At 41.5% G+C, this 144,179-nt stretch overlaps 2 protein-coding genes across 5 annotated transcripts; both read right to left on the bottom strand.

Annotated features, from left to right (window-relative positions):
* Positions 1-12,010: 12,010 nt before the first annotated feature.
* KCNE4 (potassium voltage-gated channel subfamily E regulatory subunit 4) lies at positions 12,011-20,828 on the bottom strand. 2 transcript variants are annotated; one of them, XM_061636792.1, is made up of 4 exons: positions 20,757-20,828; positions 18,812-18,967; positions 15,879-16,097; positions 12,011-14,234 (listed from the first exon to the last, which is right to left on the bottom strand). In XM_061636792.1, the coding sequence occupies exons 3-4, from the start codon at positions 15,930-15,932 to the stop codon at positions 13,692-13,694; spliced, it is 597 nt and encodes a 198-aa protein (XP_061492776.1). In that variant the 5' UTR covers positions 15,933-16,097; positions 18,812-18,967; positions 20,757-20,828; the 3' UTR covers positions 12,011-13,691. The 2 variants fall into 2 exon arrangements, with proteins under 2 accessions (XP_061492776.1, XP_061492775.1); XM_061636791.1 differs by lacking the exons at positions 18,812-18,967; positions 20,757-20,828 and having other exon boundaries at positions 15,879-16,427.
* A 47,216-nt stretch (positions 20,829-68,044) lies between these two features.
* Positions 68,045-143,835, bottom strand: ACSL3 (acyl-CoA synthetase long chain family member 3). 3 transcript variants are annotated; one of them, XM_061636789.1, is made up of 18 exons: positions 143,648-143,835; positions 127,762-127,900; positions 121,362-121,458; positions 112,983-113,064; positions 110,643-111,066; positions 104,103-104,280; positions 91,576-91,685; positions 90,859-90,997; positions 90,046-90,202; positions 86,364-86,487; positions 85,993-86,064; positions 84,349-84,488; positions 82,893-83,065; positions 81,864-81,938; positions 79,119-79,310; positions 75,599-75,713; positions 74,220-74,377; positions 68,045-73,481 (listed from the first exon to the last, which is right to left on the bottom strand). In XM_061636789.1, exons 5-18 carry the CDS (start codon positions 111,000-111,002, stop codon positions 73,318-73,320), a joined length of 2,157 nt encoding a protein of 718 aa, XP_061492773.1. In that variant the 5' UTR covers positions 111,003-111,066; positions 112,983-113,064; positions 121,362-121,458; positions 127,762-127,900; positions 143,648-143,835; the 3' UTR covers positions 68,045-73,317. The 3 variants fall into 3 exon arrangements, with proteins under 3 accessions (XP_061492773.1, XP_061492774.1, XP_061492771.1); XM_061636790.1 differs by lacking the exon at positions 127,762-127,900 and adding an exon at positions 112,357-112,441; XM_061636787.1 differs by lacking the exon at positions 127,762-127,900.
* Between the last annotated feature and the right edge of the window lie 344 nt (positions 143,836-144,179).

Genomic DNA, 144,179 nt, shown 5'->3' with positions numbered 1-144,179 from the left:
ATCAAATTCACACTTTCTGAAATAATATGAGAACTGAAACACAGTTTCGCAGTTGAAATTTGCAGTTATTCAAATTTTACAATGCAGTTTGCCAACCAAAGTTTACAACATGTATACATTAGGGGAAAGTGTGCATAAAAACAAATATATTAAGGAAAATAACATACAAAAATGCATTATATGATGAGAAATTGCTTGCCAAAATATGTACATTAGACAAAGATGCCTACAAAATGTGTTTATTAGTAGAAATTTGCAAAAGAAAAATGCTGAAGAATTTTTCTGCAAATTGCTGCAGAAATCTGGAAACTGAATTTAAGCCTGGAAAAATGAGAAAGTGAGAGAAGCAAAATTGACAGAATTTCCCATCCCTAGTACTAACAATCTTCTTCATCCAGACATGTTTGCAGCTGGCTGACTACCACTATCTCAATCACAATACCAAGAAAAACAGATATTATTAATGACTTGGCAGTAGTCATCTAATCCTTCAGGTTCCAGGAAAGGCCTCATCAGGAGGGGCCAAACTATGGCCTTTTTCAAGGTGATGGACTTCACTGCTTCTTGGAATGAAGCATTAACCACTCCAGGGACCCTCCCTCCGACCCTGTCCCTCCCTCCTAGAAATTAGTCAAGATGGGCAATGATGAAGAGAGCATGTGATTGGCCTCATCCTTGCTAGTGTCCCTGTCCACATCCTCAGGTCATGATGATCACATAAATGTTGGCCAGATGGTGCTCCAATGACCTCCACAGGACCAGCAAGAATTGTGCCATTAAGTCTGAAACAGATGTAAGTGACTTTGCTCTCAAACTGCACACTTTTTTGCATGCTAAAATGCTTTTGAGAATCAGTTCTTAGAAAGTAGATTACTGCAGTGTCAAAAATATTGGAACAAGAAGCATGTGTCATACTGTTTATACATATTTTTGTGGAAAGGGTTGTGATCCCTGCTTTTCCTATGGGGGAGGGTATTTTAAAGGGATATTAGCTTACATAGTCCTCACTCCCTTTTTCTCATAGTACAATCTCCCTTCCACCACCACTGTCCTAGAGACAGTACAATGCAAATCTTCATGGCCCCAGCATTGACTTTTTAATGGCTGACTTTCAACCCAGTCCTTTTCTTGAACAGTAAACGATGTGCAGGATCCCCATTTCCCTGGAGAGCAGCCCAATGGCTTGTCTAGAGAGACAAGCGAGCATGCACAGACAGAGCAGATTTGTGTAACCGTGACCTGTATTGTGTACCATCCATGCAAATTAATCATTTTCCAGGCTGCACTCCACATTTGATGCCAGGGAAGAGATCTTGTAATGGTTTTTTGGGAGAGAGAAAAATATGTTCCCAGCTGCCCGTCTCTCTCTAGTGACGTATGAAGCACATGCAGTGGCTCACATGGAAAATAATTCAGAGAGTGAGCAAGCAAAAGAATTTACAACATATGGAATCCAATTTGTTTCCAGGGAATCGATGATTACTGACATTGGGCTGTAGGTTCACCCATCCTGTTTTAACGGGAAAAGATAGGACTCTTTATGCTGCCACTAGATGCAACTTGGCATTCATACTTTAAAACACTTAGGGACCAAAATGTTTCCACTTTTTACATGTTTGCTTTATGAGTCTCTTGATGACAATCTAAATCCCAAATGTTCTTTCACAAATCATTAATCTCCCTGATAGAGCTCAAGGAAATAATGTGTAACTTTCCATAGCGGAAAAAGAAAGGGAGGGTACTAGGTTTGCCTGCTGGCCTAATGATATCAATTACATGTTCACTGCACAGGAGTGTAATTGTCTCAGCATTGTGGTACCTTAGGTCCCAATCCTGATCCCACACAATTCTATGTTTCCACAAAAATTCTAATGGAAAGTCAGAGTATAAAAAGTAAGTCTTGCAAGAAGCAAAAAGTAAATTTTCAATTCCAAATGTTCACTGGTAACTGCAGAGGAAGAGTTAGCATATAGAAAATGGCTGCCACTTAGAAGCCATTTTGTGTGTACTTGCCCTGCTCCCTCTCCCTGATTCTATGTCAGACTGCCTGCATTGATTGTCAACTATATTTTAGCTGTTCAGAGCTAGAAGAAGAGGCAACTGATGTTGTTAAATATATGAGTCAGAAAATAGTAATTACTGGTGACATACAAACTGTGGTGAATAGATTGAGCAAATGAGAAGGAATGGTTCAAAACTATGTTGTTCTAAGCACGTCGGCACAAATAGAGCCTGAATTTTAAAATAATACAATTTTCATCAATATGGCATATATGATATTATGACATGTCCATTGACAGTCTTCAGATTGCGGGCTTCTGATGCAGATAGCACAGAGCTGTCTAGCACAGAGAGCTGGATCTTGTCCATTCCATAGCTTACAATTATCTGTTTGTTTTTGGTACTCATATTCACCAGATTACCTATGTACTAGCCAAACATTTTAAAGCAATAGTAATAATGTGTTTCTTCTTTCCCAGTCTCCACAAGACATGATTTAATTAGTTAATAGTTCTCTGTGCTTGAGTAGGCGGGGGTTAAGGCATGAGAGAAATCCTAGGGGGAACTTACTGTGAGAAAGCAGCATTGGGAATATGAGCTTAGAGTTCTTCTAATCACTATGAAGTCCCTGACTGTTAGCATCTGTGGTGGGACTGAGAGCTGTTGAGTAAGCAAGGCCAAGGTCCCTGACTATGGTCTGAAGGTGCATAAGACCAGTTCCCTGCTGAACCTAAGCAGGGTCAGGTCTGGTCCGTGTCTGGATGGGAGACTACCTAGGAACCATATGTAAGCCACCTTGGGTTTCTCTCGTGAAAAGAAAGGCAGGGTATAAATATAATAAATAAATTTTCTGTGATGTTTTTGAGTCTCTCATGGGTGTAAACCTGCTTTAGTAGTTTCACTGCTGTCCCAAGACCCATGTGTGGTAGAGCAGTAACAGAGGGGAAAGAGATGTCTATGGCAGACTTCACATTGTTATAAAGAATCTCAAGTAAGTATACGTGATGCTGGCAGAAGGAAATCAGATGATTTAATGCCCTCGTCTTTGTAGCTTTGAGTTACCTTTGCTCCCTTCTGCTATGTAATAGTGTGTAAGAACATTTAAACGATGCTGAGCTTATTTCACTACTGATGGAACACAGGAAGGTGTCTTATAGGCCATCGGTCTATCTAGCTCGGTATTGTTGACAATGACAGGCAGTGGCTTTTCAGGATTTCAAGCAGGAATCCTTCTCAGCCCTACCTGGAGATGGCAGGGATTGAACCTGGGACCTTTTGTGTGCAAAGCGTGTGCACTGCCCCTGAGCTACAGCCCTTCCCCAAGAACGTGCTCTTGAATGTAGCAGCTTCTGGGCTTCCTTTCAGTATCTCTATCCCATTACAAAGAGAACGCAGATTGTGTGGATTAAATGTACAGGAGTGGTGTTCATGATGCAACCTAATACAATATTATTAATAGGCAAATACGGACATGTTGACAGGGATAGGGGTTGTACTTAGGGCTTAGCCCCATAGTCTGATTCTTAAGTTGCTCCTATTTTTTTTAAATCTAAACATGTTCTTACTATGAGCAGCTTTGGGTGAACGTGAATAATCATTTACCAAGTGGTAACTTAATGTGGCTTGCTTATAATGGCCTATAACAGAGTCATCTGTATTTTCCTTGTGAGGTCACATCTGCTTCTCTGGATTTCTGTTCAGCTGCAGAAGTGATGTGGTAAGATTCTGTTATCCTGCCAAATGATGCGCACATAGAAGGAGCTTACCAAGTGGTTATAAGCACATGGTGGTGATAACTGGTCATTTGTCATCTTACAAGACTGGTAAGAAGAAGACGCAGCAAGAAGAATTTTGTTCCTACATTGCTCCTCCTTTTTATCCAGGCTGTATTGCTGAATACTGAGTGCATCCTCTATCATTGTAAACGTGAAACAAAAACAGGCCACACAGAAGCATTGCCTGGTAAGATCGTGCCATTGTATTTGTAGGAGGGGAAATCATTTGGAGGTGATGCACACACATAAAAAAACAGCAATTATACATGTTTATGCATATTCAACATCAGGCAGGAGCCTTTGCTGTATTCTTTCTGGTGCCTGCTTGAAATATTTCCATTTAGGTAGGCTTATCAAGACACATAGATGTTGATGCATTTTAATGTCTTTTTAGTTTACTGCTGTTTTAATTGTTTTTAAATGTTTTTAATTACTTGTTTTTAAATGTTTTTATTGATGATTTTAGTGTTTCTTATCAACCGCTTAGAGGTTTTCTTACCATCAAGTGCTATATAAATGTTGTTAAAATAAATATAATTGTTAGCTATTCTGAAACAAACTAGAAGACGTTTTTCTGTTTTACTGTAGACAAAACCACCACAAAAAAAGAGTCTTCTTATGCCACATTTTCCGATTGACTTTCTAAAATATTTTCTGCAGTTATGAGTTACTGAAAGCTATTGTCTGTTTTCAACTACGAAAGCCATCTGGTTATCAGTGCTTTTAACCCAAAACATTTGTGCTTGTGGTTTAAAGAAAAAAGAGTTATGTCTGACTCAGAGTAAACTCATTGAAACCAGTGAACTTAAGTTAGTAAAGACTAAGTCCACTGATTTCAGTAGGTCTTTTCTATGACCTAGTTGGATACCATGTCAAATATTTCAATTTGCCAAGCTTGAGAACTGAAACATAATTAATTGTATTTCTCATCTATGACAAATTACAGTTCCTTGGGTTGGGAGGTTTTGTGTACAGGAGTTTCATAATTCATTCTATGGCTGTAAACATACTAGTCGCCAGATCAAAACATTTCCATTACCCACACTTGGAGGGGGTATGGGTTGATCTGCCGATCAATTGCAAAATCTCTTTGAAGCTGAATTAAAAAAAACACCATTCAAGCTTCTCCCATCAGGTTTTACAGTAAAAAGGGGAAGGGTTTGACAAACGTCGTGTGCCCCCATTTTCAGACAAGAGAGGTGGAGTCGGAACTGGCAGAACATTAAGTATGTTTCTACCCTCAATTTTCCAAGACACTATTCCATGCAAGCCCAGCATACTTGATCTAGCATTTGCAGTAGAATTAAAAATTAACTTAATGCTCCACCATATAGTAAGACTCCTCAAAAAAGGAGGTGAGATTGCAAAAGAGGACAGTGAATATAGCTAAGGAAGATATTCGCTCATACTTGATTCCTCCCAATGCGTACATTGACTACCTTTAAGAAGATAATCAGTTCATTCCACCCAACCCAAATCTATGCAAAATAGGTGGATGTTTCCTTTGTGTTCATTGTTGTTAAGATACTGTATGTTTTTTCCATGGGGTCAATAAGAGCATGAGATCAAGAAACATGAATGGGGGAAAAGAGGTAATGCCTCATCCCCCAGTACCATAGTCCCATGACCTGATTTGGGAAGCATTTAAAGGTTTTTTAAAAAAACTGCAGGAGATCCAGTCATGTCTCATTTACTGTGACCCTCAGTGGTGAAGATGATTTAACAAACACTACATACAAATGAACAAAAAACCAACCAGAGAAGTACAAGTCACTGCTTAGAGGCTTATAGAGCAAAGTCTAGCAATAGTCTTAAATTTTATATTCATACTTGTTTTTCTTCTCCATCCCGGGTTTGCCTGACATCACTTCTGCACAGTTCATGTCTGCAGTCCCCAGATAGGCAGCTAATTGTCAAGACTGATTATCAAGACAGTCCATCATTTAGTCTATCTTCCATAGTTGAAGAAAGGGTTTAGCAAGTTATTGATGATAATCCTTTTCATTTGTGTAGGTTATGAAGTTATGCCCCTCACGGGGTAGAAATCTAAGTTACCCACTCCCTTGGCTGAGCAAATCTTGTGTGCCAATTTTTAAGCAATTGCTCTTTGCCCTAATTCCTAATACCAGTGAGCCAGGGTTAAACAGTCAGCTGCCTTCCAGTTTTTCACTATGACCTGTCTAATTGCTAGTATCATAAAACTTATTAAGTCTTTGGATTTAGCTGTCTCATTCAGTCCATATTGTTAACAAAGCCAAGACTGCTGAAAACGGTAATGTCTGTCTGGTTATTACAATAATGTCTTGAAACATTATTTTTCCTTCTTTGATTACAACCTCCCCAGCACATTACATTATTTGGATGCATTTATGTGTGCCAGTCTTACCGGGATGATAAGACCTACCTTTTGTTTCCCAGAGTTTCCCCGGGTTTTGTTCCACATATCCCATCTTAGCTGACCTTCCATAACTCCTTCATAGGCTAATCTTAGACCTTGAGATGGTAACCTTGTCTTTGAATTGTACCACTTCAGACTGTAGATTGGGGGGGGGGGAAGGTGTCACATGGTCATATGCTCTCCATACCAAAAAATAAAATTAAAAATCATCCCTTCTGTGTAGGAAACCAGATGAAATATTTTTCTCGTGGAGGAGCATTCTAGCACAAAAGACCCTACCTACATTCTGATGCATCCATGCCCAGAAACTTAAATTCACTACCTCATTGAAATTTAGGTCTATACTGGGCTTATGTCATTTTGCCATTGTTTTTTCTGAGTACTGCAACTGCCTTCATTTTGGAAGAAGCAGTAATGGGCAGTAGTGTAGTGGCAAATTTAAAAGTCCAGGATCCCTTCATGAGTCATCAGGATCAGCCTCATAGGCCAAATTTGACAGGTGACTGGGGGCATCCACCTGTCAATCACATATCATTATCCAACCCACTTATCAAACCCCTTTCAACGGGTTCCCAAGCCACAACATTCTGCTAGAAATCAGGTGCTTGGAAATCTCTGCACATAGGGCATTGGTAGCCCTGTGCTCAGCGCTTTTCAAGGACCAAACACAGAGCTGGCAAAGTGGTTGTTTCTCCCCTCCCCATGGGAGGTGTGGACAAAGAAGCTGATATTTTACAGGCATTGCTGCCTGCAAAGAAGGTACCTCTCACAGCTGATCTGCAAAAAGCAGGTTTCTTCCCCCTATGGTTTGCATATCAAGTGAGAGAAGGACTTCTCTCACATACATAAAATACAAGGGGTGATGGTTAACAACTGCTTCTTTCTCCTTGCACAGACTCACTGCAGCCAAAATGGAAAGTGCACATGGAGAGAAAGAGGACTGAGAAGGAAGGGTGGAGAGTGAGGTGAGGTGAGGTGGCATTTCCTCACAAACAAGGGGGTAAAGGAAGGCTGAAGAAAGGGAGAGGGGTGCCTGTAAAATACAAGGAGAATTGCTTGAAAAGCAGTTCTCTTCCCCTCAATTGTGCTTTTTGCAGATTATCTGTGAGAAAGTGGAAGAAGGGAGAGAGTGCCTCGCAGAGAGTGACATAAGACAGAAAGAGCAAAGGACTAAGAAGAATGAGGCTGCCTGTATTTTACAAGGGGGAAAAACTGGTTTTTGTAGATCAGCTGGGAGAAGCAGTTCTGTCTCACGCAATGATGTCTGTAAAATACCCCCACTCTTCTTAGACCTTTGTCTCCCGCACATACACTCCACTTTCTCACAGACAATCTGCAAAAACCACCACTGAGGGGAAAAATGCTTTACAAGCAATGCACCTTGTATTTTACAAGCCGCCTTCCTTCTTTCAGCCTTCCTGCCTTCATCCCCCTTTTCTGTGAGAAAATGCTGTTTTGCATCACTCTTAGCCCCATCCTCCCTCACCCCCCCCCCATGTGGCTGTCTTCACCTACCCTCCATGTTGGCTGCTATGCGTCTGCGTGGGACTGCTTGAAAGCCTTTATTTTTGTAAGATTCTGATGCAAACCCCCTCTTAAACCAGGCTGGGTTGTCCCTCCTCTTCTCAGTAAACTTCCCTCTCTTAACTCCTGTTGACTCTCTCCGTCCTGGTGTTTTTCTCCTCCCCACAACAATAGATGGTGGGAGCCAATTATCATGCAAGGATATTCATACTGACTGCTGATTAGCTGTATTGACTCCTGACCTTGCTGGATTCTCTGGCTCTCCTAAGGCAAGAGGAAAGGGCATAGCTTTTAAATGCAAGCATACACTCCGCATTCAGGAATTGCAGCGGCTTGATTGGCTGTAGAGACAGACAGAGGGACTCCAGCAGGGGGCTGGCAGGGGGCCAGCTGCAAAAAAAGTAACAGGTCTGCACCCCGGAGCATCCCCCCAGGAAAACATACCTGGTAATGTGTGCTGTTCATGTAAGCACACATCTAGGAAACGATTTTGCTTTCTCTGTCATTGCCAATTAACTAGTCAAGCTAATCAAGGTTTTTTGGGGGGGTTATGCTTACCCTGGCTAGATGTGAACATGCTTTGCATCTGTGCCAAGGCCTCCTTCTCCCAAGCAAATGAGACATACGTTTTAGAAGCACAGCACATTTTACACCTTTTTTCTGTTCACCAGGGCAAATCAGGTCCTATGTTAGATCTTGGAAAGAGAAGTGTATTGTGGACATCAGCTAATTCAAAGTACAATGTATATCGTTTTTGGCTGATGCCTCTTGTTAAAAATTACATTTCAGGAATTGCTGGTTCAAGTTAAGCTAAAATACTATATTTGTTTTTGTTTCTTATTATTTTCAGTGTTACTAAAGGTCACCAACTTAATTTCATAACAACCTAAAATCAAAGTGAAGGGAAATGTTTGAAGCCTTCATTCACAGTTGGGAGTTAGCTGCTCCCATGACCAGCAGACATTGGAGGATCATACTTTCTCAGGTGGTACATCTGGTGATCTGGGTTTTGAAACAAACAAAGCTGTATGTGACCCTTGCAGTAGGGCTGAGGGAGAAATTCAGTCTGGTTTGCATTTTAACCCAAACCTACACAATTTGCATTTCCCGAAAACAATATGCAAGCTGAAACAGCTATCCTTTGAGATTCACATTTCTCTGAATTTTGCAATGCAGCTCTCCAACCAAAGAACTGACCAAAATGGCATATATTAGGAGAAAGGCTGCATAAAATGCATACATTAATGAAAATATATTAAAATGCCTTTTCAGGGAAATTGCTTGCAAAAAAAAATGTACATTTGGCAAAATTTTGTACAGAAATGTGCACTAAAATGCTATAAATTTTCATGAAGGCTTAAAAAAAATCAAACTGATGCAGAAATGTGGAGAACTGTACTTAAGATTGGAAAAGTGAGAAACTGAGAGAAACCAAAACTAATAGGTTTGCTTATCACTACCTTGCAGGCTGAGCAGTCTATCTCAGGAGATGTTATTAGAATATAAGGATGAACACACAGTTTCTCAAGAGCCACCAATTGTGCTTATGGTACTTGTGATGGGCTGAGCCCCCAGCACCAGACTTGTAACATCAGACCATCAGCAACATGCCGTTCAATTTATCTCACCTGCCACCACACACTCCTTGTCAGTCTAAGTTAGGAGTAAGTGCCTAGGGCCTATTTACTCAGGAGTAAAGGGAACCATCAGCCAAATGTCTCCATTCTCCTGCTGGCCAAACCTTTGCCTGTTGTCCCTTCTGTACTTCTCATTGTCTTACAAGTGATAACTTAGCCCAAACAGCCTAAGGCTGCATATACACTAAACAGTTTGTATCAGAAACATGTAGTTTTGCTCAATTTGGAATTATTCATGTTTGTCCTCAACATGCTGCTTTCAGTCTAGATTGATTCTAAATTCTACCAACCACAATGGTGGATGCGGTTCCTTGATGTGTATTTGAAAACCCTTCTCTTGATTACATTATCCATGCCTTTTCCTTCCTCCATATGCCCCAGGTGAATGAAGAAGGAACGATCCTGGATTTAGAAAAAACTCCATCTTGGTGCTACAAATGAGTTATGGTGTATTCAGCCAAAGCCTCATGGAGGGACACTCAGACCTTGAGTGTTATGAGAAGCTGTCAGTTAGGAAGCAAATTTAGTAAACTTTATTTAACAGAAATAGAAAAATAAGAAAATGAGAAAATAAAATGTTTACTGGCTAAACCTGCACTGAATGATCTAACAGAAGTGCAGCATCTTCTCTGTCACCTTGGGAAATGTGAAGCCTTCTTGGATGTCAGATGAAGGACAAAGCACAGGGAGAATGTCCCATTTTTAACTTTGTGGTTTCAAGGAGAGGGTTGCACTTCCACCAAGAGGAACAGCTGCTGATATCAGGGCCTCTATGCATGTAGGCAGGAAGGCACTTCTCTCATCATCTTGAGGACCAAGAGATTGGGCTGGAAAGGTGCCATTAAAAAGGAGATTGCTCAGCTATCTCTGGTAGGCTCAACCTACCACAAGGGCTCTCAGACTGTTTCTTGGAAAGTTGTTTGTCACCTGGGGGAATTGATGACATAGTTACTTGCTATGTGGGAATCTTAAAACAGGCTGCCTGTATGTAGGCCAGTGTGGCAGTACATTATTATCAGAGGATCAAAAGGGCAAGAGAAGAATTTCATGTGAATATGACATTTAAGATGTGTTCAGATGTAAAGTGTGCCTTATCCCATTGACTCAGACCAACTTGTAAACATGAATGCTTTGTTTCTACACTAGAACAGTAAGTTCTACAAAGCACACAACTAAACACAAAACAGGACAAAAATCCACAGTAGGTTGAATAACAATATACTGATTCCATAACTAGAGGGACTATGTTCCCCTATGAAAGTAGCAAATTGTGCCCCTCAAGTTATTCACAGGAGGATTGCAACACAAGCAAACATTTATGCAAACTTAAACTTCCCCCTCCTTAGAGAGACAACCTGCCGGGTTAGGAGATGGACCACCTTTTGCTAAAGTTCACAATTAACATAACTCCCATTAGGATGGTGAGTTTACTAATGTGGGCATACTTGATCTACTGGGAGCTGGTCTGAAGGCGGTGGCTGGTTTCAACTTGTTCACCACTTGGCTATCCAGCAGAAGCATTTTTGAGCAATTCTCCTCATTCACCCTGAATAAATCATATATTCTGTCACATTTATATCCACCCTTCTTCCATACACATACATGTGTTTTAAATTATTTTAAATTGTGTTTTAAATTCTTTTTAAAAGATGTGTTTTTAAATTTGTATATTTGTTTTTAATGTTTTTAGTTATTGTAAACCGCCCAGAGAGCTTCGGCTATGGGGCGGTATATGAATACAATAAATAAATACATAAAGCAATGCTCTATAATACGTGTCCAGATATTGTGGGAAGTTTTGCCCACATATAATAAACCACAAGGACAAACAATTTACACCCCATTTTGTAGCACAGTTGGAAAAATGGCACAATGCAAAAATATGATGACCCAACTGATGTTCAAAAGTACCTGTTTGAAGAGATAGAGAACACACTGTGCACCCGCAGCATTTAAAATGACCTGCAAATCACTACTTGTGGGAGGGTCAATATTTGAGTGAACTAAATAGTCCCTAAAAGATTTTCAACTGTGTGCCAGCGTTTATGTATGATTTTCATAACAGAAAAGGATAAATGGTAATATACCGAAGAATATACTCAAGAATCCACTATTGGATGCACCAATTGAAAGAATGCGGCCCTCAAACTGTAAACGTTTCCCACCCCTGCCATCTACCATCAGAAGCAGATCTGTCAGTTCACTTGTTTTAGTGCAAGTTTAGCCACAATGTCAATAAACTAGAATACCTACTACTTTGTAGAGTGTGAGCATTGCAAGTGTTTCATATGCATTGTGTTGTTGTACAAAAGATATAGGTAAGAAAAATCCCCAAATCCGTATTAGGGCAATATCTTCATTAAGCCAACCCAAATATCACAAAATAATATGCAGGTTTTTGAGTTCTCCAGAACTCTTCATCAGGCTAGATGGTAAACTGAGCAATGGCAGGAGGGGGGAAGCTGGACAATGTTGAAGCCATGTTGTCTGTAACTGATCTGTTGTAATCCTTTCAACAACCTTATTGCCATAATGCAGTGGTGGGATAGAAGGAAAGGATGAGTTTGAGAAAGAAAGGCTTACTCAAGACAGGGGTCATGGCAGAGGTGAGATTTGCCCTAGGGAATCCTGAGTCTAGAGAACGCTTTGGAGTAACAAGCAAACACCACAGAAAATTCACAAAACAGTGATCCCTTTATTTAAATAAAAATTAGTGTTTATCAGAAAGAACCAGTTAAACTTAAATACATAAAACAAATATATACAGCTTGGAATCAAAGTATATGTACAATTGTCTATTGAAGCAAGAGGGAGAGGGAGAGAGTCACAAATAGATTTGTAGTTGTACTGAAATAAAAGAAAATAGGATAGAGCAATGGAAAATGTGACAACTTGAATGTCAAAGTTGGAAAGTTTCAGGATTCAAGTGATTTCAGGCATAATGCCAAAAGTAATTTGGCTCCTTTGAAAACTTAAAACAGTCCCACTTGGAATAAAGCAATCCAAAATTTGTGCTCATGGGCTGATCAGCTGAGTCAATGAAATATTCCCATTGTCTTTAATAAGATTTACAACCAGTCATCAATGAACAACAAAGCCTCTCTGCAAACAAAAGTATCCCCAGTGACATCAGAAAGATGAGGTGACAGTTCTCTACAATCTATGACATTACATTAGCCCTGCTCAGAACTTGGAGCCGAGACCTTAAAATGGGAGTTGAAAGTAGGGCTTTTTGCCTCATTTGTGCCTGTCCCCTTTTCATGCTCTGTTTTCCCAGACAGTATCCCATGGCAATGAATACGTTCCTGAGCTATTTAACTCAGAAAACTCAGAGAGGCATTTTGGCAGCATTTCTGTTCTCATGCTTATAAGACCAATCCAAACATTGACGTTATTGTCAAATGCAACACATGATCAAAGTAATCATCCTCTGGTTCAATGCTATTAAACCCTTTATGACAATTGTAAAATCGTGCAATGGTTTAACAGGCAAAGCACAAGAATGTGTAGAATGCACATACAGAATGGATCAGTTCAGAGACACGAATGCCAAACTATGGTTAAAAAGCTGAACTATGATTTGGAATCATGGTTTGAAGTGCATCTGCAAACCAGAGGTTGGATTCAGGCAAAGCTAGTCAGGCTTTAGTCCCATGGAAATTAGTGGAACACAGTAGTAGTGACTAACTTAAGTGCTAGTGATTTCAAGCATTACTAACTTAGTCTGAAAGCCTGATGTTCTGTGCTAATTATGGGGTGGTGTGGGATCTGAAATGGCAGTTTCTGGGCCCAAAAGGCAACTTTTGCACAGATATACCCTATTTATCCCTACATATCTGATAATTAAGAATGCTTTCAGCTGTGCTCCTGCTTAGTCATTGACTAAAGCAAAGCTCCTTCCGTTTGCACTGCATTATTCCTGCCCTTGGTGACCACATTGCTGAAGACAAGCTTTTTTCTTAACTGGTCATTTTTAGACATGCTGTGGTTTTATGGGGGCAAAACATTCATAAGCACAGAGATCCATGAGGCTGACTGTTGAAATGCGGCTCATTTGCAAACAATCCCATACATTTCTCAACTATTTCCCAGACATTTGCGGCATTCTGAAGCAAGTAGAGGCTATACAAACATATTTTCAAGGAGAGAAATATCCCCCCTCCTCCATCCTTAATAACAAAACCATCCTACGATATGTAACAATTGCCTGTTCCATTATATTTCTGTTTGCTACCTCTCCTTCCTGCTTCCAGCAACATGCCAGCCACCCCTTCCATCCCTGATGGCAAAATGGAAAATGGTTAGCCTTTAGTTCCACTCTTTCAGAAAACGCCATGTGTCCAGATCCTGCAAGCGCTAGGAATTTTGGTGGATACTTTCTGAAGAACCTTCACTGCTGTCGTCAAGGAGAGCCACTTCGGCTGCTTCCCCCAGCTCAGCATCAGGCACTTCCTCTTGAATAGTGAGGTGAGCATCTGTCAAGGAAGACTCGCTCACGCTGCTGCCTTCCATTGAGCAGAGGGTGCAGGAGAGAGCAGGTGCCATGCTCTCTTGCAACATGCTGAACATCATTGGGATCTGGACAGACCTCAGTCCCGAGACAGTTGGCAGGGACTTGACAGCCTGTCCCCACTCCCTCTCCTCATCTTTGTAAAGCAGCAGCAGGTTGGGTTTCTTCTCTTTCCTCTTGGACTTCATGTAGCCCAGCATTATTCCCATTAGAAAGATGCCGTAGAAGGACATCACAATCAAGACATAGAAGTATTCGTTTCCATGGCCTCCACCCTTCTCATGAGTGGAAGCAGCAGCAAGGCCTGAGCTGTCAGCAGCAAGCATGGGCTGGGTCATGTTTAGATGATCCATCATGAACATCAGATCTCTTTGGGCAAAACTAGGAACCTGGAAGAGGAAACAGGTTTAGACATAAAAACAACAAATCAAATCCCAGAAAATAAAATAAGTACATACACTTTGGGGGGGGAACTAAACAGATGGAAGTGGGAAAACCTTGATGCATATATTTTCAAGAGAAAAGGAACAATGCCATATGTTCATCATAATAATCCAGCCTATTCACAGGGTTGTTGTGAAGATAAAATGGAGAGGGAGAAGAACCACGTATGCCACCTTGAGCTCCTTGGAGGAAAAGTGGAATATAAATGTGATGATGATGATGATTTATTTCAGTAATTCATGCAACAGTCCAGGAAGGATGGCAAGTATTATTATCTTATTGCAGATTGGGGGGCACTAATATTCAAACTGGAGAACCTGTTGCTGGATTACAATTCTCATCATATCTGACCCTTAGCTATCATATCTGACTTTTAGCTTGGTGGGAGTGGCAGTCTGACAATATTTGGAGGATCATAAGTTCCCCATCCCTCTTCTGGAAATAATAGTCACTTAGGTAGGAACGTTTTAAGGAAGGTTGGTGGAAGTTAGTCTCAATGAATATACAGGAAGCTGCCTTATAGCAGGTCAGACTATTTTTCCATCTGGTCCAGTATTGTCTACTCTGTTTAGCAGCAGCTCTCTAGGGTCTCACATTGCCTACTACTTGCTCCTTTAAGAACAATGATCCATCTAGTCCAGAATCGTGTTCTCACAGTGGCAATCCAAATGCCTATGGGAAGCCCAAAAGCAGGAGTGCAACAGTGATTCCCAGGAACAGGTATTCAGAGACATACTGCCTCCAACAATGGAGACAGAGCCTAGCCATCATTGCTAGTAGCAATGGATAGCCTTATCCTCTGAATTTATCTAACCCTCCTTCACCCAAGTTGGTGGCCATCATCACTACTTCTTGAGGGAGTAAATTCCACAGCTCTAATGATGCACTTTAAAACTGGAGATCCCACAGATTGAACCTGGGACTGCCTGCACGTAAAGCATGTGTTCTTCTTCTTCTGAGCTTCAAGAGTATCTCACACAGCTGAGAGTATCTCATGCAGCCTCCCAATTCTGTGAGAGCTGGTGCTAAGTGTGGTGGCTAAGAGTGGGAGCTGAGAAGTCCCTGGTTCAAATGTCACCATAGCCATGGGCTCTCTAGGAGCTTTAGCTAAACCACATTTTCTCTGCCTCAGCCCCCCTCCCCCGTACTGCACCACATGGATAATAATACTTGCCATCTTTCCCAGGCTGTTGCATGACTTACCGGGGAAAAGTATCCAGAAGGCTAAATATTATCATAAAGATCATATGGCATGGTTCCTTTTCTTTTGAAAATATATAGAGCTTCACAGACAGAGGGTCTCCCTGAGAAATACGTTCAGTTTTGTCAAAATATAATGCATCTGACAGCGCTACAAAGGGAGTACATGATCACAAATGAGCAAAGGGAGAACAAGCCATTCTCAAAGACAAGGTATAAGCGTGGGAGGCAAAAAGTTGGGGGAAAGGGCTTACTATCAGATGAGCTTATTGCATTGAAGCTCTGTGCATTTGTACAGCTTATCAGTGTTGTACTAGACAAAGTAATAATAGGAAACTGCTATTATTTCTAGTGCAATGAAGCAAAGAAAAAGAGACTTGAATACTTACGTGAGTCTGCAAATAATTTTGCGCTTCCCCAAAGCTCCTGAGAAGACTGCTCATCTACCAGTTTCCTGAGTTCTGAAAACTTTCTCTGTCTGCTGCTGGATTTAATAGCCTCTGAAGAACTGGTTGCATCACATGATCCCAAGAGTTTGCAATAGCTTCATGCTGGAGTCAGTGCATGAACTCAAGGGCCTGCGGTTTAACTGGTTGGATTCCTGACACCTTTGTAAAAATGAAAAAGAGTGGGGAGGCTGAGTAACTCTTTCTTAGCCGTAACTCAGTGCCAGAGAGTTTGGACACACACCCTACTCATACCCCAGTGGTGAAGAATTTAATACTGAAAGCTGTTTTGTGTATATAGGGAGAAGTCTTGCCAATGGATGAAGAAGCTACCAGGTAATAGAGTGAAGAGAAAGAGCAAACAGCAGAAAATCCCTTTCACAACCATCTACAAGGGCTGCTTTCTTCTTGGGACTGTTACAGACTGCCTTTGCAATTGGCCCGGGGTACTAGCTGTATGGAGTTATGGTTTAAAGCCAGGCAGCAGCACACTGTGAACCCTAATCAAATTGTACAGCTGCCTTCTGCAATGAGGCCAAACCAGTGACAAGAGTAAGTTTTGTAGAGTGCAGCACCAATTTACCAGTATAACCAGTAGAGTCCAGTAGCGTTTTAGCTTGCTTATCAGTGCCAGTCACCGACCGAAATAATAGACCATCAACCAAGTCTTTAAGAAAACAAAACTTTACTGTTTTCACACCGTGCTCGGTCTCTTGCTCACCAACCAACTCTATAATGCTTTCCTATTACCCCCACACCTCTGTGTGCTCATTGAAGCCTTTTTATTGCTGCTTCACTTATCAGTTACAGCTGCAGCCTGACCTTGGGCGTTTCTGCCAAGTGCTGTCAATTACCGGCTTCACTATGTCTTTAACTCCTAACAGTCTTGTCTGGAACTGGCTGTGTTGCCCACCTAAGCCTGACAAGTTTCAACTTCCATCTCTATCCCCCATACCATGTCTTTCCTCTTTTCAGCAAGATGCACATCCTTGCTTTCTGATCTGTTAAGTGATAGCTGAAAACCTAAGTCCCTCTGATTTCATGAGTATTAACTTCCTAGTATGTGCGCACAGGAATGGCACCTTAAAGTTCTTGATTATGTTCCATTCTGACTGTAACTGCAGCCTGGGTCAAGCTGCCCCTGGAAGCAATCCAGCATACTGTGAGAGACTGGTAGACAGTGAGTGGATGTCTTGTAGAATGTGAGTGTTTCAATCAGTTAATATCTAAAGACAATAGCAGCTACTGAGCAATGTACTTGGGGATGTCTTCTGGTCACCTGACAGCAGGCCTTCTGCTTGACCTGACTCTGCTGCTGTCATAGGGCTGCTCCACACAGCCATTTCTTTTTTCATAGGAAAGTCAACCCAAATAGATCTTTTTCTGTAAATCTCTGCTTATTAACTTAGTCTTTTCAATGGCTCAGTGCATGCCAAAATCAAATTAATCTTCTCTTGGAAAATCATCAGTAAGAGCGGCTTGAACTAGAACATGCAGGGTTGTGATCTCTGGAGATGTGCTTGAAGTGTGCACAAAACTGGCTTAATGTGCAATTGCAAAGAACAAAAGAAGCTATCAAACCATTGGTCCATCTAGCTCAATATTGTCTATACTGACTGACAGCATCTCTCCAGGGTTTTAGGCTGAAGTGTCTCCCAGCCCTACCTGCCTGGGGATGTCAGGGATTGAACCTGTGACTTTCTGCATGCAAAGCAGATGCTCTACCACTGAGCTACAGCTCGTCCCCAAAAATCAATTTATTCCATCACCGTATAAACAAATAATTATGCAAATAGAACAACGGAAAGTAGAGATGATCAAGCAGCCCAATGGAGATGGTAGTGTTCAAACAGTAGCCCACGTATTGCTATTCTGCTCTTTTTACAGAGATTTGAGAAGTGAGCTGATTACCAGGGCCAGTTCTAAAGGGCGGCCAGGTTGGGCACTGGCCCGAGGGCCCCTGAGCTACAGGGGCCCTCCGCTCCCCTTCCGTGATCCGTGCCCCCCCACGCCCCCCACTTACCTGTCAGCCAGTTTTTTAGCATTGCCCTTAATGAAGATGGTGGCCGCAGCTTCCCTAAGGTACTGTAGCAACTGCCGCCATCTTAGTTGATGGCAGAGATGTGCGCGCGTAGCACGCACGTGTGCCATCAGCAAAGATGGCGGCAGAGGCTTCATTCCCCTTAGGGAAACCACGGCCGCCATCTTCATTAAGGGCAATGGTAAAGACTAGACAGGTAGGGGGGCCGTGGGGGGCCATGTGGGAGGGGCTGTGCACGTATGCGCACATACGCATATGCGTGCACACCCACCCACCCACTGGGGAGCCAGGGCAAGCTGATGCCCAAGGGGCCCCGCATGCCTGGAGCAGGCCCTGCTGATTACCCCACTGCTGTCATCTTTCCCAGGGCGTTCAACTAACTTCTATGTGGTTTTTCTTCTTGCAGACCAAGAGTGACCAAAATGTCTGCAAAAGTTTCAGCAGGTGCCATTAGAACAAGATCTACAATAGTACTTTGAGTTTTAATTTGATGTAGTTTTTTTGTTGTTGTTGATAGTTTTACTTGTCCATTACTCTTATAATGATGGATTTTGGATATATCACTTTTATCGGTCAGTATCCTACATAAATGCTAGAATTTTAGTAGGATAATTTGATTAAGCTGTATATCTGCCTTTTATTGCTTTTACTGTATATATCCCAATTGCAATGGCTGTGGCTAATGCAAATGAAGGATTTGATTTGACTGAGCAGCTTGCTGCTTTCCCCACTTCAAATAAAGCAAGCACTTCAAGTGGGCCCTTCACTCAAAAAGCTTTGGAATTTCCCTCTCCTGCCTAAAACATAACCCATTCAACCAACAGGAAGAACTCACCTAGAAAGTGGGTCAATGGAGCAGGCAGAGGAGAATTCCTTCGAGCACACGTGAGGTCTAGCAGATCTTTCTTCCTTCCGTATGCTACCAGTATGGTGACAATAGCAATGTCTTTCTGCAAGGGATTATCCAAGTTGTCATCCAACCCCTTCATGCCTGGTGAGAAAAGACACTGCCAGCATGACTATAACAGCAGTGCACTTTATTTCTGGCTGCTGGGAAGGAGAGGTCCAGCAGGCCTCTCCCATCTTCATAGGAACCCTTTGCCACCTTGGGGCCTGCCCTACCATTAAGCAGGGTTGAGACAGGTGCTTGGAGGCGAGCAGAGGTGATTAGGTGCTAGTGAATACATATCCCTCCCCCCAAGCTAGCCTACTGCCCACATGTGCAGTGCAAGATGCTGTCCCATCACCAGCGTGGACATAAGATTCAAGTGCCAGTCCAGATGGCTTCTGTACATGAACTAGAGTAGCACCAGAGCTTGGAAAAGTCACTTTCTTAAAACTACAACTCCCATCAGCCCCAGCCAGCATGGCCACTGGATTGGGCTGATGGGAGTTGCAGTTCAAAAAAGTAACATTTCCAAGCTCTGAGTAGCACCAGCTTGTCCATCATCTCAAGCAGAAAATGCCTTGAGCAGGCCTTATGCTGTCTTCCTTCATTAATGTGAGACTTTTTCCTTTAGGGGAAGGAAGGTGGTGTACGCAGCAGCAGAGGACTGAGGGTGGAATGAGCAGAACTGAGGCTCAGGTTGCTGCTTGAGGCAGGCTCTGTGCCCACTTTGATTCTGCTCCCAGCGGTGCCTGGTATCCATTGGGGCTGGTGGGGTGAAAGGTAGGCAGACCAACAGTGGGTGGATCCAAAGCCAACGGCAGGTGAAGCCAACTAGTTTTGTCCTCCTCCACCTCCCTACTGAGTCCTACAAGTGCAACACTGAGGCTAAGGAGGAGGAGACTGAAAGCCAGCGCCATCTCCTGGACCGGTAGTTGTAAGTACGAAGGCAGGCAGGTGGGAGCTGACTGAAGGTAGACTGAAGTTAGTGGGGCAGTGCCCCTTTTGCCCTAATGGACCAGCCTCCACTACATTCAAGCAAGGGTGCTCACTTAGTGAAGCACCTCTGTTTCCAGTGTTTGCTGCATCCTAATGGAAAATGCCAAGAGTTGCTAGAAAGCACTAAACAAATACTAAAACATTCACTGTACCTGGCTGGAGCCTGAGACAGATTGGTTCCTGTTGCAATTTCTTCTACAGAAATCCATCTAAACCTATCCTTTTGCTGGGTGCATAGTGCAAATGTATATATCAGTTTCAAGTAGCAAATTGTACAAGCTGCAGTCTTTTGCAGCTGTGGTAATAGTTAACAACAATGGTTTTAGCTGATATAATCAGGCATCCATAATAAGCATATGGACAGAATATCTAATGAGCTATATATTACTATTACTGTCTAGGGCAGCTTTTCCCAACCTTTGGGCCCCCAGATGTTGTTGGACTACAACTTCCATCAGCCCCAGCCAGCATAGCCAATGGTCAGGAATGATGGGAACTGTAGTGCAGCAACATCTGGGGACCCAAAGGTGGGGAAAGGCTGGTCTAGGGGGAGCTGTATCTAGGTGCTACCAGCAAAATGATTTGCATCCACTTTGTCCAGAAACAGATGATCACTTGTTGGATAAATATAAATGAATCGAATTGAATTTAACTTTATTGTGTACAGCCACAGGTCTTAACAATATAAACAAAAAATATATAAAATAGAAATCAACATATTTATCACTAGTCATTTTCAGAAGGACAACTAAAGCACTGGCAATATAACTTTGTACTGTGCAGCAGAATCTCCCCTATTAAATATTGCCACCTTGAGCTCCTACTGGGAGGAAGGGCGGGATAGAAGAATGGATGGACAAATAAATAAATAAATAAATCCAAAAGCAGCACTAACCAGATGATATCTTTCTGAGACCCTCCACCATCATAGGAACAGCAACTGACATTAAAGATAACTTGAATGCCTCTGCAAAGGACATTTAAGAGGCAATTCTTCAGTAATCCTGCTGCTGCGCTCAACAGGAAGCAATAAAAATACATGAGAAAGCTTTTAATTAAAGGCACAGAAGTCCTCAGTTTTGCTCCGACACAGTGAATAACCTAATGCTTCAATATGTTTTTGTTGTTGTTTTAATTGCCACAAGCTATGTCTGGGGGAAAGAGGGAGACCACACAGAAAGCACTGGCATGCAATGGGCTAGCAAAAATGAGTGATGAAGATATGACAATTCAAGACTAAATGGTTAGTATGGAAGGAGCCAGATGGCTAAAAGTGAAAACATTTCCCTCCTTTTCTTTACATAAGTATTTGGGGTATGATGTCTTTTTCTACTCTACTTTTCACTTTGTTGTTTTATGTGTTTTATTATTTGTATTGTCAGCTGCCTTAGAAGAACTAGTTATTTGGAAAGACAGCTATTAACATTTTAAATATGTAAAATCTGGATGGTAATTTGGCAGCTGTTTATGTTCATTATGTTTTCACCAGGCAAGCGTAACCACTTATTCTCTGCCATCCTGCTGTCTTCCATTCTATTTACTGAAATTGCCTATCACATAATACATCCCAGAAGCAAATGGAGTGATCTGGGGCCAAGATGAGAAAACAGTCCTGAATCAACGATGCTCTGTATGTATAACATAAATGTCATCCCCACTGAATAGCTTTCAGGGATGTTTGTGTGAAAGGACATTTCAGTTTCTCACTGGATTTTGAAGACCCCCCCTATGATAAAGCCTGAATATTTCCCAGTCAAGTCTTGGCTCTTCCTTTAAAGGTTAAACAAGCATGTAATCATAGAATCAAAATGTTTTTTAAAAATGCAGAAACATAGACTAGAACAATGGGGTTCCCATCACTCGAAACCAACATGGCTTTGTTTCTAAGATGTTGATCTTATCCCCTCATCACACATTCCCATACAACAGCCCAGGAGTTATTGATGTTGGATTATTGTCCACAGGGATTTGCTACAGCATCGTCTGTCTGTAGCACTGCTTTGCCAAGTCTGTATGTGTGTGTCTCCCCTTCCCCACTCTTTATCTCATAATAATATTTCTAATGTTGACTTAAGTATATCATATCTGGCTTTTCACCTCCCACACAGTCAGCACAAGAGATCTGCAAAATCTTCTGTAAACTTAAGTATGAGTACTCAAAAGTTTGCTTTTTCCAACTTGATGGAAATGTGTTGGGCCAAGCAAAGTCCAAATTCAGTCCCTCTACCCTGCTAATCTCCGAATAAATAGCAAATGCAATTCAATATAAACAAGTGTAAAATTATGCATATTGGAGCAAAAAATCTTAATTTCACATATACGCTCATGGGGTCTGAACTGGCGGTGACCGACCAGGAGAGAGACCTCGGGGTTGTAGTGGACAGCACGATGAAAATGTCGACCCAGTGTGCGGCAGCTGTGAAAAAGGCAAATTCCATGCTAGTGATAATTAGGAAAGGTATTGAAAATAAAACAGCCGATATCATAATGCCGTTGTATAAATCTATGGTGCGGCCGCATTTGGAATACTGTGTACAGTTCTGGTCGCCTCATCTCAAAAAGGATATTATAGAGTTGGAAAAGGTTCAGAAGAGGGCAACCAGAATGATCAAGGGGATGGAGCGACTCCCTTACGAGGAAAGGTTGCAGCATTTGGGGCTTTTTAGTTTAGAGAAAAGGCGGGTCAGAGGAGACATGATAGAAGTGTATAAAATTATGCACGGCATTGAGAAAGTGGATAGAGAAAAGTTCTTCTCCCTCTCTCATAATACTAGAACTCGTGGACATTCAAAGAAGCTGAATGTTGGAAGATTCAGGACAGACAAAAGGAAGTACTTCTTTACTCAGAGCATAGTTAAACTATGGAATTTGCTCCCACAAGATGCAGTAATGGCCACCAGCTTGGACGGCTTTAAAAGAAGATTAGACAGATTCATGGAAGACAGGGCTATCAATGGCTACTAGCCATGATGGCTGTGCTCTGCCACCCTAGTCAGAGGCAGCATGCTTCTGAAAACCAGTTGCCGGAAGCCTCAGGAGGGGAGAGTGTTCTTGCACTCGGGTCCTGCTTGCGGGCTTCCCCCAGGCACCTGGTTGGCCACTGTGAGAACAGGATGCTGGACTAGATGGGCCACTGGCCTGATCCAGCAGGCTCTTCTTATGTTCTTAATTGGAATGCAAATAAACACAGAATCTTTTCTTCCTGATGGCAAAGGGATTGCTACAATCTAGCTACCCAGCTGAAACAAAAACACATGTAATTATCTATGCTGAGAACTCTTTGGTTTAAATCCATGTGGCTATAGACCTACTGGGAATGTCTCCTTTTCTTCTCTTCTCCCCACTCCCCCAGTTCATACCATTCTTGATATTATGTGGCATACAGAAAACAAAACAAAACAAAATATTAAGAAGAGCCCTGCTGGATCAGGCCAGTGGCCCATCTAGTCCAGTATTCTCTTCTCACAGTGACTAACCTATGGGAAGCCTGCAAGCAGGACCTGAGCACAAAATCACTATCCCCTCCTGCGGTTTTCAGCAACTGATATTCAGAATCATACTACTACCAACCATGGAGGCAGAACATAGCCATCGTGGCAAATAGCCTTTGATACTGTTATCCTCCATGAATTTGTCTAATCCTCTTTTAAAGCCATCCAAGTTGGTGCCCATCACTGCCTTCTACTCATGGTGCAATAGCTAGTATGTTGGGCTGAGATGTGGAAAACCCTTGGATTTGAAAGCTTTGTTGAAATCTCTGCTTGGTTAAGAAACTTACTGAGTGGCTTCAGACAATTTGTTTCTCTAATTAACTAGAGTGCCACTAAATGCACCTGCAAAAAGGGGAAAAAAGAGAAAAAAAGAGGACACAGATTTGAATTGAATTTGCATATGCTAATTTATATGGTGAGATGCATACTTTGATGCAATTATGATAATTTAAATAGAAATACAATTTTTGTGGTAGATCTAGAGCTAGCGGAATGGGGTTTTCTTTCCTTTCCTCCCCTTGTACATGCCCCGCACTGTCCTCAAATCTGCTCTGGAGGGTTGGGGGAAAACCCAGAACAGACTTAGCAGGCCCACAGGGGGAAGAGAGGAAGAGATTGTTCCATTTGACAAGGAGAAATCCTTTTTCTGACAGAACAATTGCCTTAATACTACATGGAATACATCCCAATACATTTATTCATGGTGGGGATGACCAGATGACCTGCATATGTGCTCAGTTTGCTGTCCAGGAGCTAACTGTTGATGGTCAACTTCGAGGGCCTTCCTGCTTTCCCTTATGGTTCTTTATCTGTAAACTGGACTTGGACTAGGCAGGCTTTCAAATAGAAGACTCCTTTCAATAGAGGACTGTCCTCTGTAAAGTAGGACACATGGCCACCCTAAGGCTAACCAGCTTCACCAAGTTGCTCCAAGACTAAAACACTGCTCTGAATGCCCAGAAGAAGGGTGGGATATGAATGGAATGAATGAATGAGAGGTGCTGAGCACTGTCCATAGCTCATACATTTATGCAATTGCTTTTTCTTTTCGAGAACCTGATTCACATAGCAGTCTTTGCAATTATATCTCTCAGCAGTCTTTGCAATTATATTTTCACATATTATTTGTTCCTTTTGTCTCTATTTACTAGGGACAGTCCTTGCTTTCTATCACCCACCTCTGGTAAATCACTGAACCTATTTTATCCTTATTTTTTCCTTTGAGGATACCTGTTTACAGTGTATGAGTTGCTAAATTTGCATGCTTCAATCTTTTGCCCTACACACAGATCTATTGAATATAAATCTCAATATTAGAGAAGGGTCATAGCTCAGTGGTAGAGAGCTTGCTTTGCATGCAGAAGGTCTCAGGTTCAATCTCCAGCATCTCTAGTTAGGGCTAGGAAACACTCCCTGTCTGAAATCTTGGGAAGACACTGACAGTCAGTGTAGGCATTATTGAGCTAGATGGGCCAACGGTGAGACTAGGTATAAGGCAGCTTCCTATGAGTTGGGGTGGTAGCAACTACATCTTGTCTTTAATGCACATACATGTAAATGCACACACAAGGCACCATTGAATAGATGTTGCCTGCCAATCACATTCATTTTGAAGCTAACTTTGCACTGCCAATAACAGAACATCTCACAGGCTTTTAGAACAGTTCCTGGTGGTTGAAGGAACCCCCAAACATATTTTGGGGCACACAGAGGGCACATGGTGAGAAAACAGGGACAGTAAGTTCCATTGTGCAGCCAAAAGTGCTTGCACTAGAGGAACTGTTTAGATGGATACCACTCCATGAGTATCAACTCCATCTATGGTGCATGCATATAAAAAGCCAACATCCAGCACGGACACATGCCATAGGGTTGAGCCAACAGTTGTCCAACTTTCCTATACTATGGGAATGTGAGAAACAACAGCAACTCTTCAAGAGTAACTTTGCAGGCTAGAATAATAGCGTTGGAAAGAACAAACAGACTATCAAGACCAACCCTCTGTGACAAGGAAGGTCCGCCTTTTACCAGCTCTCCCCTTCCCTCCTTTCATCCTAAGGTCATGCATCCTTTCATCCTAAGGTCTTTCTAGAGAAACAGGAAATGGGACAATATACATCTGTTGCTAGCTATACAGCCTGAATTGAAAGCAAATAGTCTCCCCAGGGAGCTAAATCCTGCAGCCTTCTGTGAAAAAATGCAGCTTTAACCCTTTGGAAGAGAGCATGCTCCTTGTGCTCTCTATATCTGGCAGATTCTATCTGGTGAGTCAGAGAGAATTAATGACATCAACCCTCTGGGTTTGCTTGATGCATGAGATGCTGATCCCCATTCAATTCCCACCGGGAATTCAACACTGTGCATGTAGCTGAGTGGCGTGTTTACAAACCACGGCTATGCTTCCCTGAAGCAATCTGTTTATGATCAGTGTATAAGGAAGGGCAGCAGGAGGGCAAGGGAGTAGGAGAAGTTAGGATTTCCCCCACTTCCTAATGCTGGGTCTTCATGGAAACAGTGAAAGAGAAGCATGCAGATAAATATGGGAAACTATTTGGTTCCTAAGATAAGTTAACTTAAAGAGGTTCACAAGAGGAAAGTTTCCTGTTTCATCCTCCCTAGTGCAGCCACCTGTGTGCCCCCCCAAAAAGCCTCCATGGGAAGCACCTCCTGAACAATGTGCTTTAAAGACCCTGTTGACTTTTAGTAAAGAGGATTTTATTACGGCTGTTATTCTTTGTTTTTAGAATATTGCTTAGCTTGCTAATTATTGAATTTTGGTTGTTTTATGAGTGTGTTAAAAGGTTAATTAACTCTAGTCACTGATCACTGGCTTCTTGACATTTTGTTGTTTGTGAATTATGTTTTCTATACTGTACTATGCTATACTTATTAGATTTCTTTAAAAAAAACCCTTACCATAATGTTCCAGGGTAGGTTACAACAATAAAATATACAATTATCAAACAAATAAAACAGCGACAACCATAAAACAAGAAAGAAAGAAAAAACTTTTGAAAGCTCGATATTTGTACTGGTTAAGGTGTTGGACTACGACCTGGGAGACCAGGGTCCAAATCCCCACACAGCCATGAAGCTCACTGGGTGAGTCACTGCCTCTCAGCTTCAGAGGAAGGCAATGGTAAACCCCCTCTGAATATCACTTACCATGAAAACCCTACTCATAGGGTCGCCATAAATCGGAATCGACTTGAAGGCAGTCTATTTCCATTTCCCATATATAAAACAATTAAGGCAGCATTCAATGTTAGTCCTAGTCAGAGCAGACCAACTGAAGTTAATAGACATTACTAACTTAGGTTCGTTCATTTCAAATGGCTCTTCTCTGAGTAGGACTTAGCTGAATACAACCCCTGAAAACAAACTGTACTATAGGAATGATGATGTTCATTGTGCGTTTTAAGCCTCCAAAAAGGACCTTGTCCTATAAGCAGGCCTACGAATAGTTTAAATAAATACATACATTTGAAATTTTTAGTGTGGGATGAGGTGCAGGAGGCTGCTGTGGGAAGGGGAAATCACCCAGAAAGATAGGAAAGGGGGATCTGCTCATTTTGGGATGATTTCTCCTTTCCCTATCTGCTCTCCATCCCACATTTTGCAGGAGGGGGCACAAACCTCAAGAGAGGCTTCTCAGAGGTAACTCTGAACTTCTTAAAGTTTTTTCTTAGGATCCACGCCATTCAGTCAGTCTTTATTGCTTCAACCATAAGTCACACAACAGAAGGATCCGACCAGAAGTATTTTATTTTACTTTAAAAAAAAATCTTATCACAAGACTGTTATTTAAAGTGTAGGAATAGAATCAGGGAGAACAGCTTATGCATGCCTGTGATCCATTTTGCTTATTGCATTTGTACATAAAACAGCTTCCTCAAAATTCCATGGCTTAATATTACCATGAGTTTTACTGAGGACAACTTCAGACGTTACTTTCCCCCAAGCTTGCATCTTAAAGTAAGTAACAAATGATCAGATATCATTGTAACATTAACTCTGGAACACATGCTTATAAATCTTCCATTTCAGAAGTGGGATTCCTGATTTAAGCCATAATATTTAACTGCATTGATTTTATTAATTGCTTGATTCGCTGCGCTTAATTCAAATTGCAATATATTGGCTATGAGCATCTCCTGCTAACTCTGGTATGGCCAGTTCTGAGAGATTCTGAAAAAAATAGCTGAAATCCTCCATTTTTATTTGGAGAGGTGAAAAAAGCAAACTGAAATGAACAGAAAGTAGAAGTGAGTTTGGGCACTTTGTGTCATGCCTTACACACTAACAATAAAGCAAGCAGAAGAAGAAGAAGGATAGATTCCATGATTTTAGCATAGTGCATCTATGAGTAAAGAATGATATGGTGGAGTTTCTCATAATCTAACACTTTGCAAATAAAGAAAAGTATTTCTTGTTTAAATCCGGAAATTAACCAGCAGGGAAGTCAAACACTCTGAAGTTGGGGAGACTGCTTAGTTCTAACTAAAGCCCAATGGTGTTGCATTTAGCAGTGAATTAAATGGGCACTACTGTCTCCTTAATATATCTCAGTCTCCAGACTTCCCCTTCCTTCTCATCCCAAAGACTAGGAGATATCTTGTGGAGGCCTGTGTTTGGAGTCCTGCCAGGTAGCTGTATATAAACCTGTAAATAAATCATTTTGGAGCCTGCATTCCATAATCAAAGTTCAACATGCCACCAAACCCAATTTTGTTCTCAGTTCATGTGATGAATGTGCTTACGCACAGAAAAAATATATGTCAGAGCAACATTTTCCATCCTCAGCTCACTTTATGTGTTTGTCCGTGTAGCTTTGCTGTACCTGTAGCAGATGCAATATTTAGAACTATCCACAATTAAATAAGATTTTAGGAAGTGCATACTAGATAGAAATGAACAAATGTACACTCCAAGTGTACTCAGGACTAGTGCCAGAGGACAACATGGGCAGCTGCTGATGGTCCCAGGTTAATCCTGCCATCCCCCACGGCAGCTGCTAGCTGGTGATGCTTTCACCCCTACTGCCTCCATTTGGAGGACACCTGATGTTGCTCCATGCTATCACCACCCCCTCCAGTCACTCACCTCATTCATTCCCCTGGATGTGTTTCCCTAGCATGCAGCAGTGCTTTTGAATAGCAGCCAGACCTTAATCTTACATTGCCTCAAATCTCATACTTGACTCAGTTCCCATTCCTAGAAACACCTTATTTACTATTTATTCCATTTGTATGTTGCTTTTACACACAAATGTGCCCAAAGTGGCCAACACAACAGGGGAAAAAATCAATATAATGTCACAATAACAATCCAACATCCATTCAAACACAATCTAACAGTCTGAATAAAGAATTCATTTTGACAATATAAATGTTGTACCATTTAAAATACATTATAAAATAAATTATCAGAACATATGAACCAGAGTGAGACATGAAAAACATTCCCAGTACAGTGAAATAGCAATAAAAATATAAGCAGCAGCCAGTTTTTCATAAATGCCAAATGCTGAACACAGCAAGCTTGAAGGGAAATGTTTTCTCTCCTCCCTCAGTGTAAAAGCTGGTGTTTTCAGGGAGGGAGGAAGGGAGGAATCCAGGATAACAAAAGCGTACAGGCAGGACTGGGCAAATGGCTCCCTGCCCAGCTAAGTGGTTCCAGATACTTCTCATCCAACAAGCCTCTGGTGGTGGTCTGGGAAGGAAGGGTGAGGTGCGTGACCGGTGCCTACAGCACCCATTCAAAAGCGCTCCATTCAAAAGGCTTAAATTTAAAAATATGGCTGTCACCTGCTAGGGAAGCACATCCAGGGGAAGGAGGTAAAGGGAGTGACTGGTGGTGCTTCCCAGCAATGGTGGCAGTGCCCAGCAGTGGCAGCAGTAGCACCAGACAGGAGACACTGATGAGGGAAGCAGGAGCAGCAACAGTGGTCCAGGTTGATGCTGGGTGGGGGCCCCATCAGCAGCACCATCCCCAAAGCCCACAAGACTGGTGCTGGCCCAGATCATAATGAGCAAAATCAATGTTGGCACTATTAATAAAGTGCTTCCCAAAGCAATATTGTAAAATAATAGCAGGCAAGGCAACATTAAGAAATAAAAAAGACTCAAAGGTATATAGGCATATAACAAGGGGTGATCAGTGAGGTAAGGCTTGTTAGAATATATCCTTTCAAATATTTAGAAAGCAGAACTAAGGGAGATGCAGTATATCTGGAAGCTGGTGGGCACTGTGATGTTTGATTGTTACTTGAGTTTTGTAATCAGTTAATACGGTAATGCTTTGTATGGGGTTGTATTAGAGTAAGTATGGTAAGGAGAGAGGGAGGAGGAGAGGTGAGCGAGTTAGAATGTGGAGGAATGCTGTGTGTTGGTTGGCTAGGTGAATAGGAAATGGTGTGTTGGTGTGAGAGAGGTTACAGTTGGTTAGGGCTGAGTTCCTAAGGAGGAGATGCTGGATTATTGAGGGTAGTGGTTAGAAGAGTAGGTTATGTAGAATTATAGTGTTACTCTCTGTGGATAATTTACCAAGTGTAACATATAAGAGACTAGTGAACATTGTACTGTGACCATATGGTTTCAGAACCAGCTTATTAAGGATTGTGTTTATATTTGTTCCATCTGTTTCAGAAATAAATTCAAATTATTTTAATGCATGTCTAATTCTTGACCTAGCTATCACAGAGAACAAGCAGTTTGGCAAAGAGTGATTATAACAGATACAGTTATTTATGGTGGCAACAAGTTACCCAGTGAAAGAGTTACTGGTTTCAGAGGAGCAACCCATAGCTGGGGTCTTTAGTGGCAATAAAGTATCCAGAGGGGTTGGGGCTTTCTGTTGCCAGGGCAGTCTGTAAGCAACAGCTGGGGAGAATAAACAAGAATCGGATTACAAGAATCCTAGTAACTGCTTTACTTAACCCTTAGTGTGTGTGGTAAAAATATCTCGGCCTGCTCAAGACAGTGTTTTGGCAGGGGAAATAAGACAGGCACCACAAAGAAAATTAACAGGAAAGTGGAAAAGACAAAGTTGCAAAGAGTATGTAAACATCTACGAACTTGGACTTGCAAGAGGATGTCTCTTCTGACATCTCTTCTTAGAACTCCCCCTCTTGTGTCTGTGGGCCTTGGAACTGGGAGTGATACTATGAATGAAATGTAAGTAAAGGCAGGGGAGGGGGAACCAGACAAAACCTTGTGTCCTGAGACATTTGTTCAGCATTGAAACTCATGCTGCAATACAGCAGGGGCCTTCAACATTAATGGAGACTGGCATATTGCTTGCAAAAACAAAATAAAAAATACTGCAAATACAGAAATATTCAGTTGAAATACTGTATGTGCTTGTGGAATGTGCATGCCTTATGCTAGGGGAAGACCCAGTAGGGTACATTTGAATTGCAGCTCAGCATCTGCTATCCATGTGGAAATAAAACAGCTGCTGTGCTACTAAGGTCATAATGACCTAGGATGCTCTTCTGAGATGGCTGTGAAGACTGCTTTTTTTTTTTTTACACTACACATTATTTTTCTATGGCTTAAAATAATGTAGAATAAGGCAGCTTCTACATGTAACACTAATGCAGCCTCTTGGGTTTTTCTGTGGTCATATAAGTGGAATGGAGAAAGTGTGCCTAGTGTCATTATGCACTGTAGTTACTAAATGGCACTGGACTTAGTCACATCTGGATGGAGTCAGGAGTTCCCTATGGCTGTTGAATTCTTATTTAAGAGAGATATAACAAAGTTCTTGTCGCGCTTCCTGAGCAACATATTCTCTAATGGCCTTTCATTACAGAGAGCATTATGAGTACTTACAGAGATGGGGATTAATATGTAGGTGCCTAATGTGGGTGCTCACTGGAGATCACAGCTACCCTGTTATTTTCAAGTCTTTTCTGTGTGTGCATGTGCACATATGCATGCACGCACACTTTAAATAGTAGGTGACTGCAGTGGTACAGCAACAAAGGATGAAGGGAGGTGCTTGGAACTGCTCAGGTTCTGACCTGTTTATGCACATACTGGTTCCTTTCCTCCATCTCCCCTTTGTAGCCAAATATATTTTCATCATATTCCTCCTTCTAGTGCAACAGTGGCTACCCTTTTTTGGTCTAAGAGCCACATTCACCATTGGCGACCCTCTAGCGGCTGCATGCCAGCAATGGATGTGGCCAAAAGTGGTTGTAGCTATCCCACGCTTTCACCTGCATGTGCACACAGGACACACACATGCACATACCCTTCCTTAGTAGAACTGTGTAGATCACCCTGTACCCCAGGGGTTGCCCTCGTGGTGCTGTCCAGATGTTGTTGGACTCTAACTCCCTTCATTCTTGACCATTGGCCTTGCTGGCTAGGGCTGATGGGAGGTGGAGTCCAAGAACTTCTGGAGAGTACCATGTTGGCCACTTTATCAAATGATCATTCTGATGGTTGAATTTGCATCTCCATCAGGGTGCTCAGCACTATGTCAACTTTATATTTTCTTTTTCTGTATTGCACCTCTTCCAAAATTGGTGGGATCTTGGAAGAAAAAAATTGCTGAGGGTGGCTATATCAGACCCCCAAGCTAGGAGCTGGCCACTGCTGTTCCAGAATTCAGAGAAGTATACATGGGATCAGGATGACAGTTTATAGAGCATGGAAGGGGACTGGCCATAAACCATCCTGCTGGCAGGCATGTTTTCCATTTCTCTGTATGTTGTCTAGGGAAAATATCTTTTCATTCAGTATTTTGTTTCTAAAAAACAGAATAAAAGACTTCTTCCATATTTATGGGAATCCATATGTTCTTTGTTCTGTTAGTCTCAGTTGCAGAGAGGTTTGAGCCAGCTAACTAGTGGACAGATGATTTGAAAGAAACACCCTATACCTAAATAATTGCAAAATGACAAGAGGACAGTGGACAAGACTCCATAACATAACTACTACCACAATGAACAGGTTAGAACAGGAAGGGGGGGCTTGTGGCTCTGCAGATGGTGTTGGACTCCAGTTCCCATCAGCCCCAGTCAACATGGCCAATGATCAGGGATGATGGGAGTTGTCACTGCTTTTTTGTTGGTAAATAAAGAAAGATGCTGGTACTCATATCCCACAAACACAAAGGTATTTGTGGGTGCCAGCACAAATTGGTTGTCCTGGGCAGCAAAAAAAGGGGTCCTGGTACTCCATACTGTGAGTGCCATCACAGTTAAAAGCACTCGGAGTTCAGCAACATCTACAGCAAGGGTAGCCAACATGGTGCCATCCAGATGTTGCTGGACTGCAGCTCCCATCATTCCTGACCATTGACCATGCTTGCTGTGGCTGATGGGTGTTGGAGTCCAACAACATCTGGAGGATACCATATTGGCTACCTCTGATCTAGAGGCCACAGGCTAGTTGCCCCTGCTATACAGACTTATGAACAAATGTCTCATTGCACAGGGCTTATGTCTGAATAGATATACATAGGACAACACTTTAAAACAAAGGTGAGGAACCTGTGATCCACTAGATTTTGCTGAATACTACAATCCCCATTAACCCTGAACATCAGCTGGTTGGGGCTGGTGGGAGTTGTAGTCCAACAACATATGAAGGGCCACAGATTCTTCACCCCTGGAGAACCCCATAGATTCTCCCTACTCCTGCAGGTCATCCTGGGGGAATGTGTGCATCCCCTTCCTGAAGCACACATGGAGCTTTCTCTCACCTGCAAGGTCACCTCTATTAAATTTAATGTGTGCATTCATTAATATATTTAAACAATTTCTAGCTTGCCTTTCAATGGTACTGATACCAGGGGAGGATAAAACATCACATAAAATATTTTTTAAATTACAACCTAATTTTGCAGGTGACAAATTGGGGCAACCGTTTTGGTGCCATTGGGGTGGTAGTGGCATGATTTGTCCTCCAAAACCATTTTGGGGAGGGGGAGAGAGGGCTTACAATGGGAGCAAAGAGGTTACTTTTCTCTGCCAAACCTTTTAAAGCAGTGGTGCAGTGTCCCCTGTAGCAAAGCTGTGCCCTTCATCACCACTATATTCCTCCCCAGACTACCTCTAAGAATGATGCCAGCTGAGCCTCCTTCCCAGAGGCACTCTGGCAGAAAAGGATAGATGTGCCCAGTGTTCTGGTGCCAGTTTGCTGAAACTACTAGCAGCGCCACTGATTTTTAAAAGTTTAGAAAGCCAAAGCAAAATGTTAACAAGCCCACCCTCACCACCAGTTAAAGACAGCACAAAGTGATTTGTACACTCCATTCTTCCTATTTTGGGATTTCCTGAAGTGCGCCCTCTCACATACACATACTTGAAAATTGGGTGAATCCTGAACTGAGGAAATAACACCAGCCCTACTTATTATGAAGCGCTAGTGTAAGACTGCATTTTTCTGCTATTTGTTATCTTTGCATTAAGTGGTATTTTCCCTTGAAATCTATTGTATTGTTGGCTGTGTTTTATATTGTATTGTAGGTTTTTTTTTAATTCCTGTGCTTGTGTGTGTGTGTGTAATTTCCTACATAATGTGGACATTAGCATCCTATTTAAATTCTGATTCTGTTGTGAGTAAGCAAGTAATAATTTTGGATTATCAAGGAAACGAGGAGATTGGATGTAATAATTAGTTATTTTATATTTAAATAATAAGAATAATACTAATGAAGATTACTGTTAATCCAAAGGAATGCTGGGGCTCCTTTTTTAGGTTTGTAAGCTGGATCCCATGATCTTCTAATCACACGCAATTAGACACTCAGTGTAAACAAATGAACAGTTGGCGTGCAGAAATGTGTGTGGTCCTTTTGCTGTACATGGGTCAGTAGTTTTTCAGGCATGTAACAGAATTGAGGAAAAAAGAATGAAGTGAGGGCTTAGATGATGCAATTCCTAAAAGCAGCTTCTTCAAGAAAACAAATCCCAAAAGTGTGCAATATACCATTGCTAGTATATAGGAAACACGTTGGTCTGCAACTTAGAGCAAATCCTTTGCATACCAAAGTTCTCTGGTTCAGTCCCTAGCAAAGGATAGCCAATATGATGGCTGACAGATGTTACGGACCTTCAACTCCAATCAGCCCCAGCCAGCATGGCTAATGTATAGGGGTATTGGGAGTTGTAATTAGGGATGGGAGAAATTAGTATCAGTTCGCATTTAAAGGCAACCCTGTCTAATTCACACTTTCCAACACAATGTGAGAACTGAAACACAACCATCCTTTCAAATTTGCACTTTTCTGAATTTTGCAGTGCCGTTCTCCCACCAAGTGATATATATAAAAATATTAGGGTAAAATGTGCATAAATATGCATATATTTGTAGAAATAACATATAAAATGCATTTTATTATTAGGGAAAAATAGACATTGCAAAAATGTATATAAAATGTGGCTGGATTTGCCATGTCTAAAAAAAAAATAGTAATGCTTGTAAACTGATGTGGAAATGTGGAGTACTGATTGTGGAAATACGAGAAACAGAGAGAAACAGAAAATTGGCTGATTTGTGCATCCCTAGTTGTACTCCAACAACATCTGGATAGTGCTAGCAACATCTGGAGGGCACCACATTGGGTACCCCTGCTCTTGCACCTCTAGGTAAGGCTGGAAAAGATCCCTGCTTGAAATGCTGGAGAGCTTGTGCCAATAGGCAATATTAAGCAAGATGGACGCATTGAGTCAGACTGTTGGCAGCATTCTACATTCCTTTACACATACACATGCTCACACATGTTAATAATATGGAGATCACTGCAAAGAAAATAGTAAAATAGCATAGAATCATAGAATCATAGAGTTGGAAGGGGCCTTGTAGGCCATCGAGTCCAACCCCCTGCTCACAGCAGGAAATCCACAGCTAGAACAACTCCCGCAGATAGCTGTCCAGCCTCTGCTTGAAGACATCCAGTGAAGGGGATCCCACCACCTCCCTAGGCAGTCAGTTCCATTGCCGAACTGCCCTTACTGTCAAGAAGTTCCTTCTAATGTCCAATCTGAATCTACGCTCCTGCAACATAAAACCATTAGACCTAGTCCTACCCTCTGGAGCAGCAGAGAACAAATCTGTACCCTCCTCTATGTGACAGCCCTTCAGGTACTTAAAGAGAGCAATCATGTCACCCCTCAGCCTTCTCTTCACCAGACTAAACATGCCAAGTTCCTTCAACCTTTCCTCATAAGACTTGTTCTCCATACCAGCTATCATCCTCGTCGCCCTCTTCTGAACCCGCTCTAACTTGTCTATATCTTTCTTACAATGAGGCACCCAGAACTGAACGCAGTATTCCAGATGAGGCCTGACTAATGCAGAATATAGTGGGACTATTACTTCCCTCGACCTGGAAACTATAGCTCTGTTTATGCAGCCCAAAACCACGTTTGCCTTTTTTGCCGCAGCATCACACTGCTGGGTCATGTTCAACTTGCGATCCACTACAATTCCAAGGTCCTTCTTACACGCACTACTGCTAAGCCGGGTATTTCCCATCCTATACCCGTGCATTTTGTTTTTGTGGCCTAAATGCAGAATCTTGCATTTGTCTTTATTGAATTTCATTTTATTAATTTCAGCCCAATTTTCTAGTCTATCCAGGTCCCTTTGGATTTTATTCCTGTCTTCCATTGTGTTAGCTATCCCACCCAGTTTCGTATCATCCACAAACTTCATAAGGCTTCCCTCCACCCTGTCATCTAAGTCATTGATAAAAATGTTGAAGAGTATCGGCCCCAGGACAGAACCCTGTGGCACTCCACTCGAAACCTCCTTCCAGTCCGAAGCAGAGCCACCGACGACCACTCTTTGAGTACGGTTTTCCAACCAGTTGTGAATCCACCTGACAGTATTTCCATGTAGTCTGCATTTGACCAGTTTGCTAATCAAAAGGTCGTGGGGGACTTTGTCAAACACTTTGCTGAAATCTAGATAGATGACATCTACAGCATTTCCACCATCTACTAAGCTAGTGAGCCGATCAAAAAAAGAGATGAGATTAGTTTGACAGGACTTTTTCTTGACAAACCCATGCTGGCTTCTACTAATCACAGCATTGTCATCTAGATAGTTGCCAATGGACTCTTTTATTATCTGTTCTAATATCTTTCCCGGTATTGAAGTCAGACTGACCGGCCTGTAATTCCCCGGATCTTCTTTTTTACCCTTTTTAAAGAGCGGGACGACACGTCTCCTGTTCTCCAGGATTTCTCAGAGATGATGGCAAGAGGTTCTGAGAGTACATCAGCAAGTTCCTTCAATACTCTGGGATGCAGTTCATCAGGCCCTGGAGATTTGAACTCATTTAGGTTAACTAGGTATTTCCTGACTATGTCCTTATCAATCTTGAACTGCAATCCCAACCCCTTACTGAGATTGCTACCAATGCAAGGTTGTACACTGTTCCCTTTTTGGGAGAAAACGGAGGCAAAATAGGCGTTGAGCAGTTCTGCCTTTTCCTTATCTGTCAACATTTTGCCATCCTCATTGAGCAGCAGTCCCACCGTTTCCTTGGTCTTTCTCTTGCTTCGAACATATCTGAAAATATTGTTGCTCCTCGCTTCCCTCGCCAGCCTCAGCTCATTCTGGGTTTTAGCTTTCCTTACGCTATTCCTGCAAGCCCAAGCCGCTCATCGATACTTCTTTGGTGATGCGTCCTTCCTTCCATTTTTTATACATGCTCTTTTTTATTTTTACCTCCTCCACCAGTCTTCCGTGTAGCCACATTGGCTTTTTCCGATGTCTTCCGTTTTTCTTTGTCTTTGGAATTGTTTGCGATTGCGCTTTTTGTAATACGTTCTTCATGAACTCCCACGCTTCTTGGGCTCCTTTTTTCTTTAGTATATAAAGTTGGCCCTACTGTGGTTGTCCACTGCTCAGTCTAAATTGAGGGAAGCAAACTAATTGAAATAAACTACATTCTCCAAGCTGATTTCCTTACAAGACCTTAGCACTTCTGCCAATGAGACGGACATGTCCAGATTAAAATTTACAAACACAGCAATAATATCTGTCTTGGTTTTCCTTATTTTATCCTGATTGTGTCTAAAGTAGCGTAGCCAGAGTCAGTGTTGACTTTATGCTCAGCAAGAGGAACTGTAGTGTGGCAAGCAGAGATCATCTCAAGAAAATTATGAACATCTGAAAAGACTGTTTAGCTTGGAATTGGTTATGGAAATCTAACAGTTATATCACTGTTGCTTCTGTTCCAGACATAACAGTCTTGTTTGTTTGACATAATATGTGCAAGAAGGCATATTTTCTTCACGAAGGCATCATACATTTAAGGTTTTGGGAGTTCACCCTACAAATCAGTGTTTTTAAAAGACATATCTCCTACACAGAGCTTGGAAAAGTTACTTTTTTGAACTACAACTCCCATCAGCCCAATCCAGTGGCCATGGTGGCTGGGGCTGATGGGAGTTGTAGTTTAAAAAAGTAACTTTTCCAAGCTCTGCTCCTACACACAGTTTCTTTTAAAGCTGAAGAACACCACAGAAAGAATGATGGACTTTTCTATCTTTATATACCAGAGTTGCCAAAGAGGCTGACAATCTCATAAAATACAAAATAAAATATCATTTTTAAAAAGTCATATAGTTAAATAAAATAAATAGAGCTAGGAGGTGAGAAGAAGAGAGGTGGGGAAAACAATAGCAGATTGAAAATTTTATTTATTTATTTATTTATTTATTTATTTATTATTTGATTTATATCCCGCCCTTCCTCCCAGCAGGAGCCCAAGGTGGCAAACAAAAGCATTAAAAACACTTTAAAACATCATAAAAACAGACTTTAAAATACATTAAAACATTTTTTTTTTAAAAAAGCTTCCAAGACATCTTTAAAAAAAAGTTAAAAACATTTTTTAAAAAAAGGTTTAAAAACATATTAAAAAGCAATTCCAACACAGGCAAAGACTGGGATAAGGTCTCAACTTAAAAGGCTTGTTGAAAGAGGAAGGTCATCAATAGGTGCCAAAAAGATAACAGAGATGGTGCCTGTCTAATATTTAAGGGTAGGGAATTCCACAGAGTAGGTGCCGCCACACTAAAGGTCTGTTTCCTATGTTGTGCAGAACGAACTTCCTGATAAGATGGTATCTTCAGGAGGCCCTCACCTGCAGAGCGCAGTGATCAACTGGGTATATAAGGGATAAGACGGTCTTTCAGGTATCCTGGTCCCAATCTATATAGGGCTTTGTACACCAAGACTAGAAGCTTGAACTTGGCACAGTAGCAGATGGGCAGCCAGTGCAATTCTTTCAGCAGCGGAGTGACATGTTGGCAATACCCTGCCCCAGTGAGCAGTCTCGCCACCACATTTTGCACCAGCTGCAGCTTCCAGACCAACTTCAAGGGCAGCCCCACATAGAGCGCATTACAGTAATCGAACCTAGAGGTTACCAGTGCGTGGACAACAGTGGTCAGGCTATCCTGTTCCTGAAAGGGCTGCAGCTGTCTTACCAACCAAAGCTGGTAAAAGGCACTTCTAGCCTCTGAGGTCACTTGGGCCTCTAGCAACAAAGATGGATCCAGGAGCACCCCCCAGACTATGGATCTGCTCTTTCAGAGGGAGTACGACCCCGTCCAAAGCAGGCAACTGACCACCACCAACCCACAGTGCCTCCGTCTTGCTAGGATTCAGACTCAGTTTATTAGCCCTCATCCATCCCACCACTGAGCCCAGGCAGCAGTCCAGGGCTTGCACAGCCTCTCCTGATTCAGATGTTACAGAGAAATAGAGCTGGGAATCATCAGTGTACTGCTGACACCTCGCCCAAATCTCCTGATGATCGCTCCCAAGGACTTCATATAGATGTTAAACAGCATGGGGGACAAAATGGTACCCTGCAGCACCCTACAGCACAACTGCCAGGGGGCCGAAAGACAATCACCCAATGCTGTTCTCTGAAAATGACCTTGGAGATAGGATCAGAACCATTGTAAAACAGTGCCTCCAATACCCATCTCACTAAGTCGACCCAGAAGGATACCATGGTCAATGGTATCAAAAGCCGCTGAGAGACCAAGTAAGAGTAACAGGGTCGCACTCCCCCATCCTTCTCCCGATAAAGGTCATCCATCCAGGCAACCAAGGCCAATTCAGTCCCATAACCAGACCTGAACCCAGACTGGGATGGGTCAAGATAATCTGTTTCATCTAAGACTACACAACCCTCTCAATACCTTCCCTAAGAAGGGGGTATTTGTGACAGGTCGGTAATTGTTACATATCAGTGGGTCCAGGGTGGGCTTTTTCAGGAGTGGTCAGATCACTGCCTCTTTCTGGGCAGCTGGAACCACTCCCTCCCACAATGATGCATTGACCACACCCTGGATGCACTCGGTCAAACCCCCTCAGCAAGCTTTGATAAGCCAAGAAGGGCAAGGGTTGAGAGGACACGTTGCTGGCTGCATCATCGCAAGCACCTTGTCTACGTCATCAGGCCACATCAACTGAAACCACTCCCAAGAAGTTGCATCAGACATTGCACTGGACACCTCATTGGGGACTACAGTAGATGTGGATGGAGCATCAAGACTGCTACGGAGGTGAGCGACTTTACCCTCAAAGTGCCTTCCAAACAATTCACAGTGAGCCTCCGAAGGGTCTAAGACTCTATTTCCTGGACTTGATATCAACAGACCCCTGACAATACGGAAAAGCTCCACTGGATGGCTACTTGAGGATGCAATGAAGGCAGAGAAGGGGGTGTTCTTCGCACACACACACACTACCACACAGTAGACATGGTTATGTTTTACTCATGCCTGATCAGCCACACAGCACATCTTTTGCCACTTGCACTCAGGCCGTCATCCAGTATTTTAAATACTGGACCAGTATTTTAAAATACTGAAACAAACACACAAACCCAATAAACTTCCAACCCTTCCACACATGAAGAATGTTTCACTCCTATGAACAGAGGGGATGGAAGCACCTTACTCTGGCCAAGTGTCCTATACTTTACAGAAGACAATCCTCAATTTGAAGGTGTCATCTGTTTGAAGGCTTCCAGTCCATGTTCAGTTTACGGAAAAAGAACCCCAGGAAGGGAGAGTAAGGAGCCTTGGAAGCTGTCCACCAACAGTTACCACCTGAACAGCAGCCTGAGCAGGCAGGCACTCAGCTCACCTGGTCACAGTTTTCCCCAATATGATATATTGTATTCCTATTTAAATTATAGTAATAGCTTCTAAATATGCATCTATACATATACATTAGCATAGGCAAATCTGTGTCCTCTCATGAGCAGCTGAAGTGCCTTGGCCTGCTTCCCTTCTTTCTTCACTCTCCTGGTTCTCTTGGGCTGTGTACACACAATACATATAAAGCATGTGATTTCCCCCAAAGAATCCTGGGAACTATAGGGAAATGTTAAAGGTGCTGGGAATTTTGGCTCTGTGAGGGGATAAACTACTGCTCCAATAATTCCTGGATCACCTGGAGGGAATGGGAATTGGGGGCACTGTTTTACGGTGGTTCCGTTCCTATCTCTCTGACAGGCACCAGAGGGTGGCATTGGGAGAGGAGGTTTCAGACCCTTGGCCTCTCAATTGTGGTGTGCCACAGGGTTCTATCCTCTCTCCCATGCTGTTTAACATCTATGTAAAGCTGCTGGGAGCTATCATCAGGAGATTTGGGTTGCAGTGTCACCAATATGCGGATGACACTCAGCTCTATCTCTCATTTAAGTTCTCACTGGAGTTGGCTGTGGAGACTATTTCCAAGTGCCTGGAGTCTGTAAGTGAATGGATGGGAGGAAACCGGCTGAAACTGAACCCTGACAAGACCGAGGTACTGCTTGTGGGAGATAAGAGAAGGATAGGAGATATTGACCTGACGCTGAACGGGGTTAGATTGCCCATGAAGGACCAGGTTCGCAGCCTTGGGGTCATTCTTGACTCCCAGCTGTCCATGGAGGCTCAGGTGTCAGCGGTGAGCCGGGCAGCTTGGTATCAATTACGTCTGATACAGAGGCTGCGACCCTACCTTCCGGTCCATCTGCTCCTCTCGCTTAGACTACTGTAATGCGCTCTACGTGGGGCTACCCTTGAAGACGGTCCGGAAATTACAACTGGTACAGAATGCGGCGGCACGGTGGATTAAAAACAGCCGCCGCCGGGATCATATCACCCCAGTGCTGGAAGATCTGCACTGGCTACCAGTTGTGTACCGAGCCCAATTCAAGGTGTTGGTGTTAACCTTTAAAGCCCTATACGGTGTCGGTCCAGTTTATCTAAAGGAGCGCCTCCAGCATCACCAAATATGCCACCTGACGAGAACTGCCTCACAAGACCTTCTCTCGGTCCCACCAGTTAAGACAGCTAGGCTGGTGCGGACCAGAGAGAGGGCCTTCTCAGTTGCGGCCCCCACCCTCTGGAACTCTCTGCCATACGACCTTCGCCATGCCCCCTCCCTGGTAGGTTTCCGCCAAGGATTGAAAACTTGGTTGTTTCAGCAGGCATACAAGTCTCCTAGATAATTTTAGCTTACAGTGTATAGATGTAGGTTGGTGGATTATAATTGTTTTATATGTTAAAACTGTATTATATGTTGTATTTTTGATTATGTACGCCGCCTAGAGTGGCCGTTCATTCGGCCAGATAGGCGGCCTAAAAATAAAATTTTATTATTATTATTATATTTAAAAAGCCATCGTGATTACCACTTATCTGCTTAGGTATCAGTGGTGGAATGCTTGTTGCCATAGTTACCTGCAAAGGTGGGGAGAAGGGACAAAGTCTGCTTTATGGAAATTAAATTGCTTGGGAACATCAGACATCTGGATGTTGCATGCTTATTATATTCAGGGTGTTGTACGACATTCTAATTCACATACAATATATGAGAGTGCCTGCTTCTTACCTAAGTTATGCCTTTGAAATAATTCCTATGGCACTAGATGTATTTTCACCTTTGCGCATACCATGGACTGCGAAAAAGACAAATACTTGGGTGTTAGAACAAATTAAACCAGAACTGTCACTAGAAGCTAAAATGATGAAACTGAGGTTATCATACTTTGGACACATCATGAGAAGACATGATTCACTAGAAAAGACAATAATGCTGGAAAAACAGAAGGGATTAGAAACAGAGGAAGGCCAAACAAGAGATGGATTGATTCCATAAAGGAAGCCACAGACCTGAACTTACAAGATCTGAACAGGGTGGTTTATGACAGGTCGCTGATTTATAGGATTTCCACAAGTCGTAATCGACTTGAAGGCACTTAACAACAAAGATGTATTTTGCACTGGCTATTCTAAAATTAATGAAAATATGAAGAAATGAATGAATAAACCGTTTTATTTCTTTGTAATGACAATATGGTTTTTCAAATGAGCCCTACAACAAAATGCTGCCATCTGGAATGCCACTGTTGTTCTGTTGATGGTTGGCGGTTCTTGCGTGAAACAACACGTTACATTGGATGTAAGATGGTAAAGAAGCATCACAGAGGCTTGAGAAAGTTTTAAGAGTCTTTACTAAGACATTACGGCCAAAGGCATTTAAAGTAGATACATGTAGAGTTCCCCCCCCCCCTTCAAGATAGAACTAGGTAGAACTGCTTGCTTCAAAGACACACACAGAAGAAGGAAGAACTAACAGCAGGCTGTTACAACTTTCCCAGCTGTTATCTCACGTTACCATGACAACCTGTCTGGCCTTGGATGTCTGCTCTCTCAGGCCAGGCATAGCTGATAACGCAGAACCATTCCCATACATCTTGAAACATTTCAGACTTGATGAAAAAACACATTGGTAGTACGGCCTAGTAAGCCAACATTCTCCCCTTTCATCATGTCTGTAAATCCATTACAACAATAACAACAACAGTAATACATTTCTACAATACAAAGGTAATAAATTTCAATACATTGCATCATACAGATTCAGTTTACATTTCAGTACAGCTCAGAACATCTCTGTACATTTAGCTAGAACTTTATTCAATCAAACTTTGGCTGAACACAAGTCAGATACAATGTCTCAGGATCCATTTCAACCTCCTTATGCATTCCAGGACTGGTTATTAATCCTACCGTGAATCTATCAGGCGGTTTGCCAATGTTAGATCTCTCAGAACGTCTCAAAGGCACTAGAGCTTCTGTTCTCTCAGCCCCCCCATTTGAGCTGGTGCTTGGTACAGCCTGCGTAGGATATTCCATTTCCTCAGCCTTGCGTTTCTTTGATCTTCGTTTCCCACAAATGAGTTCATTTAATGCATCCCTAAGTGGAATTTGTGTGCCTTCCACTTTTATGTCAAGGTTTGGTTTAAATGTTTGTGCTTGTGTTTGTGCTTGTGTGTCAGCTGACCCTGTAAGAATGACTGTTTGCCTTTGATCCCAAGGCTTTTCTGCAATTGTAATGCTTCTGCTCAGAATTAATTGATGTGTTTCTGGAATCCAAACTCTGAAATATGCATTCTGAAACCCCAGAACAAATCCCTGTTGGGCTCTGGGTTCAAGTTTGCCCCTTCTTTTTCCCTGTGGAATGTGGACCCAGCATCTAGCTCCAAATTTCTGAATGTGTTGCACTTTCAGCTTTCTCCCAGTGAGTTTCTCATAAGGTGACATTCCAAGTGTACTGTGTAACACCTTGTTGTGAATGTAATTCGCATACATGATTGCCTCTCCCCAGAAAGAATCCCCTAAACTGGAATCCATTAACATGGCTCTCATTGCTTCCTGAAGCACCCTGTTTTTTCTCTCAGCAGTCCCGTTGGAAAACGGGCTAAACGGAGCTGTGAAATTCTGGTTTATTCCCTTACTCTCAAGGAAGTCACTCAATGCTTTGCTCGTGAATTCCCCTCCCTGGTCTGAGCGTATAGCCCCCCCCGTGGTGCCATGTTGAGTTTCAATTCTCTTAATGAACAGTTTCAGCTTCTGCTCAGCTTCACTTTTATGCTTGAGCAAATAAAGATGAGTGTATCTCAAAAAATCATCTACCACTACCATAAAGTACCTAGCACCTCCTCGTGAAGTGTTTATTGGCCCTGATAAATCAACATGAATGAGTTCATAGGGAGCTGATGTGGTCCTTTCAGCCTCCCGGTTTATGGGTACAATTGTAATTTTTGCTTTATGGCATGCATCACAATCCATCATTAACTGTCCACAGTCTTTCAAACGCATGTTTTCACTATGCATTGGGGTTTTCTTTATCGTGTCAAAGTTTGCATGCCCCAGCCTCTGATGCCATTCATGGACGCAGCCTTGATGTGTCTGTGCCTCAGCGTTTAACACAGCACACCCTGCTTGACTGCTCTTTATTACAAACTGGGAATCATTCAGGCTTCCCTGCAAGCACACTTGATCTCCCCTCATTACATAACATTTGTCTCTGTCAAACAACACTGAAAACCCACAACTGGTCAGTTTTCTCACAGACAACATGTTATGAGACAGTTCTGGTACAAACAAACAATCTGACAGTATTCCAAGCTTATCAAATCTCACCAGTCCTCGAGCCTCCACATTTTTCCGCGATCCATCCGCTAGTTGAACAAAGTCCTGCTCATCTGTAGACGAATAAAACAAACTCCTGTCTGTGATTAATATATGGCTCGCACCTCTGTCAAGAATCCAGTCAACAGGTCCTAAATCTTGAGACTTCTGTTTACAAACAAAGGTCACACTTCCCTGCTTCCAGCCTCCGTCCCTGGAGTTTCGCTTGACTGCACAGTCTCTCTGGAGATGCCCACGAGCTCCGCAAACATAACAAGCCTTTAGCCGCTGCTGCTTCTGCTTGTAATCCTGCTTGCTTCCGACTGCCTCCTTCGGCACGGCACTTTTCTTTGCCTCTTGTCTCCGCTGCCATTCCTGGCTCAGCTTTTCCTCAATTATTTTTATTATTTATTATTTTATTCAGCTTATATCCCGCCCGACTAGCAAACAGCTCTCTGGGCGGCAAACATAGAAACATATACAATAATAAAATTACAAGATCAATATAAAATACCAATTACAACATTTACATAAATAACTTAGATTAAAATGCCTCAGAGAAGAGAAAGGTTTTAACCTGGCGCCGAAAAGATAATAGTGTCGGCGCCAGGCGTACCTCCTCGGGGAGACTATTCCACAATTCGGGGGCCACCACTGAGAAGGCCCTAGATCTTGTTACTACCCTCCGGGCCTCCCTATGGGTCGGGACCCGGAGGAGGGCCTTCGTAGTAGACCGTAGTGTACGAGCCGGTTCATAACGGAAGAGGCGTTCCTGCAGGTATCGTGGTCCCGCGCCGTATAAGGCTTTATAGGTTAATACCAACACTTTGAATCTGGCCCGGTAGCATATTGGAAGCCAGTGCAGGCGAGCCAGAACAGGTGTTATATGCTCAGACCGCTTAGTTCTTGTTAGCAGTCTGGCCGCCGTATTTTGCACTAGCTGTAGCTTCCGAACCATCTTCAGAGGTAGCCCTACGTAGAGCGCGTTGGAGTAGTCCAAACGTGAGGTTACCAGAGCATGAACCACTGATGTAAGGTCCTCCTTACTCAGATAGGGACGTAGCTGGGCTACCAACCGAAGTTGGTAAAACGCATTCCGTGCCACCGAGGCTACATGGGCCTTGAGTGATAGGGAAGAGTCTAAAACGACTCCCAAACTACAAACCTGATCCTTAGGGGGAGTGTAACCCCGTCCAGGACAGGGTATGTATCCACCATCTGACCAGAGAAACCATCCACCACCAGCATCTCAGTCTTATCCGGATTGAGTCTCAGTTTGTTAGTTCTCATCCAGTCCATTGTCGCGTCCAGACAACGGTTCAGCACATCGACCGCCTCACCTGAAGAAGATGAAAATGAGAAGTAGAGCTGCGTGTCATCAGCGTACTGATGACAACGCACTCCAAAACTCCGGATGACTGCACCCAACGGCTTCATACCGATATTAAAGAGCATGGGAGACAAGACCGAACCCTGCGGGACCCCATATTGGAGAACCCACGGTGTCGAGCAATGTTCCCCAAGTATTATCTTCTGGAGACAGCCCGCCAAGTAGGAGAGGAACCACTGCCAAGCAGTGCCTCCAACACCCAACTCCGCAAGTCTCTCCAGAAGGATACCATGGTCGATGGTATCAAAAGCCGCTGAGAGATCAAGGAGAATCAACAGAGTTACACTCCCTCTGTCTCTCTCCCGATATAGGTCATCACACAGGGCGACCAAGGCCGTCTCAGTGCCAAAACCAGGTCTGAAACCCGACTGAAATGGATCTAGATAATCGGTTTCATCCAATAGCGCCTGGAGCTGGTCAGCAACCACTCGTTCCAAGAATGGAACATTTGCCACTGGTCTATAGTTGTTAAAGTCCTCTGGGTCCAACATTGAGCCCCCCATCGGGCATGGCTTCAATTCCCATAACAAAATTATTCCAACTCCCATCGAGTGAAGCCAGGATCAAATAGGTCTTCTGAAGTTCACTGTGTTCGACGCCTCGGTCCGTCAGCTCAGCAAACAAGCGTCTGAATTCTGTGAGATGCTCACTCATTTTGCACTCACCCGTGAAGCACATCTGGTACAGCTTCCATGCCAAACACAATCTAGATCCCGCGGTCTGTTGCACATGAAGGGCCTCCAACACGTCCCACATCTGTTTGGCGTTTGTAACATCTCTCACGTGCAGCAGTTGAGAGTCTGATAGAGCCAGAGTAATAAAAGCCTGCGCCCTCTCATCATTCCGTGTCCAGGCCGCTGTAAGGGGTGCAGGGGGTGTACCTTCAATAGCTTCCCATAAATCCTCTTTTATTAAGAAAGCACGTATCCTTGGCTTCCAACTGCCATAATTCTTTTCCGTAAGTCGTTCGATCGGCAAGCCTCCAGACAAGTTTACAGCCATCTCTGCTCACCTCTGTCTGGCACAATCAATCACACTGCCCTCTGGATCTCCGTCTGCCGTTCAGACCAGCCACTTACTCCTGTGTAACGCGCTGTGGATCTGGGCCCATAACCCTGTTGATGGTTGGCGGTTCTTGCGTGAAACAACACGTTACGTTGTATGTAAGATGGTAAAGAAGCATCACAGAGGCTTGAGAAAGTTCCACCCATGCCTTCTTCCAGAAAATTCCATTGTAGTCTCCTCCACCCTGGTTTTTCCTTTGATCACCCCACCCCAACAGACACTCAGCATTACATTATGTCACGTTATATTATGGCTTATTTATATATGACTTTTTATTATCCACAGGCCTCCAAAGCAGTATACAACATATTAATACAAAAGAAAGACAATACATCAGTCCCACCAATCACACTGGATAAGCATTCATGAGCTGGATTCATATTCTTACCACAGACACAGCTCCCTAGCATTCTACCTCTCACTTGGAAGGAACCTAGGTTAATTTACATCCCTCCCCTCCAGCTGCTTCAATCTCTCATCTAGGCAGAAGCCCTTCAACAGCCAGTCACCCATGGGGAGTGCCCTTACCCATGTCACTCCCCAAAGGAGTACCCCAAAGAAGCAGGGCCGGCAGCAAAGGGCAGCTGGGTGGGGCCCTGGTTGGGGGCCCCATGCCCCACAAGGCCCCTGAAAGGCCCCTCATTAGGGTGGAGGAGTAGCGCTTCCCTTCTGCTGCAGATTGCAGGGAGAGAGCTGCCTGCCCCTGCTTGCCCTTCCTCTCCCCTCTTGCTCGCTCGCTGGCCTTCCCCCCCTCCCCGCTCACCCTCCCACCCCCCTCCCCTCCCCACCCACTCATTCACTCTCCCCAGCCCACCTGTTCACTCACCTCCTCACTCGCTCGCTCACCCGCTGTCTCGCTCCCCCACCCACTCGCTTGCCCCCCCGCTGTCTTGCTCACCCCACACCCGCTTGCTCACCTGCTATCACACTCGCCCTGCCTGTCCACTCACTGGACCAACCTCCCGCCCCTCTGCCCGCCCACCTGCCTGCCTGCTAGGTAGGTAGGCAGGTGGGGCATGTGTGCATGCGTGCGTGCAGGTGCCAGGACCCAGGGCAGGCTGGTGCCCAAGGGCCCCGGGATGCTTAGGGCTGGCCCTGCTTTGGTGGGCTGGCTTGCCAATAATGACCCACTTCCAAATTTGGCTGGAAACCAGCTACAGCTATGGCAGAGTTCGTGTTCTTCACAGGCAGTGTTAGCTGGCCAGTACCCACCCCCTTAGGTTTTATTTTCCTAAAGATATTTTGTATACTTCTTCAAACCTTGGGATTCTCCTGAACATGCTGATATCACCCCTTCTTGTTTCCCAGTAGCCATTGTCTTGGACCCATACCTGTCATAACTCAGCATCTGAGTTCAGTCACTATAAAAGATGCTGTCCTCAGCCCATCTCCAGTAGTGTACCAGTCAACACATCAGACATGCTACAGTTGTAAAGGGGTTAAATTAGTGAGTTGGGCCAGTTTTCTTTGTAATACTAATAAAAATCAGACGATCTAGCAGAGAATGCAATAGCACAGCGATTTCTGAACTGCCACAGTTTGTCTCCTTCTTATATATAAATGAGATTGTATGTTTTTCATAGGTGCATTTCATTTCTCTTCCAGGTTCAGAAGAAAATGCCAACAATAAGAGGCCTCAAATTACTTGTTCCAGGAAAGACTGGCATTAGAAGAACTCTGATGATAGGGAAATGATTACTAGAGTATGACTTCTTGAACATCATGGCCCTACGCACAGTGCAGCTGACAGGTCTGTGAAATGAAACAGTAGTTGGGTTATATACAACAGGCTAGACACATTTGGAAATTCCATCAGGATGATGATATGATTATAATTTGCCTTTTTGTCTCATCCTCTTTTCTGTAGAAGCTGCAATGAGAGTCCCTTCTAATACACTGTTAGCTAAAATACCTCAGAAACTAAGCATCCTATGCCTATAATGGCTGCATGGAAGATAGACATTAAACCAGCAAAGCTTTTCCTGACATGAGGTGGTGATGGTGAAAACTGCACCAGTTGAATTTCTGTCTGTCATTTGCCATTAAAGCAGTCTTGTAAATGAGCCCACAAAAGTTACAAGTCTGCAAAAACTCTTTATAACCCTGCTGGGGAGCTTTCAGAGGGGGAACTCACAGCTCCATCTCTCTTGCAGCAGCCCACTGCATTTCCATCCTGAATGCGGACGAGGGGGCTCCTCTCCCCTGGCAGCCCATTTGGTTTCTGTGTTAGGCACAGAGGAGGGACAGAGCACTCCACTCCTCCTGGGGCAGCCCACCCACATGCCTGCATGTATGCAATACCTTGTTGCCTATGGCTAGCTGCCAAGTGCTTAAATACAAGGCTGTGTTAAAGGTGCTTACCAGAAAAGAAACACTAGTGGCTGTTTTATCAAAGGACACACATTCCTGAGAAATAGAATGTTTCAAGTAGGGATGGGCGAATCTGTCAATTTTGGTTTCTCTCAGTTTCTCATTTTTCCAATCTGTTCTCCAGATTTCCACATCAGTTTGCAACTGAAGGCCTACTGAAGACATTCCTCTTTCAACAAGCCTTTTAAGTAGAGACCTTATCCCAGTCTGAGTCTGTGCTGGAATTGCTTTTTAAGATGTTTTTAAAGCTTTTTTAAAAAAATATGTTTTTAAAGACATTTTGTTTCAATCAGGGTTTTAAGATTTGTTTTAAAATGTTTCGAAGTATTTTGTTTCTAAGATTTTTAAAGCGCTTTTAATGTTTTTGTTTGCCGCTGTGGGCTAGGAGGAAGGGAGGGATATACATTTAATAAATAAGTAAGTAAATAAATAAATGTGTTAGTTTTTAAAGTACTCATGAAAATTCACCAGCGTTTTTGTGTGTTTTTTTCTAATGTACATTCTTATAGAATTTTGCCTAAAATACACATTTTTGGAAAACATATTTTCCCAAATATAATGCATTTTTGTAAGTTATTTTCACAAATGTATGCATTGTTATGCATGCTTTACCTTAGTATATGATATGCCTTTATGTACACATTACTTGGCTGGAGAAATGCACTGCAAAATTCAGAGAAGTTTGCATTTCGAAGGATGGTTGTGGTTCAGTTTACATCTTGTTTGGAAAGTGTGAATTATGTAGATTCACCTTTAAATGGGAACTGAATCAAATCTCCCTCCTTCCCTAGTTTCAAACCCATATAAACCTGAATAGACTATATATTCAGATTTGTCACCATGATTCCTATATAACTTGCAAAGGGTTAAGCTTAGACCCAAGTGCTGCTGTTTTTCCATGTTCAAGTACATATACTGCTGAAATACTGGAGATTTCCATCTTTATTACTACAATCTGCTTGTAAATTCCAAGCCAGGCTTTTCCTGTAAGGTTTGTTCATAACCTTAAGTTACTTGGCTACCCAAAGCTCCATTTGTCAACATATATCTTAATAAATTTGCAAGAGCACATAGATTTGGTTAAAAGGAACAAAGAGTCTTGCATCTTAAAAACTAACAAAAGTTCTTATGGTATAAGTTTTCATGGACTAGAGTATACACATGGGTGCAGAGTAGCCTCCTCTAACCTGGTGTCCTCCATGCTGGCTGGGACTGATGGGAGTTGCAATTCAAAATATCCACAGGGCACCAACTTGGAGGGAGAACAATGGTAAAAAGTGGGATTAGATGGCAGTGACATGCAAAAAGTTCAATCTGTGGCACAGAGCATGCAAAATAAGCAGTGATCATTCACAGTAGCAGCAGGACTAAGAGCTTTGCAATGCTTATTGAAGCTGTCTGAGAGCTGAGAAATCAAAATTAAGCTGATTCCAGTGCAGTTCAGCTTCTGTACAGAAATAATTGAAAAGCAAAGGAAGTGAACTAAATTGCAAAGTAGTAATTAAGTTGGGAAGGACCTGAGTTGCAGTGTAAATGCAACACACTTTACTTTGACTTCTCAAGCTCTGTTCCTTGACAACTGAATGTCAAATGTATGACATTTATATCCTGCCCTTCATCCCATGGTAAATGGTTCCCCCTCCTTTTATCCTCACAAAAACCCTATAAAATAGGTTTGGCTGAGAAAAGGTGACTGGGCCAAGGTCACCCAGTGAGCTTTGCAGGTGCTCTTTACATAACAAAATAATGGGGCACTCACAGAAGCAACATAATGCCTCATTTGATACCTTCTGGATAAATGTTGTGCAAGCAAATCAGGATGAATCCTCAATAAATAGGTTACCTGTAGGAGCCATAACTGTTAAGAATGGCACACTTTTTAAGGGTCCTTTAAAAATGCCCTCCTCCCTCCCCCATCACAGTTAAGAAATGGCCAATCCCTCCTTTGTTATTTTGCACTCTCCCCCATTCCTTGATGTGTGATACATGCATAAAGAGGAAAAAAACATCCATAAAGTATCACTTTCAGTTAAGCAGCTATGTTGGCTCTGCTTCTGATTCTTACAGTTCTGTTCTAAAACATTGTGCCAGCAAAGAAACACTTATGGTTTTGACATACCAGCTGCTATGCCGACGTCATGTCACTAACAATGATATTACGCTGGTGCTTTAGGAAAATATATCAGCAGAAACATTTAAGAACTCTGCTGGCTACCTACACTTCCATTTGCGGGAAGACATGTCTGTATGAGTCAGTTTCTTTCTGTATTTAATTACAAAGGTACAATTGTGTTTTTTAAAAAGGCACTTTGATCACTGATAACAAGGCCCTCATTTTTAAAACATTTATAAAATATAAAATTTTTAAATATAAAAATTGTATTTATTTAACCACAACAGTAAAATAAGTTCAAACATATCAGACCACCCGTATTTATTCTCTGGTTCTTCTACAGCAATTCAACACCCCCTTAGGTCACGTGGGCGAGCTTGCTGCCCTCCAGATGTTGCTGGACTACAACTCCCATCATCCCTGACCATTGGCCATGCTGACTGGGGCTGATGGGAGTTGGAGTCCAAGAACATCCAGTTCCTCAGCCCTGTCTAGGCCTCCTTGTCTCAACATTTATTTCTCCAAGCCTGATCATGGTCCTGTCCTGTGGCTGCAGATTGCAAAGGAAGATTGGTAATAGCAGACAATCTGTCTTTCAGAGACATTTTGTCTTCATTATGATCTCCTCATGGAGGGATCCTCAATAGGTCTCAGAAGAACCCCAGGTTTCCCTGGAATGGTTTGAAAACCACCATCTTGTGTCAAACCTGTCAAAGAGAATTCTCTTAACTGTCTTTCACAGTTCATACTGTCCAGTGTTGCATTTTCTGATTCTTAGAAATCAAAGTGGCCTGTGTGTATACCAAATTTCAGCTTTCTGTTGGGAAGGCCATAACTAGGTGTTGGGGCCAAGGTGTTTGCATCTTCATTTAAACAGATCATGTGATGAAAAAGACCTCCAACCAAAGACTCTAAAGAGCTGCCGCCAGTCAGGATAAGTCATAGAGGGCTAGATGGACCCAACAGTCTGATTCCGTATGAAGGAGCTTCATATGTTGTGCAAGTACTTTAATACTCTTGGTGTTAATGAGTGAGGAAGTTTCCCTGGGACCAGACAGGAGAAGAGAAGCACATTCTGGTTCCTACCATTAGCCAGGAGTCTAAGACCCACTGAGCGGCTGTTGCCCCCTACTCCCCAGGAATGACATCAAGGCATGTAGGAGACCAATTTGGTCCCATCCATCAGCCAGAGAAGGAGGAGTGACAGAGAACTCACTTACCCCTTCTAACACATGGCTCCATCTTCCAGGTGTCCTGGGACTGCAGAACCAAGAGGAAAGGACACTCTGGTCTCACCCTTCAGCCAAAGGAACAAGAGTCACCAATTACTATTCAAGCAAGAACATCAGCCTGGCTCGAACTGGATAAAAATGCCTTCTTACAGCTCATCACTTTGTTCCATGAGGAATTTATCTTCCTTCTCTACCTTTTCCCTCCACTCCCCTTCCTTGTGTATCTTATCATTTTAGCTTGTAAAACTGATGGCAAGGCCGCTGTGTCTCTTTATTTTGTGACTGTAATTTGTTTTAAAGTGTTTTCATACAAATTGCTGTAATCCACCCTGGGAACATATGGTGGAGAGGTAATAATAATAATAATAATAATAATAATAATAATAATAGTACATGAGCCACTTTGGGAGCCAATAATTGTCTGAAAAGGGGAATAAAAATACTGTAAATAAAGCCCATGCACCTTTCTATATACAAACAAAGGTATTGTTTTAAGCAGTTTAAGGCCAGGAAAGAGGCATGTATATTTACATTCTTTCCTCCAATTGCTTAAAGGAATTTCCTCCTTTTCCTTTATTTTCCACCTTTTCTAGTTCTCTCCAATTGGTGGAGATTGTGGTCTGAGACATATAAGCATATTCTGTTTAAGATGGTCATGAAAAGGCAGTACAGGAAATCTGGCCAAAATGTTGTGTTTATTAAGCCACTGAGATACTGTGTTTATTACTCTGGGAAATCTTTATCAACAGTCATTCCAACCTCGTGATGATTTCTTTATTGATCACTTCCTCTAATAAAACATTCCTTCTTTCTCCCTGGGAAATCTGGTTTTACTATAGATACAGCAAAATTTTTGTTTTCTGATCTACCCAACATCAGGCTAGTTGTTGAGAAGGGTCTTTCCTGTGGCAGCTGGCCTTTGTTTTGGAGAAACAGCTTGTATTGATGCTCACAACTACAGAGTGTTCTAGTTCCAGCAATGACATTGGATATCATCATGGAAAACTCTTTTGGCAAGCCTCATGCACTGGAGAAGTGAGACTGGGTGTAATCAGCTGATGGAACTAGGCAGGGTTCATATTCTTCATCTGGAAAGCATATGAGCCTTTGAGACTTAACTAAGTATAAAGAACACTTCTAAAATCAATCAGTTTTGCTATTTTATTTGCACGCTTAAATGCTGCATATTTCAAATAGCATCTTTTTTAAAAAAAACACAAACATAGGACTTTTCACAAGTAGTGCTTAGATTTATTTTTTTTTGTAATTTCTTATAATATACTTGTGATTTTTATTGTTGGATGCTGCTTTGGACATGATTTGCCCAGAAAAGCAGCATATACATATTTATGAATGAATGAATAAATAAAATAGATTGCCTTTTGGTCTAGAATGTGTCAGGTTTGGTAATGTTTTAAAAGAAAATTGCCTGGGAGATGTTCAGTCACTTCTACAATAGCCACAACATTTTCCAGAAACTCAAACTTCCAGAAAATTCAAATAAAAAATAAAATATACAAAAGAAAGTTCAAAAATGGTAGAATCCCATGTATGTCTGCAACTACATGTAGTATACATAGGGACATAGGAAGCTGACTTACACCAAATCACATCATTGGTCCATCTAACTCAGTATTGTCTATACCAGATGTGGGGAACCTTTGGCCCTCCAGAGGATAATGAACTAGAACTCCCATCATTCCTGGCCATTGGTCATGCTTGCTAGGGCTGATGGGAGTTATCGTTCAGCAACCTCAGGAGGGCCAAAGGTCCCCATTCCTGGTCTACATTAGCTGGCAGTGGCTCTCCAGAGTTTCAGGCAGGGTTTAGTTCCAGCCCTGCCCTATCTGGAGGTGCCAGGGATTGAACCTGGGACCTTCTGCATGCAAGGCAGGTGTTCTGCCACTGAGCTATGGGTCCCACATAGTACTTGTTCTGCTCTTGTAAGAAATCAATCTTTTAGAGTGACAGTACCTACACTTTGGAACTCCCTGCCTATTTACATTATGCAGGTGCTTCATTGTACTCATTTTGGCACCTGCTAAAAACATTTTTGTTTAGGCAAGCCTACCCAGGCATGTAGAAGCTACTGTGTTTTTTATCTGTTTTTAACACATTGTTAGTTTTATTGTTTTGAATGTTTTTAAATAGCTGTCTTTCGCTGTTTCTGCCAATAATTTCATGTTTTTATTCCTTTTATAAACCGTTTTGAAGTTTTTTACAAAAAAAAGGTATATGAATGTTGTAAATAAAATACATAAACAAATTTCAGAGTCACTGTGGTCCTTGGGTCTCTTTCCTCTTTTAGGCACAAAGGAATCTGCCTTATACCAAGTCAGGCCATTTGATGCAGTCTAGCTCAGTACTGATGACATGGACAAGCATTGGCTCTCCAGGATTCCAGGCAATAATCTTGTCCAGAGATTGAATTTTGGACCTTTGCACGCAAAGCATTGTGCCCTACCACTGAGCTACAATCCTGTCTTAAAAAGTATCTTTTAAAATTCTTCTTTTCAATTCACTAATGCATGCACAGCATTCTAGGGCAGATCCATACCATGCATTTAAAGCACATTCAACATACGTTTGAAGCACATGAATCCCACTACAGAATCCTGGGAACTGTAGTTTGTTAAGGGTAGCAGGAACTATAACTTTGAGGGGGAAACTGCACTTCCCAGGAATCTTTGGAGGAACTCATGTTCTTTAAGTGTGAGTTGGATGTACTTTAAGTGTATTATGTGGATTTGCATTACTTCATAAACTTTGCCTGCATATAAATCATTTTAATTAAATTTTAAAATGGAAATCAGCTACCAACTTTACTGGGTGACCATGTGCTACGAACCATCTCTCAGCCTAATCTGCCCCTCAGGGTGAAAACAACAGAGGAGGACAATGACCACTCCATGGAAGAAGGGCACATATAAAATGTAGAAGAAATAATAATTTGTAAATAATTTACAACTATAATGTGAAATCAGATACATATCAAGACATAGTATGGAGAAATATTTATATAAACATGACTGTCAAAGATGTTTATTTACACAACTTATAAAGATATTTATAGTGCAATCCAATGCATGTTTACTCAGAAGCAAGTCCCAATGTATTCAATGGGGCTTACTCATATAGGGAAGCATGCACAGGACTGCAATTCAGTGATAAGGAACTTCACTCACCCAATCCAAAATTCAGAATCATGCCACTTTAAGCTATTTTGCAGCTGTTTTATATTTGTTTTATAGTTATTGGGTTTTAAAAGGCTTTATTTGTTGTTGTGAGCTTCCTTGGTTTCCCACCCTACCTCACAGAGTTGTTGGAAAGATTCCATATACACACACAGTGGAGATGTAAAAATACATATACCCCAAATTGTCAAAACCAGTTAGTCACTGCAGACCTTTTTTTAAAAAAGTATTATATATAAAAAAGTATTAGTTTCCTGCCAAATAAAAGTAGTGACATCTAAGTAAGCCCTGCCTAACTGCTTTTTCTTTCTTTTTTTAAAGGATCAGAGGGGGAGAGAAAGATTTATAACACAATCCTTTTCTATGTTCACTCAAAAGTCCCATTAATTTACAGTACAATCCCCTAACCATGTCTACTCAAAAGTAAGTCCTGCTGACTTCAAAGAGGTTAACTCCCAGATATGTGGAATTAGCATTTCAGGTTTACTCCCAGGAAGGCCTCACATTGAGAAGGTTTTCACAACAGGTTATAAGACAAACTGCCCTCTTCAACAGTCCAGTAAAATTTAAACTTGTTTGACTCCTTAATTACTAAAGCATAACATTACAGCATGTACACTTTTTAAAACATCTATTCAAAAATTATTTGAAAGATAAAATGTATAATATGCCATTTTTGCAAGTAATCAAAAATAAACTTGCATGCACACTTTTATTATAACTAAAATTGTTTACTGTATATGCCCAGCAAGATCCTGCTATATGTTTAATCAGAAGCAAGTCCCAATCCTGTACAGACAAAGTACTCTTTATGCTGCCGAAAGCTATAAATTTACTGACTTCCTGATGTGAGACAAGCAGGAAAAGGAAACTTCTCAGAACTTGAAATGGGCTTTAGGTATTGCCTGGGGGGGAGGGTCAACAAATCTTGTCAGTCACAACCCTGACTTCACTTATTGGCTATAAACCTGAAAGAGCAGGGATTGGAGCAGTACTAACAGAAGTTGTGGGGGCGGGGGGGCTGACATTTTGGTTTATATCTTTTGAACAAGACCAACAAACTTAGCTTTCAGGTTTTTTAAAAAAGTAAGAGTCCGGAGATTAAGGTGACACCTGGAGACCCGGAGAGGACCCCAAAAAACCGGAGTCTCCAGGCAAAAACCAGACTCCTGGCAACCCTATCACTGACAGGCAAATTCATGGTGGATAAAGGTATTCCATGTTTGGGGCTTTAATATTTAATATTGTACAATTAAACTGTGGCTCTTGTTTCTGATGTTTCAAGCCATTTTGTTTTCATTGTACATAAGGATACATTTGTTTCTTGTGGCAGCAAATTCCATAGTTTCAAAGAGTTCACATATTGCTTGTCTTACTCTTAAAGGTATTCTATGGCAGAACTAAGTGGTTTCCTCAAGAAAAATAAAGAGTAAGAATTTGAGGGAAAGTTTATTTATTTATTTATTACATTTATACCCTGCCTTTCTTTTCATGATAGAAACCCAAGGTGGCTTACATATGGTTCCCAGGCTATCTCCCATCCTGTCACTGACCAGACCTGACCCTGCTTAACCTGACCATAGCCTGGGACCAGAAAACAAGTTAGAAAATAACAAAGAAGAAATTGAATACCAACGAAGAAAGATTTTGGGAATACTTGAATACAACACAAACAGACAGGGCTGTTGAGGGGGGAATACAGGGGGTACTGCTGGACAATGAAAGATGGAAGTAGGCTCATATCTCACAAAGCAACTGCTCTGATGCCTGCACATTTTGCTTCATAGCTTTCATTCTACAAGAACAAGAGACTCACTTTTTTCTTTTTCTTTTTTTAAAGAAAGTTCAGAGTCTGGGCAACTTGCTGCACTGGGCCCAGTACAGCAGTACCCCCTGTACCCACTCTCAGCAGCCCTGGTCCACAGGCCGGATCTGGCCTGCTGCTTGATTTCATCCAGTCTGTTGTCATGTTTGGGAGAGTCCAAACCCCATACAAACCCTCCCTCCTTCTCCTTCTGTATCTTGCATTGGTAGCTGTTTCTTTCCGTGGATGGAAGAGGGGAAGGAGTGGCCTGAGTAAGAAACAGCAGATATGTCCTCACTACAGATTGGTGCCTTAGCCATTCCTCGTCCTCTGCTTTTACCCTTCCCCTTCACTGCCCTGTTGGGTCAGAACATATGTGTGTGTTTATACCAACTTTCCCAACCTGGTACCATCCAGATATTTTGGACTATGATTATCATAATCTCTGGTCACTGGCTATGTTAGCTGGGGCTGGTGGGAGTCATAGTTCAAAACATCTGAAGGGCACCAGGCTGGTGTAGACAATGCTTAGCTAAATGATGAGACCGATTATCTGGATCCATTTCAGTCGGGTTTCAGGCCTGGTTTTGACACGGAAACAGCCTTGGTCACCCTGTATGATGACCTTTGTCGGAAGAGAGACAGGGGGAGTGTGACTCTGTTGATTCTCCTTGATCTCTCAGTGGCTTTCGATACCATCGACCGTGGTATCCTTCTGGGGAGACTAGCTGAGTTGGGAGTGGGAGGTACAGCATTGCGGTGGTTCCACTCCTACTTGGCAGGCCGCCTAAGGTGGTGCTTGGGGAACATTACTCGGCACCCTGGACTCTCCAGTATGGGGTTCTGCAGGGGTCAGTTTTGTCCCCCATGCTGTTCAACATCTACATGAAACCATTGTGTGTGGTCATCCAGAGCTTTGGAGTGCGTTGCCATCAGTATGCTGATGACACGCAGCTCTATTTCTCCATTTCATCTTCATCAGGTGAGGCTGTCAATGTGCTGAACCGGTGCCTGGCTGTGACAATGGACTGGATGAGGGCTAATAAACTGAGGCTCAATCCAGACAAGACTGAGATGCTGCTAGTGGGTGGTTCTTCTGACCGGATGGTGGATGTCCAACCTGTCCTGGATGGGGTTGTACTCCCCCTGAAGGAGCGGGTTCGTAGCTTGGGGGTTCTCCTAGAACCATCTCTGTCACTTGAGGCTCAGGTAGCCTCGGTGCCACGGAGTGCCTTCTACAAACTTCGGTTGGTGGCCCAACTACATCCGTATCTGGACAGGGATAACCTGCCTTCAGTTGTCCATGCTCTGGTAACCTCCAAATTAGATTACTGCAATGCACTCTACATGGGGCTGCCTTTGAAGATGGTTCGGAAACTGCAGCATGTGCAAAATGCAGTGGCCAGATTGGTAACAGGGACCAGACGGTCCAAACATATAAAACCGATTCTGGCCCGCTTTCATTGGCTGCCTGTATGTTTCCGAGCTCAATTCAAGGTGCTGGTTTTGACCTATAAAGCCTTACACGGCTTGGGACCACAATACCTGATGGAACGCCTCTCCCGATACAAACCCATCTGTACACTATGTTCAAGATCAAAGTCCCTCCTCCGGGTGCCTACTCCAAGGGAAGCTCGGAGGGTGGCAACAAGGGAGAGGGCCTTCTCAGTGGTGGCCCCCAAATTATGGAATGATCTCTCTGATGAGGTGCACCTGGCACCAACACTGTTATCTTTTCGGCACCAGGTCAAGACTTTCCTCTTCTCCCAGGCATTTAGGATGTGTTTTAAATTGTTTTTATATTGTTTTAAATTTTAAAATTGTGTTTTAAATTGTTTTTAAAATATGTGTTTTAAATTGTATATTTGTTTTAATGTTTTTGATTGCTGTAAACTGCCCAGAGAGCTTCGGCTATGGGGCGGTATACAAGTGCAATAAATAAATAAATAAATAAATGGAGCAATGGTCTGACTTGGCATTAGGCAGCTTCCTCTGTACCAGATGTTTATTTTAATTAGCATGTTTTACAGCTAGATTCCAGACATATTACTTCCATGAAATTTCCTTGAGCCAGAGCCATGTGGAAATCCACAAGTCCCTCAGCCAATATCCTTCAATCACAAAAGACAGAACCCCCCCCCCATTCAATGGTATTGGAAATAAAATTATTTAAAACATGATAAGAGCATTAACAAGCAGTCAGCATTATTGCTTCGATGATTACAGTGGAAGGCATTCATTCACAGTATCTCTGAAGTTTTTAGGAAGCTGGATGCATGTATGAGGAAATGGCTTGATGTAAGACAACATTTTATCTACATTCTTTCATTGCAAGACTCAAAAGTCCTGATCCCAAAAAGTCAGTTTCAAATGGATTATGCCACATACTTCAATAGTCAACTCATCAGAATTTTAAAAAAGCTTGTAAGAATATCAGTCATGTCTTCCTCCCAACATGTTGTCCTCCAAGGCACACATAGCTGGGATAAAAACAAATTCTTGTTAAGACGCCAGTCCTGGAAAAGTATAAATGCTCAGCCCAAGTTGACCTGTCCATCTGAGCCTCTTGAACTGTGAATGAAAAATTTATCCACAGTTGAAATTCTTACACAACTTCCTACTGTCCAGAAATCTAATGAGAATTTCATTAATTTAGTTACTGTAAACCGCCCAGAGAGCTTCGGCTATGGGGCGGTATACAAATACAATAAATAAATAAATAAATTCCCTACATCTTTTATCCAGTCTCTGATAAAAACTAAAAAAGCTTGTCCTTCTGACTAGAAGAATCCTAACATTTAAAATTAAAAACCTTTCCCAACCTTTGGGTCCCCAGATGTTACTGGACTACAACTGCCATCAGCCCCAGACAGCATGGTCAATGGTTAGGAATAATGAAAATTGTAGTTCAGGACCTCTGGAGACCAAAAGGTTGGGGAAGGGTAGGCTAGTCTAGGCTAGAGATGCTTTAAGTCCCATGGAAATCAATGGGAAAAGTTAGCTATGGTTAACTGAAGATCCATTGATTTCAGTGGGACTAAAGCATGACTAACTTAGTCCAGATCCAGCCCACTAGATGTTGAAATTAAAAATGTTCAATAAATAAGTGGAAGCATTGCAGAAAGCTGAACAAAGTAGAACTTTGCAGCAGGCATTTTACCAGAGTGGTAAGCGGCGGTAACGCAGCCGAAGCTCTGCTCACGGCCGGAGTTCAATTCCAATGGAAGGAGGAAGTCAAATCTCCGGTAAAAGGGGTAGAAGTCCACTCAGCCTTCCATCCGTCCGTGGTCGGTAAAATGAGTACCCGGCATATGCTGGGGGGTAAAGAAAGGCCGGGGAACTGGCAAGCCCACCCCATATATACGGTCTGCCTAGTAAACGTCGCAAGACGTCACCCTAAGAGTCGGAAATGACTCGCACTATAAGTGCGAGGACACCTTTACCTTTTTAATATCCTTGCAGACAGACACACCAGAGCTAAGCAGCAATTTTTTCCTCTGCATGAAGGCAGCCTCTACCTATATCATGTGGTGTTATCAGTTTCAGTCAGCTTGTAATACTGATAACATTCCACCAGAAAGCTGCCTACTGTCTTTTTGGGCTGAAGATGCACTATTGGTCCTGGACAACACAGATGGCATGTGCCCATATATGTCAGAGCAGTGTTTGGTTGAAAGAGCTACACCAGAAAAAAACAAAAAGTGGCTTAGATGTGCTAAGTACACCTAAGAAGCAATTTTCACTCTTTTGATCAGAAATACAAACAATCCTGCATAGAAATGCTACCATTTAAACTGCTGCCATGAAGTCGAAACCCCACCAAAGGAAAGACATATCCAGGCTTTGGTTGATTATTTATTGTATACCTCCATGCTAACCTGTCACAAACAATAGTAAAAACCTGAAAACCTTATTTTCCACTTGTCACAGCAAGGACAGCCTGTCAGGTACCCTGGCACTCCATCATCATTCCTGCTGTGGGAGGGGGGGAGTCCTAGAGCTGTGCTCCCCCAAGTCCCCCCTCTAATACACTACTGAAGGGGGATGGTGAGAAAATGGAGCAATGGTGGAGCAGAATCTCCACTCCAGCTGATCATCTGCGCGTGTAAAGCCCCATGCACAGCACTTTGCAAGCTTTGGGTCTAAACAAGTTTGGAAGTTACTGCAATCCTTCTTTGGGCCCGGCTGCATCTTTGCTTATAGGGTAGGTGATTGTGGCTTAGCTGAAAGGGCCTTGTAAGCCAAATGAGGAGGCCCGGAGGGCCTAATTAAGCCTGTGGCCTGAAGGTTCCACACCACTGAAGCAGGGCTTACATGGAAGTTGTACAAGTTTTAAGAGAACCTGAGCAGAAAGCAAGTCCTTGGTTCTTCCCTGCAGGCACCCTTCTTTTGTTTGTTTGTCTTTTGTCACAATTTCCTTTCATTATGACTCCCCCCTGCCCCTCCCCAGAGCAGAAGAATCCCTTCGACTCATTTTTTTTTGAGCCATCATCATAATTTCCCATCTACTAGGAGCATATGCATCAGTTGCTCAATTTTCCCAAATCTGTCAAACATTTCTGGCACAGTTAAAATTGTTCCAGTCAGTCCTATTTGTTGTTGCCCATAGGTTTAATGGTGCTGCCCTGGGCTCCGACTGGGAGGAATGGCAGGATGTAAAACTTATAAATAAATAATAATAAATAGATAGATATTTACAGTTTTTCTTAGCTCATATTTTGGTCTCAGTGGACCTCCAAGTAAACTAGCCACAGTTAAAGAAGGGAATTTATAAGGAAAAATAGAACTGTTGAAACATTTCTAAAAATAAATGCAAAACAAACAGTATCAAAAATAAAACTCAACACCATATACAAAAACCACATTATAGCAGTAACAGCAGAATATCAATTTGATCTTATCTAAAGGACCTCCTAGATAGTCAGGTATTTGACATTCACTTTTTTTTTTAAGCACTGATTGTGCCAGGTGGACCTTCCTTGAGAGGGCATTCTAGAGTTGTGGCACCAAGACCAAAAAGACTGTCTCATGCATTCTCAGCCCCTTCCCAAATCTATATGTCAGGGGAACACAAAGCAGGGTCTCAGATGTTGGATGTGAGTGATAGGCACACATTGGGGACAAAGTTTGTTGGCTATCTTAGTCCCAATCATATAGGGTTCTAAAGTGTGAACATTGTACAAATCAGTAACATGTGTAGATGAAACAATACTAGTCATATGTTGCATGCAGCAAGTTCAGGTTAGACTGTCCACAACAAACTTTATATCCTTCCTTGTGTGCTTTTTCAGAGGAAGTATGAAAGCTATGCTCACTACTGCTGAAATATTTGGAAAGAATTCTTGAGAGAGAGCGAAAGAACCAACAGATGAAAGCAATTAAATCCCAAAAGCATTAACAGTGTGGGAGTAACCATATCAGATTAGGTCAGGGTCAATTGAGGAACTTTGCACATGTGCCAAAGTTTATGACAGAATGGCGGGAGTTCTATTAAAAAGGCACAACATACAAATTCCTACAATCACTAGTGCTAGCAGTTAAGTTCCAAGCAGTTTTGTTAAAGCTGTACATGCCAGTAGAAACCCATTAATATACTAACTCTAGAGCAGCTCACATTCAGAAACTGCATATTATGTATGTAAGAAGGGCAAAATGCATGACTACCCACAGGAATTTGGAATGATGGGCAACTAGATCAAGTGTAGCTTTTCTAGCCCATGGGTTTTCTAGCCCATCATTCGAGATAGGAATGCCTCAGACATACCTGACTTTCTCTCTTCCACTGCTGATGCAACTGTCCACATAAGCGGACTGGACAGGAATAGAGGACATGGATCAGCATGTCAATTGTCAGGTCATGGTAGTACTGAAGGCATCAGGAGGGGTGTGTGATTTTGGCTTGGGTTACAGAAAGACACTCCTCTTCCCAATTGAAGAAGGCATTTTCTATTCTGACAGTTTGGTTGACAATTTGGCTGTCAGAATACATGGACTTGGGGTAATTTTTCTTGGATGCTGGTCCATCACATGGGCTTCGCTGCCACCTCACAGCCAAGGACAGGAAATGTACAGCAGATATCAGATTTCAGGAAGTGGTTCAGTTGCTTCTTGGACTCCAGTTCATTTCCTGTCCTTCGACCAAGGCAGGTCTCAACATCCTAGCTCGATGAGATTGTGCCTTTTTTGTTCTAATTTGGCTTTTTTCTGGCTGCTACTTCCCTCTTTCACCTTCTCACACTATCTAAAAAAAATTACTTTCCAGGAGCAAGGTCATTCATGTAATCCCTACAATTCTGTCCGTAGCAGACATAAGGACTTCACACAAAGCGAACAAGTACGGGTCTCTGATCCTTTAGACTGTTTTCTAGACCCCAAACATCTTCCAAGAGAATGGAGTAGAGCCTAAGCCCTCCTCCCATAGACTTTCTCAGGCCTTGCATTACATACCCCTTCTTTGTAGGGTCCTAGATGCTGTTTCTTGGGGAAGCTCAGGTGGATCCAGGCTGTGCCCCAAACAAGGGGGGCTCTGTGCTAAAGGAACCCGCTCCTCTGTGTATGTCCATCCCTGTGCCCATGCCCCTCAGGAAAATATCTCAGACTGAATGGGACTTCCCTGTATGCAATCATAGGATGGCATCTTCGACTAACAAATACTTGCTTTAAAAGCAGACTTTATGGATCTGTTGCGTGTTCTGGGGTGGATGCTGCAGTTTCAAGTCTTGTGTCAAAGGCTCTCCTGCCTAAAGAGGGGGATATCCCATTTAAGGATGCCACTGTGCACCAATTGTTCTACTCAGATCCCATGAAGCCAGTGCAAGTTCTATTTGGGCCTCATGTACGGCCTCAGTCTTTGCCAGAGTGTTGATGTTTTGGATAGATGACTTCTTGGATAACCATCAGCAAGACCCAGAGTGCATCAGAAAGACACTCCTGAAACTTCTCAAGAGAGTCAGCCTTTGTTGTAGATGCTAACTTGTACACCCCAGAGTTCTCCTGAGGTCCATGACAGCAGCAGTGGCCTGCCAAACTCTGTATTTGTGTCACTGGAACGCAGATAACACAGCAAAGACTAACTTATCCACCAAGCCATGTACCGGGTATAAGCTCTTCGGCAAAAAGGTGCTTGACGCCTTAATGAACCTCAAGGAGAGGAGGAAACCCTACCTGGCCACAACAAGGAGAGAGGACAGGAGGCCTGCATGCACATACTCTCCTTACCCCTCATACCAGCCTTTTGTGCAAGCAGGCCCCTCATAAGGGGGTGAGACTACCCCCCTTTGCACCAGGCTTGGAATAGATCTCATTACCAGGGCAGGCCTCATTACAACATAGGAGGCAGGCTTGGGTAAGCAGGGCAACGGACATCACCAGTGGTGATATCACTTATGGGGGGAGGATTGCTCCAGGTCATCACCACCTGGAGGGGGATCTCTGGATTCTGGACTCACTACAGCAAGGCTACACCAGACAATTCCTAAGAATCCATTAACAAGTTTGCTATCATCACTGGTGCCCAGGTGGCAGAAAAACAAATGGCAGAAGTAATGGCAGAAGCCATCTGGCATGTACTGGAGATCCAGGCCATCTAGGAAGTACCTCCCACTGCTCAGGAGTCTACTCCATCTTGTTTGCCATGCCAAAATGAGATTAGTCTTGGAGACTAATCCTCAACCTGAAGTACATCAACCATTTTGTAGGCTATCATTGATTCAAGATGGAATCCCTGAGCTCTATCAGAGAGGCACTTTAGGAGGAAGATTTCCTAGTTTTGAAAGATTTGAAGAAGGCATACCTGCATGTTCCAATATTACCATCTCACAGGAGACTCTTAAGGTTTGCTTACAGAACCCGTCATTTCCAGTACCTTCTGTCTGTGATCAGCCCTGAAAGTCTTCACCAAGCTTGTGGCTGCCCTGGTGGTGCGTCTTCATCTTCAAGGCATCCACATCTGCCTGATCTTGATGACCTACTGGTGTATGAAGACTATCTTCTGAGGGTGCTGGAACATGTCCAATGCACACTGGAGATACTGAAGAGTCATGGGTTTCTCCCAATGGCTGCAACACTTGGGGGCCCTCCTCAACGTCAGATTGAGTCCAGTGGTTTTCTCATAGGAGAGGGTCCAGAACATCGTAGAGATAGCAGACCTGCTCCAGAAGCACAAAGCAGTGAACATCATGCTGTTGGCCAAGGCTCTGGGTCAGTTCATATCCATGATTCAGACAGTGCCCTGGGCAGTGCCACACATCCCCCGGGCACAGTGGCACACATGCTCCCTCCAGTGGGTCCTACTTCAGCATCACCCCTGGCATGCACTCTCTTCTGAGGTTCCTTCAAGGAGCAGCAGTAGCATCTCCACCAGTTCACCACCACTTCTCATCCTTGGATTTAACAAAAGTTCTGGAGGCCTTGCAGCAACCACCATTCAGGTCCCTCAAATTGGTTCTGGTCAAGATCCCATCCTATAATGTCAGGGTTGGAGCCAGGCATGCTGGGGCCCTTGGATGGAGGCAGGGGCATCAGCAGAGCTTGGAAGTTTTTCTTTTGAACTACAACTCCCATCAGCCCAATCCCCCTTAGGGAAGCCTCAGCTGCCATCTTGGTTGATGGCATGCATGTACCCACAGCACAGCCAGCATTTACGTCAAGGGAAAGGTAGGTGTGGCATGTGGGCAGGTGGCAAGGGCCTGCACAGTAGCAAGGGGGTGCCTGGGAGCTCCCTCTCTGCAATCCATGGCAGGGTCAGAAGCTGATGCTGCCACCGATGGTGGAAGGGAGCATTACCCACCCACCCTAAGGAGAGGTCCTTCAGGGGCCCACAGCCAGGGCCCAACATGACTGCCCCCTGGTGCCGGCCCTGTATAAAGTCCTCTAATACCAGTCATAACTTGGCACCTCTGTATCATCCGGAAAGACCACGTTATTCTCAAGTCAGACCCAGTCTTCATGCAAAAGCGGACCCCTCCTTCCACCATTTTCAGGATATTGTGTTGCCATCCTTTTGCCCGAATCCAGTGCATCCATTGGAAAAAGCTCAGCACTTTTGGAGAGCCCTTGAGATTTACATCGACTGTATGAAGCAATTGAGTTCCACAAAAACCCTTTTGGTGTCTTACCATCCAAAGTCTCTAGGCAAGAAGGTATCTACTGCAACCTTGACCAGCTGGTTCAGGGCATGCATTCTGTTGGCCTATGAGTCCCTTGAACTACCGGCACTAGAAAATGTCACATTCTATGAGATCCACATCTACCAGCCTTTGTAGCCAACACTCTACTGTCAGACATTTTGCAGGGCTGCTACATAGTCCGCTCCTTCCACCTTCATTAAACATTATAAAATTGATCATTTTGCCTTTGCTGAAGCTTCTTACAGGAGGCAGGTATTACAGAAGGTTGTCCCACAGACTTAAGCAGCCACTTTAGGCCCACCTAACTGGGAGAGCTTTGATACATCCCCATGTGATGGACTAGCATCCAAGGAAAATGGACCATTGGTGTCACCTGAACATGATTTTATCGGGTGCTGGTCCATCACTGCTCTGTGTTAAGGTAACAAGGCTGTAAGTCTGTCCTTTTGTAACATAGTGATGAACATCAATGCCCTTTTATCATTGTTAGTTTTTTGTTATTGTGTAGTTAGTTGCTTTGTTTTATTAGCTGGGACCTATATTGCAGTGTAATGTCTATGTTTATTTTCCATGTTGCCTGCTTGGTGTTATTTTGTCTGTTCTTGTTTGTTTTGTCTTACATTATATGTTGTATGTTTTCGTGGAATGTATCATCCTGGGCTTGTTTACAAAATGAACTGGGGTCCAAGCAGCAACTGAACTACATCATGAAATGTGACACCTGTAGGACATTTTCTGTCCTCGGCCATGAGGTGGCAGCTAAGCCTATGTGATGGACCAGTATTCAATAAAATCACCTTTCAGGGTGAGACCAATGGTTCATTCCCACTGAGTAGTCATGTAATATATAAGCTTCCACTGTACATAATTCTATGAAGTGAAGAATGGGGTTAAAAGCCTCAATGAGTGAATATCCAGACACACAAGACAGGAAAAAAATTAACTTGTGAAACTCAATTTTAATTTTATTTTTGAAGTGTAAATGTCCAATTACAAATAAATAATTCACACACTATAACTCAGTTATGATAGACACATTTTTCAGGCAGTTCAGAATAACAACCAAGATTAATGAATTTACATTAAATAACCAATTACTGTAACAAACAACTGGTCATCCAGTTACATTTTCAGCTTGGTCTAATATGTGCACAACCTTTTAAAAAGCTCCCTCCTTCTGCCATTTCAGAAGTCAACAGATGCAAACCATTTTCTTACAGGCCCAGAACACCAAACACATTACATTTACTTAAAAGTAAACATTTAAGAAATTTATCAAAATTGGTGAAGTGGAAGTCTTAAAGCAGGAAGAAAAAAACCTTTAGCTTGTGAATTTTTGCAGTTATTTTCTAAGGATTTCTATTCTGTTGAATTAGCTGCATAAATTCTCAGGCTTTATAGAATGGAACACCTTGGTATTTCAACTCCGTATATTTTTCTCATCTTTACTAGAAAGTGAGAACTTGTAGGCTTCATTTTGAGTTTTAATTGCACACTGCTTTTAGCTTTAACTTCAGCAAAACATTTTCCTGCTAAAGACAGCTTCCCCTTGAGGTAAATAGATGTATTATCTGTAAACTGCATTGACAGCAGCAAAATCATGTAAAAGTGTTTCCTGACAATGGGTGCAATCACTGCTGCTTTATTCTTTTCTATGGAATTTACATGGGGCTACCTCACAGATCTTGGTGCAATGGATGACAGGCAGAAGCAGTATTTGGGCAATTTCTTTTACATCCACTTCCACAAGAAGCTTTGCTTCTCCTTGTTACAGGATACATGCAATATCTGGGGTCAAAATATATTTGTTTTTAAACCCTGACCTTTTTTTTAAAGTATAAACATAATACAGAATGTGGCACCCTTATGTTATATTTTCCCATAGTTACTATCTTAGATGACTCTGGCCCCCTTCACACATCCACAGTCATGTGGGAGTCACATTCTTGTGGTCAGAACCTGCGTGGTTTTAAATCCAGCTTCCAATGGGAAGTCAGGTGGGCAAGACCCATATGATCACTCACATCTGAATGCTCACTTTATTCACCAGATACCACAGTGACATAGAATCCTATGATGGAAAAATATATCCCCTTTGGCAACCGGTAGGCGTGAAAGAAGCCTTAATCACCTTTAATGCTGAAATCCATTTTTCATAGCTACTTCTTTTCATTGGAACAGGAAATGAATGATCCCAGAGGTGCCTTGGATTAAAGGGGCAAAGTAGCATGTAGCAGATGTATATAACAATCTCCTAATTATTTTGCAAAATGGGAGGGGGGGAAGCACCAGAGGGAGCTCTAATTTTGAGCAAAAAAACAGCAGGGGGAGGAATTGCTGAACACTGTCTCCTTCCAGCCACTTCTCAACTTAAAATGGCCCCACTCCTAAATTACTTTTCAAAATATCTTTTTGCAATGTGGCTGGAAAAGCAGTAATAGTGGAGAGGGGGTAAGCAGAAAACAACTGGAAGGGTGATGGTTAAGCAAGCCCTTTCCCTCTACCATTTTCTCAAGACTGCAGCCTTTTGCAACAATTAAGCCTTTTTTTAAAATTGGAAGATATTCTCACACATCTGCAGTATAATGTCTAGCAAACGACTATTAATCTTAAATTTACAAGATGCTGTCTTTTAATGACAAGACTTTTAAGGTTTTGTAGCTACAAAATTATGTTTCTAGGTCTAGTTGCTAAAAAAGGGCCTACTTGTGTTCTACTTCCAGTCCAACTCCAGAGCAGCCATGATGGCATACAGTCAGAGGGATGAGAGAATGCTCATAGTTCAACAGCCTAGAAGGTATTGCAACACAAATAATGAAAATAGAGCAAAAGACTGCAAAAAAAAAGCTCTCCTGCTTTTTAATTTTGGTGATCAAAGACTATTTATGGCCCATAGTCTTTTACTTTGGTTCTCTGCTTTAGTACCTGAATCTAAAAATTATGTAGAACTCATGCATGAAAACTATTCAGTGGAAATCATAAGATATTCCATGTAACCACACGGAAGGAGCCATTTGGTTCCTTCACTGTGAACAAGAATAGCTGTCATATACAACATTTCTCCAATGAAGAATGCACAGTGATGCTCAGAAAACTAATTTGTAAGAATTCTCAAAGGTATGTTAGTATCCATTCAAAAATCCAGCAGTATTAGTGACATGGATCGAACCCATGGAATTAGATAACTCTCATCTAACATTTCTAAAACATAGAGAGCAATATCCAATGTTAGCCATTCTCAGAGTAGACCTGTTGAAATCAATGGACTTAAGTAACCAGTCCATAGATTTCAATGAATCTACTCTGAATATGAATTGAACATCACCCAGAGGATTTAGTTTTGAATTGTATCACAAATGCTACTCCCCCAAATCATAAAGTATGCACACAAAATGTTTAACCCAATACAAAAACTAGATATATATGAATTCCATAAATTCAAGAAGCACAAAATATTTAAAACACCCATCTAATATATTATTACCCAAATGAGTTTTCACTGCCAAGGCAACTTAAATGCAATAATGTTTAATTATAACAAAAATAATTTTGAAAATAAAATAAAAAAACTTCAACTACTGTGTGATCTTGTACCTCAGTTTAGATCAGGCATCTCCACCCTGGTCCCACCAGATTTTGTTGAACTACAACTGCCATCATTCCTGAAGGTTGGACATGCTAATTGGGGCTGATGGAAGTTATCTAAATCCAGAACATATGGAGAATACCAGGTTGGTGAAAGCTGGTTTAGATAATTCCACCAGCCAATTTCATTCCATGGCTTAAAAAGAAGAAACCCAATGCAAAGCCCTAGCATACTGGTTGAGTTCCCAAGGAATACAGTAATATCTTTGTGAGCCAACTCATTTTAACCACAGTAACTTAACACTTTGCAATAGAAACCCACATATTAGGAGAAAGTATTACTCTATGTATATTTCTAGACATTTTTCTAATTAAGTTGCAACAGTAACTTTACCTCCCAAATTAAAGCTTTTTAAGAATCAGATGCCATGGATATTTTCAAGTAAAGGATGAGCACAATCCAGCCAAAGTTGAGCATTTTAAGTCCCATTGTTTTCAGTGGGAGAGAAGCAAGGAAGTTTACATTTTCCACTGAAATCAAATAAATGAGTTTAAAAGTACTTAATGCGGCTGGAAAGTGTGCAAAGTTTGAATCTCCAATGCCCTGCTACCAAGATACAGATCCAAGACCACTGTTTTTGTAACTTCATAGGAAAGAAAGTAAATCCTTTGAAATAAAAATCTCTTCCACACTTAACAATATTTACTGATATATGGGAGAGATCAATCACATCTGCTGGTGTGACACTGAGACTTCCCCTTCCTTCCCCCATCTGCTCCAAAGGGTTCCCCCAACCCAACAGTGCAGATTTAGGGGTCACAAAGGTAAAGAAGGAGAAGTCTCATTTGTAGGATGCTACAATTGGATATCACCCCATATCTTTTATATTCTCAAGCTGCCCATAGCAATATATTTGTAATATTATACTGGGGAAGGCGAGATAGGTAAACCGAATCTCAAAAGGTTTTCCAAATTTAGACCTTAAGTGGCACTTAAAACTTTCTCAACACATCATCATAATCTGGAATTCCATGAATCTCAGATGCCTACACAGAACTGAATTAGCAAGGCCTGTACCATCTCTTTAATGTCAGGAAAAAGCACTGCATGTCCATTCCATTGCCTGTGCTGTGCTTTCCCCAATTCTGCAGTCAGTCCATTTCTGCTTTTACAGTTAATCTGTGTGGGCATCACAGTAGGTAAACTGGAGCCAAACATTTCACAGTAGAATTCGTAATGAACTACACAATGGAACTCATTTTCAAACTTAAGATTATGGGCACAACAATGATGAAAACATCAAAAATGCAATTCAGGTTACTCTCTTAAATAGTTAACCTGGAAGAATGTTTTATAAAAAGCAGTGAGTTGTATGTTCAAGCAACTGTGCTCGAGAATAAGATTCCATCAACTTGGTAATTAAAGACAACATTTCCATCAGTACCCATGACACTGAGGCAGAGTATACAAATCATCATCAGCACATTGAAAATTGTTCTCAAAGGGCACAATCCACCATGTATTTATCTTGTGCAAAACCCCTCCAAAATGAGACATATGTAAGAATGCAAGTTAGATCTAGTTTGGCTGGGCTTGTTCAGGGAAAGGTCACAATGAATTGTGTTCTTAAAACATTTAGGCTTCAGCTAGGCCTGAACTGAACTGTAACTGTTGATTTACACAAACATGGAACAAAAGAGAAGCAGCCTGAATTGTAAAGCAGATAAAATAAACACAAATAAAAGTCCCACTTTAGTAAAGGAAATTGTCAATCAGAACGCAATTCATTTAAAACTGAGTTCTCACTAGTTTCAGCAATTCAATTTCATTATAAAACAGCCTCAATATATTTTGAAAAGTGAACTACCTCTGTTAGACAGATTATTATTCACAGGTGTAATCTGCTGTGTTAGAGCATACTGTGCATGACTAAAGCCTTATTACACCTTGTTTTACAGGAATGCCTGCTTATGTACAGCACTTTGCCATGACCATTTTTCCTTTTTTCAGATAAAAATAAAATATATATGTAGGAGGAAATTGTCAGGCACACACTTCAGCTGTTATTTTACAAGTCAGAATGTCAGACTATTTCTCTTGCAATTTTATACAAAACAATTGCACAGCAACAAATAATCTGGTGTTCTGGCCAACAATGATTTTCACCTATAAGTCATTTCATTGCACATAATTTCATATTGATACCTCTTTAATATTTAAATATTTATGTTAAAAAAGGCCCCCAAACTAATTATTTTGTATATAGCCAAGTTATCCCTCTATATATCCAAACTTCAAAAAGTTACAAATGGAACATTATACAGGTTTTATAAATCAGGTTTAAAAATTTGAGGCTTCAAAATCATGTTAGTCCAAAAGGACTTTTAGGAAAATCCACGCACTGACAAGGTAGCAGAAAAAACTGAGGGGGAAAAAGGAGACAAACACAAGTTTTCTGCCTTAACATTTTACTAATCCTGCCAGTTAAAGATGCTGATATTATCAGAAGAAACAGCGCAAGCTGTAAAGATGTTTTTTATGTTGGTCCCAAGTGATGAGACATGTGATTCAAGTATTTCCTATTTGATCTGAGCTCACCATACAAAAGTGGTGCAAAAAAAAAAAATTATTTTGCTTTTGTTCCATACATTCGATTAATATCTTCCTGGTAGTGTGCAGTAAGCTCTTTGCGTTTTAGTTTGAAGGCATCTGTCACCAAGCCCATCTCTGGGGTCCAAGGTTCAGGACTCAAACGAATTTTGATCGGGATTTCAAATTTCTCCAGATTAGCTGCAACAACAGAAAGTTAAAAATGACAATGATACATTATATCTCAAAAAAGGGTATCACAGAGCTGGTAAAGGTGCAGAAAAATGATCAGGGAACTGCAATGCCATCCTGTATGAGGAAAGGCAAAAACATTTGGGTATTTAGCTTAGAAGAATGGGAATTACACAGATTTTTTAAAATGTGCATGGTGTGGAGAAAGCAAATTCTCCCTCTTTGACAAAACTAAACTAGATGTCATCCAATGAAATAGACTTGCAATAAAATCCAAGACAGACAAAGGAAGCACTTCAGACAATGCATCATTAATTTATGGAATTCTCTAGCACAAGATGTGGTGATGGCCACTAGCTTAGATGTCTTGAAAGGAGATTAGCCAAATTTATGGAGGGTGAGTATATCAATGGGTAGTATGAATAGCTCTGAATGCCAGTTGCTGGGAAGCTTAATGTCCTGGTTGCTTCTGAGAACCATGTAGCTGGCTACTGTGGGAATCCAGATGCTGGAGCAGATGAACCTTTTGGCTGATCCAACAAGACTATTCTTATGTCCTTAGAATTTGTTTTAGCAATTCCCTAACCCCTAGTTGTAATGAAACAAATTAACATTTTAGGAAGATCCTACAATTTTTCTATCAGTTCTCTTTAATCCACAGTAATTCTTCATTTTTAGTATTTATTTTCATGTTGTAAATTCAGCATGTTTTATTTTATTTTTTTAAGGCAGCTGAACTTTGCTTACCTCTGCTAGCAGCTTCACCTAAAATCTTCTGTACTTCTTTCTCCATTTCAGGACTGTTACATATCTCTTCCAAGGTTCCTTTAAATCCTTTCTTTCGTGCTAGCTCTTTAAGTTCTTTATGGTTTGGCACAACAAATCCAATCACGTAAGACTGGAAACTAGAGAGAGAGAGAGAATGTGCATAATTTCATACTGATGTTTATATTTCCATCCCTTTTAATGCAATTTTAATGTTTTACTGTATTGTCCAAGTTATTAACTTGGTCTTTCTGAATGTTTGTGGTTTTAGCTCCTGAGGAAGGGGGTATATTCTCCGAAATGCGTAGAGCACCACAGTAAATCATTACATAGCACCAGAGCCTCTCTCTCTTTTTTTTGATCACCACTTGGTGTTTTTTCCATCTTTGTTCCTGTCTCTTTACTTTACATGCATCAGATTTTTTTCTAAGCTTTCTCCCAAGAATATAATGGAGTATACATTTCTTTGTTAAAGGGTTGCCACTGGAAAGTGCACCCCCACTCTCCAAAGGCCCTGCCTGACAAGGTCCTTCCATATGCAGTGAAGCCACCACAGAGGACTTGTTCAGAAATCATGCTAAAGCATAGTTTGACATTACAGGTATAAAAAGATCCCCAGCAAAAGAGCTTCTGGGAAACCAAAGGAGTACGAAATACTCCTTTTTTCAGGCAAGGAGCTAATGTTTCCATCTGGTTGCTGGATGGACTTGTTTATTTGTTTGTTAAATATTCTGGAGTTACTAAAAAAGGAAACTGAGGAACAGTAAAGATTTGCAACTTAAGAGTTAACTGCTCTTTCCACAGCACACATATGAATAAATCCACAAAACAAAACACTTCAATCAGGCAGCAATCTGACTTTGTCAGCCAAGAAGCTATTCCTTTTTCATTTGTTCAGGATCTTCCTCCTTCCTAGGAAATCAGGGAAAGGCAACAAGTGAACTAAGACTTCAGTTTCCCTTGCCTGATGGAACTCAAGTAGGAAGGAGAGCTTCAGGATTCTAGAATTGGCTTCCAGTATGAACATCTGTAACATGTAGACATACACTAAGCTTATATGAGTTCTGTGCAACCATTCAATGGTTGGTGTTGGGAGAACAGACCATCACCAACTCCCCTTCAAAAAGAGATAAATATGGACATTGTTGGACAGCAACTTGTAATTAGCTTTTAAAAACTTTAGTGTTGGTTCAATGCCTGGTGAAGAGCGAATCAGAAGGAATTTATTCTTCTGTCAAGTCTTGCTGAACCTATGCTAATTCAAAAGGGTATGTGACCACTTTTTAGCTAAAAGCATATACAAGTTTCTAAAATGCACAGGCTTCAATAGCACAAACACAAAGCTACACTGGCTGTCTTACCTGCTTGCATATATACAAATATTATCAACCAATGGAAGATTCTTCAAAGCTGCTTCAACTTTACCAAGAGAAACATATTCTCCCGCTTGAAGTTTTACAAGGTCTTTTTTACGATCTATAGAAAAATGGAATGAAAATGATTGTTATAATCATTAGAAGATCTGAACACATTAACACATAACCCTGCTCCTTCCTTTCGTATACCACCCCATAGCCGAAGCTCTCTGGGTGGTTTACAACAATTAAACAATTTTTATTAATTTAAAGAATGTATAATGTTCTTTTTGGGAACCAAGCCCCATGAAGCAGGTCATAAACATATAAAAATACAATCAAAGTCCAAATACAAAACAATATAAAACCATTTAAGATATGCATTTCATAACACTAAAAACCTAACAACTGGTACAAAAGTAAACTAAAATACACTAACAGTAAAAGATAACTAGACCCCTAGTTTACAGCCCCTCCTTATATCAAGCAGCAAAGGCCTTAGGGAAGAGTTAGGTCTTTAAGGCCCACTTAACAGGAATCAAATTCCAAAATCACTTCCTTTTTTGGGCAATCTGAGATTTAACAATCTAGACAGGACTACTTTGGCTAACTTCTAATAATTTGCTTAATCCTTCAACAAATCAATCACGTGCTAGGCTTTTTAAAAATTAAAAATTGGTTTAAGTTGCATTAAACCTTTTGTCAAGTGACTTTATGAGGCCCCACAAGTTCCCGTACAATTACAAATATTGATTTTATTTGTTCTCACTACCACAACATTCACAATCATTTATATAATTTATGAGACATACCTTACTCAATTGTTTTCAAACTTACTGGTTTCAGTTTTTAACATGTCTATCCAATGCATGTCTACTTGTCCCATTGAATTCAATTCAAAGTGCTGCCCACTTTGCACTTCTCACCTCACCCCCACTCTTCCCAGTACTTGATGAGGGAGAAACACCTACACCAGTGGTTCCCAACCAGAAGGCCAGGACCCCCAGGTAGGTGGCAAAGTCATCCCAGGGGGGGTTGCAAAGAGCCAAGAGAAGATTTATTCATTTTAAAAAATAATGGTTGGTCTACGCAACACAAACTTGCGAGCCCGAACTGCATGTGCATGTGGCCGCTTCTGCCTCCCCTTCCTTCTTTCCAGCCGACACAGTCAGCTTCTGCCACACAGAGGGGTGAGCAACATAGCACTCGAGTGAGTGCATCAAGAGACAGGGCCAGCTGGGCTTATTTAAGCTCAAGCTCCTCCCCCCCCACTTTTGTCAGTGAGGGAAGAACAATCGAGGTGATTGGCTCTGGTTGTAAAAAATTAACAAGATGGGAGTCCCAGAGGGTCCCCCCACAAATGCACACCCGGGCATTCATTAAAAATTCACTGTAAAGATAACCTATAGTACAATGTATACATGTCTACTCAGAAGTAAGTATCTTCATATTTAATGGGGCTTACTCCCAGGTAAATCAAATTACAGTAATCAGACCAGATTAAGTTTCTGTTGAAGCTTTAAAGCTGTACTACTTTTGGGGGGGAGGGGGGAACATGGGGCATTATAGTAGTTGTTATGTGCCTCCAAGTCGATTACGACTTCTGGCAACTCTATGAATCAGTGACCTCCAAGAGCATCTGTCGTGAACCACCCTGTTCAGATCTTGTAAGTTCAGGTCTGTGGCTTGCTTTATGGAAACAATCCATCTCTTGTTTGGCCTTCCTCTTTTTCTACTCCCTTCTGTTTTTCCCACCCTTTTCTAGTGAATCATGTCTTCTCATGATGTGTCCAAGTACGATAACCTCAGTTTCATCATTTTAGCTTCTAGTGACAGTTCTGGTTTAATTTGTTCTAACACCTAAGCATTTGTCTTTTTTGCAGTCCATGGTATGTGCAAAGCTCTCCTCCAACACCACATTTCAAATGAGTTGATTTTTCTCTTATCTGCTTTTTTTCACTGTCCAACTTTCACATCCATACAAAGAGATTGGGAATACCATAGTCTGAATGATCCTGACTTTGGTGTTCAGTGATACATCTTAGCATTTGAGGACCTTTTCTAGTTGTCTCATAGCTGCCCTCCCCAGTCCTAGCCTTCTTCTGATTTCTTCATTATTGTCTCCATTTTGGTTAATGACTGTGCCGAGGTATTGATAATCCTTGACAAGTTCAATGTCCTCACTATCAACTTTAAAGTTACATAAATCTTCTGTTGTCATTACTTTAGTTTTTTTGACGTTGAGCTGTAGTCCTGCAAAAGCAGGGCATTATAGTACATTCTGGTTAAAGGAAGTAAAATATTATATCTATAATACAAGGACCTAAGCTGCAATCCTAACCAGATCTACTCAGAAGTAAGTCCTATAGAATTCAATGGAGCAATAGCCATATGAGGTAGGTTAGGCTGAGAGTTAGTGGCTAACCCAAGGCAGTGAGCGAGCAAAAAAATGATGGGTAATGTAAGTTTTAAAAATATTAAATTGCACATGCTCAGTGTATTTTTGTTGCTATCAAAGCTTTGAGTGTGTTTCTATACAGTTGTACATGTTCATTTCAAATATATTTTTAAATATTTTAGAATATGTTGCCCACATTTTGTTGTTTTTACTCGAGTTGTTTGCATGGTTTAGGGTTGGCATCAGGGGAAAGTAGAGCTCTTGTACCTTTAATAACTGTGTGGCAGGCCAACATTAAACAGAAATTAAATTAAGCCTTTTCCAGTATGGAAATACAATTATGGGGAACACTTCACCTGTTGACATTCTGTCTGTTAGACATTTTTGTTATTATTGTTGTTGTTGTTGTTGTTATTGTCAGATGGAGTTTCCTGAGCCAAGTGCTGACGAGGAGGCATCATTGTATACAGGTGGAACAATTAAAACCAGAGTCCAAATGCCCTGGCATCAACCAGGCTCTGTTCACCACTCTCGGTGGTTTATTTTTATCTCATTCCTTTCATTTCCTTGAAAATTAGTTAAAAGTTGTTTATATTGCTGTAACCTGCCCTGGAACCTTCTGGTGAAGGGCAGGTAATAAATACCACCATCATATTGCTGCCCTGGGCTTCTGCTGGAAGGGTGGGATATAAATCAAATAATAATAATAATATTTGTTGTTGTGATGATTAAAAAGTGACAATATTTAAGGCTTCATTATGTATTTTTTCAATTAACACACTAAAATGACAACAATTAGCAAGTGGGGGTCGCAAAAATTTCTGAGGTTACAAAGGAGGTCCCGTACTCATAAAGGCTGCGAACCACTGCGTTACACCCTAATTTGGAAGAGCCCCGCTGAACTCAGTTGGGGCTCACTTCAGGACAAATATCCATAGAATTGCACTCTAAATACACAATATTGTGAGCAAAGTGAAATGAACAGTGAAGCAAATTAAGTAAGCAAATTTTAACTGAATTTGAAATATTGATCACGTTCATAGAAATCACAAAAGAACCATGTCCACTGGAGTGAAATGGTATTACTACAATAGACCAGTTCAGTTAACTATTACATGGTTAACTCACCAATAATTTTTAGACACCCATCTGACTGGAATTCCCCAATGTCTCCAGTGTAGAGCCATCTCTGTCCATTCTCATCTACCATGAAATCATTTCGGGACCGTTCTTCATTTTTGTAGTAGCCCAGAGTAATGTTTTGGCCTCCCATAACAATCTCACCTCTAGGATATGGTTTATCTGTGTTATAGTATCCACCTATAATATGAATTTGATTAATTGAGAATATTAATGTATACGTATTAAAAAAAATACAGAACAATCATATTCCAAAATATATTATGCCATTCTTCAAATGTGGAATAAACTTTAAAAATGTATATAATACTACTTACAGATGTTACAATGCCTGATCCACTGAGGATGTGCAGAGGCAGACTTCTGCACAGAGATCCTCACTGGATTGGGAACTATACACACAAAACACACACACACACAAAGAGAGCCATGAATAAGATAGATTATTCTGTCACCCAGACCTGATCATCTGTTTGGTGTGCTAGAAGATTGAATCGAGCATATAAAACCTCAGTCCTAAACAGCAGTAGTGGTCAGCAGAGCGTGGATGCTCACCTGACCTCCCATTGCCCTTGTCATTGCTGCTTACTGGGAGGTAGAGGAGGGGGGTGAGGTTCATATGCTGCAACGTGCCAACCTCACCCCTCCCAGTAAACAGCAGTAATGAAGGAAATGGGAGATCAGGTGAGTGCCGCTGCCGCTACCACACCACACCAACCACTACTGCTAAGCACTTGAAAGAAAATATCAAAGTGACCAAGAAAGAAAGTGTCTGCTTCTTCTGAATCTAAGTCATGCTTTCCTAATGCAGAGCTTAAGCAGCATTTCATTCCCTATTCAGATCAAATGATTTGACAGACACACAGAAAGGGGAGATTGTAACTGACCAGTTAAAAGGAATTTTAAAAAAGATCCCAGGCTATGGTCCAAAGGCACATGAGGCCAGCAGGGTCAGGTCTGGTCAGTGCCGGGATGGGAGACCGCCTGGGAACCATATGTAAGCCGCCTTGGGTTTCAATCATGAAAAGAAAGGCGGGGTAGAAATATAATAAATAAATAAATAATAAATAAAAGCGAGGGAATTACTTGGCCAGACAACAGGAAGCAGACATTTTATAGGAGGCTACAAAGGTATTGCAACAGTTCTTCAGAATATGCATCGACTTTACAGTGTTCAGCTTTGACAAGGGAAACCTTTTGTATTGTTAAAAGACTAGTAGGCAGAAATTCAACACATACAATCTTCCCCACCTCACTGCTGGGGTAGAATATATCCACTGGATTTCTGCTAATGCCATAGCCATTAGCACTCCTACCCAATCCCAATTTTTTATTAAACGGCTTTTTTAATCGTTAAGAGACAAGATACAATGCTTCTTCACAAAGCACTGCAACTGAAACGAGAGCCTGTACATGACACACTATGGCCAGATGACAGGCAAACGTTTAAAGGGCATAACTTCTTTTTCTCTATTTGCTGACTTCCTGTCATGAGGCATTTAAATAAAGGGACAGGAGCCCTAACAGCAGGTAGGTATAACCCTTGTCTAGCATTTCTACTACAAAGCACAGGAATTTGGGGGAGGAAAGCAGAGGGATAAGACTCATTATCATGAAAGGTGAGAGACTGAACCTCCCTTGGTGAGAGGTCCTTGGTATACACTGAGAAGGCAGAAGGGTTGGTATTTCATGCTCAGCTTACTCTGCTTGTTGACGTTCTCTGTAATGCATTGAGATCTTGGAGGAGGCATTTTTAAGTGCTGGGTAGGGGTCATTAGCACAGGGAGGAAAACGTAGTATCCCCTGGTGAGGAAATTTGCAGACTTCCACCATCAAAATGTGCATATTTAAGAGAAGATTCAAACCATAAACAAACTTGCAGAGGTGGTTTGGCTTTAGTTACTTTGAAACACAGAATCTAAACCAACCATAAAAGGCCGAGCATACTTAGCTCTTCAATGTGTCTGGGCATTTTCAACCCACAACTCTCATTCACATCATATTAATTAAAAGGGTATCCAATATGTGGATCTGACAGGTGCCTAAGTGGATCACCATTATCTTTGGGGGGGAAGCACTGTCCCCCACAATATACCACAAAATCTGCTGGGGACCATGGTACCCCAAGCAGCAGAGAGCAGTGCACAGATACAAGCCTTGAGCTCACCAGGTTTGGCAATTAGATTGAAGGAAAACAAGCAGCCTGCCTCTTGATCTTCACCCTGCAACATCAGGGATGGATAAGTGCGTGTGATGTCTTTGTGGCAGAGAAAATTGGCTTGGGAGGGCATGCGTTATGCGGCACATTACCCTCCCAAGCTAATTTTCTCTGCCACAAAGACATCACTGCCTCTGCGGCCATCACTAGGAGTTTCAGTGGGCTGATTCAAAATCTTGGAAATGGTCAGAGAAAAAGGATAATCAAATGCATTGCTACAACCCCAATCCAATTCAGTTGCCCCTGGCTGTTGTGAAAGCTTAAAAAAAAAGATGTTGGGAGAGGTGATAAGTGATTTCTGATGTTAGGGCTAGATTAACTCTCATAGGAAGCTTATGGAACATCACAGGGAGTTACTTTCAGTTGAACTACAAACAAACTAGCCTTCAGAAGCATGTTAAAAGGTTCACAGGATCACAGCCACAATAATTTATTTAATATTTTTAAATTTGTCTTCAAACAAAATAATAATAGTTACATACTGACTAAAGTTTCAATCCAAAAGAACTTCCTACCTTCTATCCAATTCATTAGTTTAATTTCACAGCAAACCAAGGGTGCTCCCACTCTGCCTGTTGTGTAGTCCCAAACTGAAAAGAAGACATCATAAAGAATTTAAGAGGTATAGTTTTAAAATAAAATGTCTTTGAATACCCCCATACAGTATTTATTTTTATTTTCTTTATTTTAATGGAATTTATATACTGCTCAATTATTAAAAATCTCTAAGCATAAAATATAACATAAAATAAAAAATAAACATAAAATATACATTAAAATTATCAATAAAAGTCAGACTTAAAAACAAGTTAACCTCAAAAATTACAAAATATAAATGTATTAACAGTTAAAAATATACATTATTAAATAAAACTGCATATTAAAATACAGAGAATGAGAAAGATTTTAGAGTGAAATCATGGGCACAGCAATCCAAATCATGGGAAGCTGATAGCGGAGGGGCTGGTGGAGGAGTCGGCGGAAAGCTCTACAGCATCCATTCCCCGTTTGGGAGCCACCAGCTCAGTTGAGCATTAGCTCCATCAGGATCTGTGCATGGGAGCTGGCAGGGAAGAGCCTACTCCAACACATAGGCCTACCGGGGAGTAAATGGTCCCTGTAGGCTGCCATGGAAATATTTTCACTGAGCCAGCTTACTAGCCATTGGAATTCCCGTGAGGATTGGGACCCGGGAGAGCACTTTGAGGGGGCTTTGGAGATCTCTTAAGTCCCCACCCTGAAGCTCCTCCCCCACCACACCCCATTTTAGGCACAACCACCAGGTTCCCCCAGCTTTCCATCTGACAGACCGGCTGTCCCCGGCAGCCCCCCAGTGGCACCAGCAGAGTCATGGTGGCTTCGCAGCTCAGCCAGGATGGGGGGCTTCTACTGGCAGAGCCTGGCTGTGCTGGGAGCTTGCCAACTCAGCTGGGGCCCACCAACTCCCCTCAGCTCGGTGCAAAATCATGTTGGATTGCACCTTATGATGTTAATACTCATATCTCTAAATCCTGATTGGCATTCCCCCCAAACACATCACAAACCTTCTGTTATCGTTCCAGCCCCAGAGGATTCTGTTAGTCCATAGCCCTGGCCCACAGGGCAACAAAAACAGATGTTCATGAATCTCTGAGTTGCCGCAGAAAGTGGAGCTCCTCCACACAACATGACCCGAATCTTTCCACCTAGCAGCATCCGGACTTTCCGGAAAATAAGTCTAAAAAGTTAAGTATGTTTTAATTGCTGAATGAATAAAATAAAAAGTCTATAAATCACCAGGCATTGTACATGCGGCCAAAGTTAAGCTCTTTAGCAGCCTTCCAAAATCTGGTGCCCTCCAGATGTTTTACAGTACAACTCAGCCCAGCCAGCATGTCCAGTAGTCAGCAATGATGGGAGTTGTAGTTCGAAACATCTGGAAGTCACCAGGATCAGGAAGGCTGGTCTATAGCCATCTTACACTTTGGCAAATTACTTCTCTGCAGAATATGCAACACAATTCTATGCTTATTTATTCTGAAGCAAGTCCCACTAATTTCAATGGGAATTACTTTCTAGTTATACGTGCATAAGATTATAGTCAAAGGCAGATAAGCAGAAAGGTAATACAGACAAGGCAATAGAGTAATGGTATCTGGCTTTGTCTTTTCAACATTCTATTATTATCTCTTCAATCTGAACGCCACGTTCCTACATAAATATGCCCAAAGCAGCTCACAACACTACAGCAATACACTACAAACTTCCAATTTGTTTCCAGGTCCAATTCAAAGTGCTAGTTTTGATCTTTAAATCAAGTATGAGGACCCTTTGGCCCTTCAGATGTTGCTGAATTGAAATTCTCATCAATCCCTAGCAAACATGGCCAATGCGCAGGGATCCCTATACCTAAAGGACCTTCTCTCTTCATATGAATCTGCCCAGACCCTGAGATTATCATCTGAGGCCCTACTTTGCATCCCACTTCCAGGGGAGATCTGGACAGTGGCAGTAAGAAGAAAACAGGCATTTTCTCATTTCAGCTCCCAATCTGTGGAACACTCTCCCCAGGGAGGCCCATCTGGCATCAACTTTATAATGGTTTTGCCGCTAGGCAAAGACATTTTTGTTTTTCCAGGCATTTGGGTAGCACCAATGATTAGATGTTTTAACTCTTTGTTTTTAACAAATTTACGTATTTTTATTGTGTTTTATTCTTGTTGTAAATCACGTGACTTTTTGTTGTGGGAAGCAATTTATACATTTGATAAACTTAAGCTAACGTAACGTGGCTGGCAATAGTTTTCAAAAACAGTGTTAGCAAATCTGAAATGAAGGTATCTATCTTCCATCCACATCACCAGATATATGTATTGCTGCCTAGCCCTAACCTTTAGTGGCCAGCAAAAGCTTCCTGTGTTTCCCTGAGAGAAACAGCCACATGGGCCAATCTTCAGCAGTCTATCTCCCTGAGTAAAATCTTCACCCCTTAAGGTAAAAACAATAATCTAATTTACTTACCTGTCACACAGTGGAGTAGTATAGCCTTTTGAAATCTGTTCCATCTTGTAATTATAAGCCAATATAAACAGATTATGTTGGAAATTGGACATTTCATTAACTCGATTCATGACATTTTTGTAGATTCGATCCATGATTTCCTAGTTACAGAAATGAATTGCACCCATCAGAGCAAGCTAACAATATGCAATACATTTAAATTTACTACACAGGTCTGTGAGAGTATTAGCAGTGTTTAAGGTTATATCAGATGTTAGGCTTTTAAAAGGCTCAAGATGGGTAAGAGCAGAATGTTTAAAAATAAAAAACAAGATTTTAGGTAAAAAGCAAAACCTCCACAACGCTAAATCCTACTGCCCTCGCCATTAAGCAAATACACTGGGATGAACACATACCTAGTTCTAATCCTGCTAGCTTTATGCCTTTAGAGTAAAGAGGGAGACAGGACAGGGAGCCACCATACTGCCTTGCCACTGCTTCCCTCAAACCTAATCGAAGTCTGGCAAAAACCATTATGCCTCTCCCATGACAAGCTGTACATATGGGCTCTCTATATTTGTCCTGCCTTAAAGGAATGGTAGTCCTAAACGCAGAAGCCAAAAAGAATGTGTGCAGGCAGCTCAGTATGGCAATAGCCAGTCCCAGCCTGTTGTCTCTTTCACACATCAGTTGTGCAACTGGCTCATACTACTTTGTTTAAAACAAGGCAGTACAAAGTTGTTCACATACTAGGCTTGGCTAGTAGTCTATTGTTTTAAGGCTAGAAAAGAGACAGATAAAGCATGCTGTAGGAAAAGAATACTCACTATTCAATCTAAATATTCAGGATATTAATATATATTTTAAAAAGACATTTATGCCAAAAACTATTTCCACATTCTAATTTGGATCATTAAGGGAGATTCTTTATTCCTTTAAGCTACATATATTTAAATTTCCTTTCCTTTTTGGCAAATTAGAATGTTACATACATCTGGCTTTGAACGATGCATCCCTCTTTACTACATTTATGATATGTTAATAAGATAGTATGAAGCATAATAGAATGATTGTTAATGTTTGATATTGTTTTATGTTAGTTTATTACTCAAATCAATATACTCATGCCACTTTTGTGGGAGCTGCAGTGGAGAGGCAAGCGGCCTTCTGTGAGCTTTGTTCCACTCATGGTTCTCAGCATCCAGTCCATAGTATATGTTACTATTTTTTAGGCAATGTATTAATAACATATGGTATAGTATGGTATTATTATTATTAATAATAATTAATATCTCATTCTTCCTCCCAAAGCGAGCCCATTGCTGCTTATTAAAACATGAATCAGTCACTGATCCGTGCGGATTTTTCAGAAAGGTTCTAGAAGCATAAACTATTTATTTATTTATTATCAGATTTATATCCCACCCTTCTTCCAGTAGGAGCCCAATTTAGTGAAGCAACAACAGAATTACCACAACACCAGACCCTACATATTATCCACATGCGTAATCTAAGAGTGCAATGAATCATTACATGGGAACCGCCCAGACGGCACAGTATAGAAATTAGGGGGGCAGTACAGAAATGCCTAAATTACAAATGACTCTCAAAACACCATCATCTTATAGAACCCTTAAAAAGGCAGACTTGATATACACAACTTACCGGCACAGCTGCCATTAGAGTTGGCTTCAGTGCAGAAACATCACCTTTACTTCCTTTCTTTATTTTAGAGGACTAAAAAGAGAAGTGAAGCAACATGAAACCTTAAGCTAGCCTTCATTGAAAATCCTCTTGTTTGCTCGGTGTAAAAGATGCACACAATGATAAAAATCATGTTTGACCATAGCACCTGGTCAGAAAACATCTACAACATAGACGATGTATTCAGTTTTTTGTCAGAAATACTGAAACGAAGACATGATTTTAAATGGGCAAATACTTAATTTCACCTTTAAATATATTTTAGACACATTTAAAAATGCATCATTAACTGCTATGATGTGATGGGAGTGAAGGAGGGAAAGAGACCTTACCTGATCGCTTAGCGTCTGAGGTGATGAGTAGCCAATACGGCATCCATGGGCCAAACAAACAAGTTCAGCGCTTAACTCCAAAACATGAGCAAGAGGCAAGTACCCAATGTAAGTATCTTTCTCTCTGAAAAAAAATATATTATGGTGTCAAGCTGTGTCGGCCCATCACTTAAGATGGCAGCATCATAATCCAAAAGTATCCTGACACGACAACTCTGTAATGCTGGCATAATGTAATATTTAATTGCAGTGGGCCACTGCAAAAACATAATGCTGACTCTCTATGATAACTGTGGAAGCCAGCCTTGGGACTGCCTCCCTCCCCACAACCTTTCTCCTCTCTGCAACAAATTAAACTTTCTCCCTATAAATATGGTTAAGCATTCTGTCAGTACCATTTACCGGAAGTAAGACTACCCAGAATTTTCCTTAAATCAGTCAGAACATTTTATCTCCAGTATTTTTTCTTTTTGTATCAATAGAGAATGCAGTATTGCAAAGGTGGGGAACCTCTGGCCTGTGAGCTGATATTAGGCCCACCAGGTCTCTACATTTGCCCCATGAAGCCATTTTGGCCAAGCCACAACCACCTGCCCTATTCCCAAGTCAAACTATATATGTCATCAGGTGTGGGGGGTGGTAAAGACATGGTTGACCCAAAAGGGGGTTTGCAGGTACTGCTGATCGTCGGGGCTTGAATGTTGCTGTGCCTTTTATTATTATTATTATTATTATTATTATTATTATTATTATTATTATTATTATTATTATTATTATTTAGTTGCATTTCTAAACCGCCCTATAGCTAGCAGCTCCCAGGGCGGTGTACAACATGATAAAACCACAATATTTAAAATACAGCAAGTGTGTATTGCGCAGACAATATAAACATTATAAACAAAGTGAAAGAAAACTAAAAAAAATACGATTAAAAGCTTAAATACTTTAAAATGCCTGGGTGAAGAGGTGGGTTTTTACCTGGCACCGAAAAGATGACAGAGAAGGCGCCAGGCGTATCTCATCTGGGAGGGCATTCCATAATTCGGGGGCCACCACCGAAAAGGCCCTAGATCTTGTTACTGTTCTCCGGGCCTCTGTATGTGTTGGGATCCGGAGAAGGGCCTTAGACGTCGAGCGGAGTGAACGGGTAGGAACATAGCGGGAGAGGCGTTCCATCAGATATTGCGGTCCAGTGCCGTTAAGGGCTTTATAGGTAAGGACCAACACTTTGAATCTGGCCCGGAAACATATTGGAAGCCAGTGCAGTTGGGCCAGAATAGGTGTTATGTGGTCGAATTTCTTCGTCCCAGTAAGAACTCTGGCCGCAGCATTCTGCACTAGCTGAAGTTTCCGAATCGTTTTCAAAGGTAACCCTACGTAGAGAGCATTACAGTAATCCAATCTAGAGGTTACCGGAGCGTGAATAACTGAGGCTAGGTTCTCCCTGTCCAGATAGGGTCGTAGTTGGGCTACCAGCTGAAGCTGGTAGAACGCATTTTGTGCCACCGAGGCTACCTGGGCCTCAAGTGACAGAAGCGGATCTAATAAGATCCCCAAACTACGGACCTGTTCCTTTAGGGGGAGTGTAACCCCATCTAGGACAGGTCTGACATCAACCATCTGAGCAGAGGGCCCCCCAACTAGCAGCATCTCAGTCTTGTCAGGATTGAGCTTCAGTTTGTTTGCTCTCATCCAGTCCATTATAGCGGCCAGGCAGCGGTTCAGTACAGCAACAGCCTCACCTGAAGAAGATGAAAAGGAGAAATAGAGCTGCGTATCATCAGCATATTGCTGGAAACGCACTCCATAACTCCTGATGACCTCACCCAGCGGCTTCATATAGATATTAAAAAGCATGGGGGACAGAACTGAGCCCTGCGGGACCCCATACTGGAGCACCCAGGGACTCGAGTAGTGTTCCCCAAGCATCACCTTCTGGAGACGATTCTCAAGATAGGAGCACAGCCACCGCCAAGCAGTGCCTCCAACTCCTAACTCCGCGAGTCGCCCCAGAAGGATACCATGGTCGATGGTATCAAAAGCCGCCGAGAGATCAAGGAGAACCAACAGAGTTACACTCCCTCTGTCTTTCTCCCGACAGAGGTCATCATACAGGGCGACCAAGGCTGTTTCTGTACCAAACCCCGGCCGAAAGCCGGATTGAAATGGATCCAGATAATCAGTTTCATCGAAGAGGGCCTGGAGTTGGCGAGCGACCACGCGCTCTAGAACCTTGCCCAGAAATGGAACATTTGCTACCGGCCTATAGTTGTTAAAGTTATCAGGGTCCAAGGAGGACTTTTTTAGGAGCGGTCGCACTACCACCTGTTTCAGGCAAGGTGGGACCACTCCCTCTCGTAACGAGGCATTAATTACCTCCTTGGCCCAGCCGGCCGTTCCATTTCTGCTAGCTTTTATTAGCCACAAGGGGCAAGGGTCCAGAGCGGAAGTAGTCGCCCGTATCTGTCCAAAGACCTTGTCCACATCCTCGAGCTGTACCAACTGAAACTCATCCAATAAAACAGAACAAGACTGTGTTCTGGACACCTCATTAGATTCAACTGTTACAATATTGGAGTCAAGGTCCCGACAGATGTTTATGATCTTGTCTTGGAAGTGCCTCGCAAACTCATTACAGCGGGCTATTGATGGTAATATTGTGTCCGGAGAACCAGAGTGTAAAAGCCTTTTCCCCAGATAGCCTGATTTCCAAACGTGCTTGGGCAAAAACAGGTCATCTGATGTCACTGCAACATCAGGTAACTGACAGGCAGACAGCCCCACCCACCCATCACACTTGGCCCACAGAGATAGGGGAAATAATGATCTAGCCCACCAGCCAAACTCAGTTCCCCACGTCTGCAGTATAATTTAAGGCCCAAATATCAATGGGTCGACTCCAAGTACAACCTATGAGACTGGTGGCCAAGGCAAATGAAACTAGGGGACAGCCTTTATTCTGAAGTTGTTTTGAGGTTTCAATGATCAAGTTCATTTGTGCAAAATACTACCATACTAGTGTTAAGTTTTTTTTTTAGTGATTAATAATTCCTGAAAATTGACTTGTAACATAAATTGTACTCTTGCCAGGCTTGCAACACAGCCATGGAAGTTCTCTTTTCTAAATATCCAATATTAAAGAAAATAAAATAGAACATTCTGACCACTCTGACCACAAACATTCAAACATTTTGTTGTTTTTATGTGCCTTCAAGTCGATTATGACTTATGGTGACCCCATGAATCAGAGACCTCCAAGAGCATCTGTCACGAACCACCCCGTTTAGATATTGTAAGTTCAGGTCTGCGGCTTCCTTTATGGAATCAATCCATCTCTTGTTTGGTCTTCCTCTTTTTCTACTCCCTTCTGTTTTTCCCAGCATTATTGTCTTTTCTAGTGAATCATGTCTTCTTCTCATGATGTGTCCAAAGTATGATAACGTCAGTTTCATCATTTTAGCTTCTAGTGACAGTTCTGGTCTCAAACATTTTAAGTTAGCATAAAGAAGTTTTCAGCAGCTTATTTTTTCAGTTGTATAACAAAAGTTTGGATATAATCAGCATTATATTTACCAAGTCCATTGTAAAAATCTCTGCACTAGTGTGTTTGGTGAAGAATTTTAGTGATTCTAGAACTGTCCAAGAAATAGAAGTGCTATTTAGGATTACATTTGTTACATACCCCAGATTAGGAATCCTTTCAGCCATCCCAGTTATACCAGAAATAAGATTACAATGCGAGATCATAACGCCTTTCGGAACACCTGTAGAACCACTTGTATACATAATTACAGCAATGTCTGAGGGCTGTGGTGTCAGCTTCTGTTTGTTGGCTGGTACTTAAAAGAGAAGCCGACATAAAAACAATGTAAGAGAAAGCAAAGTTCAAAGATTTTTCTATCTTTCAAGTTAAAAAATAGTGACAACTGAATTACTTTTGATGTTTACCCCCTCTGTAAATTTTTTTATACATTTTTATACAAAGAGAAAGAACTAATCCAAGAGCAGCCAATGAAGTAACTGCTAGATTTTTTGGAAAACCAACTCTCATCATCCCTGAACACTACCCATGCTGGCTGGGCAGATGGGAGCTGGAGTACAACAATATCTGGAGGGAGGGGATCACTATGTTGGCTACTCCTGATCTAATCACTCTGTAATTTCCATGTTCTAGTAGAGCTTATTCTGAATTATATGTAATATGTTGTTCTTTTGATGTTCTTGTTGTACACTGCTTTGGAAACATTTGTTGGGAAGTGGTTTATAGATTCTTAAACAAACAAACAAATAGACAAACATATGCTAGAAATAATTGTTATCCACACAGCACATATCATGCACGTACCCGAGGTGTGCATGTACCCAAGTATAGTTGGAAAGATAGTAGCCCTCCAGCATTATAATGCCTTGATCTCCTTTACTTTTTCCCTTTACTTCTAGAAAATATTTACGTTGGGGGGGGGGGGAAGATGATCAGATACAAAGCTATACATACTATGTTCTGTTTTCTCTCCCATAGCTTCAACAGATCCCATAGTGTGAACAATTACACCTTTGGGGAATTCTGACCATGTTGTTGGTTTGCCATCCACAGTAATAATATGACGCAGTAAAGGAACCTGAGAAGCAATACTCTGTGGAAAAAGACAGACACACAATTTACTTGTTCTGAGCTCAACAAAGAAGTCTATAGTCTTCCCCCACATTTGCCATTTTAAGACTTTAAACTAATAGTACAAGCTGATGTAATAGAGGGCATTTAAAAAAAGATAATCCATCATGATCTAAACTGATACCAGCACTAATACATTTTTTATGTTTTTATATCTTTTTCAGGACCCACCCAATTCTTTTGATTGTCAATCGTTTTTACTACCCAGATACAAAATCACCAAGATACAATATTTTAATGAGAAATCAGCTCCTGTCCCAAGAGACTTGCATATCTAGTGAACTGTAGCATTAAGAGTCAGAAGACTATCTATGAATAAGCACCACTCTAATCTTTTTTTTTTTTGCAAGTTATGGGTGCACCCAAGCCAGCCACACTTCCATAATTTTGTGTTATTAATAACATAAATCTGTAGAGAAAGAGGGAGGAAGAGAAATAATAATAATTATATGTATGTCGCATTTTCCTTCACAATACTGATCAAACAAAAAAACAATTGTACACATGCATTCAATTTAGCTGGACAAGGCAGTTCCTTACCTTCAGTTTTGTTTGCATCAGTTCTTTGCTAGTGATAATGGTTGTCACCTCAGTTTCATTTAATCCATGTACTACTGCAGGGCCTCCCAGAGTGGCATAAAGTGTAACAACTAGGGGGGGAAATGAGCAATGAATTTCCCATTACACATGTCCAGGATATCAAAATATATTGCACACTGAAAACATCTCCTCAGTACACTGCTGCTTCAAATTCAGTATTTGGAACTTTGAAAAACATAAAATACAAAATTACTTTGGTTTCACTATACACATTTGTACTCTGAAGAATTTCAATTCTGCTTTTCCAAGCCATATTAGCAGAGTCCCTATTCTTTCTGTTACACAAGAGTTAATACTGTTTTTGAGTTCTGCATCAAAAAATGAATGATTTCCTCCACCTTAATGACAGTAGGAGAGCAGAGCACAGAAAGGACTTCTACCTTAAGATACTTACCTCTCATATTATGAAATAATGTATTTTAATGTAATTACTTAAAGAATTAATCAGAACCATACAATTTTTCTCCCAAACAACATGAACAGCAAATAATATTGTCATTATATTTAAACGGTTATGATATAGCAAAAGTAGTTTTACAGGTGCAGAAGTAGTATCTAACATCAGGAGGAGTACTGCACTCTGATAACCTGTTTGGGGGATTTGATTTCAGCTACTCCCTTCCTATAAGTTAACTGACACTGACAAAACAGATGGGTCCTCTATTTATTTGGCAGGAAAGAGCTTCATACATGTGTATGCAACTCACTGCTGCGCAGAAGGATCTGCATTGATTTGGGAATGCATAAAGGCCTATGACAGATCTTTGTAAAATAAAAATGGATTAGTTTTATGGACATCAGGGCTGTGAATCTAAGCTGCTCAATTGAAAACAAGCTCCACTATAATTGACACATCCTGATCATGTGAAAACTGCTAGAAAACAGCTTCTGCCATTTTCTGACCATGACTATAGCTGTGATATGTAATGCCAGCCATCTCATCATTCTGGCACCATGCATGGAGAGTTTCCATGTCAATGTCAGCCCTAAAAATCACAGCACTGGTCTGGGAATTCTCTGTGTCAACATGAAAGCCTGGGTTTGACACAAGCACAATACCACAACAAAGCAGTTTCCAGTAGTTTCAGCTTGAAAGTATAACATGCCCACCAGCTCATACTTGTAAGTAAACGTGTTTAAGTTCAATGTGTATATACATATATATATATACACATACATACATAAAAAGCAATTAACCTGCATGGTAAGGGATTGTAAAGAGCTTCTTAAAAGATGTACCCACATCTTTCTTGCAAATGAATCACTCTTGCTTGCTTTGTGAATTGGCATCTAAAAAACAGCCATGTATGTAAGCACAGGCTGGTGGAGCAGAAATGGAGCGCTCTGTCTCGCCTCTGGGTTCAGCACTGAAATGCAGTGGGCTGCTGCAGAAGCAACAGAGTTCTATATCCCTCCTCTGCCAGCTCCCAGCAGGCTAGTAACTTCTGAGGGGTTATTTACATGGCTGGCTTAAATGCACTAAATATTGACCTAAATAGGTTATTAGTCTATAGGTTATTAATCTATATTAACAGGTTAACAAAAAAAATTCTTGTTAAAAATATTTAACAATAAAACTGGGTGCAATTTAGAATCACAAGAAACTTTTCATAAAATGGTCAAATGAAGTTGTCATAAAATTATAAAGTAACAAATCGAAACCACAGGTTGTATCTAATGTTAGTTCTACTCAAAATAGCCCCACTGAAATTAATGAACATGACTAACTTACTCCAAGGGAAGCTTGGAGGATGGTAACAAGGGAGAGGGCCTTCTCAGTGGTGGCTCCCCAATTATGGAATGATTTATCTGATGAGGTGCATCTGGCGCCAACACTGTTATCTTTTCGGTGCCAGGTCAAGACTTTCCTCTTCTCCCAGGCATTTTAGCATGTGTTTTTAAATTGCTTTTTAAAAATGTTGTTTTCAATTTTTATATTTGTTTTTAATGTTTTTAATTGTTGTAAACCACCCAGAGAGCTTTGGCTATGGGGTGGTATATAAATGCAAAAACAACAACAACAACTTAAATTCATTAATTTCAATGGGTCTGCTCTAAGTAGAACTTAGTTGAACTCCACCCCTAATCCTAAACTAAGTTAAACAAAACATTTAATCAGGCAAGTGTGTTACAGAATTGCACCCTTATGCTCAGATTCAAGGCCCTAAAATTGATGGGCTTAAGTATGCCTAACTTGGCATACAATTCGGCTATTAGAAGAAATGTAGTTCTTTGGAGTCATTGGTTACATTGGTTGAAAAAAACTGAGTAGTTGGAGGGAGAATATTTAACAAAGGAACACAATTCCAAATTGTTGCAAAGCAAATACACATGTACATTGTTTTCTTTAATTTGGTGGGAGCAAAGTACAAAAGCTTGCCTTTATTAGTTCCCATGTGCTTTGTGCTTAGTCCCGTGACCCTTGTTATGTAAATATAAGAGTTCCCTAGTTAGCTCCCAGCAAGCCTTGGAAGAAAGAGTATAATCTTCCAAACAAAAATTGATATTATTCACCTACAAGGGGGAAGGGAGAGATTGAATGAAGTGAAAAACAACTTGGCAGTTAATGAAGGCAAGAAACTTGCGCAGTTTACAAAATAGTGCACTGATGTCATGGAGAAAGAGATGAAGTGAACTACAGTGGCTGCAAGGTATTATGCAGCTTGATCTGCTGAGTTGCACTTAACACTACACATAACACTTTCTCATGCACATAAAATCTAATTAAAACATACAGTAATACAAACTGTGAAGTAAAATCACCAGGTGTCTATTTGTTACTTTCTAGCAGTGATCCAAGACTAAAAAACAAAACCCTTTCCTAAGACAATTCCTATTATGAAGCTGGATTCAAATATATAAAAAGAGAAAGAAAATTAATTCTAGCCAGGAGGTTGGGGGCCACATTTAAAAGGAAATGCTACACTGTTTTTCCTAGCAGAGTATGGACAATAATCATTCACTTATCTCCAACTAATAAAAGATTATCATGAAAAAAATCAAGGCAATTTTTGCTAACTATGCACAAAAATTACCATAATAATTGGGGGAAAATCTTTAAAAATGACAGTAAAGTTAAAAATGCAATTAGAAAGGGAGGGGGAGGGGGAGAGAACCAAGATTTAAAAAATAAGTACAACAAGATCAGGCCTATTTAGAAGGAGCACTACTTCTCCAAAACTGGACTAGCAAACATTTTTCCTTGAAAAATTAAACATTTAATTCATTGTATTTCACTGCCTGAAACTCAAGTTTTAGAAATGACTACGTGAAAAGCATACAACTGTATTACCATCTGCCAGCAAATAAGTCAGCCAAGTTCATTCATTTGAGATCACCAAATGCTATGTCACGCTGTGAGCTGAAGCACGTCTCACTTGAAATGTCCAGTTAAATCCCCATCTCCCTTCCTACCCCCCCGCCCCACTCAAATACAAACTTCTCAACACCAGATGTTCCAACATTTCCCTACGTTTTCATGTTACACTGAAACCCTTTTTTTGAAAGTTAGAATATTTGCAAAGGTAAGAACATAAGAACATAAGAAGAGCCTGCTGGATCAGGCCAGTGGCCCATCCAGTCCAGCATCCTGTTCTCACAGTGGCCAACCAGGTGCCTGGGGGAAGCCCGCAAGCAGGACCCGAGTGCAAGAACACTCTCCCCTCCTGAGGCTTCCGGCAACTGGTTTTCAGAAGCATGCTGCCTCTGACTAGGGTGGCAGAGCACAGCCATCACGGCTAGTAGCCATTGATAGCCCTGTCCTCCATGAATTTGTCTAATCTTCTTTTAAAGCCATCCAAGCTGGTGGCCATTACTGCATCTTGTGGGAGCAAATTCCATAGTTTAACTATGCGCTGAGTAAAGAAGTACTTCCTTTTGTCTGTCCTGAATCTTCCAACATTCAGCTTCTTTGAATGTCCACGAGTTCTAGTATTATGAGAGAGGGAGAAGAACTTTTCTCTATCCACTTTCTCAATGCCATGCATAATTTTATACACTTCTATCATGTCTCCTCTGACCCGCCTTTTCTCTAAACTAAAAAGCCCCAAATGCTGCAACCTTTCCTCGTAAGGGAGTCGCTCCATCCCCTTGATCATTCTGGTTGTCCTCTTCTGAACCTTTTCCAACTCTATAATATCCTTTTTGAGATGAGGCGACCAGAACTGTACACAGTATTCCAAATGCGGCCGCACCATAGATTTATACAACGGCATTATGATATCGGCTGTTTTATTTTCAATACCTTTCCTAATTATCGCTAGCATGGAATTTGCCTTTTTCACAGCTGCCGCACACTGGGTCGACATTTTCATCATGCTGTCCACTACAACCCCGAGGTCTCTCTCCTGGTCGGTCACCGCCAGTTCAGACCCCATGAGCGTATATGTGAAATTAAGATTTTTTGCTCCAATATGCATAATTTTACACTTGTTTATATTGAATTGCATTTGCCATTTTTCCGCCCATTCACTCAGTTTGGAGAGGTCTTTTTGGAGCTCTTCGCAATCCCTTTTTGTTTTAACAACCCTGAACAATTTAGTGTCGTCAGCAAACTTGGCCACCTCACTGCTCACTCCTAATTCTAGGTCATTAATGAACAAGTTGAAAAGTACAGGTCCCAATACCGATCCTTGAGGGACTCCACTTTCTACAGCCCTCCATTGGGAGAACTGTCCGTTGATTCCTACTCTCTGCTTTCTGCTTCTTAACCAATTCCTTATCCACAAGAGGACCTCTCCTCTTATTCCATGACTGCTAAGCTTCCTCAGAAGCCTTTGGTGAGGTACCTTGTCAAACGCTTTTTGAAAGTCTAAGTACACTATGTCCACTGGATCACCTCTATCTATATGCTTGTTGACACTCTCAAAGAATTCTAATAGGTTACTGAGACAGGACTTTCCCTTGCAGAAGCCATGCTGGCTCTGCTTCAGCAAGGCTTGTTCTTCTATGTGCTTAGTTAATCTAGCTTTAATAATACTTTCTACCAGTTTTCCAGGGACAGAAGTTAAGCTAACTGGCCTGTAATTTCCGGGATCCCCTCTGGATCCCTTTTTGAAGATTGGCGTTACATTTGCCACTTTCCAGTCCTCAGGCACGGAGGAGGACCCGAGGGACAAGTTACATATTTTAGTTAGCAGATCAGCAATTTCACCTTTGAGTTCTTTGGGAACTCTCAGGTGGATGCCATCCGGGCCCGGTGATTTGTCAGTTTTTATATTGTCCATTAAGCCTAGAACTTCCTCTCCCGTTACCACTATTTGTCTCAGTTCCTCAGAATCCCTTCCTGCAAATGTTAGTTCAGGTTCAGGGATCTGCCCTATATCTTCCACTGTGAAGACAGATGCAAAGAATTCATTTAGCTTCTCTGCAATCTCCTTATCGTTCTTTAGTACACCTTTGACTCCCTTATCATCCAAGGGTCCAATTGTCTCCCTAGATGGTCTCCTGCTTTGAATGTATTTATAGAATTTTTTGTTGTTGGTTTTTATGTTCTTAGCAATGTGCTCCTCAAATTCTTTTTTAACATCCCTTATTGTCTTCTTGCATTTCTTTTGCCAGAGTTTGTGTTCTTTTTTATTTTCTTCATTTGGACAAGACTTCCATTTTCTGAAGGAAGACTTTTTGCCTCTAAGAGCTTCCTTGACTTTGCTTGTTAACCATGCTGGCATCTTCTTGGCCCTGGCGGTACCTTTTCTGATCTGTGGTATGCACTCCAGTTGAGCTTCTAATATCGTGTTTTTAAATAACTTCCAAGCATTTTCGAGTGATGTGACCCTCTGGACTTTGTTTTTCAGCTTTCTTTTTACCAATCCCCTCATTTTTGTGAAGTTTCCTCTTTTGAAGTCAAATGTGACCGTGTTGGATTTTCGTGGCAATTGGCCAGTTACATGTATGTTTAATTTAATAGCACTGTGGTCACTGCTCCCAATCGGTTCAACAACACTTACATCTCGCACCAGGTCCCGGTCCCCACTGAGGATTAAGTCCAGGGTTGCCGTCCCTCTGGTCGGTTCCATGACCAACTGATCTAGGGAATAGTCATTTAGAATATCTAGAAACTTTGCTTCTTTGTCATGACTGGAACACATATGCAGCCAGTCTATGTCCAGGTAGTTGAAGTCACCCATTACTACCACATTTCCTAGTTTGGATGCTTCCTCAATTTCATATCTCATCTCAAGGTCTCCCTGAGCATTTTGATCAGGGGGACGATAGATCGTTCCCAGTATTAAGTCCCTCCTGGGGCACGGTATCACCACCCACAACGATTCTGTGGAGGAGTCTGCCTCTTTTGGGGTTTCGAGCTTGCTGGATTCAATGCCTTCTTTCACGTATAGAGCGACTCCGCCACCAATACGTCCTTCCCTGTCCTTCCGATATAGTTTATATCCAGGGATAACCGTATCCCACTGGTTTTCTCCATTCCACCAGGTCTCGGTTATGCTCACTATATCAATGCTCTTCTCTAAGACCAAGCACTCCAGTTCTCCCATCTTGGTTCAGAGGCTCCTAGCATTAGCATACAGGCACTTGTAAGCAGTGTCTCTCTTCAAGTGTCTTTGGCACTTGTGGTTAGGCCTGTGGTAATTTTGCTCTTCTGAATTTATATCCTGTGCCCCTGCTCTCACAATGCCTACTTCTAGGCCTACCCCTTTTAAAATTTCATCATTTCTTTGGTTTTTATCCCAGGGGGGAGGTTTATTCCGAACCGGACCTTTCTCAGCTCCTGTCGGGTTTCCCCCCTCAGTCAGTTTAAAAGCTGCTCTGCTACCTTTTTAATTTTAAGTGCCAGCAGTCTGGTTCCATTCTGGTTCAAGTGGAGCCCGTTCCTTTTGTACAGGCCCGGCTTGTCCCAAAATGTTCCCCAGTGCCTAACACTGAGGTCTGAATAGAAATTGCCACATTATTTTAATATTTCTGAAAGTGCTTTTTTATAGCTTTCAGATATGTGATTAATTCTCCTTTTTTAAAGATAAACACTACTATCCAGTGTAATTTATTTTCTTGCAGCAGTGTTTTCTACAATGTCCCAGGTAAGTACTGGGCTGGTTCAGATGTCATGCCAAAACAGGAACAATGGGAATCAGTCTTGAAACTATGTGCTTTATCAACACACACAAAACTCATCCAAACCAGACAGCCCGTCAATTATGCAATCCATAGAGTCAAACTAGACATTATATTAGTTGCGTTAATACTTAAGTCATTATTAATTCATAATATAGACTTGTAAATCTGAAGAGAATAGTTTTGGGGTGTTTTGAGTTGGAGAGTGTTTGTTATAGGGGACTATGCACTGGAAATCAATACAATCAATGTGTACAATACTGCACAGTTACAGAATGCTATGGATGGACTGTGAAAGCATTTCCATTACTTTCATGAACATATTCCAGGGAGTTGGAAGTGTCTTGTACATGCAGCATACACTATCCTTGGGGAAACTGAGAAAAATGAACACTTCATATGTAACAACTGTGCCATGCACAGCCAGGTAAGGGAGTGCTGATGTTGAAGCCTTGCTGGATGAACTCAATTTGACAACATTCAAATTCAAAATAGATGAAGTATAAAAACAAAAAACTTAATATCACATCACTACACAGAGAAAACACGGAAGAAAAACAGGATGGGGTGGACAAGGTCATAATGGAGGAACAACTTAAAACAGAACCACAGAGACTACGGAGTATGGTGGACTGCTGTGCTGAGCATCATAGAGGGCAAAAACAGTACGCACACAACTAGTCTGTCAAATGCAACACAAACATGAAAGAAAGCAGATCACACATCATGATAACTAGACAGATACACAATCATGTAGAAGCATGGAAGTATTCTTGCATGTAATACAGTCTGAAACTTAGTTTACCTGGTGTGGACAAAATGGCAAATTACGATTTGTTGAAGATCCAGAATCAATGAAGAGGAACAACACTGGTACAAGGTTTATTCACAGAGCATCAGTCTATCATTTAGCATTCCATCTGAACCAGTTTATTAAGTCAAAATCAAAATTAACAGAATCAGGAACCCACTATGCATTTCTGCCAACATTTATCTCCTGAATTATCCACATGGATTCTAGCTACCACCACAGAATCACTTCACCACCTCCCCCCCCCCAAAAAAAAAATCTTATGGAACACAATGATAAACTGGAACTAGGTTTTGGTTTATTAAGCAGAAATATCTAATTTCTGATCAATATCAAATATTTGTAAGACCTACATTCTTGTACTAAACTTATGGAACACAACAATAAACTGGAACTAGGTTTTGGTTTAAGCAGAGATCTAATTTCTAATCAATATCAAATATTTGTAAGACCTACATTCTTTCTTGTACTAAACTGTTAGGATGGAAAAAAGAACATTGTAACATTTAGTTAAAGGGAATCTCTAGGAAATAAACAAGGACAAACAAGCAATATCCAATTTTTATTCAGATACTAATGACGAATATATGCATCGTGAAGCACAAAGCCAGAATTAAGCTCCCTCAGGTCAAATGTAACAATTAAATTTTAAGCAATTTAGCTACTCAAATGAGCAGTTGGATTCAATCAGATTGTGGGTTGGGCTACCAGTTTCTTACATGAATAGTATTATGTTTTTGAAGTAGGAAGAAATATGTCCCACTGAGTTTAATGGTGCTTATTCCAAGGAAACTGGGATTAGGATTGCAGCCATAAACACTACAAGAACTCAGAAAGAGAGTTGCCTTCCAGAAAAGGAGGGGAGCTGTATCAGCAGAAAAACTGTAACACCATTAAAAGTCAAACTGTCTTCTAAAACATACTTGGCCTTCCTATCCCAGCAGGTGGGTGTGTGGAGATTCTCACACAAAGCAACATGCATTCTCTTGCTGTATATGAGAATCTGTGAACTGGGATAACAAAGACTTTAGCACAATTTATAACCCTACACAGAGAAACTTACAGATGCTAGCAAAGGCAACTGACACAAACCAAGTTCCCCTACTCAGATTGCTGATTTAATATCCAAAGACGACCAGGGAGCTTGTGCGTACATTTATGAGAATACAAAGTCCTACTTAGGCATAACTTGAATGTTTTTTGTTTGGAGGGACTTTTTTGTTTTTGAACTGCAGGCCCCTGCACCAGATTAGAAGCTACTTTTGAAAATCCCTTCACTTTCCTTGGCCAGAAAAAAAGGGGGGGAAAGAACCAGATGTGGGGAGTCTGCTTCTTTTCCCCACTCCGTTCCCAAAAAGAATGCCCCCAGTTCCCCTGAGACTGCAGAACTGACGGGAGGCACACTCTGGCCCCATCCATCAGTCAGAGAACTAAGGGCTGTCAGTGTGTGTGTGGCATTTTTGTATTACTGCAATCTACTGTACACTGCCTTGAGGCTCATTCAATCAAAAGGGAGTATATACATCTTCAAAATAAATAACAGACATCAACTACTTGTGCTGTTCTTTGGATTCCGGTCCCAATGTTTTGTCACACTAACAGGAACGAGTTGGCATAAAATGAACACATTTTCTTGTAACCCCACTTCACCCCAGTGAAAAATTACTGAGATGGGTATATTTCATGAAGGTGATTAATGGAGTACTGATATCAGCGTGGACTACCAGTAGTGGAAACTCTAGAACATACAGTGTTGCAGTGCAGTCTATATAAATTGCCCTGGAATTTGTTGCAAAAGTGGATGGAGGACAAAAGGAATTGGTAAGAGCGGATGTACTGGGTGTTTTTGCAGACAAACCAGACACATGGGATCTTATTTGACTTAGCTAGTTTTCTAGTTGCAGTTTTGCAAATTAAAAAGAAAGGAGATGAATCCCAAATGCTTAATTGCCAGCATGATTTAATAATGAAGGCGGATGAAGAAAGTCAGATAGTGGAGAACTGTTCATTCTGCTGTAAAAGTGTTGAGTTGAATTGTAAATGAGTAAGGTCCTTTTTTCCCCTAATGAATGTTACAGTTAAGTGTTAAAGCTTTTATTATTGTAAAAGATATTGGATACTGCAATTTTTATGAGCTGGGTACTATTTTTATTGTACTGTTGTATGATTTGGTGATGGCCAAGACCCACTAGCAATAGATCTGAGATTAACAAAGGGGGGGAGCAGCACCAGCAAGAATGATCACTCTCTCTAATAGAGAACTAAGGTGGTGAGTGCCGAGAGAAATGGTACTGAGAGAGGGAGATGTCCATTTGCTCAGGAATGGGGTAAGCCCAAGGTTTACAGAACTACCAAAAAAAACCCCCTAAAAATAACCAAAAGATCCCCTCCCCCCAAAAAAACACAGTTCAATGGGGCTGAACATGCTTAGTAACCAAGGAACATTGAGTATCAGTTGGAAAATAACACCAAAAAATAAGGAGGACAGCAGAATGTCATACTTGAACTCCTCACAGCTTACCATCTCCCTGCCAATGAAACCACCAGTACAGGCTGCACAACAATGGAAGCTGTGCCAGCTTTTATTTTATTTTATCATCTAGTACAGAAGTAGTCTATATGATACCTTCCAAATGTTTTGGACTACAACTCCCATCGGTCCCCAGTCAGCGGGGCTAATGGTCATTGTTGTTGGCGGTTATAGTCCGCATCATCTGGAGGACACAGTGTTGCCAACCCCAGTCTAGAAATGATAGCAGATAGCCCTTCCTAGCATCAGCCATGTCCTGCCATTGGCTTAGCTCCAGAAGCAGCAATCTTATACTTCGGAAGGAGGGTATTGCCCTGCAACACCAAAAAGTAGCAAAACTATTACATACAAACCTTGTGGCAATTTTACAGAGATATAGGTTACATGTCCAACTCGCATTCAATGAGGTTTTTTTGTTTGTTTGTTTTTAAAGGGTGTTAGTTCTATTTTCTTCGGAATATACAGCAATAATTAGAGCAAAAACTATGAGAGGAGATAGAAGCAGGAAAGCTTCCATTAATAGAAAAGCTGTAACAATCTACTCCCCACTGCTATAGAGAAGCTATAATAATCCACCAAGGAAGAATTACCAAATCTTCAAAGTGCTTTTTGCAATTGCTTACAATGGGCCTATTATACCAGCCTTAGTTCTTTATGCTAGGGCTTTAAGTGATTTCTCTTTTAGTTGTAATTTAACATCCTGGAAAACTGCTCTCTGAATAGAACACTTTCATTCATATATGTTTCCTGTTTTTACTTCAAAAAGGATATTTTAATTGCTGCTGTTTTCACCTCAAAAGGGTTTCTGAATTGCTCCTAATAACTTTTCAAGGAGCACACATAATGCCAATATATAAAAAACTTTAAGTAAGAATTGTTTGGCCTTGTACAGATGTGCTGTTCGCTCCTTCTCACGGAGGGCAAGTCCTTTACTAGAGTCTTTTAGCGCTGTTGAAGCATTGCTCCTACTCCATGAGCTGGAGCTGGAATTATAACAATGGTTTTCTACACTGGAAAAAAGGGTAGGGCTTGGGCAAAAACTGCCTTTCCTTCAGAACTGTCACAAACTCTTGGAGGAAACCAAACCTTGGAAAGGCTGTATGAGAGAGGGAGATTCCCACCCTGCCCAAAGCCGAACGGTTAGCCACTCATTTACTCTGAGAATGTGCAACCCTTGCAATTTCATGAAGGTGGCACTTGCCAGTACTCATCCTCTAGCCACCCTCCTCTTCTTCTGGAGAAGCTCAGAGGCTGAGGGAGCAAAATGCAAGGGCCAAGGGGAGGCTGACGGGAAAACTCAGTGGGGCTGCACTCTCAGTCAGGAACAGGACACTGCTCCCTTTTTTCTGCTGCTTAAAAACACAAAAGCCATGAACTGCATTTTAACTCCGGGGGGGGGGGGGAATCTCTCTCACACACTCACACACTCACTCACACACACACAACACAGCTATTTTTACAAGGGTCCAAAGCCCCATGAACAATTACTGTCACACAATTTTAATTTTTTTTTAAAAGAAAATGAAGACAAAAGTATTTTAGAGCAACTTTTAAAAAAACAGAACACATGGCTGCAATGGTGCCTGATAGCAACCAGAGAGATAATGGTAAAGATACAGGAGCAGAGGTCTTCAAAAAATAAAAAATTGGAAGAGTTGTACTACAACGATTACCATCTATTGGAACGGAATTCCTATATCTGTTCCAAAAAAAAAAAAAGGTGGATTTTCCGAAGACTCATAATAGATGCAAGAAGCACGGGGAAAACACAGGATAGCAATGTTTTGATGTCACTGTCATGTAGATGTCTTATACCAAAGTAAAGTGTGACAATTCCACAGTAAAAACTCTTAGTGTGAAAGTACCTAAGAACTGTGAGGGGGCATTGAGGACAACCTAGGTGGAGATAGGAAAATAACCTTTAAAATGAAAATTAATCACAATAACTTATTAGCAGCTGCCCTATACAACAAAGCTATTAAAATGATAGGAATTTATCATCAGTGTATTCAGAAGACATACACAAAAGACTGATATTGCTAGAAAAAAAGTGCTTACGTTGGAAGTTGTTCATGAAGCAAGCTTGAGCAACGATCATCCACTCTGCTCTAGTTTCACAGAAAATGGCAATGTTTGTCTTTGGTTGCTGGCCCAACACAGTTAATCCATCTCCAAATTTTTTAGCTCTATTGAAAACATCATCATATGAGAGCCAGTGATATTTTCCAAGAATGACCTGATTTAAAAAAAAGAGACTTTTAAAAGTCAAAACTAAGCCTAAGGTATGTAACTGCATTTGTGTATATTCTCCCCCCCCCTCGTCTTTCATCCTTATGTTTGTTTTCCTGTCTATCAATATTTAGATTGCAAGGCCTATGAGGCACAGACTTTTTTTTTTTTTTTACACAGGTTACTTTCTAAAACATTCTATACATAAATGCTACTCTGTGAATAAAAATACAATTAAAAAATAGTAAGAGTAAAGAATGGTATATGTCCCTAGTCAAGTGAATTTATTTTGTTACACAAAATATCAAAATCATATCAGTTAATCTTTAAGTGCTACCCAAGAAGACGACGAAAGAATTATTACTATTATTTATGGCCAGAGCAATCCAAACCTCCAAACCATTATGCCAAAGGGAATTTGAATGGGACAGAGGTGTCCTCCACCCAGTCCTGCCCAGCTCTGCTGGCCACCACCATCAAGAAAGCTCTGCCAGCCTCCACTGTTGGGGAAACCCCTCTGGTGAGAAGCACTCCAAAGCACTCACCTAAACGGCAGGCAGAATCTACTAGTGGTAGCATCCCTATTGGCGATAACCAATGGAGACCCCTAACACGGCATTTCGGGGCAGGGGTGGGTCCACACAAGATCTTGTGCAGACCTGTTGTTGCCAATCTGCACTGTCCAATCTTGGCCTCACTGCTGCACCAGCCTAGGAGCTGGAGCAACAAAGGGGCATTTTTCCTCCAACCCACCTTCTGCCCTGGCAGGTACGAGTGCCAGGGTTATGTATGCAGTGCTGGTTGAGCTACCAGCCAGGGGTTAGGGTTGCAACCAAACTCTGTGCAGCAGGCCAGTTCCCAAGAGAGATGTAGTCTTGCTACCCATAGTCAAGTGGACCAAGGCCTGCATCATTATCCCAAAATTTTATGGGCCACAAAAGTTATGTCCTTTAAGTTAGCCCATATAACCAGTTTTCTGTCCTCCCCCCCCACCTCCTTCCATCTCATAGTTACAGTTTCAAAGTAGTATTAGAGGCTGTTTAAAAAAAAGTGCCCACTGTTTTCAACATTTTAATTCAAAAGCCAATGACAACTTTGATTCTGAATTTCATACTAGTCTTTTGGAATAAGTGTGTTTCTAAAACAAAAGGCTGCTTATATCAAATTGGTTCATAAAAGCCAGACAGTGCTGCTAAAATGCATCTAGACTGGGGTTGCCAGCTGAGCAAAGCAGAGACAGCTTTTTCCTTTAAGCTGCCATACTGTAATTAAGGCATGGGCTGGTGGTCTTCAACCTCTACCAAGGAACAGCAAATGTGGGTGCGGATCATGCTGCACAGCATTGGTCCCCAAACTTCCCTTCGTCTTGTTCACCACTGAACAGCTGAGTACAATCACCAGCCCCTGCCTCACACCACAACAGCAGCTTTAATGGGAAGAAACTGAGGTGGCTAAACTATGCAATTTTGCATGCAAATGGCTATTTACACATCTAACGCTGCACTGCACAAACAAGTAGTAAGCTTTTGACAAAAGTGCGCATAGAAAGATAAATACTGCTCTCTAGTGTGTGCTACTTGTTATAACACTTAAGTACAAACACAAGTCTGCTGTGATTAAAAATAAGTTAAAATTACAATATCGTTATGAGGCTACTAAGGCTGCACTCCTAAACAGACTTACTAGGAGTAAGTCCCACTGACCTCAGTAAGACTTGCTTCCAAATCAACATGCACAGAATCACAACATACACAATTCAGATTGCAGTCCCACACTGAATTAAAAGTAAAGCTTACTTTTAAAACGCCATACAGGACTTTTAACATACTAAAATTACAAACCACGCACACCACTTAGATACAGGGGAAGGTCACATAAGCTGACTCCCCAAAATGTATATTATTACATTTTTCAGCATAAAAGAGATTCATTGTAAGGTTTATCAAATGGAAACATGAAGCAGTTTTGTAGTTCATATCCCAAAAGCATTTTAGTTTTTAAATGCATTTTCAAAGCTCTTATGCTTCAATAAAGGGAAAAAAGACAAACAATTAAATTCACCGGCAATTATGCATTTGAAAACAAATAGGATTTAAAATCTTAATTTGTTTTTACTAACAGAATGAAAATACATTCTAGGCAACTATATTCAATGCTGCCATCATATGGTACAAAACAGAATGGCAGCATGTGTGCCCAGAGGATCTTCTTCACAACAGGATCCCACTCTTCTCCCAGATTCAGCTGGTGCCTAATTTGTCTACCTTTTAGCACCAGCTGAAGACATTCTTCTTCCACCAGGCCTTCTGAATTGGCTGTGGATGTGTATGGGGCTACATGGCCATGTTTTCTGAAATTTTTAGCAGACAAATTGGTGACTATGATTTTTAGTTGTATTTACTTCTTGTCCTTATTGGTTCTCGTATTTTGAATTTGATGTGACTGAGATCTCTAGTGATAAGGGACAGGATATATATTTTACATTTGATCTTGGCTAAAAGGCTGAAAAGCGATAAAAAAAATATTCTCCAAGGACTTATCTGCATGCATATTTGAAACCATTTTTACCACTGCACCACTGCTTGCAATTTCAGTGGTGAAAACGCCTTCAGAAAAAGCAGACTGGGGCTTTTTAAACAGTTTGTGTAAGCTGTGCCAAGTGACGTCTGACAGCTCCTTTTTTCTTGCTTTAACCATGTTATTACTGACATGGAGCTGGGAGGACAAGAAGTAGGGAAGGAGTAAGAGTTCCAAATAATTGGGTGTTAGAACAAATTAAACCAGAACTGTCACTAGAAGGTAAAATGATGAAACTGAGGTTATCATACTTTGGACACATCATGAGAAGACATGATTCACTAGAAAAGACAATAATGCTGGGAAAAACAGAAGGGAGTAGAAAAAGAGGAAGGCCAAACAAGAGAGGGATTGATTCCATAAAGGAAGCCACACAACTGAACTTACAAGATCTGAACAGGGTGGTTCACAACAGATGCTCTTGGAGGTCGCTGATTCATAGGGTCGCCATTAAGTCGTAATCGACTTGAAGGCACATAACAACAACAACAACAAGAGTTCCAGTTATTTGGCTCTCACACACACACCTGTAGGGAGCTGGACAGGAACAACTTGGAGGGCTATATCAGTTTTTCCCCACCCGAAAAACTAACACAGAGATGTGGAAAGGAGGTCAACTCCATGGAGTTGAAGGTTACTCCTTGCCCCAATTCAAGAGGCTTTAGAGTGAAAGGGACAAAGAATTGGAATGCGTAGCTGTCATCTTTCTCTCCTCCAAGGGCACAATCAGCAAGGAAAGGAACTTTTTGTAAAGCTCTGCCAGAAGCTATTGTACCTAATTTTTTCAAGATACAGTATTATAAGTGGAGAAACCAATATGATCATTCTGCTAGAGGAGGGACACATGGGCTAAATAATCATGAAAATCTAATCCTGGATTGCACTTCACATCTAAAGAATCACAATGCTTCCATAACTCAAAAATGGTCCACCACTGGATAAAACCCCAAAGTTAATCAGGTCATTCTCCCCGCTTCCCTCTTGTTTTTCCTTTGGGGGAGGTTAAGCAGCTCCATTCCTGCATTTCTCAGCCGCCAAATAATTTAACAGCTTGCATAACAGAATGGCCTAAAGCTCCCTAATACTGAATGTTCATTCTACTAAGTTTATTTTCCAAGCAAAATAAGTAGTGAAAATGTTAATCTGCACTCTGTTCACAAGCAATAACAACCTGTTTTCCGTAACTTTTCCAGCCAAGCAGGATGAAGGTTATGCACATTTATGAATCACAAGCACTCACTGCTCAGGAGAAGGGAGTTTTGGCTAGGCTCACCAGTCAGCCGTTATTTGTGACTGCCCACCATTGTCACCAATACATCCCCATGCTCCAGCCGTCTAGGAAGAGAGAATACCAGCAAGGGTGTGTGTGTCTTTTTTCTCATTTCACATCCAAAAGTATACAAAAATCAAGAGCACACAGCCCATGCTTCCAGTTAAAATCCTCCATATACAGAGCAACTACTTTAGAAAAGTGTCAAAATTTAGATAAGAGAGCAGAGAAAGTCTCCCTTTCATTCCAAAAAGCTCTTTTGTTCTCTGGATGAGCTCACTGGACTGCTGGTGAGTGTGGGAAGTAAGAGAGAGATTGAACTCAGGGGCAGAAGAGTCCCAGGTTCAGCCCCAACCATCTCCAGGTGGGTATAGTAAAGACCTCTGTCTGAAACCCTGGAGAGAGCTGCTGCCAGTCAGTACTGAGGTCGATGAACCAATAGTCTGATTTGGTATTAGGGCAGTTTTCTACATTTCTAAGAAAATGACAGAGAAGTCAAAAGCTGGCCTTTGGTGTATTAAGTTTAACTTGTTTTATTTATTAAGTCATAGTTATGAAGAATAAACACTGTAGAAATAAGGCGGCTTCTTCCTCTTCTCAGTTCTAGTAATGCTACTCTAAGGAACATTTAATTCTATATTCAGATTGTGCAATTCTCCACAAAGGTGAAATTGTAATTAGACTGAAGTAACAGACAAGGTACAAGTGACTGATGGGCCAAAAAATAGAGGGGATGATTACTGAACATATCATTAGGTGCATATTCAATATCCATACCCTGTCAGAACCAAGGCAGAGTTATTACAGGGAGCTGCAAAGGGCTTAAACCATTGTATTCAAATTATGCCTCATCATTACAAATACAGTGTAGGGTTTTGACTCAGCTCATGGGTTAGCTCTCCCACTACAAACCACAAGGTGCTAGCCATAGGACAAACTTTGGTTACACTCTTGGCTTGTCTGGAAAGAGCTAAACCACGCCTGGGTTCAGATGACACATTACAGCAAACAGTGGCTTAATTCAGTGCAGGAGCAAAACAGGGGAGGAGCCAAGGGGCCCCAACCTCAACTCTATGAGCCTGCATGCTTGCTCAAACTATGGCATGTGAACCAGGCCAATATTTTCAAAGCACTGCAATCAAATGGTGTCTGCTAAGCTACACTTCGATGCCTTTAAAAACCTTGGAAAGACATTCATCAGAATCTCTCATCACTGCATTTCCATGTATTTAATTTTTTTTCTTGTTACAAGTTGTTTAAAAGCACAGGAACCATGTCAGGAAAAAGTATTGTCATTATTCCCACACACACAAAACCATGCAGAGAATATTATTATTTCAATGTAATGCTTCAAAAGGAAGCTTTAAGAATTGGCATTAATTTCTATGTTGCCGCAGGCTTTTTTTCCTGCACTTGGGACAGTCCACCAAAATGCCCACTATGGGTCAATAGAAAAGGCCAGAGGACTTGGAGTTAGGAGGGGTTGGCCTGCCATGTTCAAATACTTTCCCTGCAGTATGTGGAGAACTTGAGCAAAGAGATCTTTGTGCTTAGGACACAGTTGCCAAAGAGGGAGGGGCAACTGCCACCAGTGCCCTAGCAATGGGATCTGTGGGCTCATGAAAACAAGGCAGAATCACTTAAGCCATGTATCACTGATTCTCTACTATCATAAGCAAGACTGAAAACTCCAATCCTTTCCCACAGTGTTTGGTATTTCATGCAAAGTATTGTGTGGTTTATGGGGACCTTCCAGGATTTTAAGCACTTGCTGCCTCAGTCATCCTTTGTTTCTTGTCCCCTTCATTCTTTAAGCCTGGGAGCAACTTCTCTCAGGAAGGGCCCAACTGGACAGCCTTTGGAGGTATTCAGCCACTTTCAAAGGCAATCCATCAGACTCATCTTGGGAAGAATCACTACAAACTTAAAAAACTTGAGCAAGCTGGAGAAGCAAGAGGAGATGATAATCTGTCATAAAAATATACCGACCACAGTGAATTTGAGTAACAAACTGCAAGCCTGAAAAACTGCAATCCCACCCAAAGAAGATAGCAAACATACAAATTATTCATCCTGACTTAGGGGAGGATTTGTGAGAACTCATCTGGAGCCAATTCTTCTGAAACCTTCCATTCACTAGGCAGACTTCAGGTTTCCCTCTGACTGACAGAGCTTATCAAAGAGCACTGCTACATTCAAATTTGCTGCAAGAAGGTATGCTGGTCTGTTTTCCATAAATTGTCTGTATATACACTATGTTCCATAAATCAGTTTACTCATTATAGAAAATGTTAAACTATGACACTTTACATGAGGGTGAGGACCTGCAACTCTCCAGGTGTTGCCAGAATCCAACTCTCATCAGTCCCAGCCAGCATGATCAGTGGTCAGGGATGATGGAAGTTATAGTACAGCAAAATCTGGAGAGCCACAGGTTCCGCATCCCTCCTTTAAATTTTTCCCTCTCTCCTCCAAAGTTACATTACAGGAACATTGTTTAAAAAGACAGAAGTGTAACATACCTTTTTAAAAACTTTTCCAGATGGCTGGATTTCATCTTCCTCCTTCAAGACTTCCCGTGTTCCCAAGAGTTTTCCGTCCTTAAATTTACTTCTAGCATACTTGAAAGCTTTGTCAAGTGTATCACATCCAGGGTATAATACAGATGCTAAGCAATGCAAACTGTTAACTGATCTGTATGCACTGCCTGGCCTGCTATTCACAGGTTTAGCTTTAATTTGCCTTGACTTGGCTATGGCATGTCTTGCTCCAGAAAATAAATACCATGGAATAAAAGTTATAAATGTATAAAGCAAGATTACAAAGTTTATAATGTAAAGAAGAAATGGATTCATATTATGCTTTAGCTTCATTGTGTCCATCTTTGAAGATTGTAAGCTACTCAGAAGAGCTTGAAAGATGTATCACATAAAGATCAATAATTCCCTGAAACAGAAGAGAAGAAAAACTATCACCACATCTTGATAGGTTTTTCAGTAAAAAAATCATGTTCCATTTATGAAACTGTAACAAAGACTATGCAAGGCCACGCAAAAGGTTAAATGCTTGAGCACAACTTTCATGAGAGAACCCCCCATGGTTGATTCACAGCACCTCCATTTAAGGGTTATCAGGTAAGAAAAATGGGAAAGGCATGCATTAGATCTCCAAGAGCTAGGTTTGGGACCAGCTGTCAGTCAGGACTGCCAGTAGTAGGCAAATCAGTTAAACAAGACGATGGTTCAGCTCTAATGTCATGATGTATGTTTTAATCTTTTTAGTTTACTACTGTTTTAATTACTTGTTTTTAACTGTTTGATTGATAATTTTAATATCTCTTGAGAACTGCTTAGAGGTTTTCTTACGATCAAGTGGTGTATACATTTTGTTAATTAATTAATTAAATCCAATTTTTCGCACATGCCTTGGGACCATGCTATGGGGTTACCTACCCATTCTTTACACAGGTCCCCTCATCCACTTATCCACCTCCTTGTTTTCTTTAACCATATTTTCCACGATATCTAAATTGTCATTTGATGGTCAGCACTTTTGCCCTACAGTTCCTAGCTTATCTTATCAACACTTATCATTGCATCCTAACTGGCAAATGATGACTAGCACTTTGTCTCCAAACCACTGCTTACAAATCTACTTTAAAGCATAGTTTAGAAGCAAAGTACTGCCAAGTAGGTTATCATGATGAACTTGACTAGGTACACCAAGAAGTGTAGGAGAAAAGACATATATGAAAAGGGAGAGCAGGTGAGCCCACATCATGTTCCCAAGCCTTCAAACCATGGGTTGGAGAATAGGCTTGTGACATCTGAAATCGAGTCACCATAAACACATACTTACCACCTTCACTGAACAACATTTAGACTAAACATCATGAAATCTAAAATATATACAGTTCCTTTTAAAAAGTCAGCTTTAATATTTAATCAACTTTCTACCTATTCTCTTATCCAAACATTAGTTTTCCAGTCCTCAAGCTCTAAATGTCTCCATCAAATATTTTGATACAATTCCTCTACCAGTCTACTATATTTTATTAAATAAATAGTTAGCTTAACTGTTTATTTTAATTATATTTTGAGCTTTTAAAAATACCTGTTTTTAACTTGGTCTTTTATTAGCAACTGTAATGTTCATTTTATTTTTTGTAAACCCCTTAGAAGCTCTATTTACAGTCAAGTTGTATAAAAATTTCAATAAATAAAAATAAATACATACTCTGAAAACAGCTCATATGCCCAGGCATTTTCAACAGATTTCTTCGCATTCAAGATAACCAGGTACCAAAAGACACCATTTCAGACTTTGGGGTCAAGTTGGGACGCAAAACATTTTAGAATAATAGTATAAGATTCTCAGCAACGTTTAAAGACTCCTTCTTAACATACATTCAAGATTAAATTGCAAAAATGAAACCTATTTCTAAAGAAATATAGGGGACTGCCTTCTACCAAGTCAGCCACTGGTCATCTAGTTCAGTACTTCCTACCTCATGGATGAGCAGCAGCTCTCCAGAATTTCAAACCAGAGTTTAAACCCCTTACAACCACACACATGGAAGAGAATGAGTAGTTCTACTGAAAGTGAGACATCTGATTTTTATCCATTATTTTCTTAGAGACAAATGCAAACATAAAACCTATGCAGTGCCTGCTGCAAATTGTACACATAAATTTACTCATAAAGATTACGTCCATGAAGTAAGCTAAATCAAGCGAGAAATTTGAATGACACTTTCAGTATTCACACATACCCCTTCTTGTCTTAAATCAGGACCATTCTTTTTAACGTTGAAAAATTACTCAAAATCACAAAGAACCAACTTAGTTGTTCACCTTACTTACCGAGCCATATTGCTATAAGATGTAGCCTTTAAACATCTGTTTAATTCCCTGGCAAAGCTTGCATTAACACCTTCGGCGGAGTCTGTAAGAGAGACAGAGAGAGAAATAGCATGCTTTTAGCTCACAAAGCAAAGTTCAGATACTAATGGAAGGGAATGCAATCTCTTCACAAATGATTAAGCTACATTTGTATTATTAGAAATAAACTTTACTATAAGCTGTCATGCGCTCTCTGGAATTGATGAGACAAAACTATACTAAACATAGTACAAATCTAAATTATACTTTTACAAACAATTACATTTCACAATAACTCCATTTACCAAGGCTACCACAAAATTTAGCACATCCAGCTAATCTTGCTGCATATGTTCTGGAGTAAGTAAGATATGGACTTAAGTCTGACCAATGCTGTTAGACTGTGGCCACAATCTACAAACTATGGCATGTACAAACTTTTACCCAGAACTCTTCATCAAACAATAATTCTATTGGCAGAACTGAAACAGTTGAACCACGTGCAGCAGTAATTTTAATTTATTTATCTTTCTCTCATGCAATTGTACCATTTAAAGTATCACAGAATGCATATTAAAACATCACAACATGCACTAAAAAAACTCACCAACAAAACCCACTCTTCTACAGAAGTCAGAATCAGCACAAGAAAATAACTTGATCACAAATAGCTAAAATAACCTAAAAGGGCAAAACACATCCCGGCTGCCATAAAAGCGAAGAGTAATGTGTTAACATCAATATTTAAATAGATATTAAAAGACCTGGGAGGACCGAAAAGTCCCTGCCTGGTGCCAGAAAGACATTAGTGATAATTCTGTCAGCCTATTTCAGATGGGAATTAAAGCCTATGAATTTAAACAGAGTTTTGTGGCACCTTAAAAAAATGTAACAAATTTATGAATTTGATATAAAGATTCACCTTCATTTAAAGAGAAAGCAATGATAGAAAACTGAGTATCTGTGGGTTCTGTCAAGAAAATGGTTTCTTGGCCTGAAAAAAATGGTTCCTTGCTACAGACGTCTGGATAAAATCTTGTTACTGGGATGAAGTCTGTTCTCATTCAAAGAAGTGGTCTCATGCTGGAGACACCTGCGTTATCTGGGACAGCAATGGCTCCATGGTCAGAGCTGGAGCTGGCTAATCAGGAAAGTTGGTTAGCTGTGAGAATACACATCTGCCATGGCACTGAAAAGTCCCAGCTTAGAAGCCTTCTGACTGGCTCTTAGGATTCATCTTAGTCACTACGGGTTTTTTTACTATAAAGCTATCCTCATCCTTTGTTCTGGTGCCCCACAACCTTCCTGACACTTCTGCAACACCTTGAGTGCTTTATCTCTTTGTTCCTGGTGGGATCAATGCTTCAGTGCTCTTTTTGGTATGTATTAGAGCAAGAATCAGTTAGCTCATTTGTTTTATAGTTCCCAAATGTATTCTTACTGGTGTTTTCTAACTGTATTTATTGGTCCTCTTGTTTTCTTTTAGGCTGCCATTCTTAATGATTTTTAATAAAGCTACCTCAAATTCACTGGTCTGTGTTCTTTTCCATTCAAGTCTTGGAACTAAATCCAGCTCCTTGACTGTCTTTAGTTGACTGCTACTGAGTAACTTGTTTGCTTAGAGCTTCAGGAAGCAGAAAGTCTGGTTCTTAGCTCTTGCTCCCTTTGGAATCCCAGGGATGTCCAGTTTAAGGTCTGGGAGTCTTCTGGCCCAGGCTAGTGGACATAAAGAATTATGGCAGTGTACTACCTTGCAGTTCTCAGGGTTTGGGGACCCAGGGATCTTGACAGGTTCAATTTCTGTCTTGAGACATACAATGAAAAGTTTGATGGCCATCGGACAGGCACCAACGGGTGGCATTGGGAGATGAGGGTTCAGACCCTTGGCCTCTCAATTGTGGTGTGCCACAGGGTTCTATCCTCTCTCCCATGCTGTTTAACATCTATGTAAAGCCGCTGGGGGCCATCATCAGGAGATTTGGGTTGCAGTGCCACCAATATGCGGATGACGCTCAGCTCTATCTCTCATTTAAGTCCTCACCAGAGTTGGCTGTGGATACCATTTCCAAGTGCCTGGAGTCCATAAGTGAATGGATGGGAGGAAATAGGCTGAAACTGAACCCCGACAAGACCGAGGTACTGCTTGTGGGAGACAAGAGAAGGTTGGGAGATATTGACCTGGTGTTGAATGGGGTAAGATTGCCCCTGAAGGACCAGGTTCGCAGCCTCGGGGTCATTCTTGACTCCCAGCTGTCCATGGAGGCTCAGGTTTTGGCAGCAAGCCGGGCAGCTTGGTATCAATTACATCTAATACAGAGGCTGTAACCCTACCTTCCTGTCCATCTGCTCCCACGGGTGGTACATGCCCTGGTCTCCTCTCGCTTAGACTACTGTAATGCGCTCTACGTTGGGTTACCCTTGAAGACGGTCTGGAAACTACAGCTGGTTCAGATTGCGGCGGCACGTTTGATTAAGAACAACCGCCGCCGTGATCATATCACTCCAGTGCTAGAAGATCTGCACTGGTTACCAGTTGTTTACCGGGCCCAATTCAAGGTGTTGGTATTAACCTTTAAAGCCCTACATGGTTTCGGTCCAGTTTATCTAAACGAGCGCCTCCAGCATCATCAAATATGCCGCCTGACGAGATCAGCCTCACAAGACCTTCTCTCGGTCCCGCCAGTTAAAACAGCTAGGCTGGTACGGACCAGAGAGAGGGCATTTTCGATTGTGGCCCCCACCCTCTGGAATTCTCTGCCCTATGACATCCGCCATGCCTCCTCCCTGGCAGGTTTCCGCCGAGAATTGAAAACCTGGCTGTTTTGGCGGGCCTATGGGACTTTTGGGTAATCTCATTTTATTCTGTAAAGATGTGGGTGGGTTTTGATTATGTAGAGTTGCTGTTCATTTGTATTTATATGTTATTTTATTCTTTTGTACGTCGCCTAGAGTGGCCATTTCATACGGCCAGATAGGCGACTTAGAAATAAAATTTATTATTATTATTATTTCTGTATTATTTTTGTAGCCTATTCAAGTAAAAATCTGGGCAGTGAGCTTGTATGCCTGGGCCTGTCATCAAAGGCTGCTGAACCACAAGTTCAGCTTTATTGTCCATCTCTTCACCATTGTTCAGTTTCTGAATTAATGGCCCAGGGGTCAACCTATTGTAGGGAGGGTCTTTAACTTCTAAAGGATTTCTTTCCAGCACACTCTCTCTTTCTGATAGTGAGGTGGTCTAAGTACAGCAGAAGATGCTGGCATTGTTCTAGTGCCACTACCTTGGTCTTCCTCTTGGTTGGAATGGACAGCCGCAAGGACCCTTCATTGTGGAGGACCTCTATTGCCTCAGCTGGTGCTTTTGGTACTTGGTGAGGGTGGAGGCATGTGAGAGCTGGTCTTCTAATATTGATATCTGCATCTCATCAGTGATGAATCTTGGGATGACCTTGGGCTGCTTGACAGGATGATGCCTACTTGTCATGCCTAGCCCTTACCTGGTGCCAGACCCTGAGTCCTCCAAGGATGAACAAGCCACCCCACAGATCACAGACCTTGTAGAGCAGGCAGGGCCCCCTGAATCCAATGCTGAGAAACCCCCTGAGCTGCTACCTGAGGAAGAACCTCTGGAGTCACTGAATAGTAGAGTTGGAAGATAAGGCCACTGAGTCCAACCCCGTGCTCAGTGCAGGAATAATGTCAGAGTAGATGGAACTGCTGCACCCACCCACCCCTCGAGAACACTGGCACCAGAAGCTTTGGGTCCAGGCTGAAGAGCAATAGCACAGTGTGTGTCTACGGACTCAGAGTCATCAGTCTACTCTTAAGTAAGGGGTCTACTTGTGAGCATGCAATTCCTGATATTCCTGCACTGCCACAGCTGTGATTGGGGTGTGGTTTAGGAGGCAAGGGTATGCAAGGCCTCCTTCTTGAACCTTCCAGTTGCTAAATACAACAACACAGGTTTCTGGTTCCTTGTTCTAGTTATACCTCCTTGCTGTGTGTACCTTGTGATACTGACCTTGGACCAGCCTTTCCCAACTGGTGTGCCTCCAGATGTTGTTGGACCACAACTCCCATCAGCCTCAGCCATTGGAAATGGTGGCTGAGGATGATGGGACTTGTGGTCCAGTAACATCTGGAGGCACACTGGTTGGGAAAGGCTGCCTTAGACTGTTCCTTGAATTTGCTTCTGGATCATATTTTAACCTATATTGATTCCCTGTGTTGAACCTTGGTTTGTTTGAACTGTGCTGCACCAGAAACCTTGTGATGTTAGCATTTTGGAAGAAGCAAATACCAGTGCTGAAACAATGATCCTTCAACATCAACTTCTCTGGACCGGCCATGTTGTTCGAATGCCTAATCACCGTCTTCCAAAGCAGCTACTTTACTCCCAGCTTAAGGATGGAAAACGGAACATCGGTGGACAGCAAAAGAGGTTTAAAGATGTTCTTAAACCGAATCTAAAAAAATGTAACATGAACATTGAGAACTGGGAAGTCTTGGCCCATGAACGTCCCAAATGGAGGTCGGCTATTATCGAAGGTGCTGTGGATTTTGAAGAAGCACAAATACAGGGCAAACGGGACAAACGAGCTAAGCGGAAGGCACGTCAAACAAATCCTCATCGCGACCATCTTCCATCTGGAAACCTATGTCCTCACTGTGGGAGGCTGTGTGGATCCAGAATTGGCCTCCACAGTCACTTACGGACCCACTGTTAAAGACCTTATCTTGGAAGACAATCCTACTTGGCCACGAGTGATTGCCAATGAAAATTCCTGTCCTGAAATTTCCAGGGTGGGTGAAGGAGTCTGCCTCAACCAGACAAATGTTCCTGGTGCGGGTGAGGTTTGCCTGGGCATAGCTGTGGCTGGATTGTGGCTGTTCTGCTGATACTGGTTGGGAACACTGATGTGACTCCCTGCAATGGAGCCCAGAGTCACATTTCTCCTTTCTAAAAGGATGGATGTCATCCTGGGTTCCTCTCATAAGCACCTGTAGGTGGCGAGTTCCTTGAACTTCTTAAAGGCATTCATTTTCTCCCACACTGGGAGGCCCACCTTCTTGGAGAAAATGACACATTTCCAAAAGAGATATGCAAGTCCCTCCTGTACATGTGGCAAGATCCATTTGGAACATTGCAACCTCCTCGTCCAACCCAAATTTTATCCCTACCTTACTCTACCATCTACTGAGAGCTAAGTGATGGCATGGATTGGGCACCTTGTGATTCCTCAGCTGGGGACGGAGAAATACTGTTGAACCATCCTTTAGCTTCTAGGTCACACCAGAAAATGGAGAGTTTGGGAAACAAGATCTCAGAACCCCTACTATAGGTATGGTCAGCTCATCTTATAGAAAACACCAGGCTGCCAAGGTCAGGAATAATTGCTTCTGGGTTTGTGAAAACAGAATTGAGACTTGGACTGTAAACCAGGTGTTTGCAGAGGAGGTGCTAATTACCTTGCAGTCATGAGCTCCAAACTGCAGGTAGGCTTTTCCTATAGGCAGAATTGTGTAGTGATTGAACACTCACAGGGGGCGGGATTCTCTCAAAGAATTGCAGTTCCATACCATAAGGAGTTTGATCTTTTTTCCTTGTACAGGAATGCTCAGTTTTATCTGATTTTTTTTACAACTGCTGTGTTAGCCCTATAAGTATATATAAATGGTTGCTACAACTTAAGGTAAACTAGAGTACCATTGTATTCTGTTCATTCAAATTAGTTGATTTACTTTTTAACCCATTTTAGATGTTAGTAGAAAGTACTGGATTGTGGCTGCTTTAAACTTTCACTCCTTCAACAGCTGTAAAGTTGGCTGCCTTGCAAGATAGGAATTTTAGCAGAGAAGTGGGGAAGTTAAATAAGCCTGTTGTCAGGAGCGAGTGAGTTCTTATTTGAGCAAAGAACCAAAGAAGAGAGAGCCAGTGTGGTGTAGTGGTTAAGGTGTTGGACTACGACCCGGGAGACCAGGGTTCGAATCCCCACACAGCTCACTGGGTGACCTTGGGCCAGTCACTGCCTCTCAGCCTCAGAGGGAGGTAATGGTAAACCCCCTCTGAATACCGCTTACCATGAAAACCCTATTCATAGGGTCTCCATAAGTCGGGATCGACTTGAAGGCAGTCCATTTCCATTTTCCAAAGAAGAGCCACATAGCCTTGGGAGCAGTTTCATTTTTTTGCTGCTTTTACTGTGCAGCTCTGTAGTTTTGTAAGAATCTGGGATGGGATGGCCAAATAAACCATACCAGGTTCACATGCAACACCAAGCCATAGTTAGTCATAGTTTGAACAAGCCAAGGTTCATAAGCCAACAATATATGACTTAAAATCATGGAAACAACCTATGGTTGAGCTACTGGTGTTTGTTTGCATGATCAAACAAACAATGATTAAGTTAAACAAACCATGGCGTAGCATTTTGGGCTCCTTTGAAAGGAGGAAGGGCAGTATAGAGATTTAATAATAATCAGGTGCAAACGAGGGCAGTATCACAAAACTCTAACTACGTTTCCAGTCAGTTGCAATCCTACATTTAGGTGTCCCAGCTCAGAAGGTATGTTGAATAGGGCTCAAAGACAAAGGAAAAAAAGACATGACAAATATTGATTAGACATCTGAAGAAGCAAATAGTTTGAAAAGGATAGCTGGACAGTGTTTGACTGGGATAAAGAAATTGTAAGAGGTAAATTATAAATACCGCACATAAAGCAGCAGAGGAGGAAGATCTGACTAGACTATTTATTTATTTTATTATTTGATTTATATCCCGCCCTTACTCCTAGCAGGAGCCCAGGGTGGCACATACAAAGTATACAAAGAATACTTATGCTTTGTAACCAAAGTGTTAGAAACAAGTGCGGTGTTGCAGCTTCTCCAGATCTTGCTTTGGTAGTAAAGAAATGAGCCAATATGCTAGATAACAAATCAATGTCCAATTCTAAATCAGAGGATTTTCAGACTAATCAACAAGCACAATACATGCTCATGACACTGGCCTTACACTTCAGGTCTTTAAACAGCAATATGCAAAGTTTCAAAAACAAACTAGTAGAAATAAAAGTTCTGCTGGTCTCTGATCAAGAGATACAGACCTTAAGGAAAAAACAAAAACCTGCCAACCAGCTTGCCCAATGTTAAAAAAAAATCTGAGAACTGTAGCATGTTCCCAGTCCCTCTTGGATCATGTGCCTCCAAGTGCAATGCAAGTTCCCAAAAGGAGGCACTAAAAGTTCGTAAGAAGTGTAAGCACCCTTTCCTATGACTCATCCCAGCCAAATTTTATGACGCTTATTAGTAATTAAACTTGTTAGTTGCTTGTTACCCGAAGGTATCCAAGCAACTTACAACACTGTTAAGCACAAGTATTATACCCTAAAACAAACAAAAGCAACCCCCATAACATAACAGCTTATGCTTACTACTAATTGTGTTGATAAAATGATCAGCAGTAAAAGGGCAACAGTGTATTTTTCATATGCATTTGATGAGAACTGACCATTGCTACTTGTCAATTTCCAAAACGTTTACCACCAGGTCACATGGCCTATATTCCCTATCTCAAAGAGAGAACACTAACCAGGATGGGCATTTTGGGTTTCAGTAACATAGGACAGGTTTCACAGCAAGGTTCAATGGCCCACTCTTGAGCATATCTAAAATTAAATTACAAAAAACCAATGTGTTTTAAGAGCAATTATTCTTTGGGAGCACTGGTAACTCTGGTTATTATGAGAGATAGTCAGGCACAGTCAGTGTGGAATTCAAGGGGGTAGGGAGGAGGCTAGGCTGCCTCCCATTCCCCATTTCTTTTCTAACTGCACACCTGGCACTACAAAGTACAGGATTTGTCTTTATATTCTTTTAATCATATTTGGAATGGCTCATACAGCTTTTTTACTTAAGCAAGCTACAGTGTGACACACTTCAGAAAAACTACTGCAGGGTGATTATTCTACTCTTTTATGACTAACTTCATATCGTTCACAATCTTTAGTTGACATATTACATTGTGCACGCAGCCCTAGATAGCTTGGAGCCAAGTTCCACTCAAGTCAAAAGAGCTTGTTTCAAAGATGATGTTTTAGGATTTATTCAAAATCAGTATGTTAGGAGTTCTGGAGAATGTGCTGACTGATTATTATACAATATTTTATTTATTATTTATTTATTAGATTTATATCCTGCCCTTTCTCCCAGTAGGAGCCCAGGGTGGCAATATTGCTTTCAGAGGTACTGTTGTTAAATGGGAACCAAGGAAAAAATCCAGATAAAAATGTATTTACCAGCTGATCTGATAATCTTGTGACAAACAATTAAACTAGAATAAAGCACAAAAGTGTCAAAGAAACCTTAAATGTCTTCTCATTGCTGTGCTTGGTACGACGGACAGCAGTGGCGAGATGCTTTAGTCTCAGTTGAATATTTCACAGGCGATGTTGCAGAAATCTAAAGATAAAAATTTGAAACTAAATAAAGCAACTATAAAAAACATAACTGCTGCCCTTTCACCTAATTAGATGTAAGGCATATCTGTAAACATTCTAACTTGTGATAAAGTAGTACAGTACAGTTATACCTCAGTTAAGGAATCCTCCAGGAATGAAGCTTCTTTTAAAGAAGGCTTTTTTTAAGGTGAAACTGACCAGCTTTGCTTTGCTATGGATAAACTTTCAAGCCTATGCCTGTGCTTTAAGGCAAAACTGACCAGCATATGCCTTTGCTTTGCTTTCAACAAACTGATATCCCTATGCCCTTACTTTGCTAGGCTGAAACTGACAAGCCTGGTGTTTGCTTCCTGGGAAAGGTCCAAACTGATTCAGAGGAGGGGGAGGGGGAGGAGGGAGGGAGGAGGTGCCAGGTATCACCCTTTAAAGTCCATGTTGAAGCTGCCCCACCATCTACGAGTGAATGTAGGAACCTATTCCTATTCTTTCCATGTTACTCCTACCTCTGGTACCAAAGTTTCTGTTAAAGAAGTAATGTCCAGGATACATAGGTATTACTATGGAAATGGACTGCCTTCAAGTCGATTTCAACTTATGGCGACCCTATGAATAGGTTTTTCATGGTAAGCGGTATTCGGAGGTAGTTTACCATTGCCTTCCTCTGAGGTTGAGAGCCAGTGACTGGCCCAGGGTCACCCAGTGAGCTTCATGGCTGTGTGGGGATTCGAACCCTGGTCTCCCAGATCATAGTCCAACACTCTAACCACTACACCACACTGGCTCTCAGGTATTACTGTACTCTCATACAAAATAAAATGACTTTCATGGTACCCCATAGTCCGTTCCATCACTTTTTTTTGGCTTTGTATCCCACCAATTAATAATTAAAAAAACCCTAACCTCTATCACTACGTAATCATACTTCATAGTGATTCCAAGCTAAAGGCCAATTCATCCAACTATTAGACATGTACCGCCACTCAAATGTGGCATGTGTTGGCTATTAGTACAAGTCTAGCAGATCATGCACATCTACCACCATGTCAGTTTTGGCACTTCATATCAAATATTGCTTTTTGAGAATTTGCCAATATGTTAAAAGCAGAGTTCTGCTCACAGCGGTGGATGTATACAACCAGCTGCCTACAGTTGGAAACTGGTACATGCAGGATCTTCAAGTGCTTTTTCTGCAGACATCACACAGCCCATGATTGCACACAAGGCCTGAAGTTACAATGGCTGTATCCTCCAAATGGTACGAAGTACTATGTGTACTCGGCAAACAAGAATGAAATTTTGAACATGCTGAAAGACTGGATTTGAAGAATTACTGAGATGTTTAGCAAAACAGTATCTCCAAAACTTTTGCAAGAACATACTGATGATCACTTATCCCCAAGATCATAGAGTATCCAAAACAATTCAAAAACATGGAAAACTATCAGAAACAGTGTATAGTTATCATTTTTGGTAGGTAAGCCGGTTCTCAGGGTTTTCAAAATTAACTAGAATTGCCTTGACGCAGTATTTTCATTTAACATTAGCATTAAAACCCAGTTCTCAACAGTCAACAAACTTAATATAAAACAATGAACCTCTAAGGCACAGTTTCTCAAACTGTGATCAGTGAGTTTACTTATTTATTTATTAAATTTATATCCCACTCTTGCTCCCAGTAGGAGTTCCATTCAGGTGATGTATAGAAAAGTTACACACTTGAGAATATCTGTACAGGGCCCTAAACTTGGTTTATTTTTTTCTGACAATGGAGACTGAGGCTGTTTTAACCAGGATCCGATTATCAAACAGGTTTGCAAGGCCCTGGACTAGGTCCCATGACTTTTATAGTATGACAATGATACTGGCACTGAAGAAAAGCTATTTTTTCTCGTATTTAATCTAGAAACAAAACATGGGTTTTTTTGTAAGTTTTTGTCAGCTATGTGTGATAAGTTTCATTGGACACATTGTGGTTGTTTTTTGTGGCTCAGTCAGCTGTGTGCTTGTAAGTGTTTCTGTGGGTACAGTGAAAAGTGGAAGGGAAATAATTCCATGCAGTATATGCTATGAATACAAATTCATAGCTGTTAACAGAAAGGAAACCACCACCACCCCACAAAAGCTAAATGCAATTGAGGTAAACCCTACCTCCTGGTTGCACCCGTTCATAGCATAACTGATTCTGAGTTCATATGACTTGCTTCAATTAATATGTAGTACTGACTGTACTAGAATAAAAGTCAAGACTACAGATATTATAAGACATGTATGTACTTTGATCTGCAGATCAAAACTTTTAAGTGATCTGTCAAGACCCTCAGCAATTTTCAGATGCACCACAGACAGTATGAGAATTGCTGGTCTAGAGATAAAACTGGAATTTATTCAACCATTTCAATGGGAATTCTCTTTTAAAATTAAGCTTATAGCAACAAAATGTAGTTTCAGATCCCCAAATAAGTTATAGCAGGCTCAGTGGAGTATTTATAACTGCTAGGCCATATTGTATCTTAGTGCCCAGGTATATTGTGTTTTCCTGGGGTTCAGTTCAGGTCCGTTGTCACCACACTGCATCCTTGGGCAGCTATCAGGACCCCAATAAGGGCCACCGCTGCACTGATTTTTGCTGTCAGTTGGGTCTGGTAGATGCCCACCATTTAATCAACTGCATAATAGTCCTCTATGTAGCATCACTCTGGGGCACTGTGAAAAGTTAAAATAGTCTCTCCAAGCCACCTGTAGCTCATCACTGCTGCTTGACAGGCAAGTATACTAGGTTTTACTGATATAGTAAAGAGCCCACCAGAAATATGGAGCCAGACCAGGTACAGCTGCCCAAACTGGTCAGGGAAAGAGGCTAAGTAGAGCAAGAGTCAAAACCACGTCCTAGTGGCTTTACAAACCTGGCCCTCACTGCTACTTCTTATTTTCAGGTAACAGCTATGGCCAGAAATGCTTTTTTCTAGCTTTGCTTGGTATACCAGCTGCATCCCAACCTGGCAGTAAGAACATTATATGTTATACATGTCAACAGCAAATTCAAGTTTAGGTTACTATAATGTACCTTGTCAGCTCTGAAAAGTGTTGAGAACCTGGCCAACAATGCAGTAACTCAACTACTGAGCAGGATTAATTAGAGAGACAGGAACCAATTACCAGTCATTTTAAGGGATCAACTGAAGAAGTGCTGGCTCTGGCCTTTAAAGTTCTACATGGTCTGGGCTTTGGACATCTGAACAAACATGTCCTATAGAAATTTCTCACTGTGTCTCAAGATCATCCAACAAGGCTTTGGTCCAGGTGCTACACCATCTCAAACTCAAAGAAAGTACATAATTTAAGAAGTTCTTGATGGTACCACACATCTTCAGAGAAACTCCTTTCTAGGGAGGAATACCAGACTAACCCCTCCCACTCTGAACTATGTTCTGCTGGATTTAATGACACTTACTCCCAAGTAGGTGTCCAAAGGACTTCAGCCTTAATGTTATACTTTAATTGCAAGCTTCTTTGAGGGTTTGAAATTTAAGCAGAGTATGAACTGAACATAGATAATTACATTTTTAAAATACATAAAATCAAATGTGAGTATAGTCTTGATTATACAAATTGAAATAAATTATACACATTGAAATAAAAAAATTGAATAGAAACCCTTTAAAAACAATCTGGATAATAATCTTAGGTAAGATTTGGATGTGTAAAAACTTTTTGTAACTTAACTTATAAAAGATTTATTCTTTAAAAAGTTAGCATCAATTGGGTAAAAAAGATTACAGCAGGACAAAGTTTTAACTCTATAGGTGTAACCTGAATAGAGTTAGGCCATTGAGATGGCTTTAAAAAAGACAGGACAGAGGGAATATCTATGAATGAGTACTGTATTAGCCATAACTAAAATGCATGACCATGTTAAAAGGCAGCATACTTCTAAGCACAGCCATTTTGAAGACAAAGAATGGAAGATGACCATCACCTTTATGCCCACCTTGTTAGGTTCAACTTGCTGGCCAGAGTTGAAAACAGAATGCTGGACCTATTTCAAAGTGTCATCATACTCAACAGTTTTTACTTCTGCTTAGGATAAGGCTGTAAATCTATGAATTGTGCTCACTGGGCTTAAATGATTTTCCTCTGCCTTAAAGACTATGACACCAGAACAGTAATTACAGTTTCAAATAATTAAAATTTAAAAAGATGAATGATAATTGAGCATTTGGTTAGTTTAATGTTTTACTGAAGTGAGAAATGAGTGGAATGATGTGGTGAGTGTAAGGAGAATGTGATTGCCAAGTGATTAGAGGTATGGGGATATAGCTTTTAGATATAGGTTTGATAGGTTTGTGTAGGGTGAATGTATTGTCTTCTTTGTACCTGAAAACTTCCAGATATATACTGAAATTGTTGCATTTTAACGTATCTTGATGTATTTTGATGATTTACTTTTGTGACTTTGTTTATGTACATAATTTTGCTATATTGTTATATTTAAAATATAGAATTATCCGATGTAGTAGTATCAAATTAAGAATGTAGAATTTGTACTGTAATTTGTATTGCATTTTTGTATTTTTATTGGAATATGTAAACCACTTAGATTTCTGTTGAAATATGAAATTGCACTGAAATTAAATAAAGTAATATAGATAAAACAGACACATTAATGTGTTTAAACACAAGATTAAACACAAATTACAAGTGAAACAAGGATGTACTGCAGCCTATGCTTTACCAATATGCATTTATGTATGCATTTACTGAGCAGTAAAAATTCTGAATCACACTTTATAAATGATATGTTAACACCAGAATTGAGTATTTTCTTGTTTGGCAACTGATATATAAGAAATTACTACTATAGCTTAATGACCACTTTGAACCTAATTGGGTGACTGCTAGAATTTGATAAGGATGCTTGATCATTTGCTCTGAGCTTTTTAGATACAGCAGGATAGAAGTCTATTTTAACAAATGCACGTTGCTATTAATATGGTGTTGGAGGAGAGCTTTGTGCATACCATGGACTGTGAAAAAGACCAATAATTGGGTGTTAGAACAAATTAAACCAGAACTGTCACTAGAAGCTAAAATGATGAAACTGAGGCTATCATACTTTGGACACACATCAGAAGACATGATTCACTAGAAAAGACAATAATGCTGGGAAAAACAGAAGGGAGTAGAAAAAGAGGAAGGCCAAACAAGAGATGGATTGATTCCATAAAGGAAGCCACAGAACTGAACTTACAAGATCTGAACAGGGTGGTTCGCGACACATACTATTGGAGGTCACCGATTCATAGGGTCGCCATAAGTCATAACCAACTTGAAGGCACATAACAACAACAACAAAACAATAAATGTTTCTACAATATTTAGTTTGTTACTACTACTTGCTGAACTTTCTGTGCACTGCTCAGTTGCATTTCAGGACTCTACTGCAAAGAAAAATGTCACAAGTTTACTTTGTCAGAACATAAATCATTCCCTATAGTTAACCAGCAAACCACTTGCTTGCACCCCAGTTATTGTGTACTTGGTCACCTAGTTTTGGTGGATATAATGCAGAAAAATAATGGTTTGCAAACACCAAGATACCAAAAATTAAGCTACTGATGTATTTTACCTCCACCCAATGTGCAATCCTGTGTGTCTACTCATAAGCAGGTCTTAGAGTTCAATGGGACTTATTCCCATACTGCAATCCTATGAACTATTACTTGGGAGTGACTATCAATGAACACAGTGATATTTTCTTCTGAGTAGATAGTTAGTCAACTGCTAGATTAACTAGCAGTTATACAAATGTTGAAAAGCTTGGTACTGTAATAATTTTATCCCAATCAAAAGGAATGACCATTCAGGTTCATGACGAAACTGACAAAACTGGTAACTAATTATGTCAAAGGAAAGTATGTTTGAGGCAGAAGCCTAGAAGCTCAAGTGCTTTATAATTTTATTTCTTCAATATTAACCAGATCCACTGTGTTCACTATCTTAAAATACGATGCGAGGTGATGTTTTAAGGCTTCCATAACAACTAGTGGGGATAAACATCTTAAAAATGGAGAGAAATTCACAAAAGAAACAATTGCCATTTGCCATTCATTACCTATACATGAACTCAAGCTTTGAGCCAATCTACTTTAACTCTATAGTACAGAGATTGCCTCGGGGAAGTTGAGAAAGTGCACGGCGATGCTTACGAGGCGTCTGTCGGCCAGGCCGGCCTCGTTACCCGGATCTCGGAGGAGGCGCGTTGCTTTTTTAAAAAGCTACAACTCTGCTTCGGTGAAAACCTTACCTGCCAGACTGCGATTCTCTGGTGGGCGGGAGGGAAGCCAGTCTCCGTTCCCCCCCCCCCGCCCGCTAGGTGTAGCAGGCAGGTCCCACTGCCATCCGATTCCTTCACTCGAAGGTTAAAAGCAGCCGAGGAGGCGTTACTGTGGAAACGGAAAATCCGCTTTGTGACGCGGTTCTACAGCCGCCGCTTCCCTTCAACGCCACCACCCCTATCAGTGACCCAGACAAAAGGAGCCGCTCTTTTCCTGCGTGGTTCGAGGTCGGCAGGCACCGGCTTTTTTAAAAGTCAACCTCGTGGGTCGGCCCAGGCAGCGCTACGCATATGAAACCCGGGCCTCAAAATACACTCCACAGGGGTTCGGCGTCGAAGATAAGCAAGGCTTGGCAGTCGAGCTGGGAGCCTGGCCTTTTAAGGTGGTTGTGAGGGGAGGGGGAAACTCCCTTTTGGGGCTGCTACAAGTTTAAGAAAGAGGAAAGCCAGCGGTGTGTCACCTTTATGCCCAGTTGGATAAAACCCAACGAGCCTGGCAAGAGACTAGAAGTGTTTCAACATGCTTTAGGAGCGTGTCCAAAAACTGCCGCTTTTCAGGTTTTCTATCTGCTACCTTGCATGCGTTAGAATTTAATGTAGCTATTGGAGTGTGCTTTACCAAAAAAAAAAACCCGACTGTCTTATTTTAGTTTTTAATTAGTCTTGCAAACTAATACATCACTTTCCTGAGAGTCTCACTATTCTTAGGGTGAAATCCACCCCCAGTTCAATCGAACAGCGATTAAACCCTGAACTGAATCTTCATACTGTACTGGAAAGCTAGAGACTCCTTCCGTTTTTCTCAAATGTTCCAGCCTCTAACCACATTGTTCATGATATGGTGTGTTTAAAATAGGGCTAGGGAGCCTGGAGACCACCCAATGTTGCCAGACTATAACTCTTATAATATCTGAACCCTTGACCTTGCTAACTGAGGATAAATGGGAACTGAAGTACAGCAATATTCAGAGGGCCACAGGTTCCCCATCCCAGATTTAGAATTTTAGGGTGCAATCCTACTACACAGTAACTCTCATTAAGTTCCATTACCAGCTTATAACAGCAATCAGCACGCTTAAGGCCACAACCTTAAGAGTGGAGTATATACTTTCATTTCAAAGTGTATTGTAGTAATGTAATTGCAACAGTAACGTAAATCTATTACCAGGTTATGCATCAATACTACATGATCAGGACAAGTCAACAGCGTTTCATATTCTCAGAAATGTTCTTGTGAATGGAGTGTGTGGAGGTAAACAAGCTGGGGTAATTATATTGGGGGAGGGGGCAGAGAAGGGAGGTAAAAACATTAAAACTATAAAGGCAGAGACAGGTGTTTTACTCTGAAGTGTTTATTAGATCACCATGATAATAAACATCAAATGTTCAACTGCCTTATAAAAACTGTATAGAAAGCTTAGTGAAATGACCATGTATTGGACAGACCAGTAGCCTTATGTCATTATTTGTAAATATTTTATTAATCTGCCTTTACAGTTTAAGTTGCCATGGTGGCTTTTTAAAGTGTACACAAGATTTCAGCTCTATAGAACTGTTCATCAGGTAAAATGAGTAGTCGCCCTATTACATATTCATTTACCTTTTCAGAAGATATATTAGAACAATTTGGCTGTATTAGCAGATTAATACTAATTGCCACACTATCAAATATGTGAATTAATAAGGCTTTTATTGTTTATTTTTAGCATTTGCAAAGAAACTTTCACCCTTTGTTTGCTTACCTAGAAGCTGATAAATATCCTTCCCTCTGTGCCTTTTAAAAGTTTCATTACAGTAGATTCAACCACTGTAGCTTTTTCCATAATTGCATCACCAAGATGGAAAAAGCTCTACCTGTAGCCTTGCTGTCTGATGTTAAAGGTACAGATATCTGGGAAAAGTGGCAACCATTATCAGTTTAGACAAGTAGTCTACTTACCTCAGCATTCTGTCAGCAGTATTGGCTAACTAGCTACAGAGCTCAATGTTGGCTCCTTACCAATGGGAAATGCAAGGATTTAGCCTTGGGTATTATAAAGTAACAGTACCATGAAACACTTAATCTGTAACAGGCAAGCGGAGCTAGCTATGCCTCTAGAATTGAGCACATGCAGAGTGTTCCTTCCCTTACCCTGAATAATTATATCTTATTGTATATAAGATTAGAATAAAGCCTTCCAATATAAGAAGGTACTACTTCCAGGGGGTTTTAAGCCCCAGCACTTTAGAAAGCAATTCGGACCAGATGCATGTAGAAGATTTCACAAGAGCAAGAAGATATCAATATTCATCCCTCATTAGTCATTACTACCAAAAAAAACCCAGATGTATATTCTCTAAATTAAAGGTAGTGTGTTCATGATTTAACAGTCTTGCAAATTAACCCCACAAAATTTACTCGCCTGCAAAAGCTAGTATAGCCTGTATTTCCTGCAGAGGAAGAAAAGCCCCCTTCTCTGCAGCTAGTATAGAAATGTAGGCTAGTAGTACAAGAAAAGACTGTCTTCTATCAAGTAGATTGGCAGAGGATGTCCCTCCTTGGTTTTGGAACATGGAATCCAAGTGAAGTGGCAAGAGACCACAGTCACCTGGATGGAATTCCTTATCATCCATGGCTCCAAGGCACGTTGTTAAACACAAGACTGATTTAATGGCCAGAAATACATTAGTCACCATTTAATTGTTTTTGTTTTGATAGTCATTTTATGCAATGGGCCAACAGAACATTTTATAGCAATTCATTCCATAAATCAACTATGCATTGAGAGAAGTTATTGAAAAGCCACCACTTGAAGCTGGCAAGGAAAACTAGATATGTTTCAGATAATGTTGTTTGCATTCCCTGTGTTTTCTCTATTCTCTTATACTGATAGGTAAATGGGGATACATCATAGACTTTATGAACTAGGTTTAAGACTGATAATGTTTAACTTGTGGTATCTCACTTATTTGTGCAACACAGTGACTGTGCATGACTTTTTTAAGTTTTAGAGACTGGAAAAGGAAATGCTACTAATTGGACTTGCAGGAGAAATTTACAGCACAATCCTAACTCAGAGATTTACAGCACAATATCTACTCAGAAATAAGTCCTACTGAATTCAATGCAGCTTACACCCAGAGAAGGGGTGTTAGGATTGCAGCTTTACTCCCCTGTTCTGGTAGCAAGTAAACTGGGTGAGGAGAACTCATCATTTTCCATAACCCAGGGCACACTGAGAATTGAAAGCTTATTTTTAGGATCCAGCGCTTTCCTTGATACACTGGGCCTTGCATGGGGTGGAATTAACTATAGCGGGAGACAAAAAACAACAACCCGGAGCACTAGAGAGTAAGAACTCTTCATGTACTCCCTGACAGTGTAGACCCTTGCATCCTAGCAACAAAGCATCATCATCTTTTGCTTAGGCTATGAGATCTTGCCAGGAAAGTCGCAGAGGATGGTGAAGATAGGAAACAATCCACTTCATGGAACATGCTCTGTCCCTAATATGTACTATTGTTTGATAGTAGGTTTAGGCTTGAATTTTCAAGGGCTGCTATTGAGTGTTACTTCATTATATCAACCATCTGCCAGTTTTACTATTAACTAAAAGTCAATTTCTTGTTCTGGCTTATTGACAACATCTATTTGCAGTCCAAATTGCACAATTCAGACATGGTAGCCTACTGTGGTAACCACAGGCGAGAAGTGGAGGAAGAAGTCAGTATGTATGTGTGTGTGTGTGTGTGTGTATATATATATATATATATAACTGCCACCTTGGTAACAGCATTTGTATGTTAGCAGCTGATGAAGGCGGAAACTGAAATGTTTTGTTAATACAATAAAAACCTCTGTTTGGTTAATCACAATTATGTTCATATATATATATATATATAAAAGAGGAGAGGTAGTCCACAAGAAATCTTTCTTTAAACAACTTGAGCTTCTTCCTGTTAGTCATGCTTTTCGTTAGAGAGGAACATAGTAAGTTGCCTTATACCAAGTCAGACCATTGGCCTATCCTGCTCATGGTCCATATTCATAACTGGCAGCAGCTCTCTAGGGTTTCAAGCAGATATATTTCCCAGCCCTACTTGGAGATACCAGGTATTGAACCTGGAACCTTTCACCTGCAAAACATGTGCTCTACCACTCAGCTACAGTCCTTCATATGACAAACACATTTTAACTGGATGTGTTGGTTAATATGTTACAAAGTGCCCCTAAAATCCAGCTTTTGATATGACAACCTGTACCCAAGAAGGGAAGTACTGTTTTGGCCTGAAGAGAAACTCCATTGAAGTAACTGGGTCAAAGATCTTTTGAGTGAGATGGGTTGGAACACCTCCTGCTAAATCCATTGGTTCCTGTCTCCTTCACTGTAAATTTTTGCCATGCTCTTTTATCACTTGTTAATTAGTTAAATAAAAGAGCATCAGACTCCAAAAGGGTTAAGCCAAGATATAACCTAAAGATTTAGTCATTTCAATGGCCTGAGGCTCCCACCAGAAAAGCCCTTTCTTCCTACTCACTGGGACAGCAGAATCAAGATGCATTTAGAAGCATTTCTCAGAGATTTAGGACCCTGGTTGGCATAATTTTAAAACATTTGACACCCAATTACTACCAGAAAGCCATAATCTGTAGCCTGTTTTTATTTTTTAAGCCAGTTTGAGCATAAAAGGTTATGCTTTTCACCTTATCGACTTGTAATCCTAGGAACCCCTAAAGAAACCTCACTCTTTCACCAGAAGAACATCTGTGTACCCTCCCCCTTCTACCCTCTGGTATTTCCCACTCTAGCACTGAAGAGGTCTCCGTACTACTGCCACCACCCCAAAATTCAGAAATAAGGACAGGCATGAAATCTCCCTTCTCTCTCTTCCCTGCCAAGTCTATCAGCCAGTCAAACCCTTCACTCCCCCCTCCCTCTACAGGACCCCAGCCATTTACTTTTGCCCAGTCTCTGCTCTATAGGGCAAGCCTTCCCACCCATCCTTTATGTTCCCCCACCGACCCTTCCCTTTTGGCCTTTTACTCAGTCATCACAGTCACTCTGGATCTCACACTCTTACCCTCTTTCTCTTTCTCCCTTTCTCCTATCTTGTGCTTTCAAGCCTAGTCAAATCTGTCTTTCTTGGGACGATCTGCCCTTTGCTGTGCTAGATCTAAGATTCTTCTTTCCTCACTACCTGGTCGCCCACTACTGCTCTTTTGCAGAAACAGAACATTTACTCTCAACATACCCCAAACTCTTCAATTGTTTCCTTTTGATTCTTGCTTTATTTTTAAAAAAGCGTTCCTGAAACCCCACAAAGTCATGACACAAATTCCTCCCTCTTCTGACAACCTCCCTTTTCTTTTGAAAACAGGTAGCTCGAGTCTAGGGGTGGGAGCCTTTTTGGCTCTGCAGGCCAGCTCCTTATGAGATGTTCATTTCACAGGCCAAACTTGATGCAGCGGGGGTACCCACTTGTCGATCACCCAGTGTCACAACTTCATCAGGTAATGGGGTGCTCTGAAGTCCCCCAGAGCTTGCAAACAACCTTGTGCACAATGTTTTTAAGTGCCTGAGTTTTTGGGTGATGGAAGCAAAGCCTGCTTTCTGCAGGCATCGGCTATGTGAGCGAGTTTTCTGCAGGTGAATTCATGCGTAATTGAACCAATCGCCTGATGGGAAATGGAGCCCAAACCTGCTTTCCCTTGCCAGTGCACACTCAGGAATGCATTTTAAAGTTCCCAATTATGCAATGGAAGCTGCATCTCTACCTGCCCCACACCTGATGTCAGGACAGATGGGCACGGTTTGGGGGAAAACAGCCTTGCAGGCCAAATTTGAACCCCTGGAGAGCCAAGTTTGGCCCATAAGCTGGAGACTCCCTACTCCTGTTCTAAGTCAGTATCAATGTTCCTTCTGATAGCACCTTCAGCCAAATTTCCCCCTTCCCCTCATTTAGCAAGCATAACCCCCCTCTCATTCTCCTACTAATTTTACCGCATCCCAGTTTTTCTGTGTGTTCCCAGGCTTGCTTTTTGAATATTAGTTCTAGCTCTTGTATTGGTTTTAAGCTTAGCCTATTGTTGGCATGCTGTCCATTTATTCTGTTCAACATTGTTAGTAAATATGCCAGTTCCCTTTTTGATACAATAAAAAATTATTTCTCTTCAAAATCTTTGTCAAAAGATCCTTTAAAATTGTGTGTCAGGAGGCATTTTCCATGTATTGTCAGACACATGAACAACCTTCGAATGTTGCAGAAAGATGTGGTCAATGTATAGCGCTAAATATTTGGTGTAAGATGCAAAGCAGTCCCAATATTTGCATCTTTTATAATTCCCACTGGATTTTATTTATTTATTAGATTTATATCCCGCCCAGTAGGAGCCCTGGTCGGATTCATTCATCCAGTAAGCACAAAGTTACTTAGGTTTTGCATCACATGTGAATGGTTAGGAAACAATGAAAACTTTTATTACTAAGCCTTTCAAACACCACTGAGAGATGGATAGCATTCCTTACTCTAGATACAATAGATATCCTTTGTCTACAGAATTAAAGCATTATTGTGACTAAATGCCACTTGGTAGTTGACTAAGATAAACTGGATAAAAATAAGACTATAGTCACCAGCTCTGGATATCCTGACTTGTTGCCTCCAATTGTGATCAACCTATAGGAAGGGAACAGAGAGATGCAAGCCTATCTAGTGTATGAGAACAAAGACTAAGCACCTGGTGCTCACCTTGGCTGTACTACTTCAGATTGCAAGATGGGCTTATAAAATTGAACACACAGACACACACACACACCTATTAGGAAGAAGCTAGGCTAGAATATTTCTCAGACATTTCCTTTGCAGAGGAAAGCATACAGGAAAGCATTCAATTATGCAAGCAAGACAGCTCAGATACAAGTTTGTCACAAAAGTGAGAATTACACCTTAGTGAGCCAGCATCAAGATTCATTAGCTACACATATCTGGGATGAAGGAGCTTCTCTTTTTAAAGCAGGATTTTCCCGCATCTGAGAAAATCCCTGCCAGCAGGAAGCCCCTTCTGTCCCTCCTCATTCTGGCAAACTATAAAGGTGCTATATTTAATTTTGATTTCTCTTCCCCTTATTACAACTATGTCATTTTACGGAAGGACTTGCTGCAAGATATCTGAGACCAGTGGTTTGCAACCTGGGGGCCGTGACCCCCAAGGGGGCCACAAAGTAATCCGGGGGGGGCACGAACAGTAAATAAATGAATTATTTATTTATTAACAGTCTTCGCTCCCTGAACGCTGTCTGCTCCCCCTGCCGCTACAGATGACACCTCCCCCTTGCTCCAAATGAGAGGGAAGACTTGCTGAAACGGCAAAGCGTATTTTGAGGCACACCGAGGGCAGGTGTCCCCCTATAAAACACATGGCAGACACCGAAGTAGACTGAGGATGGAACTACCAGGAAGAAGAGGGGATTACTATTGCCAACTCCCATCTCTACGCACTGCTGCTGCTGCTGACACCCTTGCTCAGAACAAGAGGAGAACGCTTTTCATGAAGCAAAAAGAAGCACGGCTACAGGGAAAAGCTGCTTTCTCCCTTCCTTCCTGGCAACCAGCCTGCCTTTCTTGGCTCCTGCTTCACTGCCACCTCCTTTTAAAAATTATTCCTATTTGCAAGGCTGTCCAGATCTCGCCTTTGACCCAGACACAGCCAAGGAGTAGTGAGAAAGCCCAGGACTTGCTCGCCCCCCCATCTCTGAGGCTAAGTGTGTGTGCCAGCATCCCCCCTTTCTTCCACCTATACTCTATCTCCCAATCTCTCTCTCCAAGATGCTGTGGCAGTTGAGGGCTTCCCCCCTTCCACATGCCCGAATGCATGCATGCCTGCAGATGCTTGCAGGAGGGGCAGGTGTGTCTGTGCGTGTGTGTGCGCACTGATCTGTCTCTCTTCTGCTCCGATCTCATTTTCCAAGTGCATGCTAACCAAGTGATCAGCTTTGATGATCATTCCAAGGCCTAAAAGCACTAACCGCCCAACTTCATCCATCCATCCTGTTGTCTGCAGTGAACAATCTAGCATCCCCATCACCACCACATTGTTGCTTCTTGATTTTTTTTTTTAAAAAAAGCTCAGCAGCTCAACACTGTCACCCACTGGTGTTGGGAGACAGGACTGTACATCTTCAAACTGTGGGTGTGAAGGGGGATACCAATTCGCTTGGACCCTTGCATTAAAAAAAAGAAAGCAACACCTCCCTGCAGATAGAAGATTACAGTTTCTAATGCAGTGAGTTTCTAATGCAATTCATGATTCTGGGTTTCTGTCTGCAAGGAGCTTTTAATGGAAAGGGGCATTTGGAGATGCAATTTTGCCACACACCATCTGAAGGAGTTCACTCCATTTCTACCACTTCAGAACTGAACATAAGAACAAAATCATAGTAGAAGACACAAGAAAGACTGAAGAAGGAGGCAGATGTAGGATGGCTCAGGAAAAAGCAAGACTGAAAATCAAAAGTGCTAGCAAGTCAAAGAGAGAAGATAGTCAGGTACAGAAAGGAAAGCACTGACCCCCTTCCTCCCTCTATCCACCCTTTTGTCTTCACAATCTAGCATCCCCACCACTATCACATTGCTGCTTCTTGATTATTATTTTTAAAAAGTTCAACAGGTTGGCTGAGGCTGGGGTCCACATACTGCAGCTGAAATTTATTTATTATTGCATTTATATCCCAACTTTCCTCCAAGTTGCTCAAGGTGGTACACATGGTTCCCCCCCCCTTTCCATTTTATCCTTACACCAACCCTGTGAGATAGGTCAGGCTGAGGGACTGTGTCTGGTCCAAGATTACCCAATGGGCTTCATGGCTGGGTGGGGATTTGAACCTGGATCTTAGTCCAACATTGTCACTCACTGGTGTTGGGAGACAGGACTGTGCATCTTCAGACTGTCAGGGGGGAGGAGAGAATGTGATCCCAATCCAACTGGATCTTTGCATTAAGAAAAGAAAGCAACATCTCCCTGTCTGCAGTGAGCTTTTTATGGAAAGGGATATTTGGAGATGTGATTTGACCATGCACCATCTTTTCAATTAACAGAGACTAAAATTACTATTAGTGTCGGGGGGGGGTGTCACAAACTTTTTGGACTTACGAAGGGGGTCCCCATAATCATAAAGGTTGGGAACCACTGCCTTAGACCTTGGATACAATAAAAATGTAATTCAATTTTATAGTGTTTTAACTTCTGAAGTATCCATAGGCATAAAGTGATAACCTAGGGATGGCCAGTAAACAAACAAGGCTCCAGTGCTAATCATGATACAATTATCCCAAGTCAAAAACTCAATGTTGGTAAACTAGAGCAGCCTACCTTTAAGGATATAATTAGTTCATCATTGACAGCCGGTGTAGCGTAGTGGTTAGAATGTTGGACTACGACCCGGGAGACCAGGGTTCGAATCCCCATACAGCCATGAAGCTCATTGGGTGGCCTTGGGCCAGTCATTGCCTCTCAGCCTCAGAGGAAGGTAATGGTAAACCACCTCTGAATACCGCTTACCACGAAATCCCTATTCGTAGGGTCGCCGTAAGTAGGGAGCAACTTGAAGACAGCCCATTTCCATTTTCCAGTTCATCATTCCCAGGTCCTCCATGAACAAGGGATACAGAAAAAGGTGCCCTGGGATCCCAATAAATATATCAACATTTTAAATGTTTTGACACTTAATTAAAACCTTACTATATTTTTGTAAGTGTCATGCTATCCATGAATGCTTCTGCACAGCCGCGTGCCTTCGCTGAAACCTTCACCAGTAGCGTGATGCTTACAGACAAGGACAGCAAGGAGAGGCAAACCTTGGCTACGAGGGTGCGTTGAGGAGGAGGCGGCAGGGGAGCCTAGCAGGCCCAAAGTGGGGCCTAGCGAGTGAGTTAGCAGCAAGGCCATAAGGTAAGGTGGGGTGGAGGTATGGAGAGCCTTGGAGGAGGGGGGGGGAAGTTTGCCATGATGAATTCTATCTCTGATAAGTGTTTCTGCTAGAGGTGTGCACATATTATATGATGCAGCAAACATCTTGTTTTATAAACCAATGGAACCCTGGAGGTTCTAGAAAGTCTTGTTGGGTTCCTCAGAGAAGATCAATAATTGATTTCCTTCTGCAGTGCATAGCCAGAGGAATTGTGTGTCTTAAGGTACCTCAAAAGGTCATATAGGGCCATAGTAAAGATTAAAAGTCCTAGCCAGTACCCCACATAAAATGGGTATGTTCAGATGCAACACTAAACCATGATTTACTGTGACATGTATGAGCCTCAGGTTCTTCTCCTTTGGCACAACCACAATGTCAGAAGTTTTCACTTCTGTTTTTGAACTAACTGCAGTTCAGTATTTTGCTCAAACCTGGACAAATTATAGTTTTCTTAACCACAAGTTATGCTTTTTTTTTTCAATAAGCCATGATTAGGACTAAGCACAGTTTAAGCTTCAGACACAATATTAAACTGCAAATTAAAACATCTGATCTCCTTGTGGCCATCATGGAAGGGGATGGGGGACTGTATGAGATGAGATTTGTGCACATACTGGTAAACCACAGTTAATATTATATCTGAACTATGCATTGGAACCTTGAAAAGTGCAAGACGGAGGCAGTTTTGTATCATTCCCTCTCCTGTTCTAGTCAGGCCCATTGTGAGTGGAATACTGCTCAACTGTGCCCAGAGCCAGCAGAGGTCTCAACTCTGAACATTCTTTTTAAAAGAAAAAAAGAAGTTTCTAGGCTTTGCAAACCAACAGTTATGAAGTGAAACGTGCAAACACTATTCTAAACAACTGCTTTGTGAGCAATGAGCCTATTCCTGCCTTTCAGTGTGTTTAGCCAGTGAATGAAGTCATAACTTTGATTACAAATGCTATAGAAAAACATTAGAAATGTATATACACTTGGGAAGACCCCAAAATGGCTTCAAAGTGAACAATGAAGTCATCTTTGGGTCTTCCTTGGCATGTGTTCCTAGACTCAGACAACAGAGAAGAATGCATGGTTCATTCTGAACGTTTTTTTTTTCTTCTTCTTCCCTGGTAGAGAAGTGACTGTTGCCTGGAGAAAACAATTGAGAAATTCAGATGTTAGCATAGTTGTGATTGGGCAGTAGCCAATCTACTCAAAAGCAGAAGGCAACAGCAAAGATGGGTTCATACTTTAATTCAGGTTTAATTTCATGCAAAAAACCCATCCTCAAGTATGTAAACATGTAAAAAAAAATACCCTGCAAATACAAATAATGTCCACCACTAATATATCCATACTGGGGGCAAGGGTAATGTGGTTGAGACAGCATGGGTTATATCAGTCCTGCAAAGTTGCCCTGTGTTGTTATTGCTGGAGAGCCTGAGAGAGACAGAATCGAGTATCACAACCCTGCCAATTGTTATTATCTTGGAATGATGGGATGCCACTGTTTGCTTGTTGTAGAGAAATGCAACTAGGGAAGGGTGTTGATTATAGTAGCAACAGAGGGAGGGGGGATCAACTGTTTTTGCACTCATGAAGGGAAATGTAAATTCTCGGGAGGGTGGCTGGTATAAAATGAGCATACCATGTCAAAGGCTCGAATAAAGATAAAAGAAAAAGGTGACTGTTGGACCTGTGCTATCACTACTAGAGTAATTATGAGACACAAATAACTGCAACAAATGCTCTCAGAATACACTGCTGGCTTTTAAGCCAGTTAATCTTGAATTTATCCAATCAAGGGCATCTGAAACTCGGTTCCATACATTTTAAATCTCTTTTGACGCATACCTTTCCCAAATCTGAAATACCCTGCCTGTTTAGCACTGAATGTAGAATTGCCAGCCTAAGAATAATTGATGAAAGATTTACAGTAACAAAACATGGTTAACAATTCATGAGACTGGAGTTATTTGCATGATTTAGGGTTGGCATTGAGGGGAGAGCAGGACATTTGTGCCTTTTAACAGCAGAAATTCAACAATTTAAGCCTTTTCTAGTATGGAAATACAACTGTGGGAAAAGCTTCACCAGATGACATTCTGTCTATATTATATTTTATTCAGTGAATGTGACTCCCAGTGTATTTTTGGGTGCTCTGCCCCACCTACAAAAGAGGATACAAATATCTATGTTATACCACATATATAAATATGTGCCCTCTCTAGTGCTTGAGGAGGAAGGTTCAATCCACAGTGTACTGAGCCCAGAAAATCCTATTGGCACCCCTAGTTCTGGCCATCCAGAAAAAAAGAGGAAGAAATAGCATTGACAACTATGCTACATGTTCTGCCTTTTTACTTTTCTGCACCTTGATGGCACCTATTATTATTATCTGCACCAGTAGGTCTCGGGGAGGATGACAATAATAATTTCAGATTTTTTTTAAAAAAAATGTTTCATCTTCCTTATTATGGAGAAATAGCTTGGCAATGGATAGTCAACTAACTATAAATGTAAATGTACTGCCTTCAAGTCGATTCCGACTTATGGCGATGCTATGAATAGGGTTTTCATGAGGCTGAGAGGTAGTGACTGGCTCAAGGTCACCCAGTGAGCTTCATGGCTATGTGGGGATTCGAACCCTGGTCTCCCAGGTCGTAGTCCAACACTTTAACCACCACACCACACTGGCTCAAAAGCGCACTTTGCAGCAGTGTCCCTGGGTGGGCTCGAACTTATAGTGTACCTAAAAATCAACAAAATCAAAAGCTATCAGTTATTCTCTAAAATTATGAGTTTAAGACTATCGGAATTTTGAGAGGCTTACTTTTGCACATTTGAAATTAGTAACATACAAGGTTTTTGATCACCTATCTGCAAGACAATTCAGTCAGTACAGAGAAGGCTTATATTCTTCAAAATGCCAGATTTTCTGAAAAAGAAAAAAGCAGCCAGTGATATGGCTTACAAAACTGCAGCAAAATTTTGAAGGAACATCCTATGAAACTTTACAGTAAAAGCTTCTATTTAATTAACCTGGTAAGATCTGAATGTAGTGTAGTGAATCATTTATCAGTGTGATTTAATTAACGGTCATCTTCAAAATATACAGAACTACCACTCCAGCTCTCAGATGAAAGTACCTGGTATCATGTCAGAAGAAGTGTAACATATCTAAGCCACAGGTTGGCCTCCACATTGTTGACACAAACCTAATGTACACATCATCAGCCAATATGTTAGCTGTGATTCTCTAGTTCAGCCTTTCTCAACCTTTAGGTCCCCAGATGGACTACAATTCCCATTATTCCTGATCATTAGCCATGCTGGCTGGGGCTCATGGGAGTTGCAGGCTTTCCCACCCTTTGGATTCCCAGATGTTGGACTACAAGTTCATTACAAATTTTTCATGATCATTTTTTCAGAATCAGGTTTTATACGTGGTGTTTTAAGCTGCAGAGTATTAGAGCTGGCTACATTTGACTGGGAAGTTAAGTTTCTCATCCTCCAGACAAGCACTATCATATTTCTTACTCTTTTCTTTGAAATTAGAAAGAGCAACAAAAAGGCCATGAGAAGATTCCACATATAGTTGCAACCCAACACAGAACACAGATCAGCACTGTACTCTCTATCCTGCCATCTTCTGGCTGTGTATGCTGGAGCCTCAAGCCTTCAGAATCCTATAGTAACAACACTAGCCAATCTTTACCAGCTTCACTAGTATCAACACTAGCCAATTCCTAACAGCTTCACTCTACAGCTTTCCCAAACACCCACAACATACTGAATAAACTCATGCCATGTTGCCGCCTCATCTGCACTTCTTGGCAACATGTTTATACACTACATACATATTACTGAATAAGCTCGACTTGGGTTAAAGTCATATTCATATACATGGAGAAAAGGGGCCAGTTTCATCCACTGACAATAGAACCCTAATCATGTCTACTCAAAAGTAGGTCCTAATGAATTCAGTGGGGCTTACTCCCAGGTAAATGGGGCTGACTACAGCCTCATTATCCTTGTGTACATGGCAAACCCCTCACTGGATCGTCACCTTGTAGTGGTGAGTGGGCTTGCGTGTTCCAATGAACCCTGTGAGCGATGCCGTCGGGAGTCATGTACTCCCAGCAGGGTCACCCATGGCGGTAAGGTCAAGGGAGAGGAACCAGACAAAGAACGATCCAAGAAAGTCCTCAACGGCAGAACAGGCGGAGGATAACAATGTGTACGTTACAATGGCTGTGAAGGCGGATGAAGGACAAAAGGAAGTACTTCTTTACTCAGCGCATAGTTAAACTATGGAATTTGCTCCCACAAGATGCAGTAATGGCCACCAGCTTGGATGGCTTTAAAAGAAGATTAGACAAATTCATGGAGGACAGGGCTATCAATGGCTACTAGCCATGATGGCTGTGCTCTGCCACCCTAGTCAGAGGCAGCATGCTTCTGAAAACCAGTTGCCGGAAGCCTCAGGAGGGGAGAGTGTTCTTGCACTCGGGTCCTGCTTGCGGGCTTCCCCCAGGCACCTGGTTGGCCACTGTGAGAACAGGATGCTGGACTAGATGGGCCACTGGCCTGATCCAGCAGGCTCTTCTTATGTTCTTATGTTCTTAAGGCTGCAACACATACAAGACTTCCAATCGTCGTGGTATCCCATGCCACTGGATCAAAGCCTTTTTCTGTCAAGATTGTGTGTTGATCGTTGTGCACCGATCTTCCCACATAAAACAAAAATCACGCACAGGCGTCTTCCAAGCACCTTATCTTGGAAGACAATCTTACTCGGCCATGAGTGATTGCCAATAACTAAATAATAACATGGCAAAAAGTGGGTTTTCCCTACTCTTTACATGCACATATTTAATTTATATTATCTTGTTGTTACACCCATTTGGTTGAGTTTCTTAATACACTAAAAAAGAACGAGCCCAGTCATGTCACTGTATTTATACAAACTGAGCATTAGTACTGCACACAGAGCTCTGTAACTCTTGTTTGCATTATGTATGACAGTAAGCACAGAACTGATGTGTACACATGGCATGTCAGTATGGCTTGCAGGGCTGTAGGTTCCACTCCTATAACCACATTCACTAACACAAGTTCCTCACTTTACTTCAGTGCATGGAAAAAGGCAGGGGGCCACAAAACCCCAAAACCCTTTTACCAGCCTAACTGCGAGCATAACAAAGATCTTTTGGTAACCACGGCTGCAATCCTAAACATAGGTATTAGGGAGAAAGCCTCACTGAATATAATGCAGCCTCATTCCGAGTAAACATGCCAAGGACGACACTTTAAGTGCAAGGTCACACCTGCTTATTTATCACTGGACTACTTTGATCTGCACGTGTGAAATGTCCACTATCTTTCAAATACCGAACTCACAATTTACCCAGACACGATAGAGACAGGTCTGAACGGCAGCGTGCGTGAAGGATATACAGTGCAACCCTAAACTTGTTTACTCCAAAGTTAAAGCCCTCCGAGACTTATTCTCATGTAGGTGTGCAAAGGATTGTCACTTCAGTCAGCCTAACCGAAGTAAAAGCGAAAGTGTCGACGTGTACCTTGGTATAAAATTACTCTGGTTTAATCACACCGGAATAAAATCGGGTGATTCTGAATCCAACGGGCCTTATCCCCAGACTGCAGCCCACTCGTCCCCTTCCCCACGTGCACCTTGGGTCCTCCTCCCCAGCCCGATGCTGGACGGTCCCAATCCTCCCCTTCTCTTCTTCCTCCTCCTGAGTAAAGATCTTTTCCTTCCTCCTTCTCAGAGCCCAAGAGGCTCCGAGTACCGACTCTCTACCCTACCTAAAAGCTTGCTCCTCCCATTCCCGCGTCCTCTCGCCCGCAATGCTTTCGCCCCCTTTCCCTGACGGTCTACCGAGCCGCTCCACAACACTCACCACCGCAGTCGGAAAGGAAGCCGGCGAGAGAATCTGCGCGTGTGCTGAAGGCCCCTTTGGCCGGCCGTGCTGTAGCTCCAGCCTTGGGCGGGTCAGCTCCGCACAGCCAATGAGTGGGGCCCAAGCCGCTGTGATGCCGCCACCTCCTCCCTCCTTCCCGCTTCAAGTTGGCGCACCTCACAATTACCGCGGCCCAGGAGCATCCTTATTACATATGCTGCAGCAGCGAATCCTCATTGGCTCGCGCCAAGTGGCGCGTGAGGGGCTGGCTCTGTTGCGTTCTAAAACGGCTGTGTCGGTGAGAGGTAGGGGAAGCGCGTGAGCCAGAGCTGTATAAGGGTTACTATCGGTCATTCTTCGCCTGGGGTCATGGGCGCTTGAGGCGGCGCTGTCGCCGCCGCCGCTTGTGAATAACACAAGAGACTTGTTACGGTTACGGCGGCTGCTAGAAGTGAGAGAAAAGGAAGCACCAAGTGCAGACAATACGCGTTGTAAATAAACGTGACATTCTCATGGGTGTATTGGCTGTCTG

Source organism: Rhineura floridana, chromosome 7 (assembly GCF_030035675.1).
Source record: "Rhineura floridana isolate rRhiFlo1 chromosome 7, rRhiFlo1.hap2, whole genome shotgun sequence".
Classification (NCBI taxonomy): domain Eukaryota; kingdom Metazoa; phylum Chordata; class Lepidosauria; order Squamata; family Rhineuridae; genus Rhineura; species Rhineura floridana.
This window is presented reverse-complemented; position numbering and strand designations above follow the sequence as displayed.

Bases quoted from the DNA above. Each gene is read 5' to 3' on its own strand.
- ACSL3 (XM_061636789.1), bottom strand. From the start codon at position 111,002: ATGGACACAATGAAGCTAAAGCATAATATGAATCCATTTCTTCTTTAC. The intron at 91,686-104,102 runs GTAAGCACTTTT...TTCCCCCCCTAG, and splicing joins CTTCATGAACAACTTCCAAC to TTGTTACACTTTATGCCACT. The intron at 81,939-82,892 runs GTTTGTGATGTG...TCTTCTTTTCAG, and splicing joins GGCTGGAACGATAACAGAAG to TTTGGGACTACACAACAGGC.
- KCNE4 (XM_061636792.1), bottom strand. From the start codon at position 15,932: ATGAGCAGTCTTCTCAGGAGCTTTGGGGAAGCGCAAAATTATTTGCAG. The intron at 14,235-15,878 runs GTAAGTATTCAA...TTCCTCTTCCAG, and splicing joins AAAATTATTTGCAGACTCAC to GTTCCTAGTTTTGCCCAAAG.